Genomic DNA, 144179 nt, shown 5'->3' on the forward strand with positions numbered 1-144179 from the left:
ATCGGAGGGGGAGTTTCGGATTTGCTGACTTTTGATGGCAAGGAAGAGGAGGGGGGTTTGAGGGTTGCTTACGTCATCAACCTCCCCTTTGTGAAGATATAAAATATTCTAAGCTGCTGACGAAATTTTGCTGGTGGCGGGTCAAAAATGGCTGAAAATCTGCTTACGTAATACTTGAATGGTCCCAAAGGGAAAAAATATTAAAATTAAGATTTATGGCAGAAAAGAATTTAGAACTGATTAAAATTCAAGACCTTTCGAAGGAAAAAAATTGCAGCACTAACTAAAATTAAAGATTTATGGAATAAGAAAGTTGCAGAACTGCGTGTGTGAGTAAAATTCAAAATTTATAGAAGGAAAAACAATTGCAGAACTAATTAAAATCCAACATTTGTGGAGGAATGAAATTGCAAAACTAATCACAGTTCAAGATTTAGGAAATAATGAAACATGGGCGGAGATACGGGGGCCCAGCGTCAAAGGTGGAGTCGACTGATCTAATGCATATATGAATTGATATCATCATAATCGTGGCCCCCAGACTTCCAAGTCTATCTCCGCCTATGGAATGAAATGGCAGAACTTTAATCAAAGTACAAGATTTATAAAAAATAAAAAATTGCAGAATTAATTTTAATTCAAGATTTATAGAAGAAAAATTTGCATTATACCAATTAAAATAAAGTCGTATGAGACCACTGTCGGCGGCCCCCGCTATTAATTTTGCAGCAGGTCCCGTGTGTGGTTGTTTACAAACGCCTCGTGAATATTCTCTCGATGCTTTTAGAGGGAAAACAACTTGAATAAAATCCACATGAAGAAAGCACGTGACCGTCCTTCGATTGAGCTTTTTTCCCCCCTTTTTATCTGGGATTTTAACGATAAAAACACCATCGAGTCTTACAAACAGATGATTCCCTAGCGGAGAAAAAATATATACAAAAAAAAGTGCAAAGAAAACAAACTGGGAAGGGCAGAAGGACGAACAAACGATCGTTGCTGCGAAAAACAATTATTACGTAACGAAAATCCGAGCCGGGCGCCTCGCTGTGGAGAGAGACAAAAAAAAAAAAAACAGCTGTGACAACACGAATATTCATTCCGAAGTACCATGCAACAGACACAGCTGCCACATTTTGGTCAATTATAATTTGATTCATTCAGCTGGCAATGGACTGACTGTCGCGAGTAGGTATTCATCGCGGCGATAAGAATCGAATTCGTGAGAATCTGAATTAAATTATCTGATTCTCACGATTACCCATCATCATCATGTCGAGTAAATTAGAGTCGTACCAGGTGAGCATATTTGCGACGCTGTTCATTGGATATGCTTGTTACGCTTACAACAGGAAGAGTGTGTCTTTCGCCATTCCGAAGTTGATGGAGGATGGGTTGGACAAGAGCCAGGCAGGTAAGTTGGATTTATTTCTTTGTAATGGACATTAAATCTATTTTAGTTCATTTCTTTCCCGGATGTGTTCATTGATTCAGCTCTAACCTATCTGTCTGCACAGCTGAGGATGGTGGTGCGACGGGATAGCTGTGTATCGATTGTGAGGAGTGAAATGTGGCAACCCTAGCGTGGAACCATTGATGGGTGGCTATGGATAATGCTAGTTCGTGAACTCGGCATTGGTCATTCACGCCGTAAATTGGATTTTCGCGTCTCGTTGGCGTGATAATTTTCTCAGTTCTCGCCAACTTCCCCCGATTTTCTGCCCTATGGCTTCTACGTGTGAATGACCAGACTTGGGTGCAGCCAGTGCCGGCTTAGCGCATGGGTCCCGCTTGCAGAGGAAGGGGGACCTCTCACGAAAATTTGATCTGTTTGAAATTTCTGACAGAAGCATGTAAATTGGTATGCAGGCATTTCTAGCATAGTGGAGAAGGGGTCTCAGAAAAATTGATTTTCCCGGGGGCTCATGATGCTCTTGAGACGGCTCTGGGTGCAGCCGAATCGGAGGCCTGGTTAAGTGATTTTTCTGCAGCCCCTACCTGGTAAGAAATGCCTACTTACATATACTAAAGATATATACACATATATACTATTATTACTCTGTGCCTATATACTTACCAATTTATATGTTTACTCTTGAGGTGCCCCTCCCCCACTGCACTAGAGGCGTTCCTTGTTGGGCCCATGCGTTAAGACTGTACTATATGCCGATTTCTGTACTTTGCATTGTATCAAATTTTATTTTATAACAAGATCGCTCATGAACTTGAGGTTCCAGAACGTGGCCCTCAAATCATGCTGTAGGGCTCCCTGGCCAGACGTTTCACGGGTATATCCATAGAAAATTTGCAGTGTAAAAAAATAAAGTAACGATAGGAATTGTCTCGAGTGCTCGGGCTGTAGCCCTGTTGGCCTTACCCTTGTGGGGACCCCCCGAACCTGGCTTATGAAAATTTGTGAAGAACTTCTCGATATAGTGCCATCTTAACAGCCCCGTGGGCCTGGGAAAAGTGATGTTATGGGGCCCACCTAACAAGCTCAAAGTACCTAACACCATATTTCCTTATTTCAAGATTATTATATCAAAAGTTATCATAGTGTGCCCTCTCATGAATTTGAGGCTCATATGTCATGGGCCCCCACATCTTGGAGGATGCCTAGGCCAGACGTTTCACGGGAATTTTAGTAGTGAATTTTCAGTGTAGAAAAAGTAATGATATTTGTCCCGGGCTTCTGGGTTGGTGCCCTGTGAGCTCTAACATTGTGGAGGCCATGAACTTATGAAAATTTATAGTGAGCTTCTGGATACAGCGCTGTCTTAACAACCCCACGGGGCCCCCGATCCACAGGGCCGAAACTAGGGGAGGGGCAGGCGGGTTTGGTGCCCCGGCACCGGACCAGAAAAGGGGGGGCAAAAATTTCTCCCTTTACGGTGATCAACTTTATATTAGCCTCGTGGCCCCCGGAAAAAGTGGTGTTATGGGGCACCTGACGAGCTTGAAGTACCTTTATACTGATTTCCGTACTTGAAGATCATTCATACAGAAATGTCCACTCCACATGTCAATACAGGATTAATCGAAAGACTGGTTATTTGTGGAGATGAAGATTACAAGGAGGAAAATTCATCACTGCCCCCACGGGAACTCGAACCCCGGTCTCTCGCTTGCCGGACGAGTGCTCTACCATCTAAGCTATGGAAGCCGATAGAATATTTCAACCTTGGAGCGTATATATAGGAGAGGACATTTCTGTATGCATGTAGCCATCTGGTTGGCCTGTCATTCACGAGCTATTAGTTGATTGTTGACGCCGTCCATGTACGGTGCCGTTCAACATATATATACGCTCCAAGGTTGAAATATTCTATCTGCTTCCATAGCTTTGATGGTAGAGCACTCGTCCGGCAAGAGACCGGGGTTCGAGTCCCCGTGGGGGGGGCAGTGATGAATTTTCTTCCTTGTAATCTTCATCTCCACAAATAACCAGTCTTTCGATGAATCTTGCATTAAAGATCATTGTTGTAATGAGACCCCTCATGAACTTGAGGTCCCTGGGTACGGCCCTCAAATCTTGCAGAAAGGCTCCTAAACTGGGTTTTTGGTGAGGCCCCTCTATGATGAATTTATAGTGTGAGAACAAAAAAAAATCGTCCCGGGCTATCTTAAAGCATGGACCCTCGTAAGAACGGCCTAGGTACCTCAAGTGCACGGGGGCATCGTGGTGATGTGGACTGGTTAAGAATTTTCTACAATACATATATAAATCGATAGACAGGTATTTCTAACCGGGTGGGGGCCCCTCAGAAAAACCACTTAGCCCGGGGGGGGGGCATGGTGCTCTCCAGACGGCCCTGGGGTACTGTGACCGGGTAATAGGGAGAAATTTTTCTTGGTGGGGGAACTGATGTTTTAGGTAGGACCAAAGGCATGGCTCTTACATTTTGCAATAGGTTTCCCCTAGGCTGGCATCACTGGCTCTCAAGTCAGCTTGGAAGAACATATTTCATATGGGCCCGTGGTTCATTCCCAGATCACTAAAATGATGTGGAACAGCCCCTGGAAAACTTGTGATATATGAATGTGCCACGGGTCACTCAAGTGATCTGGAACTATGTTGCGAATCGCCTAAGTGATCTGGGAAATGGTCGTGGGCCACTCGAGTGATGTAGAAATGCACCTCGAGTGATTTAAGTGTTCTATAAAAATGTGCCGTTTAGTTAATTTTTACAAAATTAGGTTTGAGGTAGCGGGGCAACACCAGATGACTGAAGGCCACGGGTCGACCCTGTATGCTTTAGTCATTCGCTGTATTTTAATTTCTGTTTTGTTTTGGAACACATCCCGTGGACCTCTGGGGTCTTCCGGACTTGACAGCCGTCTTAAGAGCATCATAGGGGGCCCTCCCAGACAGATTCGTGAACATTTCAACTAGATCTCATTTTTGTGAGGCCCCTCTTCTCTTGAGGCCCACCCATGCCTTAAGACGACACTGAGTGGCCTCACGATGCAATTAAACCAACCAATCACGACCACTAAAAGCCAGTGTGTTCTCTCAACAGGTCTTATCGTCAGTAGCCAAAACATAGCCTATGCCATCAGCAAGTTCCTTGGAGGGATTCTTTCGGACCGGATCAGTTCCAGGCTGCTATTTGCGACGGGACTGGTGGTCAGCGGACTGTCCACGTTGCTGTTCGCGGGATCGTCCTCCGTCGCACTTTATTCTGGTCTTTGGTTCCTCAATGGTTTCGCTCAGGGATGCGGCTGGCCCGCGTGTGCCAAAATGCTACGGAAAGTATGTACTCATGTTTTATCATTCTGTCGTGTACTGTAGTCGTCTTTGTGTACGAGGGTCGTTCAGGGGCGGATCTAGAGCTCGCTGTTGGGAGGGGTGATTTTATAAATCGCTGAAAAAAATTATTATCGGCATGGGGTGACCATAGGCCTATGCCCCCACATTTTTGTCCCGTATTTTCCGTGACGCTTTTCTGTTCCCCCATCTCGACTATTTTGAAAAATGTCTCTGTTCTACCCATTTTTTAGTCGATGTTTTCTTGAATTTGTTGTTGCAATATTATATAAGATTTCAAAAATTTTATGAATCATCGCATTTCGCTTGGGAGGGGGGGGGGGTGATAGCCCGCCCTACCCCCATAGATCCGCCCCTGGGGTGGTTTGATAAGTAAGGTTAGAAACGGTGTTTATTATTTTTATTTTTCAACATTGTGTCCTTCAAGCTCTACATACGTTTGTAACCCTCCAGTGCACGGGCGAGAAAATGTGTCCATACCTAATGAGACATATGACACAAACTCGGAGAAGGGGCTGTTGTAATTACACTGCTGGCCACCGTAAATGCAACACCCTGAAGGAAGCATGCAAATAATATGAAATTTACAACATGCATTAGCGGAGGTGAGATATGCAAATGATTATAATTTCAGCGCAGACGCACATCACGCGCGCCTGTGGCGCCACTTCAAAGCGCTATTTAAGGCTTGGAGATTTCGACGATTTGAAGTACGGCAATTGTGTTTTTCTTGTGGTTTTTTCAAAAAAACGATCAATTATGCCTCGTAGAAAACAGCGATCATCTTTTGATCAAGTATCCGAGTTCGACAGAAGAAGGATAGTGGCCTACCGAGATTGTGGATTATCTTTCAGGGAAATCGGTAGTCGTGTTGGACGAAACCAAACAACTGTAATGCGGATATGTGATCGTTGGATGCAGGAGGGTACGACGGACCGACGTGATCGACCTCAGTGCACCACTTCACGTGATGACAGACGTATGGCAGTGACGGATCGCTCAGCCACATCACGAACCATAGCACAGCACATTCAGTCTGTATCGCATCATCCAGTGTCTGCGCGTACCATTCGACGCCGTTTACAGCAGAGTGGTCTGTCCGCAAGACGTCCATTGCTTCGTCTACCCTTGACGCAGAACCACAGACGTCTCCGCCGCCAATAGTGCGATGAAAGAAGGATGTGGACGGCACAATGGAATGAAATTGTCTTTACTGACGAGTCACGCTTCTGTCTGCAACACCACGATGGTCGGATTCGAGTCTGGAGACACCGTGGAGAGAGGATGCTGAACAGCTGCGTTATGCAACGCCACACTGGTCCTGCACCGGGTATTATGGTATGGGGCGGTATTGGATATCACTCTCGCACTCCTCTAGTACGCACTGCCGGTACTTTAAAAAGCCAGCGCTACATCTCCGAGGTGTTGGAGCCAGTTGTCCTTCCTTACCTTCAGGGCTTGCCCACAGCCATATTTCAACAGGATAATGCGCGACCACACGTGGCACGCATTGCCCAAAGGTTCTTCGTCAATCGCCAGATTGAATTGCTTCCCTGGCCAGCTCGCTCTCCGGATCTTTCGCAGATAGAAAACATGTGGTCCATGGTTGCTCAACGATTGACCCAGATTACATCCCCAGCTGCCACACCAGATCAACTTTGGCAACGCGTGGAAGCTGCTTGGTCTGCTGTACCCCAAGAACACATCCAAAGTCTCTTTGAAGCAATGCCGAGGCGTGTGGCAGCGGTGATCTCCAACAATGGCGGCTACTCTGACTACTGATTTTGGCAGGAACCACACTTCACAGAAGTCTATAAATTTAATCATTTGATGCTTGGTCAACATGCTATCTACAAAATAAATATTGTTGCGATATCTCTTGTCCTTCTTGGTGTTGCAATTTGGGTGGCCAGCAGTGTAAATATTTATTTTTATTTAATCGATTAGTACGTATCATCAAAACGTATGAACTGCAATTATGAAATTTTCAGCTTCACGCGGGAAAGGAGACAGAGCAAGAGAGACCGACAAGAGGAGAAGAAGAAAAGATTGGGCGCGAAAAAACCAAACAACCGTGTCTGCGCCTGCGCAGATACGGCAAGAGGCGTGAGATCCCATTCGAATCGGAAATTTTCGTCATCTGCTGTTGTAGCCGGAAATCACTAGTTAAAGATCGTTGTTTAATGGACGGGGGGTTCTCGTACTTTCTGTGCAATGGGATCAGTCTTGCGAATACAGACATCTGCGCGTGACTTGTTTATGGCTTCAAGTCGCTTCCAGTGGACGACTGGCCTAAATAGGAAATTAGCGAGAACTTCACGAAAATTTTTCCCGCCACCTGCCGGTAAATGAGAGAAAAAATACACGTGCATGGGTCTCACAGACCCAACCCGTACACTCGAGGATTAATGTACAAATTTCTTTAAATCCCGTCAGGAAATTACATTTTCTCCAACTCTTCAATGAAATTATTTACTGCTTCAACGGCTTCCTCATTTCAATTTTTTACCACCAAGCAGAACTTCCAGTATTAGGAACGGGAAGAAATCGTTTAGAATTTGGTGGATGGGAGATTTGTGCAAAGCCTAATTCGTGTAATTTGGTCATTACAATGGTGTATCTGTCATATGAGGCATTGACTTGGTGAGAAAGGGCTTTTTTTTATGCGTCAGTCTTGGCTGTTTCACCTGTAGCTATTCTTGCGAATTTTTCAGAACTATGGAATAATGTTCTCCAATTATTGCCTGACCGCTGTAGTCTGAATAGAAAATGTCTTGAGAATCCAAAAAACGTGTAAGATGTCAAGTTTCAGATGGATCATTTTTTGACAACTTTTTCTCAAGAGAAACAAAAAACTAATTAATTGAATTATTTAAGGAAGAATTTTCTTTTTCTTTACAAATTGATATTAGATAGACACAGGTCTTAACCAAATTTTAGCTCTGTAGAAATATTACTTAGAGAGAGAGAAAAAAATTAAAAACATGTTGATCTCTTATCCAAAAATTGTAACTACAGGTTTAAACCATGTCGGTGAATACGGCCCTAATGTGGTCATCACTTTTCCAGCAGACAAAATAGCCTTTGCTTTGTTTGGTGCCGTTTCAACACGCTTTACCACTGCTTTGACTGTTGTTTTGACTTTGGTGTATACTGGTGAATCCATGTTTTACTCACGATCAAAGGGTTAGGCTCCAATGTCTAAATTTTTTTACGTCTTTTGTATTAGCGTTTGATCAATTGTGACACCCCCGTCCTTCACAAAGTTTTTTCATTTCCCATGGATAATATTGTGAACCCTTCTGTTTACATGCCCCCAGCATCAGCTGTCTCATGCTCCTTTACTTTCTTGACGACACTATGGATATTTTCAATGATTTCCATGATGTGAGCGTAAACCCAGATGTTCTTCGGTTGGTGTGCGGCCCGTTTAAGTTCGTTGATACAAAAATAGTCTTTAATGATGGTGCATAAATCTTCTGCACCATCTTGTCACCACCAAGGCCTTCCGTCATGAAAACTTATTCCAGTTCAGCTTTGGTCTGGGCGGCTTGCAACTATTTTAAATATTTTTTTTTCCACTGAACGAAATTTATTAATATATGTTTCCAAAGGAACAATCCGAACTTAGAACAACGCCGAAAAATAAACCAAAAAGCTCTTTGTGCTCAAACTTGATGCGACATGTTTTAAAGAGCGATGCTTACATATGTAACTGTAATAATCTGAAAGCGATTGTGCTGCTGTCTCATAGAGATTTACCTCACTTATCAAACGACTCTCATATATTCAGTGTGCCTTATATTTCTCAATCATTCTCCATAGTGGTATTCTCCAGAACAATTTGGGACTTGGTGGAGCGTGCTGTCGGCAAGTGCGAACATATCCGGCGGTGTGTGCCCGTTCATTTCCGTGTACCTGATTATGAACTACGGATGGAGGTTCAGTCTAATAATTGCAGGTCAGTATGTGTGATTGCTATCCATTGTACATGTTTTTTTAAAAACATTAGAAAGGCCCAGAAATTTACCAGCGCAATTCATGAGATGCTCTAGTTAGAAAACTGAAATTTACAGCTTGGCTGTGATTTGCATTTCCATCTTCTAAGAGTTCTTTTTTTTGTGCATATCGGTGGCAAAAAAATTCGCATACAGCATCCTAAAAAATGCCAAGTTGCTTTTTTCCTCCTTATTTAAAAAATTAGAAAATCTGACTAAAAACGGATTATCACAAATATTTTCATGCAAATGTACATCAACCTGATGGAATTCGTGTTTTAGGAACTCTGTACCAGGGAAGAAGACATAGGTGTACAAACCTAGAATATCAACCTTCAATTTTCGCATTACGGGTACAAAAACGGGACATTTTTGCGAACTCAAAACTACGTGTGTATTTGCTTGGGCAGTACGAGAAACGCTCGTTGATATCTTACAAGTACATTGTACTGTGACCATCTTTGGCCTTGACTATGGATTTTATGCATCAAGACATTGAGTTGATGTCTCCTCCACCGATTTGGACCTCAACCCACGAGTCCCATCGTCACCGTCGGTATTGTTAGAGCCGATAGCAATTGATTAGCTTTTTTTTTACAAGACAGCACAAACTGTTGATAGGATCAGCATCAGGTAAAATCATCTGATATCACGAAACCACCCAAGTAACCATGGTTTTTGATAGATATTGCCAAACTCTTGATCCGATCTGCGTTTTCCATCTGGAAACAAAGTCTTCAACTGTTGGAATCAAAAGATAGAGACCAATGAACCAGGAATCTTCTCTAGATGCATGTGTACATTAGACTCTCTACCTTTTGATTCCAGATGTTGAAAACAACTCGGTAGATGGCAATTTCCCGGATTTAGTTTTTCCAACACAACCCTGCCTCATTTGAGGTAATGGAATTCTTATCGCCAACCCGGCAATTACATGACTGGAGAGCATGCTACTCAAGGAGTAGATTTTGCCGTGTGTTTCTCAATTTTTTTTCCTGGCAAAGTCTATCGTTCAAGTAGCTTTCCGACAAAAGCTTATTTTTGAGCGGCTTCCCCGGCAGAGTTTGATCTAGTCCTTGAGTAGCCTCTCTATCAGAGTCTAATTTTTGAGTGGCCTCCTGACAAAGTCTTGTCCTTAAGTGGCGGCCTAGTCTAAGAAAATTTTCCGAACTTTTTTTACCACTGTTCCCCTTCTTCAAACTTGTTTCTTTTCATCGCCCGTTAACTCATAAAATTCTATACTAAACCCAAAGCTTCTATCGCTCCTAAGGGGCGGTATTGCCTGCTTTGGGGAAACACTGGTCTAGTCACGAGTGAACATTTTTTCTCTCTACTGGTGGGCAAACAAAGGCTGGTGGGCCAAAATCCCCACATGTTAACATGTTAAGTAAAGGCTTGCTTTGAGCGGTCTCTGTCTAGTCCTTTGAACAGCTTCTGGGCAGAGTCTAGCCCATTGATTGGTCTTTCACCAAAGTCTAGCCCCTGAGTGGCTTTCCAGAAAAGTGTAGCTCTTGATTAGCCTCCCCGTCTAGGTTTACTAACTGAAATTCCTTTACTGAAGTTATTTGGATTAAGGCTGTTATGCCACTGTGAAGATAAGAGGCAAAGACAACTAAAAGCTTCCTGGCAAAGTTGGTATACCCTACCAGGCTGAAAGCACCTACTTATCAATTCATGTTGTCATTCTTCAAAACAGTGTGGTCCGAGACTCTGCCTCTCTGTTTGAGTGGGCCCATGCCTCAAGACGGGCTGACGAAATTGAGGTTCTTGTGTTCGATCAGTGTGGGTACACCATAGCTGCCAAGTCTCTCGAATTGTAGCTTCATTTCTCGACCTCCCGAAAAGTTCTTAAATCTCCCGATTTTTTACGAAAATCACAAAAAATCCCTAATTTTCCCTAAAAATTCCCTACTTAATTTAAAAAGAATCCCGCTTCTGAAAACAATCCCTAATAAATTTCTTGTGGGGCAAAAATTCCTTTACCTCTGTTTTTTCCCTTTCCGAAATGAAGTTGGGGAATAGTGGGAAATTCCTTTTTAAGGAAGTTTTACAAACCCTCTGATGGTAACAAGAAAAGTTGTTTGTATTATCGTGCAGGGAAATAGCTTAGCAGCCAATAGTCCTGGATCACGCGCATGTGGTCACAACTTCCTCTTTTGTTGAACTTACGTACGTGCCATAATAAAACATGAATACTGATAAACAAAAAAAATATTTAATCAATTTTAAAGATACTTATTCACACACACAACGATGAATTTCCTTTCATCAAACGTTCCAGAGAAACGCAGACTTTTTCTAAATGTACAAGTTGTGTTAAGGACATAAACATCGGTCATGGTGGAAAGACTGACATCATCACCCATGTGAAATAAATAAAAAAACATCAAGCAAGTGTCACAAAAAGTCAGTGTTCTTCAAAAATTGACGCTTTTTTTCCCTTTATCTTCCGATGATTTCGAGATCATTGGCGCAAAATGTTTGTTCACATCGTTTCTGATTGAACACAATATATATGTACATTTTAGATTACCATTGAAGTTTTAGCCTCCAATCTCACTTGTTTTTTGTGTAGGGATTTTATTCCCAAGGGTTTAACTTGCTTGTGTGTAGAATCCCTATTTTATTTGACTTCAAGTTTTGAGTAGGGATTTTATTCTCTACGCTTTAACTTTTATTTGTGGGAAATCCCTATTTTTATTTGGAAAAATCCCGTTTGTATTTATTAGGGAGTTTTACTATAAAATACGGGTGGAGCGCGAAAATCTCCCTAATTTTCATTTTCAAAAGTTGGCAGCAATGGGTACACCATGAAGAACCAATTGAAAAACCAACCAAGATTCGCAGACAGCAATACTGTACGTAATAATACGTAACGAGTAAACAGCGTTTGTGATAAGAGTGTATTAACACCATTTGGCATGCAGATAAGCTGTTTTGTTGACGTCCTGTTATTTTGAATATACATATTGCTTATCGTTCAATCAATATCAATTATCTGACCCACTTTCAATAACGGACATTTTTCATAGTATGAATGAGTGCGTAGGGAGCACTTATCGACGTCTCTAGGCTTCATCCTGTGTCCCTCTTATTTTTTCCTCTTGAAGATAAGGAGAATTTTCGTTGTGTTATCGTCGCTGTTTTTTCACTACTACTAGACGACGCTACAGACTAATAACTTACCAACATTCACCGCACCTCTTTTTTTTCTTTTTACATAGAAAGGCTCAAACTCCGATTTCGTTTTGGTTTCATCATAGGTGTGAATGAAATTTGGTTGAGGAGCTAAAGCATATCAAGATGCGAAAGATCTCTTCAAAGCTCTAATGCTTGAACACAGTTGTTCGAAATCTTTCCCGCTTTAAGTGCACCTCTTAAAATGCGTAGAAGGCATGCGTGTACATTGAGAAACACGTAGACTTTCGGAAATCTACGTTTTTCTAGCATGCATAGGAGTCTTTGACGATTCTAGAAAATGCATAGCAAGCTGTGACGTTCTGAAAAGCGTATAACAGGCTTTTACGTTTTAAGAGACTCATAGCAAGCTCTTCCATGTTTTAAAGAAGCGCATAGCAGGTTTTCATATTTTTAGAAACGCATAGCAGGTTTCACATTTTAAGAACCGCATAGGAAGCTTTGACGTTCCTGGGAACGCATTGCAGGCTTTGGCGTTCTTGGTAATGCATTATTAATTTAAGCAGACATATTAACACTCCTGAAAAATGAATAGTAGTCTTTCTCACTTTACTGGAAATGCAAAGCAGGCTTTCGCGTTTTGAAAAGCGCATAGCAGGCCTTCAAGTTTTAAGAAACGTATCGCAAGCTAGGTCGTTCTAAGAAACGCATAAGAGCTATGACGTTCCTAGAGCTACATAGAAGGCTATGACGTTCCTAGAGCTACATAGAAGGCTATGACATTCCTAGAACCGCATAGAAGGCTATGGTGTTTCTGAAAAGATTTGGGAGGCTTTGACATTCATTGAAACGCATAGGAGGCCTTTCCATTCCTGGAAACGCATAGCAGGCCTCGACTTGAATCAGCACCTCCTACAGATAGAAGGCCTCTGCACTGTTTGCCATAAACGCCATGCAGACTACCTAGCAAGTTTGCCACATTTTGAAACACAGCGTCCTATTTCATTTCTTCTTATTTTGGCGTAGAATCTTACTGATTGGCTCACAGATACTTCATAGTGATTGGATGTGGGGCATACAAATCGCCAATTCTGAGCCCGATCATTTCTTTTCCTCACAACGATGATACTGGCATGAGCAGGGAATTTTTCCCTGAATATTCTGAGGGAAAATGGACTACTTACTGACGTCATAAGCAGACTGCGGAGGCCTTCTATCTCTAGGAGGTGCTGCTTGAGGGGGGGGACGCATAGCAGGCTTCACTGGCGTCGGAGCCGGGGTGCTGTGGGTGCTTGAGCACCCCACGGAAATTAGTAGATCGGATCCGAGCACCCCTAGAATTAATTGAGATATCAAAACTTCCTATATGAAACTCAAGAAGAGCCACCTATAGGCTCGAAACACTTCCGACACCTCCAGGCTCTGACGTGGATGGAAACGCATAAGAGGTTCTGACTTTTTATTTAACGCATAGCAGGTTTTGACGTTCCTCAAGATGCATAAACGCATAGCAGAAATTAGCTTTCCTTGAAAGGCACAGCTGACTTTCGCGTTCCTAGAAACGCATAGCAGGTTTTGATTTTCTCGGAAACGTATAGGAGGATTTGATGCTTCAGGAAACGCTTAGCAGTTCCTGACAATGCATAGTATACTCTGACGTTCCAGGAAAGGCATATGTAGCCCTGACGTTCTAGGAAACGCAAGAGACTTTGACGTTGCATGAAATGCGTAAGATGCTTGTGTACTCTTTTAGTAATAGAGACAGTCGACGCTCGTTATAACGACAATCAGGGAGGGCTATGTACAATGAGTCAAATATTTTCACGTAACATGACCACGTAAGTTTTCTTTTCCATACAACGATTTCCCGGTATAACATCTGTTTTTCGGAGAACGATGAAGGTCCTTAAAACGAGCGGCTACTGTATTGTTACAGTACAAAAGGTATTGAATACATAACAAATAAATTATGTTATGTTATCTCTCTCTAATAAATAATAGCCTTTGGGGGAAATATATCCTGTTTGTTTGGGTTCCTTGCTGACTTGGAAACCTCTGATCTAGACAATATTTAGTCAGCAGACCAATTAAAACCATACTCACAGTTTATGCACGCATTGCATTATGAGCCAAAATAAACAAGGAGGGAAAATTGCCTACTTTTAACGGAAAAACGACTCTGTTCCAAGAACAACCAAATTGCAAGTTTTTCTGGTTGTCGGTAAATATTGATAAAACTTGTTGAAAAATTTCAAGCTTGTTGCAAATACATGGTGATCGAGAAGCCTGGGCACATTTTGAAAACTAATAAAAACAAATCAGCCTAACAGGTTGGTTTGCACTAAAATACTCGTCGCGGTCTAGAGCAGCCATCTTCAACCTGTTGCTTGCGAACACCATGGTGCTTCTCGAAGAACCAGGAGTGTTCAATGCTTGGGTCCGATTTCGTGCTTGCGATCACTTGATCAACGCTTCAATTAAGCACCCTGTAAAAATTGCTTTCAAGGATTGCAATTATGCAGATTTCAGGCATAAGTTGTTTTTTTTTTTCATTTCATACTGTGCACCGCCCAGGCTCTATTGACAATTGTCAATTTTAGCCATTGCCCAGGATGAGGGGCTCGGCGGTGTCGGGTGCTTTATCATGCATGTATTAATGTATTACGTGATGCACGACACATTAAAAAATAAAAAGTAAAAATTTTTTAAAAAGTTACAAATGAAAAAAAAAATCACAATATTAGGCATGAGTATAGCAAAATTGTGCCGTAAGGAGTGTTCTTCATTTGATGATGGGTATAGGCAGTGCTCGCGACTCGAGAAAGGTTGAAGACCTCCCTTCAAAAAAAGTTTGTCTAAAGTTTTTTTTTTAAATAAAATGAAAATGCCCTTACAATGCAACACAAACAAAACGTAAGTAATGTTTACTTCAATTTGCGGTACATGGAAATACCGTATTTCGATACGAGCACCCTTCCACCCGTTTAGATGTATCCCGAGGATATAGGCATGACTGCAACTAGGGGGAGTAGGCAGTTCTGGCGCCTCGGGTTCTGGACCTGACGTACGCATATTTCATACTTCAATCGCTTCAAAATTAAAAGGAGGGGGGGGGGTGCCAAAATGCGTACTTGCCCGGTTGACCAAGCGTTGCATATTGAAATGTCAATAAAAACTGTCATAAACACTAATTATGCAATGTTTGTGTTACATTTAGGGCCGTCATTTCAACTTTTGCCGGGGGGAGGGGGGGGGGGGGGCAAAGAGCATGTACTAAAGGTACGCATATATATTTGTATATATATATATACACTGGTATAAGAAATTAAGAGAATTTGCAGACTTGGTCGATTATCTCTAGACCTACTGTACCGATTTTAATGAAATTTGATTTGTACATACATTAATACAATACAAAACAAATAACCATTCAATAATTGTGTAATACACACGCATGATTGTGCGTAACTCGTTGGAGTCGGAAGGTATGAAAAAGCGGTTGCAGAATAAACAAAAATAATTAGTTAATAGATGGGTTAATAGGGGGCATGGTAAAAAAAATTTAAGGGGACTTTATCCCCTCTTACAGATATACAGGTCTCGCAGCGTGATTTCATACTTGAAATAAGGCAGTTTATCATTTCCTGTGGCAATTGGTCCCACTCGTTCAGCAATGCCGTTTTCATTCCGTGGATGGTTCCCGGAGAGGGGTTGCGAGTTGCAATTGCCCTCCCCAGCAGCTCTGGCCCCAGAGCGTCCCAGACATGCTCTATAGGGTTAAGGTCTGGAGATCTGGCTGGCCAATCCATCCGGCGAATATCCTCACTCTCTAGAAAATCGTCGAGCAGAAGAGCTCTATGTGGCCTCGCGTTATCGTCCATTAAAATGAACTCAGGGCCAACTGCACCCCTGAAAAGACGAACATAGGGCTCCAAGACCTCATCCCTATACCTCACACCAGTCACAGTGCCTGTTTCAAAGACATGGAGAGGTGTGCGGCCATCCAACATGATGCCTGCCCAGACCATTAAACCTCCTCCGCCATAATGGTCGATTTCGCGGACATTGGAGGGTAGGTAGCGGGTCACTGGTTCTCTCCATATGAACGTACGGCGAGAATCGGTGCTTAGGCTGAACCGGGACTCATCAGTGAAGAGAACGGTCGCCCATTGATCCATACGCCAATCTCTATGCTCTCTGCACCATGATAAACGGATTCTCCTGTCCGTAGAAGTTAGCGGGACGCAAACAGCAGGTCTTCTTGCAAACAACCCTCTCTCGTGAAGCCTTTTGGAAACAGTCACCCTTGATACTTGGTTCCTGTGGCTGCATACAAGTCACGAGAGAGCTGAGAAGCTGTAGCACTCCTGTTACGCCTCGCTATAATCGACAAATGGCGATCTTCTCTGGCCGTCGTGGCTCTTGGACGACCTTGCCCAGGCTTTCTCTCGATGGATCCGGTATCCTGGAACTGTTTCCATAAATTACACACGACGCTGGGCGTTAAATTGAACTCTCTACAAATCTGGTCTTGAGATTGGCCTGCTTCTAGCCTCCCCACAATTCGCCACCTCATTCCATCATCTAAACTTTGGTGGTTACTCATTTTTACTGTTAGAATTTGAAATTAACCGATTGCTGCAAAATAACACCAAGAAATTCGCCGAGGTGTGCTAGCGAACGAAATGCGTCATGACTTACGCGCGATTATAAAGCCTGTTTCTCCACTGGCTCCGCCTACACACACGTGTACGCTTACGTATTTGACGTACAAGATTTGAATTTTTGTCTAGAAGCAGTGGTTTTACATTCAGTTCAGTTCTTTTCATGAAATTCGATAAAATATGCAAATTCTCTTAATTTATTTCACCAGTGTATATATGTATATATATACCATTTGTAGTGTATTTTCAAAAGCCGGGGGGGGGCAGGGGGCCGTTGCCCCCCCCCCCCGCAAATGACGGGCCTGGTTACATTTGTGTTATGTCGAGGTTTTCTTTTTTACACCGCCACCTGGAAGCGAAATTTAAACTTTTTAGATGTGACAGGGTGATTACAGTTAAAATTCTCGTACTCTGAGTAGTTTTTCCTCAAAAACTGTTTATCCGAATACAGCCACATTTCTGGGATATCTTAATGAGACCATGGGAGAGAGATGAAATAAATAAAAATAAAGTTAAGTTTTCAACAACCAGGTGAAAAAGTGGCTCTTTTTATTGCATTTTACGTTTTCCCACGATCCATATAGAGCATATACCAAGTGTCGATGGAATACTTCTACCAGAACGGGCGGTATATAGGTCGAAATAGCTTCAGTATGCTGACACTGCTCAGTGTAGCACTCGTCAGTATACTGGCACAACTCCGACCTATGTAGCGCCCATTCTGGAGGCCGTATTTAATTGAAACTTGGTATATACTATGGTCCATTGGGGGGGGGGGGGAAGAGAAATTCAATAAAAAGCGCCTCTTTTTTACCTGGAGGTCGAAAATTGAATTTTTTTTTAAATTTCATAAATCTATCTCCTACGGTTCCATTAGATATCCCTAAAAATTTGGTTGTATTCCGATAAGCAGTGTTTGAGGAAAAACTACTCAGAATGTGATTATAATTAAAGTTCTCGTACTCTCTGCAAAAAACTCCAGGCCATGATAAGTATTCTAGAGCAAATCGCATCTTTTTATGTCGATTGGGTTGATTTGATTATTACTTCTTGAAATGTGTCCACGACACACTTGTTGAACACCCTGTATCTAAGCACATCCGCCTACTAGAGATTGCGTCAAATGCACATACTGTATTTTTCATGACTACTCTATAAATCGGTAGAATTTCAATACATGATCAATGTATTTTTAAAATCCAGTTTAATGGCCCTGTGCGATCGCACCTGATTCTGATTTTTTAGTCTTTTATATGTTTTTTTTTTTGTTGATAAATATCTGACATATTTGTGTGACTTGGTTTCGCAGGAATTGTTTCCATAGCGTTGGGTATGTCATCCCTGCTCATTCTTGTCAACTGTCCTGAAGATGTTGGTCTTCCAGGAGTCAGCATTACTCCGACTAACAAAGGATCTGGTAAAATTCCCTTTCTTCATTGATATTTTATTTTGATGAGAACATTGTTTTTTATTATTTCGTTTAATCTCTATACGATTAAATCAAATTGAATTTGATATTTTTTAATATACAGGGTTTCTTGTAAGTGCTAATGCGGCCATTACCTCGTCAACCGTCCGTCGTAGAGGTATGATTCCAATTCGAAAATGCTCGAAAGGCGTTCAAAAATTACCCTGTACCAGTTTTGAGAGTGAAAATACAGTGTCACAGTATGAGAACTACAAATTTTTATATGGTCCTTTTCTCCTCTAACTGCCAATTAGAAAGTTATTGCTTTGCATCTCCTGAGCCAAAAAAATCAAAAATTCTTGTTTCTAAGTGCAATATTCGCTAAGATATTTGAAAACTAACAAAACGAACGCTTCTTTCCCTCATCAAAACGTCCCTTTTCCTGTCTTTTTTCAACTTTTCCCCGATTTTTGAATTCGAATATTGCACTTAGAAACTTGTTGCTCTGTCTCACCCGAGACAAAAAAGTAACTTTCTAATTGGAAGGTAAAAGACTGGGGAACCATATAAAAAATTTAGATTTTTCAGTTTCTTACACACTGTATTTTCACTCTTAAAACTAGTACAGGATAATGCTTGATATACTTTTGAGCATCTCTTAAATTCGAACTGCACCTCCACGACGGACGTTGATGAGACAAAGACTGCATTAGCACTTACAGGACACCTTGTATCATATATGATACGGTATTAATACGCATAGTTTTGTCGCATAGTTAGTTATAAGGTAAAAGCATAAATGAAACAGTTAGTTTGTATCCTTAACACTGTAGAATTCGTGATCATAAATTGTAATTATGAATGATACTATTTTATAAATTGTGGAAATTCACACCATTTTGTTATACTTTTTTGGCAGAAAACAAAAGTTCAGATAAAGATGCTCAATTTTCAGACTTGATTAAGAGTCCCATGTTGTGGTTTGTGTCCTTCTGTTACATGGTGGTGTTCTGTGGAAAAACGAGTGCCGTCGACTGGGGGCAACTTTATTTCATGGAAGATCATAAACGTAGCCAGTATGTTGGTAGGAAGACCATTTATATTCAAATTTAGAAAAAGTCGTTTTATACTGATTTTATAGTACAGATAGTCTAGAGCCGTGGTTCTCAATGCGTGGCTCGTAGAACACTGGTGCTCTATGAAGCCACTTCCATGTGTACTTGTTCCGCGATGAAATCAAGTACACAATTAAGAATTGTTGCAAAAGATGAATCAATATAACGTAAAATGATTTTTGTCTTAATTATACAAATACAAATACAACGCCACAACAGGCAAATTGCCCAACGAGGTGGTTGACTTAAGAACATCATGGATCCCCAACCCATTTTTTGGAGTCCCTACCTACTACTGCTACACCCCACATGCAACCCCCCCCCGCGGAACCCCCCAACGAATCGGTACATGCGGGAATGTGCGTGTACGTGTAGTGCAACCTGACGTAAAGTTTGTTTCGGTGTAATGCTTGTTATGTGTAGTGCTGTCATCTGCCCCCAAATTTTCTAACTATGAGTGAAGTGTTATGGTTGAATGATTTACCGTTGTAGGACTGTTGCTCTCTGTGGCGAGACTTTTTTAACGGGGAGATCGGCTCGCATTTGCGCCTTGAAGTTGGGAACCACAGAAAACCAACTTCAGCCGACCACCACTGTGGGGTTCGAACCCGGATCCTCGCATCACGAGTCCGGCACTATAACCACTCGACCACCACAGCGGCAACTCAGCGGTGTACTCAGCAAAATCAAATAACAGTTAATTTTTTTAGTTATGGTCGTTACAACGACTCCACGTTATAGTAACCATTCCATTGCAACGACTGGTAGGAAAAAAGTCCCATGTTTTCAGGTAACGACTGTGCTATGTTTTCCTTCCAATATAACGTCCGATTTCCGTGGAATGATGGGGTCGATACGCATGTGGTATCGTCGTTATATATGAGCATCGACTTTATATGTGATATCGCAATCTTAACACACCCCTAATTGCTATGAAAAATGACGTCATATACTAGACCGCTTGGGTATAGAAAAACATATAGCCACTAGAAAAATCCAGGCCAACTCATCTCTGCCATTAATGCTCGGTGTGGCATCAGCGTTACCGCTACAGCCAATAGGTGGCCCTCCATGTCGTTTCTTTGTAACTATTAGATGTCTGTCACACTTTAACAGAAAACTCATTTTTCAACCATTGATATTCCCGCTAGGATATTTTCAGGCACCTCATCTTAAGGCTGCACTCATAGTAGTACGAGTTAGGTTGCACCCATAGTGTGACGACCAAGAGGTACGGGAGTGTGTATTAGACACTAGCAGCGAAAACATTTCTATTTTTACTGTTGTATTCTAAACTGCACATACTCAAAAAGCGAAATGAGGGAGAGGAAGAGGGCGCTCAACGAGGTCGGGAGTTGAACAAACACGTTTGTTATCACCTCGATCTGTGGATTTTCACTTTCTGCTGATTAGTCCGTTTTTCCCTTTTTCCTTTCCCTATTCGGTGGAGGGATCATTATCATCACACCCTTACATTTAAGAACCCCTCCGCTAAATTTTCTCTATTTTCCTCCTCCTTGACTATGTGCAGACATCTTTCTCCACCCCATGCATTTTTTCTTCCTAGTCGTAATTCTTGTAAGGCGTAACCTCTTCGCTCTACTATGAGCGCAGCCTTATAAAAACCAAGCACGTTATGTCACAACGATTGTCAAGGAAAACGTTCCATTCGCTGACGTACGAGAGGGAAACTGGTCTGGGTCCACGGTCCCAGATCCAGGATGTGGAGGCCACCCCCGATCTAAAGCTTAAACCATATTGGTGCCACAGTGGTGGTCAGCTGAAGTTTGTTTTCTGTGGTTCCCAACTTGGAGACGCGAATCCGAGCCGATCTCCTCGTTAAAAAATCTTGCCACAGAGAGCAACAGCCCTACAACGGCACCACTATTCAATCATCACATTTCACTCATAGTTACAAAAAATGATGGCAGACGCCAGCACTACACATAACAAGCAAAAACAAAACAAAAACAGAAACAAACTTTGTTAGTTTTACATCGCGTACACTGATTGCCATTGCTAACGTTGCCGTAATTATCATGGAAAAATACGCAAACTTCGCGATGACCCCGAATAATGCCTTTTGTTATCGAATTTAGGCCAGGGATTCCCGGTCACTTCGCGAACTGGCTGGCCAATGATCGAAATTCTGTCATTGGCCATGTCAATTTCACGGACTGGCCTATTTCGGACTTTGGCAGTATATTTTGACACGGTTTATAAATTGTGCAGAGAACCTTGATTCTAGCAAAGATTATGAATTAAAATGTTTTTGATTGATAAACGGGACATTTTTTATAAAACAAGTAGTCAAAAGACAGAATTGCATGAAAATAATATGCCGATGAACAAATAGTCGGAACGTCGTTACTAATACTACGTGATAAATAAATACGTGATAAATACTATTTTCAACGTTTAGGCATTTTATGAAAACAAACTGCTATAATGAGCTCACTAATTTCAGGAATTCATTAAATAATAATCGCTGTGAAAACGGAAGCAAAAATGTGTTGTTATATCTGAGGTTGAAACGTTTTTATAGACGTTATAGGTTCAGTAACGCTTTTCTCTTCGGGGATTAGCCGGGAATGTCGATAATTGACGCTATAACCGAGGCGTCGTTGCAACCGAGTTTGACTGTATAGCATTTTTCTGACTCAAATATAGCTACAATCTGCTAAATTTCTTTTACACAGGAAGTGCATTCACGAGTAGTGTTGAAACCGGAGGATTCTTTGGTGGGATCATTGCGGGATACATGACAGATTGGGCACTAAGGCGTTCAACAAATGATGTAAGTACTGGCGATATCTCCTTCCTATATTAATATGTATCAGGCTAAAATAATGTGTAGAACAATAAATAAAAACTATTGCCAATATACTGTTAGGCCGGGACTACACTTTAAAAGTTTGATAAAAGAACTTTTACAGAACTTGGATAAGAGAAAATCCAATACGACTATCGGTTACATTAGATCGAATGTAACCGATAGCCTTATTAATTGAATTTTTCGATTTTTATAAAGGGGTCATCCAGGTAATTCGTTAGCATTGGTGGAGGGAATCCGGGTTTGCTGACTTTTATGACGGGGGTGGGGGGGGGGGGTTCGGATGATTCTTACGTCATCAACCACCATTTATAAAAATATGAAATATTCTTAATGACATCTTGCTCGGTGCGCCAAAAACGAGAAAACCCTTCCCTAAATTGTGGGCACCTGAACTAACATTCCACTATCGATAAGTCCTCTAGAGCAGTGGTTTTCAACCGGGGGCCATATGGCCACCGTAGTGGTACTGGGATATTTCAAGGGGCCACGGAAGAAAGTGGAGAAAAGGGCCATCATAGGTGGTTTGGAGGGCTGCCGAGAGCTAAGAAAAATTAAGTTGTGAAGAAATATATAAAGCTTTTATATTAGTGACCATACAATTACAGAATCCAACAAAACCACCCATAAAACCAGGGCCACCCGGGTCTCGCCGCCTACATTTTGCAACAGGTTCCCTGGGACGAGGGTTTTTCTGCAGGCCCCCAGCTAGATTTTTCACAGACCCCTCCTCTATATAAAATTTATAAGGTGAAAAACAAAAAATGATGAAAACCTTATCAGGCTGCATCTGTGTCTGTCCCACTCTTGTGAGGGGTCATGCCCGGGGGTCTGATGTCCATAAGTGACCGCACCTAATGATATTGTGTATAGCACAATAAATTCTGAAAATAAGTAGGAAATATTCAGGCTGTTTATTTCCAGTTAAGTACGGGACTGCCATAGCATCACTTTGCCTAAGGCGCCCATGATGTTGGAACGGCCCTGAATAGAACTCTGATTATCAGGGAGCTCAATAAATTCTAGGCCAGTGGTCTGGAGGCCAATCTTATTTGCAAAATTTTCATTCAGTATAAATTCACTGAAAAAATCAATTCAATACGTACAGGGTGTTTCACGAAGGACCCTCAACTTTGAAAATAAATAACTCGGAAACGGTGATAGATAGAAGCATGAAACCAGTGGTATGTTTGTTAAAAAAACCGTAAGAATCTGATGCAGAGACCACAAACTTTTAGTTACAAATTGTGCCGATAGACGGCGCCACAGGCAGCGTTACAGATTCCTATAAAGAGAGCTCAGACGCACGCCGAGAGCGATCATTGGTCGAAGATTTCGCCGTTGAAACGTGACCGCTATTAGCGTGTAGTGAAAGAAATTCCGGAAGTGATGTATTCCATGGAGGAACGTGTGTTTATTGTGTTGGAATACCACCGATCAAATCACAGCCCTACTGCCACAAGGAGAAGTTTTCAAACGCGATTTCAAGTGGCAAAAGGCGCAGATGCGAAAACAATTCGTGAGATATTGAAAAAATTTCAACAGACAGGCAACTTGACCGATGCTTTAGTCGGAAATGTGGGTCCCACCCACTCCGTCGTTACACCTGAAAATGCACCGGTACTTACTGCAGTTATTGAGCGTCATCCGAATAAATCTGTCCGCAGACTTGCAGCTGAATCCGGAATCACGCCATCCAGCACGTACAGAATCGTGCGTAAACCATTACACATGTTTCCGTACAAGATTCAATGCCGGCACGCCATATCAGTTCGAGCTGAACGACAACGAGAGCATTTCGCTAACGAGATGCTCAACATGATTGATGGTTTCGATGTCGTCCGAATATGGTTTACAGACGAGGCGCATTTTCATCTGGATGGTGTCGTTAACAGACACAATTGGCGATTTTTTGGGGTACCGAAAATCCACATTTGTCTCACTCACGACCACTCCATTGAAGTTGGGAACCACAAAACACCAACTTCAGCCGACCACCACTGTGGCGACGGTGAGGCTCCAAGCTGGGTCTCCGCTCTGGGTGATCAGCTTATATCCCCTATGGGGACAGAGCGGTGGGGCATGGTTGGTTTCGGGTCCCCGCGATGCGAGTCCGTCACTATGACCATTCGACCACCACAGCAGCGCTACTTGAGTCATATGAAAATGTGCCACGGGTCACTTAAGCGATCTGTAAATATGGCGCTTAGTTAATTTTTACAAAATTAGGTTTGAGTTGGCAGGCCATATCAGATCCCGAAAGCCCCATTTAGCCCACGGGTATAACGTATATGGCTTAGAGGGTAGGTCGCAGTGAATTATTTAAAGAGAAATACTGAGTTCTAAGCCTTCAAATGTCATTGAAAATTGATTATATTAACATATAAAGGTATTTTCTTTCGAAATTTTAATTGTTTGCAAAATATTTTTTCCATCAAAATACTTTTTTTTGTAAGTAATTACTTTATCACTCTTTTGATCGTATATACGTTTACACATGCTCTATGCAATTTTTTTAGTCATTCACATATGTGCGCATGCTCTAGATCAGTGCTACGCAAAAGTTTTGAAGTGCGACCCCCCTTGTGACTAAACACTTTATCGGAAACCTTCTACTTGGGCTGACCATATGTCCCGGCTTCCCGGCAGTAAATGTGCCGTTCCAAAAGCACTTTTCGGAACAGCTTTTGGTGCTTGCACACGCTCTAACTCACCTGGCCTGATCCCTCGCTCTGTAGGCCACTCTTTTGCTCATTCACACGTTTGCTCATGCTTAAGTCACTCTTCTGCTCACTCTCGCGCTTGCAAACTCTGTAGGTCACTCACTGACCTTTCCGTTTTGGCAGAGGCGGATTTATTAAGGGTAAAACAAAATTAGCTGCCCTTCTCCCACTCTATTAAATTTTTTGGCCATTATGAATATAATCAAATTTTTAGGATATGTTAACGAGACCATGAAAGAGAGATGTATAAAATTAAAAATACTTGAATTTTCAAGCACCAGGTGATAAAGTAGTGCTTTTTTTATTGAATTTTCTTTTTTTCCATGCATTATATCGTATACCAAGTTGCAATGGAATACATCCCCCAGAGCGCGCGCGCGCGCTACATAGGTCAGAGTAGTGTCAGTATAGAGAAAATACTCACAATATAGCTCCCGTTCTGGAGAACTTATTCCATTGCAACTTGGTATATACGCTGTATGGATCGCAGGGAAAATGTAAAATGCCATAAAAAACATCACTTTTTCACCTGTTGCTCGCAATTGAACTGTTTTTTTTCTCTTAATGAATCCATGGGGAAAGAGATTTAAGATATTTTAAAAAATTTGGCTATATTCTGATGAGCAGTTTTTTTTGAAAACTACTCAGAGTACACACGGGAAGTTTAGAATATGATGAATATGCAGTGTGAATATAATTAGACTTTTGCTACCTAGAAGAAATCTTTTAATTCACATTTATGTTTTTGTATTTTTCAAATTAGAGGAACAATGCAAAGAAAAGAAACCCCAGAATGGCTGTCGCTGTTTATTTCATGGGTGGAGTTGTTGCTTGTTTGCATCTTCTGCAGTTTTCCATTACAGACACCACTTCTGAAGTAAGTCATGTAAATATTTTAACTGACGTTGCGTTTTTTTTTTGTGCAACACATAGTTTAAAAAAATGTGTTCAATTTTTATACACATTTTTTGTATGAAATTAATATTTTCGGATATCAAAAGGTCCAATGAGAGGGTGTGGTGTAGTTTATTTTGAAATTTGTCTTACAAAGAGAGAGAAATTTAATTTTCTTATACATATGAACTTTAAAAATGAAATTTTTGTTAATTTATCCTAACTTTCCTTGAAATTCTTTTCCAATGATCATAAACAGATATAATTTTTTTAAAAATAGAAAAAAGAAGTTTTCTGTTGAGATATTTGTTTTAAAATGTTCTTGGTCATTTGATAATTTTTGTCGCACCACAGCCATTTTTTGTACACGAGGGCTAATTAGATTGGGACCTACAATTTATTCCCGATTCCGAACGGTAGGCTTGTTTTTATACTCATCGAGAGGTTGGTGTGCTAACCACTTGATGGGGTACTCCCTGCGGTAGCAATTTTTTCTGCGGTCGGGCCGCCATTCCTGTTGCACTCCGGTGTCAGGAAAGTTTTCTGACAAGGGACCATTCAAGTATTACGTAAGCAGATTTTTAGCCATTTTTGATCCCCTCCCCCCCGTCAGCAAATGTCAGTAAAACACTGACGCCCCCCCCCCCCTGTCAGCAAAATTTCGTCAGCAGCTTAGAATATTTCATATCTTCAAAAAGAATGGTTGATGACGTAAGCAACTTTCAAACCCCCCCCTGTCATCAAAAGTCAGCAAATCCGAACCCCCCCCCCGTGATGCTGACGTAATACTTGAATGACCCCCCAAGGATGAACGGAGTACCGAACTCATGACACCTCTAAACATCCTTTGGTACTTTAGGCGAGTACCTTATCGACCTGGGCTACTGCACCCAAACTATTCTTCACCTCACATTCCTCCTCTGTAATTCAGTTGTGGCGGTGCTGCTGTATATTATAGCTAGTATTTCATATTTTTATAAGGGGTGGTTGGCATCATTGAAACTCTTTCCCCCTCCCCGCTTGTCATCAAATGTCCATCATCATCCCCCCCCCTTCCCATCGATGCTGACATTATGCTTTTGAATGATCCCAAATATAGATATTCCTTATAAAAATTTAAACTTATGCATAGGTTGTAGTCTACACTCATGTCCATAAATTAAGGATAATTCAGAATCACACGGAAATCTAAAGTAAAAATTTCACCTGTAGAATTATCACACACATCTGCAAGAATGATATGTAAATTTCAGGAAGCCACCAGATGATGCCGATGGTACGTCACAATGACTAAAGTGTAGGGGGGGGGGTATATAAGGAATGGTGGCAAAGAAGTAAAATTGTTCACAAGAGTTCTGTAAGGCGCTCAGTGCCATAAGCGAATAGTTATGACACAGAGGACGCATGTGGAGGATTTTTTACGTGGTAGAATTATCGGCCGCCTGGAATGTGTGCATACTCAGATGGAAGTATCCGACGAACTTGGAATTGCCCAAAGTGTCATCTCTAGGCTTTGGCAACGATTCCAAGATAACGGAAATGTCAGTAGACGTTACAGTACAGGTCGCCCCTGAGTTACAACGCCGAATGAAGACCGGTATTTGGCAGTAACTGCCAAAAGAAGCAGACGGAGCACAGCATCCGACCTGTCTCGTCAGCTATCTGCAGCCACAGGTACCACAGTTTCAAGGCAAACCGTGTACAGACGTTTGGGAGATATTGGTCTATATGCTCGCAGGCCTGTCAGATGTGTTCCGCTCACGGCAACTCACTGTCGGCAGCGATTAGCCTGGAGTAGAGAACATGCAATGTGGGCATTGTCACAGTGGGCTTGTGTGATGTTTTCCGACGAATCCAGGTTTAGCTTGCAGTCTGATTCACGTCGGACTTTCATATGGAGAACGCCAGGTACCCCTTACCACCAAGACAACATCATTGAATGACACCGTTACGGTGGTGCAGCATTGCTCGTTTGGGGTGGAATTATACTGGGTTCCAGAACAGATCTGCATGTTCAAACTGGAACCATGAAAGCCCAAATTTATCGGGACATCATTCTGGAACAACATGTACGTTTGTTTAGGGGTGACGTGGGTGCAGAATTTGTGTTTATGGATGACAACGCCCGTCCTCACCGAGCAAACATCGTAAACGAATGCCTTGAATCTGAGGATATAACCCGTGTGGAATGGCCAGCATTCTCACCTGACTTGAATCCGATAGAGCATGTGTGGGATGAGTTGCAGCCCGTCAACCACCTCCGACATGTGTACCGGAACTTTGGAGAGCATTGCTTGCTGAGTGGAATGATCTTCCCCAAGATCAGATCGATAATTTGATACTCAGCATGCCTAGGCGTTGTACGAACTGTATTTCATCGCATGGGAGACATACAATGTATTAACCATCATACCAACCATGTAATAGAAAGATTTTGTAAAGGAGATATTTTTTACAATTGCTCCAGGGAGCAAAAATTGTAGTTTTTATGAATGATATCATACATACACCATCGTTTTTGTTCTTTATCTTTTGCTTAATAAATGGGCGTTATGAATAAGTAACGTTTGTTTTGTTTCTGAACCTTTATTTGCCGGAGCTGGCATTATCTTCAATTTATGGACGTGAGTGTAATTAACTATTGTATGCATAAAATGGTCTGTTGAATGCAATGAGCTAGAATGGACTAGGACTATGGAAATAACTTCAAAATGAATTGAAGATTCAGAATAAAAAAAATTCCAGAACTATTGAAAAATTCAGATTCAATGAAAGAAATAACTTCAGGAAAAGCCTTCAATATTTTGGGGATCTGTTGCATCATGGTTCTGGTTTAGGGCCTTGTTTTTTGCCAGTCTAGACTCTAGAAGATGTACTACTACTAAATCGCTCATGAACCTTGTAAATATTCCTCTGAGGAACTTCTTACGAATTGTGCATGTCAGAATGTATCATGTATGTGTTGTGCATTGAACGTGAAGTTTGTTTTTCAGTAATGCTTGTTATGCTATTTATGCTTAACGCTCTGACCTATTGCTGGATAAGATAACAATCGTATCAATTCATTTTTGTTTTTCAGATTTTGATATCATTCCTTGGATTTATCTTGGGCGCCTGTTTCTATGGGCCAATTGCTATCTATGGAGTAGTCGCTGCAGAGAATGCACCTCCTCACCTGAGTGGTACTGCTCATGCTATCGTGGCTCTAGCGGCAAATGGTACAATGCTTTTTTGATGTTTATTTTGATGACACCATATTTTATATTTTGATGACACCATATTTTATATTTTGATGACACCATATTTTATATTTTGATGACACCATATTTTATATTTTGATGACACCATATTTTATATTTTGATGACACCATATTTTATATTTTGATGATACTATATTTTATATTTTTCAACACATATACAGTCGATAACTAGTCACCCAAAAAGTATGGATAAACATGTCCATTCAAGCAGATGTTAAGTTAGCGAAGCTTCATTTAATTGCACCCTCACAATTCTTGAATATCATTTAGGCATGTACGTGTACTTATTACACACTCTGTCTCAAAAGTTCATAGAAACTTGAAAAAGTTGTCTTTTTAACCAAATGGAAATAAAAGCATGAATGTGCAAAAAAGATTGTATTATACAGACCAGATGTGATTGTCATTCAACAACTCATTTTTGAAAGAAAGAAGACATTTTTATACCAAAATAACAAGTAAATACAAATAAAGGCTGTACCAAAAGTTTATGGAATAATCAACTACATTATAATTTCTGACATACATGCGTTAATTGATAACTGATAATGTTTCTATTATTTTGAACGATATTAAACAAGCGATCTTCCATTGGAAGAATTGAACTTTATAGGAGTTGTGTGGATCCAAGTTATACCACTCAGTTTCTATGGCAAGTTTCACGGCATTCACAGAGCTGCACTGTCGCCCATTCGAGTAGACTTAATGAGTATATTGTGCTGAGATCAGCAATCTTTGGTGGCCAGTCCAGTAGTCATGTTTTTCATTTTGGAATACAAATACAAGGCCACAACAGCAAAATGCCCAATGAGGTGGCTGAGAAAAAAGATGTCCATAACAGATATCTATGACATATATTTCTAAAATACAGCAACCCAACTAAAAATGCAATTACAAAATTTATACAAAAATTGCCACGTTTTTGAGACAAATGAATTCAATTGGTCGACGCGTTTCGGCTCTGCAATGGAGAATCAGGACCTCATGGTCAGAATTCACACGAATGAGTCGTGCAGGGGTGATGTTTACGTCTGGTCGTCCGAAGAGTTCGCCTTTGTATTTGTTGCGTCCGAGTGGTCTTTGGATGCGAATTGGGGAGCTATCTGTTGCAGAGTGTTGAAAGTTTTGTCACGCAGTCGTGACAAAACTTTCAATTCTAACCACGAGGTCCTGATGACGGCTCTCCATTGAAGAGCATTGTCGACCATTCGACCAATTGAATTTATTAGTCTTAAAAACGTGGAAATTTTTGTATAAATTAAAACCAGGCAAAGTTTCTCATTTTTGTGATAATTACAAAATTATAAATATATACATTATAAAATATTATACAATGCCCATAAATAATATTTATGGCTGTCTTGTTTTCTATGAGGATAGCTTCTTGATGTACCCCAATATTTTTATCATTTCTTTTTAAACTTGTCAATTATGTTTAGCTTTACCCCTGGGTAATAAATTCATTCTATTTATTTACAACTCTATGAGAGAAAAATTCCTTGCGACACCACAACATAGAATTGTCCTCTACCAGCATCCCCTTGTAAAAGCAGTCAATTGACGGCGTATTAATAACTCATAGTCCATCCTGTTGAAAAATTTTAACACTTTTTACCATATTCCTTTCCACCCCCTCCCCTCCGACACCTGCATTCATCCAATATAAAAATCTTCGAAAAATGAAGTCTCTCTTCATAACTCAAGCCCCTTGTACCAACAAGGACACGTGCAATTCTTCTCATGCCCTCCCTCTCCCTAGCCTTTCATATCAATCTCTGCCTATGGGTATTGCAAGATTTGAATTGAATGTCATTTTTCGAATGGATAATCTCCTACTACTCAACCACACACACATGCACTTCATACACATTCCTCTGTGGATTTTCTGTGGAAATTGGTACATGCTGGAAATGTGTTCTTAGTGTAATTTTATTTATTCACGTCTCAACAGGCAATGATTGCCCAATTACAGAGATGGACAAGAGAAGAGAAATACAAAAACACAAATACAACAAAAAAAAAACCCAAAAAACAAAAACGAGTGGAACAATATTTAGAAATACATACAGAAAAGCATAATGACATGAATATTCCATACTCACATACAACTTTTAAGAAATTCTCTTATAGTTGAATTGAACATATCGGGTTTCACATTGCACTGATTATATTATATTGCACATCTCAAAAATAGGGGGCTATTGTAAAATATTTGTTCGGGGTTTATGGAGGCAAAAAATCAGCCGAACAGGTCTATTTCCAATTGGCACAAAATGGTGTATGCGTGGACCCTTAACGCATTTATGATATGAACTAGAGTAGGAGACAGAGGAGAAATGTGCATCCCACATGTGGGAAAATAATAAACTAGTGTCTTATATGTTGAGAGTTACTGAGACACTGCATTGACTGTTGGCCATAGACCTATTGATTGATGAATATTTTTGCATCAAATGGTCATTTAGCTCTGGATTTTGTGTGATTGCCATCTTTTATGGGTGCAAATCGGCGGCATATTTATGGTTTGCCACCCTTCTCCCATTCAAGTCTAATTTTGTTGACCCAAATTTCCAACCCTGCGCCATAACCGTTTTGCTCCCCCTCATTCCTGTAAATACGCCTCTGTCTCTAGGTCACTTTTATGGCCACTCACATGCTAACTTACTGTTTTGGTCACTGACATGCTTGCACATATACTAGATCACTCTTTTGGTAGCTCACATGCTTACACAATGTTTTTGTTGCTCACTAACCTGGCATTTTGATCTCTTGGCTAACTCTCATGCTCAGATAATTCTTGGGTCACTATTTTGGTCCCTAACTGACATAGAATCTTACTCTCCAGGTCACTCTCCTAGTCCCTCATATGCTTGCACACTTTCTTGATCATTCTTTTGATTGCTCTCACTGACCTGGTCCTTTTGATGGCTAGGTTATCCCACGCTCATAAACTCTAAGTCACTTACTGTCGTGAGCCTTTGCTCTCTAGGTCACTCGTTTGGTCATTAACATGCTTACACCTTCTTTTGATTGTTCACTGGTCTGATCCCTTGATCTCTAGGTCATTCTCATGCTTAGACACTCTTGGTCGGTCACTGACCTTGTCCCTTGCTCTGTAGGTTACTTACTGACCGGTTCTTTGTTTTCTTAGTAACTCTTTTGATCCCTCTTCGTGCTTGCATTCTCATCTATCTACTCACGTGCTTGAAACCCCATAGGTCACTCACTAACCTCTAGTGCCTAACTCTGTAGGCCGAGGCAGACTTAAGTCGATAGATGAAAGTGGGAACATCCAGCTAGTTATCTCCAGTAAGCATCTTGCACATAGCACAGGGATTTTCAAATAGTGTGCCGCTGCACCTCAGGGTGCCGTGAGATTAACCTCCAGACCAACCGTGGCCCCGTCTGTCCCTCTAGGGAATATAAGCTGGTTCGTCTCAGGAGATGTGGGCCACGGTGGAACATCCAAGACCAGCATACTGCGCACAAGGGTCCAGACAGCTCCAAGTCAACCAACAGCAGGACTCCTCCTACAATCCCCCCCGCACCCACAATCCCCAAATTAACTGCGCATGAAATGACATATATTAAATATATAGATATGGGGGGGGGGGGCATGGTCAGGTGCACAGACACACATCGCCTGCAGGCCACGAATGGGGACTACGAAAACTAGCTATACAAGTTATTAAATATATACAAGTATATGAACATATAAACAGCATGTCAGAGGAAAGGTAACTCGACCTATAAATAGAGCGCGATCGACGAATAAGGTGTCATCTTCCCGATAAAATTTCAACAACTGGGCATAGTTCGTTTTAGTGCTGCCAATTATTTAGGCAACAGAAACCTGGAATAATTTCGACGATTCCCGTGACATCGTAACATTTCTCCTTTGGCATCATGACACTGCCAACATATAGCCGTTGCCAAACGGGCCAAGTTCGTTGTTAATTTGTCAGGATTTACAGATGGATTAATGATTATTTACAAACGAAAAAAAAAAAGTTAAATAATGATTATTTACATAATTTTCGTAACAATATTTGCCCGAGTAAAGAATGAATAAGAGTTTGATCGCCCACGTAGAGCACGACTAGATTTATTTTGATTGCACAAAGAGCACGGGTCGCTCAAAGCGCAGTCGCACAGAGCACAGTACCAATTCACAAGACTTTTTGAAGATTCGTTACTGAAAATTCTCCGGTAGAAATCCGGTACGCTTTTCCTAACCCGATGCGTCTCCTCCAAAGGTCGATCCTGCGTACGCCTCTCGCTGGGACAGATATTAATACAGAAAATTTCATTTTTCTCTTTCCAGTTGGTGCGATAATATCTGGTCTTCCATTCAGTTTCATAGCGAAATTCTACAACTGGTCTATGGTTTTCTTCATCTTGGAAGTAACCACGGCGTTCACTGTCATAGTCATGATACTCTGCAAGAATATCAGCTCCCAAATAGCGAAAAGAAAAGCTGAATAGAAACACTTTTTGTACTATTTTTTGCATTCAAGTCAGATTTTGTAAATAATTGCATCGATGCAATACATATGTGTGTGTATTTACTTATAAAAAGGAGTTTTAATAAAAGAGTTTATATTTTTTATAGCTGTGATCAGAGAGTGGACATTTTGATTGGAGCCATATTGATACTTGTTGTCTAAGGCCGGGATTACACTATAAAAGTTTGATAAAAGTTCGTTTATAAAACTTGAAAAATACAACCAATAGGCAGATCGGTTAAGTTCGCTCGAATGTAACGTGTTTATTGGTTACATTTTTCAAGTTTTATAAAACAATTTTTATCGAAGTTTTATAGTGTAATACTAGCCTAAGGCCGGGATTACACTATAAAAGTTTGATGAAATCCCTTTATCCCTTTTATAAAACTTGACAAATCCAAGATTATTGGTTATTGGTTATTAAGATTATTGGTTACATTCTAGAAAATGCAACCAATGATCTTATTGGTTAGATTTTTCAAGTTTTATAAAAGGGATTTTATCAGTCTTCTATAGTGTAATGCCGGGATTACTCTATGAAATTTTTGTAAAAGTCCTTTGATAAAATTCGAAAAATGCAACCAATAAGATCACCTGTTACATTTGCTCGAATGTAACCGATACGCTTATTGGTTGGATTTTTCCAGTTTTATAAAAGATCTTTTATCAAAATTTTATACCCGGCCTTAGATTGATTTAGATTTTTCAATATTGCAGTTGAATGTCGTATATTTCCTCAAAAAAAAAAAAATTGGGATATAGTATTTCTCAAACTGAACTTGTTTCACCAGATGTACAAGCAATTATATAAACGATATTTCAAAATATTTTTCGGAGAAGCGAACTTCATTTGTACAAGGGATTGCTAAGGCATTTGGTAAGGGTTCTTAAGCTATTGGGGGGTCACAAAAACTTGAGTCGAATGGGCTCTCGAGATGGGCCATTTGAATTCGCTTACCAGTGCCGTCTTAACGCATGGGCCCACCCGAGCTCTTCAAGTGCAGATGGAGTTCATGAAAATGAGATCTGGTGCAAAATTTCGAAAGTAAGCGCGTTGATTGGTAGGTAGGCATTTCTAGCCAGGCAGAGGGCCTCAAAAAAATCACTTTGTCCGAGGGTTCATGATGTTCTTAAGACGGCCGTATACCACTAACAGCCAGAGATTCTTGAGCTATGGGTCACAACCCGAACCTGATTGGCAGGGCCTTCCGACATGGATCGTAAAAATCCATTTAGACCTACAGCCAAGGATTCTTGAGGTAACTTGATTCTCATGGGCTTCCTAGATGAGTCAAGTCCCATCTTCGCATCACCTAGCTGTCAAAAACCTTCGTAATTTTTTAAATCTTAAAAATAAATCCGCAATTGCATCTGAATTTTTGCAACAGTGGTCATTTTTGCCACTCCAGTAATTCTTGGGGGAATGGAAATTTCGGTAGTTATTAATAGGGCTATATGTAAGGATTTTTATGTTCTAAAAATTCATTATATATAAAATATGCATTCATGCACTTAAAAACTGCAAATATGCTCTAAAATTTTTTTCATTCCCATTTCAAATAACATTACATATAGCAAAATAATGTAATATGATAATGATGCTGTCTAAACTAGTTTGAACCGTTACTTATTGTATGAGCAGAAGTCCTTCGTTTTACTAACTAAATCTCATCGAACCAAAATTTCCCTCAAAAATTTCCCTTTTGAGCACGTTTTTCCCTACTATTTTAGAATTAATGTGCTGCCATCTATAGGTGAAAATACCTAGCCAAGTAGTGTATTTAGTTTTAGAAAAGGGACTGTATAAGTATTACGTACGTCAGCAATTTTTAACACCCCCTTCTCAGCAAAAGTCAGCAAAACTCATTAAAAATGAGTCAGCCTCCTTCCGTCAGCAAAATTTCCTCATCTCTGCCCCCACCTCCTATCACATATTGGTGGAATCGGAGACTGTACGCAGGAAGGGGAACGTAGGTCCCTTCCCAACCCTACCTTTATGTGTTATTATCAATTACTGTTAATTTCAATGCTATTCGAAGGCTAAGAACTCAAAATTTCCTTTTAAGAAATTCATTGTGACCCACCCTCTAAACCAGTGGTTCCCAGAGTGGGCGTTAACGCCCCCGGGGAAGTTCTAGGGGGCGGTAGAAGCCACCGGGGATAACACGGGATCCTATGGGTTAGATTGCATTGGGGGGCGACGGGAAGAAAAAAATTCTGACGAAGGAGGTGATGGGACAAAAAAGGTTGGGAAACACTGCTGTAAGCCATATATTGATAAATCCTTGGCCCGGGGCCTAATCTGATGTGGCCTGCCCCCCCCCAAACCTAATTTTATAAAAATGAACTAAGCGGCACATTTTCACAGATCGCTTAGGTGTCCCATGGCACAATTGCAGAACATTTAAATGGCCGGTGGCACATTTTCAGATCACTGAAGTAGGCCCGTAGCACATTCAAAGACCACTTAAGTAACCTGCGACACAGTTCCAGAACACTTAAACGATCCGTGGCACATTTATAAATCCCTTGAGTGACAGTTCGTACAGTTTTAGAGCACTTAAGCGCCCCCCCCCCCAGTGCGGTTCTACATCACTCAAGTTACCACGGAACATTCCCAGATTACTTAAGTGATCCGCGGCATAATTTCGGCTCATTTGAGTGACGCGCGGCAAAGTTGTACAGCACTTAAGCGGCCCAAACACATTTCTAGATCACTAGAAGGATCCACGAAACATTTAGAGATCACTAAAGTGGCTCTCTAGGAGACTTATCAATAGGGAGATTGTTAGTTCAGATGCCCACAAACCAATGGCCCCCACATCCTGGAGCGGGGCCACCCCGGTCAGACTTTTCACGGGCCCCTTCTGCAATTAATGTATAGCGTGAAAAAAACATAAAAATGATGAGAACTGTCCCGGGCCCCAGGGGTAGAGCCCTGTCAGCCCCCCCCCCTTTTGTGGGGGGGGGCATGCACAAACCACAGTTCAGGATGCTATTACGAATATTTCATATTTTTATAAAGGGTGGTTGATGACGTAAGCATCATCCAGACCCCCGACCCCCCTCCCCCTTGTCATCAAAAGAGAGTCGGCAAATTGGAACCCCCCCCCCCCATCGACGTTGACGTAATACTTGAATGACCAAAAAACACAAAATTAAAAATAGTAAAAAAATAAATAATGCCCCTTTTTTATTTTGATAAAAACTCTTAAAATTTCCCACAAACGCTAAAAAATGCTCCCATCTATCAATTTCAGTCAATTTTGGTCCATTTTACCCACGAGTTACCATCACCGACGCCGATTGAGATGATTAATCTATTTACAGCCACACACCAGTGTCGTTTAAGGGCTAGAATTTTTATGCTCTAAAAATTCAATATACAGGGTGATTATAAAAAAACTATCCCGACATATGGGCCCCTAACTATCATACCATTCACAGAAACTGAATGAAATTTTGGCATAAGGTATTTTGATGTATGCGCTCAAGAATGATATGGAAAACAACAGCGTCACTCTAACAGTTACGGTTACAGTGAGAAAATTTCTAAAATATCAAATGGCAACACCAAGTTTTTTGTATTGGAATGTGATCTCCATTGTGAAAAACCCTAAATAGCGTTCGAACGGCAACTGTAGCATGAAAATCACCGGCGGTACATAGGCTAAAAGTGAGGACAACCAATAAGGACAGAGAAGCAGCATAAAATAAAGCATTTGATTGTGTTTCACAAATTTTCCACATGACCTTGTGGAGGACTAATCAGGCTGGGATCTCAGCCGAATGAAACGGTGTGACGAATGAAACGAACATTAATGCTCTGGTGCACGGCAAAGTCCTTTTTACTTTTTCCTTGCCTAGCTCTGGGGATTTTCGTTGCCATTCCAACGCTATTTAGTGTTTTTCAGTATGGAGATCGCATTCCAATACAAAAAACTTGGTGTTGCCATTTGATATTTTCGAAATTTTCTCACTGTAACCGTAACTGTTAGAGTGACACTGTTGTTTTCCATATCATTCTTGAGCGCATACCTCAAAATACCTTATGCCAAAATTTCATTCAGTTTCTGTGAATGGTATGATAGTTAGGCGCCCATATGTCGGGATAGTTTTTTTATAATCACCCTGTATATAAATAATATGTAATAAATGTATATATATATCATTGCTGATTGGTTGAGAAACCTGAATTTGAGGATTTTTTACCAATCCACAACGACGTTTCAGTTTTAGTGCACAGAAATCCTAGCCCTAATAGCTCTCGTCAGAGGCGGGAATCGTAAAAACCAGTCTGAAGCGGAATTGGAATAGCGAGGGGGAAAAAAAAAATCACTTTTTATCGAAAATCATTAAATATGCAAAATATACCTTAAAAGTTTGAAAATATGCTCTATCACGGAAAAAAAAAAAAAAATAGTGAAATATGCAAAAAAACAAAAAAAATATGCAAAGACAGAAATCCGAGTCCTAGTTATTAATGTTAAAGTAGTTTCCGACACTCATTTATCTTATCACTCCCGCCCCCTCCCATGTTGAGTCAACCAGAGCCACCTTTAGGAGTGTGCTACAGGTGCTGTCGCACAATCCCGTTAAATTATTGGGTGTCACCAATTCTTTATATTTCTTGCATTAATTCTGAATTTTCATCATTTCTGGCTTTAATACATTCATTAATTCCGACTTCTCTTCAAAATTCTGGATTTTCACTCATTCTGGATTTCTTACTTTAATTACTTCCGACTTTTCTTCGAGAGATTCTGGAATTACTTCTTTCATTCCAATTTCAAAATTATTTCTTAAATTAGTTCTGGAATATTCATAAATTCCGAAATTTTTCTCATACCGTTAATTTTGAATTTTCATCAATTGTGGTTATTAATAAATATTTCATTAAATTTAATATTTCATTAAATTTAATATTTCATTAAATTTAATATTTCATTAAATTTAATATTTCATCCTAATTTCCGTAAATTTTGGAACTATTTCTTTCATGAATTCTAGATCTATTCCTTCAATTAATTCTGAATTTTCATCAATATTCAGGAATTTTTTTCTTCCATTTATTGTAAATTTTCATTGTGGTGTTGGAATTATTTCTTTCGATTGTTTTTAAATTATCGATTCTAAAATTTTCATCTGTTTACTTATCATTAGTTTCCAATTACCTTCAGTATTGAAATTTTCATAAATTTTTGTGTTAATTTTTTTGTCGACGAATGCACTTTATTTGAACGAATATACACTGAAGAGCCAAAAAAACTGGTCAACCTGCCTAATATCGTGTAGGGCCCCCGCGAGCACGCAGAAGTGCCGCAACACGACGTGGCATGGACTCGACTAATATCTGAAGTAGTGCTGGAGGTAATTGACACCATGAATCCTGCAGGGCTGTCCATAAATCCGTAGGAATAAGAGGGGGGTGGAGATCTCTTCTGAAATGCACGTTGCAAGGCATCCCAGATATGTTCAATAATGTTCATGTCTGGGGATTTTGGTGGCCAGCGGAAGTGTCCAAAGTCAGAAGAGTGTTAATGGAGCCACTTCGTAGCAATTCTAGACGTGTGGGGTGTCGCATTGTCCTACAGAAATTGTCCAAGTCCGTCGGAATGCACAATGGACATCAATGAGTGCAGGTGATCAGACAGGATGCTTACGTAGCTGTGTCAGAGTCGTATCTAGACGTATCAGGGGTCCTATATCACGCCAACTGCACACGCCCCATACCATCACAGAGCCTCCACCAGCTTGAACAGTCCCCTGTTGATATGTAGGGTCTATGGATTCATGAGGTTGTCTCCATACCCGTACACGTCCATCAGCTCGAAGCAATTGGAACCGAGACTCGTCAGACCAGGCAACGTGTTTCCAGTCCTCAACAGTCCAATGTCGGTGTTGTCGGGGCGAGGTGTATAGCTTTGTGTCGTGCCGTCATCAAGGGTACACGAGTGGGCCTTCGGCTCCGAAAGCCCATATCGATGATGTTTCGTTGAATGGTTCGCACGCTGACACTTGTTGATGGCCCAGCATTGAAATCTGCAGCCATTTGAGGAAGGGTTGCACGTCTGTCACGTTTAATGATTCTCGTCAGTCGTCGTTGGTCCCGTTCTCGCATGATCTTTTTCCGGCCGCAGCGATGTCGTAGATTTAATTTTTTACCTGATTCCCGATATTCACGGTGAATGGTCGTGAAATGGTCGTACGTGAAGATCCAAATTTCATCGCTACCTCGGAGATGCTATGTCCCATCTCTCGTGCGCCGACTATAACACCACGTTCAAACTCACTTAAATCTCGATAACCTGCTATTGTAGCAGCAGTAACCGATCTAACAACTATGCCAGACACTTGTTGTGTTAGGGCCCTTTCACACGGAGCGGATGCGGATCTGGAAGAAGTTTTAACAATTGACAATTGGAATATACTGCGCCTTTCAGACGAGCCGAAAAATCTCCGCACCTAGGAAATGTTCATGCGGGTCCGGACGTCGTCCGCATGTGTCAAAACCTAAGTGCGGGCTCCGCATCCGCACATAGAAGTTTTGACAATAGGTTTATTCGGGGCTATTCACACGATGCGGATGCGGAGCGAATTCGTCCGCATCTTTGGCTACTTTTCGAAGGTGATTTTTCACGGAATTTTTTTAATTATTTGCCATAAATACCCTTAAAAACACCATATGATGGTCTCTGCTCATTAATATAATGTACCTACATACGTCTATCCCTCCGTTTCCTTCTGAGATGGAGATATAGCAACTTCAACTGCCTTTTGTCGATATTTCACAATTTTATACAATAAAAATTGCCAACAATGGCCACTGACGGGACCAAAATTATAAGCCGTTCTGTTCATTACGAATATTTAATTGACCACATACTTTAATAACTTTTAAATTTAATTTAAAAATTTTAATTTTTTTCTTTTTAAATTTTTAAAATTATTTAAAAATATGAATATCTGAAATATTATTTTAAATATTTGTTATTTTTTAAAATTTTTTAACTGTTAATTTTTTTAAACTTTAAAAAAAATACTTTTATTAAACAACGTTATCCACGTACGGTGTTCACTCAGGGCCGGATTAAGACGTTTGAAGACCCTAGCACTTGAATATTTTTGGTGGTTCCCCCGATACCCACAAGTTTATTTTACTCGATATTCAGTCTATAAACTGAAAAAAAATGAAATTTTATATTTCAGAAGTGAGACTAATCTAAGGATGGGATTTCACTCTAAAAGATTTATGAAAGTTATTTTATAAAACTTGAAAAATGTAACCAATAAACACATCTGTTATATTCGAGAGAACTTAACTGATCCGCCTATTGGTTGCATTTTTCAAGTTTTATAAACGAACTTTTATAGTGTAATCCCGGCCTAAGACAGAATTGTGATGTGAATGTTTCTAAGCACAGGCATTTTGAAAGTCTCTACCCCTCCCCTTTTTTACTACTTGCAAATTCTTTGATATCTCCTGAATTTGTTTTTCTTTTTTTTGGAACATCGAATGTTTTGGATGTTTTTGGATTTGATTTTTCGAACATTGGATGTTTTTGGAATTTTTCTTCCATATTTTTCCGAAAAGACGGATTTTTTTTTTTTCAAAATATTTTGAAAATATTTGAAGACATTTTCTCCCATCGACTACTTGTGAGGATCGGAATGAAGACTTCTTTATATATCCATATTCTATGTGGCTCTAGATTAAACCACCAAAGAATGCCTCTAGGCTGCCTATGGCCACTGAATCAGGGGTGAAGGAGAAAAATAATTACAAAAATAGCGAAAAAACAGTTTTTATGCACGAATTTCGAACTAAACGCGTCCGCATCTTCAGCGCTCGTTAAAAAAGGGTATGCGGACCCGCGTCCGCATCCGCTCCGTGTGAAAGGGGCCTTATATAGGCGTTGCCGACCGCAGCGCCGTACTCTGATTGGTTCCATATCTCTTTATTTGCATACGCATGCCTGTACCAGTTTTTTTTTACTCTTCAGTTTATATATTGTGTTACACACATATACACACATACGTACTCAAAAATCTAATTTTAGTTTGAAAAAAAAGGTATGAGTTGCCGAAGAGTAATTATACCCGTACTGACAATCAACAATGAAATTTACAATCATATTTAAAAAAAATTCTGAATGCCCGATTCTCCTTTTTTCCCACAAAATTTTTAAAATCCGGGAATGGGATAGTACTAAACATTTACCCCGAAAATGTTGTAGCCAACATAAGAGGGTTGACATATTAGGGGATTTCAATTACCCGGGTATTGATTGGGAGAACCTTTCAACTAGGGATCAATATGAAAGATACTTTCTTAAGTTAGTACTCGATAATTTTTTTTGTCTCAGCATGCATCAAAAGCTACTAGGAGTACTGCTATTTTTGATTTAGTTCCCACTATGTTGAACATGTATCGGTGGAGGACGAGTTTTCTTCCAGTGATCATCGTGCCGTTAGTTTTCACTGTAATTTTTCTTCGAGCAAGGTTGATAACAAAAGACTGGTTCCGTGTTTTCGAAGAACTAATAATTTGGGAGAAAGGTTAGCGGGAGTTTCCAAAGACTGGTTGAAATTAGTCGGGGTGGTAAGTCAATGGAAAAAATTTAATACGAAGTTGTTCTCAGTTTTGCACGATGCCATACCCTGTGTTCGTAAGAAGCGTGTTTGTACATCGCACCAGGCCCGTCATTTAGGGGGTGGGGTTGACCCCCCCTGGCTTTCAAAAATACACTAAAAGTGGTATATATATATATATATACAAATATATATATACATACATACATTGAGTACATTATAATTTTTGTTAATTGCATTTTTAATTGGGTTGCTATATATTTTTTTGGAAATATATGACATCCATATGTTTATGGGCGTCTTTTTCTCAGCCACCTCGTTGGGCATTTTGCCTGTTGTGGCGTTGTATTTGTATTTGTATTTTTATATGTGCTTTGCCCCCTCCCCCCTGGAAAAAGTTGAAATGACGGTCCTGCATCGCGCCCCCTGTGGTTCACGGATAGCGTGCGTAATCTATATCTTGAAAAGGAAAAACATTCGGAGAGTATAAAAGTGGACGAGGTGACCTGTCATTGTTTAATGATAAAAGAAGGGCGTTGAAGAAAGCAGTAAGGGATATTAGAAAGGAAATCGAATCTATGTTATCAGATCACATTGGCTCTAACTCAAAATCATTTTTTAGATACGTTAATAATGGACAGTTGGCCCCCCCTCTCGACACTCTCGATAGGAGGTTCTAGGGTAGAGAGCAATGTAGGTATGTGCAGTGCTTTCAATGACTTTTTCGCGTCAGTTTTTAATAGAGAAAACGATATTCAATGTACGGGCGTTACATGGGGTAATAAATATTCAAGTGGAAGATGTCGAGGTCCTAAATCTTGTATAACATGTATGTGCAAGACAGGATCAGATGATATCTATCCTAGGGTCCTCCGGGAATGTGCTACTGACTCCAATAAAGATGGGACTCTTTTGATGGATCTCGGTTCCACCTTTTTTTCCCGATGAGGAAAAAAGTTGTCATGCAGGCAATAATTATACCAAAGCGACCCCCAATCTTGCACATGTAAACTTCAGAGGGGCATAGACTTGGTTGAAGAGGTGCAGAGTAGAGCTACGCGTGTCCTTGTTGGCACACGGGGCTTGAGTTATGCAAACACCAAACATGCCCCCCCCCCCCGCCGCTCTGTTCCTTGTGGGATATAAGCAGGCTACCTTACGGCTGGGCCATGCTGGAAAAGAAAGAAAAAGCCCCGCCAGCACCAAGACCACGGGCCGAACGCCGGCCGTCACTGTGCCACCGGACCACCGACCCACGCAAAGGACCGCAAACACTAATACCAAACACGGTCCCCACTCTAAAGCAGATTACCTTGCGGCTGGGCCATGCTGGAAAAACTCTCTTGATGTCCAGGCCCGACAGGCATCCTGGCCCGCAAGCCACCGGACCCTTCTCCGCTGGGCCCCCAACGCCTCCGACTGGCAATCATACCCCCCCCCCCCAAAGCCCTCGGAAACCCCGCCGGTCACCAAGGAGCACGGGCAGACCACCTGTCCGCACCTGGGCTTGAGTTATGAAGAGAGACTTCATTTTTTTGAATATGTTTACATTGGATGAACGCAGGTGTCGGGGAGACACGATCGAAGTGTTCAAAATTTTCAGCGGGATGGATAGGATGGACCATGAATTATTAATACGCCGTCAATCAAATGCTTTTACAAGGGAACACCAGTATCGGTTGATAAGGGACATTGCGAGGTTATGGTGTCGCAGAAAATTTTTTCTCTAATAGGGTTGTTAATATATGGAATAGCTTACCCCCGGAGGTAGTAAATTGTAACAACACAATTGACACGTTTAAAAAGAAATACAGGCTCAGGAGATACAGAGCAACAACGTCCTAATTGGAAGTTAGAGGAGAAGGAGAGCATATGAAAATTTAAATTTTCTCATTTTGTGGCACACTATAGTTCCACTATTAAAACTGGTACAGAGTAATTTTTGAACACCTTTTGAGCATTTTTTTAAATTGGAATCATACCTCTATGACAAGAGGATTGATTGAGATAAAGGCCATATTATCACTTACGGGACACCCTGTATATTGACACGTTTAAAACAAAACACGATAAACAGGTTCGGGTAATTTGAGAAGCTCTCCTTACTTAGAATAAGACAACCATAAATACATTTTATGGGCATTGTATAATATTTTATCTTGTATATGTATATTGTTTATAGTTTTTATATGATCGTGTACACTTTTAATTGGGTTACTATATTTTTGAAATATATGGCATCCATATCTGTTATGGGCATCTTTTTCTCAGTCACCTCGTTGGACATTTAGTTGGTTGTGGCACTGTATTTGTATTAGGCCGGGATTTCACTATAAAAGTTTGATAAAATTCCTTTTATAAAACTCGAAATATTCAGCCAATAAAGTTCATAGGTTACATACGAGCAAATGCAACCCATAATCTTACTGGTTGAATTTTTCAAATTTTATAAAAGAACTTTTAGAAAACTTTCATAGTGTAATCCCAGCCTTAGATACATTATTAGGAATTTGGCACATCGGGAATGGTTGCATCAATCAGAGTGATGAACCATTACGCCACTGATAGTGAAATACTTGACGAAATTTACATTTGGCGAAGTTGAGGAGTTTCGCCTTTCGAAGTACTGTATATACTCGTGTATAAGCGGTGTTTTTGTTGAAAAATTTGTTCCTTAATTTGTGGGGGGGGGGGGGGGTCGACTCATACTGGGTCAGGTTTCGAGGAGAAAATATGGACTATATATATATATATACCCCACTCTACCAAACCAATAATATATATTACCAATACTCTACCAAACAATATATCCACGTAGCCTCCACACGACTAACTTGAAGATCCGGGAAGTCATTGAATCACTTTAGGGGCCGTTCAAGTATTACGTCATCATTGATGGGGGAGAGGGGGTTTCCGATTTGCTGACTTTTGATGACAAGGGGTGAGGGGGGTTTGGATAATGCTTACGTCATCAACCACCCTTTATGAAAATATGAGTTAGGATTCAGAGGAGCAGAGCTGATGACGAAATTTTGCTGACGGGGTGGGGGGAAGGAGGTCAGAAATGGCTAAAAATTTGCTTACGTAATACTTGAACGGCCCCTTAAATGATATCACTAATGAGTAGTAATTTTTGTAGCTATAGATACGTTACACAAATCAGTAGAGTGATATTTTTAGCTATGTTTCAACCCCCACAGAACTGACAATGTTAAAGCCATAGCGAAAAATCAAAAACGTCGTTGATTTTGATGTCCGGTGGAATTACAACGATTTTACAGCCTTTAGATGTGATCATCAACAAGCCTTTCAAAGATTATTTAAGGGATTTATGGCCCGAATGAGTTCCAAAGATAAGTAACAAAAACCTTAGCGAAATCCGACATTGGCCAGGATAGGACTCCCACTCTGTCCCCAAAGAGGATATAAGCGGCAAAGAGGTCACACCGGAGTAACCTTTGTCCAGTATACTAATGGGTTTACGAGGCAAGGAATTCTGTTTCCACCGAAATTAGCATCAAATCCTTTCCTTTAAAAAATATTGTATCAGTAATGCGATGGACGGAACTGAGAATAATATGACATGAAAATATACAAATTTCCCCCTTCTTAAATGCGTTGATTTTTGGTGGTTGGCATACACACGGCGATTTTGGTGGTCCTGAAGTGAGGAGGTCGGCTTATACACGAGTATATACGGTATTATAAAAGTATTCTCACACACACACACATAGCGAGTTATTTGGCGAAATTCAGTTTCACCGAAAGCTCCGCCCCTTGTGACGTCATGCTATATTTCTTGCTCGTAGTAACCAATCACTGCGTGCTAATGACTCTTGTGTTACTAAGAATGTAAGCATTGTAACCACACCACTTGGCCACACCATCTGGTAAGCATTTCCCCAGAGCCAACCCATAGGATCTCGTATTGCATCTGTAGCTTCTAAAGCCCTTGGTTCATTCCGTCTCCCCAAAAATGAAAATAACTTATTTGAAACAAGAAACTTAATAACGATGAGAAAAATAAAGGCAATAAAAATTTATTTACGAAAAAAAATATCAATTTCAACAATATTTCTTGACTATCAGTCGATATGTTTGAACACACACAACTGCGAGGATTTTAAAAACGATATTGCAATAAAAACAAAATATCGGTCACTTCTTCGAGACCATTCTCGTCCGTAAAGTTTGTTTACAATTATCAAATCGAATATGTACAAAGGAAAACGAATTTTATGTATAAAACAGAGGCTTCAGTTTCGTCCCACACCAAGATAATCAGCATAGGAAACACGAAAGGAGACTCGATTAATTAACGTTCGCAGATATTTGGCGCCATCTTGAAATAAAGCAATGTATATACACAGGATGAAATATAAAGCGAATCACAGTAGAACCCTCCGAGTTGTACACACCAACTACCATGCTCAAATCATGCGTAGTATCATAAATACGTTCTGTCTTGCAGAACTTTGCTCAGTTCTTTTGTGTAATAAAAATGTGAGTATTTTGTTTACATGTGGAAGAGTTCGATCAGAGGTGATCACACGAGCTTGGCACTTAGCAAGTCCTTTTCCATGTTGCGTAACAGCCTCAGTGACAGCTGGGCAGCCACGTAGATGATACACTAGTTTCTAAAAGTTAAGCTAGTGACGGCTTATATAACATAATGACACCACTTTAATCTTACCGCTCTGGATTGGACGGTTAGTGGAACACAAACACGTGGTACTCGGGCGTACAGTATTGGCAGATATTGCCTTACCAAATGACGCTGCAACCGTGGATGTAACAGTTGCAGAGTCGCACGTCGATTCCGCTTGGCTACTATTGCAATATACAGATCATCACAGGTTGTGGCAACCGTTTGTCAATTGAGCACAGTTCAGTCATGTTTGACTTGTTTGGACCCGTTTCCCTTATCAGTATGTTGCTAAATTAGCCAAGCGGAATCAACAAGCGACCTCCACAACTGTTACACCCGTGGTTGCAGGTGCAGCATTACTTGATAAGACAATATCTGTGCTGAAGGCTCTACGTGAAGGGACTGTACGTCCGAGTACCGCGTGTTTGAGTTCCACTAACCGTTCTTTCCAGAGGAGAAAGATTAAAGAGGTGTAGTTACGTTATACAGGGTGGATACTATCGACCGCCCAATAATTACACTCGTGGTTCCTTGTAAAAAACTAATATGGGAAAGTGTTTTCACAGTTTTTTTTGATTTGACCAATAATTATGGAGTTCTAACACTTTAAAAACTGATCACGTCACTTTCGAATTCCGCCAAATTCACCGAACGAATACTAAATGCATAGCTTGACATTTTGAAGCGGATATACACCACATTAACCCTGAGAAAAATGAAGACATCTAAAGCTGTGCAAAAACCAGTTTTTTCTCTGCACTTTCCTTCAACACATCTGACTCAACAGTGATGGAGAGAAAATTACCGTTTCTGCAAAAAGTATTGATTTTTTTTTGGGGGGGGGGGGATTTTTTCAATTCGATCTCATTTGGCTAACATTTAACTAATCTGGTGATAAATATAGTGGGCGAAGGTAACTCGTAATAATAAGGTTATAACATCACTCTACACAAGTGGTTCTTATCCTTTTTCTCCATCCGCCTCCCCGATAAAATACTGTCTACCTTCCGACACCCCCTCGGATAATGTGTTTCTCATTTGTCAGAAAATTTAGTTTTTTGCAGTTAATTACATTAATTTATAAATTTATTAACTTTTATATATAAGTTCTTTTATACATCATTAAATTCTATTTTCAGCTATAGTTGATGGGTAGCTTCGAATTTTTTTTGAAAATTATTTTCATTTTTTGAAAATTGTTTCAAAAAATAAACTAAAGAAATTATTTTTTAAAATTTTTCAAGAGTTAAGAGAAAAAGTTTCAAAATATGAAAAAAATCTTCACTTATTAATTCCAGCTGAACAACAATGTACACATTGTTGTTCAGCAAACAACAATGTTGTTTGCCTGAGGCATGCTCGTGACAGAATCCAATCCAAGCTCAGCATGTTAACAACACTAGCTACGAATGTTAATAAACCATAAAATATTTTGTGCATTAATGGTATTTTGTGTGTGTGCTTTCCTTTGGCTACTTTTATTGGCGATTTCCTTTCTAGCCTTCTAGCCCGTTGGCGCTATTCATCCTGGCCGGAGATGGTCAGCTATTTTCTTCTGTTGGCGTTTTTTTTTATCTTGTTGGAAGATCTCTTGGATATAAAGTAAAACCTATCTCTTGCGGACACCGATGGGACAAAAAAATTCGTCCGTAAAAGAGGGGTGACCGCCAATCAGGGGGTTTGAAATGCATACTTTTATCTAAGGGGGAAATTAATATTTGACTGTAAAAGAGGGATGACCGCATCTAAGGGGTGTTCTTTAAAAGGGATTTTACTGTATTTGGATCTAGGATATTATGGTGATCTTTGGATGTTATGATGTTAGATCTCTCAATTTAGTCCAAGAATGTTGTTTTGTTTTTCGTTTCTATCATCATTTTTTCGTTATATATATATAACAGCCCTTATTATCTTTGTTTTTGGCAATTTTTTTCTTTAGCAAGAAAGATGTCTGAAAGCATGACTCCGTTTTACTCTTGGTGACTTCTTGTCATGCTTTCGGGTATTTCTCTCGCCATAGGAAAAATTAGCCAAACACATCGCCAAAAGGGATTATAGTGCAGCTGTTTCAAGAAACTTTTGCGGTATGATTCGAATCATTTAAAGAATTGAAAAATTGAATTTTTCCTCATCTCAATTTTTCTGAATAATTGGTCAACGTGCAAAATTTTCTTTTCATCTCGAAACCCCAAGAATGCTTTGCCGCAATCCAATCCCTGTTAAGAACCGCTGCTCTACACTAAGTGATCATTAAAAAACTGGCGCGTCACAAAATTTCAAAACGTTGTAACTCCTGAAATATTCGTCCGATCCTAAAACGCGAAAACACTTTCCATATTAGTTTTTCACAAGGAATCACGTGTTTATTGGCAGCCGATAGTATCTACCCTGTATAATCCGTCGCATGCTTAATTTTCGGAAGCCAGTGTATTACATTTGTGCACTGTTATCAGCCAAAATTGTTCACTTGGATTGCTGAGTAGGCTTTAGTTTAGGTTTCCCGAAATTCAGAAGGCGCTTCCTTGGCGCGTTCGTCTTAGGTCGCCTGGCTAACTCCACGGCCTCAGCTGTGGTCTGGGTGTCTTCTTCATGTTTATGGTCTTCCACTTCTGTGCTCGTGATCACATTATCAGGGGTTGACGTACTAGTAGGGATAGTCGTCGTTGTTGTGGTGGTGTCAGGAACGATGAAATCGTTGTATGGTTCGGTCGATACCTCAGAAAACCAGCTCTCGTCGGCGTAGATGAGGGTGGTTGCTGTCGAGTAGCTGTCATCCGAATTGCTGTACCAAAGCTCGCGGGAATCTTCGTCGCTACGTGCTATGCTCTCGGTGTAGTCTTCTGTCTCCGTGGTTGTTGGTGGTAGGGTCGTAGTTTTGTGACGGAATTTCCTTTTCTTGTAGGGTCTCCTGGTTCTTTTTGTTGGTTTCCTACGTGGACGCTGGGTTGTGTAGGTTTCGTAGGCGTCTGTGGTTGGAATGGTCGTCGTGATCTTTGAAACAGCAAGATTAGGTTTCCTTGTCCTCGGTCTACCAAACAGCTTCAGTCTGTTGCCGAATTCTTCGGAATTCGAAGACGACTCCATCGTCGTTCTCGAAACTTCCGTCGACGTTCGTGGCGGCAGCGGTGTTGTCGTTGAAGTTGAACGTCTGGTTTCGTAGGTTTTCCTCAAGAATTTGGTGTCGGATTGTTGCTTGTCGGTGAAAGTCGAGACGCTTTCTTGTGAGTCGACATCAGTGGGTAGATCTGTGGGACGAGGCTTCCTCTGCCTTACTCTTGTCCTTTTCCTCTGTCTCCTGTAGGTGGGTTGGACAGTCGTCGTCATGAGGTACTCGTCGTCGTCATCCGGTTGTCGGTCTGACGTCAAGCGTGCCAGAGGGGGTTCTGTGAAATATATGCGTGGCCTCGTGTTCAGTCTCTTCCTAGGGCGTGTGGTCTGCTCCTCATCGACGTCGTAGTGCGTCGATGGATATTCAGTCGTAGCCGATTTTTCTTCGATGTCTTCGGGAGCTGTTGTCGTCGTCGTGGTCTTTTTCCTGGGCGGTGGAGGTGGCGGTGGCGGCGGGAATGTCGGGAACGGAGGAAATGTCGGCCTGGGTGGAGGTGGCTTCTGTTTTTTTGGCTTCGGAGTTGTGGTGGTCGTCATTGGAGTGGTTTCAGTAACTTCTTGGTATTCGTAACGTTCGTCCTCGTTATCTTTATAGTTCCGAATTCGGTCCCTGGGTCTTTCACGGTACCTCTCACTACTGTCCCTATTTTGTTTTCCTCTAACATCCGCTAGGTGCTCGTCCCGGTACCTGTTCCTAACGCCCGTTTCTTCGTCGTATCTGACTTGGTGACTATCACTGTTTTCTTCGGAGTTTCTGATCCTATTGCCTCTATCTCTGTGATGATTTCTGTTGTTTCGGTTCCTTCTGTTGTTGTAGGTGTCTCCGCTATAATCAGCACTTCCATAGTATCGTCTTTCGTCTTCCGGTTTCGACCTCGTGTAGTCCCTGCTATCAACTTCCTCGCTGTCTGGGACGGTACTACTTGTTTCTCGATATCTGTTCCTGTTGACTTTAGGTGCGGAAGTGCTCCTGTACCGATTTCTTCCATGTGTTTGTTCCCTGTCTCTTGATTCTGTCCGTTCATCGTTAGGCCTATCTTGGTAGGTTAGCCGTTCACCACCGCCACGTACTCGTTCCCTTTCTGTTACCGGTCTATATTCACCATCGTCATCACTCATCTTATTTTTCTCATCCCGGTGAGCGTATCTGTTTCTGCTGCCCCTATTTCCGTCACCGGTTCCTCTGCTGCTCGATGTTGTCCGCGTCCGACTGTCCCTGTCTTGGTTGGTCCGGTATGGATAGCTATTTCGATCGTCTACGGTAGTATAGTACGCGGGAGGTTCGGTGTATGGCATTCTGGTGGTGTAGAAAAGCAATTCTTCGTCTTCGTCTTTGTGAGGACGTAAATACTCCCCGACTGATGGCGCCTCTGTTGCATATCTATACCTGTTGTCTACTATTTTCTCTCGAGGTTTAGGTGTCACTGAACGTGGTCTTGGCGTGTGACCATCTACTAACGTGACGACGTCGACGTAATTGTCGGTTATGAGCCTATCCCTGTGTCTTGAATCATCGAAGCTCGGAGAATAGTACTCCCGAGGAGGTGGCGGTGGAGGACGCGATGAAGGGTAATATTCCCTAGAAGAAGGGGGACGTGAACTTCTGTAAGGACTGGGGCTTCTCGAAGTTTCTTTGATTGCGTTGTATTTTGATTCTGGACTCCTCGTCGGAGGAGCGTCGTAAGCTTCAGTAGTGTAATAGCCATTTACTACAGGCTCATAAGGTGGTATGCGTCCTGGGGAACTAGGAGTAGGTTCCCCTCTGGGGGTATGCACACCTCGCTGGTTAGAACCTCTGTTGCCTGTAGAAGCATAGCGGTCGTTGTCGTCATTCTGGTACCTATTAGGCCTTCCCACGATCGGAACGAAATCGAAATCGTGCCTAAATCTAGATGACGACGACGTAGATGGTGCAGGCCTAGCCGACATCTCTTCTTTCGGTTTTCTCCTAGATGACGTGGGGCGGCGGCGCTGTAACTGCTCGTCCTCGGTTGGAAGTTTCCGGTGAGGCTGCACGCGTTGTGTTCTCGGACCTGGTGTTGAGCTTGGGTATCCAAACTGACCGGAACTTGAACTGTCATGCGGTTGGACCGCAGGTGAATATGAGAATTCGTTCGGGACAACTCTCACACTCGAAGACTGTCTACCAGGGTATCGAGAATTCCCTCTGGATGGAGATGTATCTTGATGCGTTCTGGTCCTTGTGACGTAGGCGGCTCCGTTCTGGGACTCGGGTTCTCTGATGCGGTGAGCTCGTGTGTCTTGGGCAGGGGATGGAGTTTGGGCTCGTGGTCTCTCTTCAGGTCTGTATTGACTTGGTGTGTATGGCGCTGGTGGTGGTGGAGGTGCCACTTGGGGATGCACTTGTGGCTGAGGAGCGTGATATCTTGTAGGTGCCGGAGTACTAGGCCTCCTGTGGTTCATAAATAGAGAAGAAAATCTAATTTTAGATTTAAATCAACAAATACTGAGTATTCAATGAAAAATATCGAAGAAATACATGAATTAAATGACTCTGAGACACAGGTGCAGTCCCAGGTAGGGACAATCACCTCCTTCCTCCAAGTTCAAATAAAAAATAGCATGGGAAAATGATATTTCTGTTCCGTGATGTATAGGACGCACGTGAATGTATAGGTGTATTCCGTGACGTATAGATGATATTAAAATCTTTATGACACATCGCCTTGGATCATTGCCTGCAGAGAATCATAGCATGAGATATTGTGTGCAGGTAAAACCAGGTAGACTAGATCAGTGTTTCTCAATCGTTTTTTTTCTCTCCCCTGGCCTCCTTTGGACCACTAGACCACTAAACCTAGCATGTACTTCATCTACATTCCTTTGCGGAATTTCTAACGAATTGGTGCACGTTGGAATGCGCGTGTACGTGTTGTGAACCTAACGTGAAGTTTGTTACTGTGCAATGCTTAAAAGGGGTGTGTAGTGCTGCCATCTGCCATAAATTTTTCTAACTATGAGTGAAGTGTAGGCCTCCTTTTCATCGTATTTTCTTCTCTTTGCCCCTGCTTTTTCCAGCAGCCTCAACCCACATCCACTAGCCTAGAGAGACCTTATGTCTTATAAATCATCTTGATGCATTCGAGAAAAAAATTCCATCCCTGTGGACCCCATGCGTAAAGACGAACATGGTTCTTTTCACTTGTCTTTTTTCTTTTATAACACCCCATTACCATCTGACATGGCTCTCCTTCCACTTGATTTTTACCCGTGATTCCCCTTAGAATATCCTAGAACCATAGACTTAAGATATAAATAGACCGCGCACGCTATTGATAAAACTTGTCGAACGTGAAGAAAAGATGAGCAGTATTGTCGGGGAAAGAACAGGTTCTGCGCTATTACATTTGGCGCGTTTTCGCAGAAGCTAGGATGTTGCTGTAACGAAATTTGACTCAATTCGATCAAGTTGATGAAAACTTTCCTTCATTTTTTCAATGAATTTCGCTCATTTTTATGTGAAATATTTAGGGAGTATCAGATTTGAAAAAATAAATTCTATAAAATAAACAAATATTGGAAAACGGAACAACGTATATGTTGTAAAGCCTAATTCATTTATATTTTTAAATATTCTCTTCATTCACTTTGTCGCTTTTAATTTCGAAAATTTATTTATACTAGGGGTTATTAAAACAAAAATATATCTTTCCAGAACATTACAATTACTCTATATAGACATAATTAATGTATAATTAATTATAATGCATCATATTATGTTATGTAATGTAACACATTCACACTCATACCATATTCAGTCATGAAATAATATTCAAACAATAAGAAAAAGTGTCATTTCTAATATTCCTGAAAAACCTTTTATAACCTCATCACACAAAACTGTAAACACTTACATAAAATTTCAGGATTAAAATAGATTTTACTCAAGAAAATTACAGAATCTCATCATCAATTTCTCTAAACTATAAGAATTAAAATTCCATGTAGAGTATATATGTAATAATTTAAAGTGTGTATATATATATATAATATTTTAGGATATAATATTTCATATATATAATATAATATTTACACATGTCACATACATATGTAATCTCTTCGCTCCAAAAGTATGCATATGTTAATCTTAATTTAAGGTATTAAATCGTTTTTAGAATGATTCTTTTTCAAGATAACATCTGAGGTACACAATATATGACTTCAGGTCTTAGTACAGATATTGACTCAAAAAATCAATTGAATAATTAATTTTCTTGTTTGAAGCGGCAATTTCACATACAACAAACATAAATTAATGAATAAAAAAATTTATTTTCTGTAATAGTTTTATCTCAGGTGTGAAGAGGGGTAAAAATACTATTATTTTTAGAGGTTGTTATGCATTTTTATGCCAAACTGCAATTGTCTAGAGGGGGGGGGGGAGTTTTCCTCACATTCTATTTAAATAGAATATTTTTCATAAATTTCTCCTTTTGAAAAGCATATTTTCTTCCAAGTTGAGCAAAACTCGAATGAACTCACTAGCTCGCCAAATCTCGCCAAATCTTGCGGAGACGTGTATTTCAGTTAAAACTTCATTAAACTCACAATTTCAATCATTTATTGCCAAAAATTCTATTAAAACATTTAATAATGACTCATGACATTTGAATTTTACCAAAACTTGGAACTTTAATTGAATTAAATCCAAAATGGAGTCGTTAAAAACTGAGATTACGTCAGAAATCCATTGCATCGTCAATTTAATATTCCAATTTTTAATTTATAAGAAGAGGAATAAGCAAAAAAGTATTCCCTTGTGAAAGGATACTGGTCCCCCTTTCCTAAACCGCTCAGAACATCCGAAAGCTGCGCAAGTGTTGGCCATTCTAATCAAAAATAAGACAGCGCGTGTAGATCGTCATTCGAGTAGCCATAAGGAAAGCATTGCCAGCGAGATTCCCTGACCAGCCTTTCGACCGGAGTCACGTGACTCCGGATCTTTGCTTCACATTGTAACCCCTCGCGCGCACTCTATAGTATTATTACTCTGTGCCTAGAACCATGCCACAATGGTGTTCCCCCCCCCCCCCAGGTAGAGAGCCATTGGTCTGGACGAAATTATTGTGATTTGTTGGTATTATTAGAATAATTTCAGAAATTCTAACCTGGGTGGTCGATTTTCGATCACAGCGTTAGGCTCGTACGCCCGAGGTGGCTTCTGCTGAGGCTCGTTCTGCAGCACTGTCCCAGGAGACTGAGGACCTCGCACCGGAGTGATGTCTGTCTGCGGTCCCCCCTGCGATTGGGGGAAATTCTGTTGCAGGAAAGGGAAACCAAAGTCGGGCATCGCTGGGAATCCATCAAAGAACGACCCGAAGTCAGTTGGTGCGAGTCTGAAAGGAGGGGGCGACAACGAACCGATCTGCGAATTTCCCAGCGAAGTCCCAGGAGCCTGCTGTTGTTGGTGTTGCTGCTGGTTCAGTGATGATGTAGCACGGTTCCCATTCTGTACCCCTGGTGCCTGTTGACCGTGAGATGCTGAAGGGGGCCCCTGAAGAGCCGGGGCAGCCGCATTCCGATTCGGGACTACTTGTGCTGGAATGCCGCCTTGCTCCGTTGGCCTTTGGTATGTCGTCGAGGTTAAACCGAAAGGACTTCCAAGGGACTGGAATCCGTTGTCCAAGAAGTCCGGAGCAGGTAAGAAGAAAGAAGGCGACGACGCAGGAGCGTTAGAGAACTGGTTCTGGTGGCTTTGAGGAGGAGCACCATTGGTGATCAGTTGACCATCAGGCTGCCGCAGACCGTTTTGAGGCACTGCCGGTCGTCCACTTTGCTGGTAGTTTGGTGGGGTGTTCTGACGATTCCTTACCGGAGACCTAGCATTCGCGGTAGGATCTTCATGGATGACTGGCCTACCAGACGAATGCTGCTGTGAGTTTGAGGGCCTGGAATTACCGTTGACTCTGTAATTGGAGTTTGGAGGAACCCTCTGGTTAGTGATTATTATAGGCACTGACGGATTCCTCTGATTCCCGGGTGGTAGCTCATGGCCAGGTGGTGCGTAATAGTATACATTCTGTTGCTCGGATACGTCGTGGCTTCCCTGCTCTACGCTGGAGCCTTCCTGCCCCTGTGACTTAGGTCGGTTGTTCTCTTCGGATGATTCGTAAACGATTGGTGTCTCGGGCTTGCTATTCGTCGTGGCATTGTTCTTCCTTGGCTTCTTTTTCTTCTTGGGGATCCGTATCGCTATCGGTATCGTAGGGACATCCCGAGGAACGACTGATGGATCCAGAGAAAGGCGTATAGCCGGCTGGAAATAGAAAAAAAAAACACATATAAGAGAGGCGTATACGATCACTTGCGTTGATTTAATGAGGAGTCACTCTTTTGTCATCAGATTCGTAAGGTGTCACATAGATGTCGATTTGTCACCCTCCCATCTCGATGGGAACGCGGGAAAATGGAATCAAATCTAGTCTATGCATATTATGCGTATGCTATCTCGAGAGAAGTCATGAAGGTTGATTCCTCGAGTAGGAAAGAAACCTAATATTAACTAATACAAATACATAGTCCTTGGGAAGTGAGGGAGAGGTCCTCTACGGTTATAAATGTTGATGTTGCTATGAATAGAGGCGTATTCACAAGGGAGGGGGAGGGCTAAGGAGACAAAAGTCCAGGGCGATGATCCCGGGTAATGAAGGGTCAAGGAAATTAGCGTAGAATGGGAAGAAAGCAGCGAAATTTTCGTATAGCACACAGGTGGCAAAGCTATGTATGAATCCGCTTTTGACTGTGACAGGGGAACCCTGAAATAACATAACATAACATGATTTATTTGTCCCCAGTCAATTAACGATAAAACTATACAAATTAGAGTTTAAAATTAAATTACAATATTTTACAATTTTACAATATTTTGATAAAAAATACGAAGAGAGAAAGAAAAAAATTATATTTGAATGGACTTCTCGGTAGAACAGTTGATTCATAATATGATGAAGAAAGCTGGGACAGGGAAGAGAGCAGTAGCTAAAAGCTAGTGAAATGCTTCCGACCCTATGACCATCAATGGCTGTTGCGTAATGCTACCATAACACCGCAAGTAATTGCAAAACGTGGAAATACAAGAATGGGTAGTACATCAGGGCTGGACAAACGGCTGGTACGGAAAAATCTATTGCCCGACATGCCCGGGCATGTGGTTTTTTTCAGTTTCCGGGAAATTCATCGCCGGAAAATCCACCGACAACAATTCACCAAATAGAAAATTCATGACTGGGGAAATTCACCGACCTCAGTTCGACATGAGTAAAGGAACGAGTGAGAGAGATTGAGTGAGTGAATGAACACTGAATGAATGATCGAGTGAGCAAATGAATGAATGAGGGAATGAATGATCAAGTGAGCAAGTGAATGAATGATCAAGTAAGCAAGTGAACGAATGATCAAGTGAGAAAGTGAATGAATAATCAAGTGAGCAAGTGAACGAGGGAGTCAATGAATGAACGTGTGAGTGAGGGAATGAAGGAGTGAAACCGGCCTGCCCCTCACACTATGTAGCTCATTGTATCACTAACTTACTGGGTCGTTCTCTTTGTCACTCACTCACTGGGTCGTTCTCTTTGTCACTCTTTCACTGGATCGTTTTCTCTGTCACTCACTCACTGGGTCGTTCTCTTTGTCACTCTTTCACTGGGTCGTTTTCTCTGTCACTCACTCACACAATGTCACTCCATCACTCTCACAGTAGGTCGGTGACTCACTTGATCTCCAAGTCACTCATTTACTCAATAAAACACTCACTTACTTAGTAGGTCGTTCACTTACTTCCTAGGTCGCGCACTAACTCACTAGTTTGTTCACTTTGCCATTCATTCACTAGGTCACTCATTCTATCATCAATTCACTAGGTTGTTCACAACAGAGTGAGCAACCTAGTGTTACGTACTCAATCACCAGGTCGCTCACTCTGTCACTTGCCCACTCACTACACTAACGAACCTTTCTCTCACTCACTAACTAATGTGTCCATTACTGACTGACTCACTCACTCGGTCATTCCTCGCTAACTTACTGACTCACCGACTCGTCTCGAACTGTTGTTGGTGAATTGTTAGTCGGTGAATTTTCCTACCGGGGAATTGTATGGTGGTGAAACTATCCTAGACCCACGCCTGTCTGGTCCTGCATCGTAAATAATCGGTCGCGATTCTATAAGCGAGGTGAACTGCAGGCCCGTTGCCAGAAATTTCGTCGGAGGGGGAACCACTTGCATTTCGGGGGTGTGTGACCAAACTAGTCGAACGAACAATAGATTTGCCATCTTTCCCCCCTTTTTTCAGTCATTTTCTCACATTTCGGGGAGGGGGGAGGTACGGAGGGGGGAGGCCACAATTTTTCCTTTTGAATTTTTTTTCGAAACTTCCATTAAAAAAGAAATTATATGACGGTCGATATATTTATACTGCTCATTTTGGTTCCAACAGCCAACGGTTCTCTTACGAGTTGAATGGTATTACTATCCCAGATGCAACTAGGGTCACCGATTTGGGAATTCCCATTGATGAGCGGCTTAGGTTTTCTGAACATTGTTCAGCGTTGGTCAAAAAATCGAATACAATGCTCGGTTTCATTTTCAAAAAAGGTCTCCTAAAGTCATTCATCCGCTTTTCCGAGGCTTAGTCCTTCCTGGACTGGAGTATGCCGTAAGGTTTTGAAGACCATACCTACAGAGGGACATAGAATTGGTTGAAGGGGGGTGCAGAGAAGAGCTACGCGTGCCCTTGTCGGCACGCAAGGCTTCAGCTGTGAAGAGAGACTCGATTTCTTGAGTGTTTACATTGGAGGCAGCGCCGCCCTTATGAGACAAGGGGCCCGGTGAGAAAATAATTTCGGGGGCACCTTAGCCCCGATTTTAGTGGTGGTTGGGGGGAATCGCCATCCGAAGATTGATGTATTATCAATGAATATACGGGAATGTTCAAAAATATCTACTCATCAATGAAAACTCAGAATTAATGAGAGGAAAAAAAATTCGAGAATCTCTCGATGTAAACTCGAAATTGATGAGAGAAAGAAATCACAGAACAATTCAGAATTACAATGAGACAAAAATCTCATAATTGATGAAAATTCAGAATTAATGAGAGAAAAGAAATGGAATTGGGAATATATTTGATACGTAACACACATGCATAATTTTTTTTTCTTCTATTACCGCAACTGCGGGTCCTCACAAAGCGCGGGACCCGGTGTGACCGCACCTGTCGCAAACCTCTGCGGCTCTGATTGGAGGAACGCAGGTGACGTGGGGGATAGATAGGATGGACCATGAATTATTAATAAGCCGTCAATCGACTGCTCTTACAAGGGGACACCAGTATCGGTTGGCAAGGGGCAATTCTTGGTTATGGTGTCGCAGGGAATTTTTCTCTAATAGGGGTTTTAATAAATGGAACAGCTTACCCACGGAGGTAGTAAATTGTAACACAATTGACACGTTTAAAAAGAAATACGATAAACATGTTGGGGTAAATCGAGAAGCTATATATCCATACTTAGAATCAGACAGTCATAAGTATTCTTTATGAGTACTGTATATAATATTTCGTCATGTATACACAGTGTTTGTAATTGCATTTTTAATTGGGTTGCTGTATTTTAGAAATATAGGACATCTATATTTGTAATGAGCATCTTTTTCTCAGCCACCTCGTTGGGCATTTTGCCTGTTGTGGCGTTGCATTTGCATTAGATACATTATAAGGAATTTAGCGCATCGTGAATGGTTACATCAGAGTGATGAACTGAATTTTTACGAGCAGTTATTTTATTAATATATGATACAAATACAACGCCACAACAGGCAAAATGCTGAGAAAAAGATGCCTATAAAAATATGGATGTCATATATTTAAAAAATACAGCAACCCTATTAAAAATGCAATTAACCAAAAATTTTTAAACAATATATACACATGATAAAATATTATACAACGCCCATAAAGAATACTTATGGTTGTCTTATTCTAAGTATGGAAAGAGCTTCTCGATTTACCCCAACATGTTTATCGTATTTATTTTTAAACGTGTCAATTGTGTTACAATTTACTACCTCCGGGGGTAAGCTATTCCATTTATTAAGAACCCTATTGGAGAAAAATTCCCTGCGACACCATAACCTTGCATTGTCCCTCACCAATCGATACTGGTGTCCCCTTGTAAGAGCAGTCGATTGGCGGTGTAATAAATGTTCATGGTCCATCCTATCCATCCCATTAAAAATTTTGAATATTTCGATCATATCTTCCTCGACACCTGCGTTCATCCAATGTAAACATATTCAAAAAATGAAGTCTCTCTTCATAACTCAAGCTCTGTGTGCCAATAAGGAAACGCGTACTCTTCCCTGCCCCCCTTCAACCAAGTCAATGTCCCTCTGTAGGTATGATCTCCAAAACCTTACACCATACTTCAGTCCAGGACGAAATAAACCTCGGAAAAGCGGAAGGACTTTAGGAGAACACGAAGAGATCTTTTTGAAAATGAGACCAAGCATTTTATTCGATTTTTTGACCACCGCTGAACAATGTTCAGAAAACCTAAGCCGCTCGTCGATGAGAATTCCCAAACCGGTGACCCTATTTGCATATGGGATAGTAATACCATGAGCTTGTAAGGAGCTATTCAAGTATTACGTAAGCAGATTTTTAGCCATTTTTGACCCCCCCCCCGTCAGCAAAATCTCGTCAGCAGCTTAGAATATTTCATATCTTCAAAAAGGGGTGGTTGATGACGTAAGCAACCTTCAAACCCCCCCTCCCCCCTTGTCATCAAAAGTCAGCAAATCCGAAGCCCCCCCTCCTGATGCTGACGTAATACTTGAATGACCCCTAAGTGAAACGTGGGTTGTTGGAACCAAAATGAGCAGTGTGAATATCGACCGTCATATGATTTCTTTTTTAATCGAAATTTCGAAAGAAATTCAAAAGGAATGTGGTCGCCAATTAAAAACCTAAAATTGGCCAAACCGCTAATTACAATTTTCCGCTCTGTTGACGTCGGAAAAGAAGTCACCAAGGCCGTAGGGAGGGGCAAAGAACTTGGGGGTCTGTCCCCCCTTAAAATGGAAAGATACTTCACGGGCATGTACATTTTTGTCCAGCGCTGGAGTAAATACCTGCTCAGGTGCCGTTGGCTTCTGTTGTTGATGTTGCGGTGCCGGACGAGGATTCGGATGAGGCACTCTTTCCTGCGATGCACTGGTGTCTGAAAGTGGCTGGGCCCTAATGACATGTGGTCCACCGCTCTCCAAAGAGCTTTCGGGAAGCTTGGCGTAGAACACTGCGTAAGGTCTTCTTGCCGAAACCTCTTTGATGACCATGCGCTTTCTGCGTAATTTCGGTTCACCGTCTACGATCGTCGTCCTCTCGGATATAATGGACGACACTGCGAGTTTGGATTTGGGTTTTCTTCCATAGGAACTGTAGTCCTCTGGTTTTCTTGCCTCTGTTAGGTTCTTGTTGTACACTTCCAGTAGGTACAGAATTTTGTCTGCGAGGGATTTCTGTTCGCTTTGCGGTAGGAACGATACGTCCCTGAGAAAAGGGACGCGTCCCGTCGAGTTGTGGCCCGGTGAGACCTTTTTCGAGTTTGATGACTTCAACACAGGTGATATTGATTTCAGAAACTGCACTTTACTCTTAGGGGTTGGTGGTGGTGAAGCTGAGGATAAGTCTTCTCTTACTAAGTGTCTGCGCGTCCCACGACTGAAATTCGAGGGAGACTTTTCGTGGTTCTTGACATCTTCTCGGTTGGCGATTTCGACACTTTTTGGGTCGAGTGAACTTCCGTGGTCGTCCGAGTGACTTTTGACAGTCTCACTTTCCACACTGGATTTCGCAGGAGAAAAATTTCTGAACGATATCTTCTCCTGTCTCGAGACTTGGCTCGGGGTCAACGGAGTCGTCGGAACTCTCGTTATCCCTGTCGAGTCGTTGGGTCGCGAGAGAACCTGCGGTAGTTTGAAGTCAGTAGGTTGAAGTCCGAAGGATATTTCTGTCGGGTCCCGGTTACGATCTTCATCGTCGAGTTCTTCGGCGAGCTGGAGGAAGATCTCGTTCGCTCCGCACTGTTTCGACACGACGTCACGGAACTTACATATCCTGTGTAGGTGTCCGACGGGAGATGACCTCGGGCACAGAATAGTCACTCTGGAACCGTCCTCGTGGCAGTAGTGGAAAACTTCGCACTCGAATCGAGGGTCGGCATAGTACCCCGGAGTGCGACGTTTACACTTGAACTTCACCAATGGAAGCACATCTTGCAGTGATTCGTATTTGTTTGCTGTCTTGTCTTTGGCTTCTGTGACCTTTGAAAAAAAAAAAAAATCACAATTATTCTTTATATTTTCATAATTTATATACACATTTGTTTGTTAGTTTTACAAAAGCTACTCAGTGGTTTTGTACTATATATTATAAAAGATCAGACCAGGTCAGAATTGAATGTTTCCGTCACTGCCTTGCCTTTGCTGGTTGTCTGACTTACCGATCGCCAGGGGTGGTATGCGAACGGGAAAGACAAGTTTGTGCGCATGTGCGTGAGTTGTGCAGTGTATGTATGTGCAGAGAATGAAAAGAGCCAGGAGAGGATTGTTTATAAATGTTTGCAAAATGTACTTTACGTTATAAAATAGTCTAAAATGAATGGTCGGAAATACGTAGAAAAAATATATATATATATACTAGCTGTAATACCCGGCGCTGCCCGGGTTTTCTTCAGTAAGGCTTTTCGGATCACGTGATATCTCCCTCTTCCTTTGAGGGACATACATACCGTGTCCACGTTAATCAATATGGCGACTTCCTGCATGACTCAAGAAATGAACAAATCTAGATTAAAAGAAAAGTAGAAATGAATATATTTGTTTTCCTTTTTTTAAGGGGCGCTAGGTATTTCGATACCCCCCCCCCTCTCCTCACATTGAACTTCAAGTTATCGAGATCTGTCTGTTTCAGCTTCCAAAAATGCTTTGTTAAAACTGTGGAATTTCTTCGATGTACTTTACGGGCCCATAATTAATTTTAAAACAACCTAAACTATACGAATTTATACAGTTGAATATTAAAAGACAATACAGACCAGACACATTTTCATTTTCGAGCTTGAGAAGATGTAAATAAAAAGTTGAAATCAATGTTATTGCATGAATGTCAAACTCAAAAGTAGGTCCGGCTAATTACTTCATATTTAATCTCTTGGGCTTCGTATCTCTAAGCGAACTCAATATTTAAAAAATCGAGAGCTCAATACAATTTTTAAAATTATTGATGTATCAGCAATCTTCACCAACTTCTGCAAACAAAGTACACGATGGTAATATTCGGCTAATTTTCTGTATTTTCCTTTTTCGAAAGGAATCAATGGATGATGATGAGCGCGTGGTTTATACAGGAAACCCCCGATTTCCGCATTTCTACAGTAAAATCGGCAATTTTAACACTGATTTCTATGGGGATCATCCTTTGCTTGACCCTCAAAGTGATGCTGATGATGAGACTTACGTCTATTCAAAAAGCCTCGTTACTGATGATATGGAAAACAACAGTGTCACTCTAACAGTTACGGTTACAGTGAGAAAATTTCGAAAATATCAAATGGCAACACCAAGTTTTTTGTATTGGAATTGGAATCTCCATTGTGAAAAACCCTAAATAGCGTTCGAACGGCAACTGTAGCATGAAAATCACCGGCGGTAGATAGGCTAAAAGTGAGGACAACCAATAAGGACAGAGAAGCAGCATAAAATAAAGCATTTGATTGTGTTTCACAAATTTTCCACATGACCTTGTGGAGGACTAATCAGGCTTGGATCTCAGCCGAATGAAACGAACATTAATGCTCTGGTGCACGGCAAAGTCCTTTTTCCTTGCCTAGCTCCGGGGATTTTCGTGATACAGGTGCCATTCCAACGCTATTTAGTGTTTTTCAGTATGGAGATCGCATTCCAATACAAAAAACTTGGTGTTGCCATTTGATATTTTCGAAATTTTCTCACAGTAACCGTAACTGTTAGAGTGACACTGTTGTTTTCCATATCATTCTTGAGCGCGTACATCAAAATACCTTATGCCAAAATTTCATTCAGTTTCTGTGAATGGTATGATAGTTAGGGGCCCATATGTCGGGATAGTTTTTTTATAATCACCCCGTATACCATTTGTAGTGTATTTTCAAAAGCCTCCTCCCTAAATGACGGGCCTGGTATGTATGTATGCGTTTAAATATGCATTTGAAACATTTCAGCAATCTTCACCAACTGCTGCAAACTAGGTACATGATGGTAATATTCGGCTAACTGTCTGTATTTTACTTTTTCGAAAGGAAATTAGAGGATTGTGCGCATGTTTAGTGCAGCTAGCTATACAAAGGGCGTCACATAAATTCGTAAACAGTTAAAAATTCATAAGAATTGAAGGAATCTGCATATTTGAATGCGGTTTGCGAATTGGTATTCTCACGGGGGGGGGGGGGGGATTTTTGGTACACGAAAACAAAAAATCGTTCAAATTTTTGACGATAGAAGGAGCTGCACGTAAAGCGAAACACTGCAAATATTCAAAAATCAAAGTCCTATGAAATGCAGGGCTCACGATTAATAGCTCATTTCTGACTGGCGCTAACATGTGGTTTTCGCAAACAGCGCATTCGAACTTCAAAATCCCTTCAATTTTTTATGAATTCTTAAACGACGAATATATGGGACACCTTGTAAATGCGCACCTAATTTATTTTAGGTGAAGGGTGAATAGTTTGGTGCCGGATATTTACAGAGTATCACTAAAATATTCTAGTTGTTATTATTGCCTAGTTTTTTTCAGATTTTATTATTTTCCACAGATTTCGATTCCTGATTCACTGCTGCACCTTTTTTTTTGTCCCATTGCCCCCAACGCAACCTATCCCATAGGATCCTATGTTTACCGTAGTTTCTACCGCCCCCCCCCCTGTAACATAAAGCCACAATTAACGCCCACGTTGGGAATCACTGGTGTATAGTGATGGGCACTGAATGGGATGTGAGAGTGGAGCGGGCCAGGCCCGGGAATATGGGTTGAGGGGGGGGCTTAGTGCCGAGCCACTTTTGTGGTGACCGGGATGCGAGTGTTGCCAAAGTTTCCTCTCAGTAAAAACCTCCCAAGCGGTAGGCCTAGGCTGTTGTCGGCACTAATAGTAGCAGCATTTAGAAAGATCTAAGTTTCTGAGAGAAAAGGAAAATATATAAAAGTCCAATTATATCATCAATGAACAACAAATACGCATTTAAATAGATCGATCAAACGAATGCCCAACCAAAATAGAGATGCCATTTTTCTAGTTCACAGCCCGCTCTACATTCCGTAGATCGTCTCTCCGGGGTCATTGATGGACCATTTGATATTTCAATGAATGAGGGCAACGCCAAAAAACAACAAAATGGCTATTAACACTTTTTCTTCTTCTTTTTCAAAAAAAAAAAAAAAGACAAAACACAGAACTGGGTCGTTATTATGTCATTTTCTAGTGTCCGAGAGTGAGTTTGGAATCACTGTGGAATATTCGTTACCAGAGGGCAAGTAGCTGTCATCCCGAGTTAACGGCTCCACCTAATAGCCATGTACATGATACATGGAAAGTGTAATTGCTTTTCTTTTTTTTTTACCCTCTCCAAAACAAACAGCAAGAAAAGAAAGCAGCTCATCAACCAAGTGAAAATGAACTGGCAACCGTGTGTCGACGAGGTGCTCTCATTTTCAAGGTGGAGGCAGATCTTTAACAGGTTCGATCATTAGAAGGTGAAGCAGAAAAACAACAGACGCTTCTGTATTATTTGCACACCTTTATCGATTGACGACGCTTTCTTTGGATGACCTAAATCGAATTTCGTAGACTGATGAGTCTCGAGTCTAATGAGGTGGATTTCGAGTGAGAATCATTCATGGTTAGTGAATAGCTAAGTTAACTTGTTTGAGACTGATTCAATTAGTTTTTAAGGACTTTTTCAGATGAGCTGAAGTTGTCTGGATCGGCAGGAAGGTTGACATAACTATTCGGAATACGCCAATTCGAATTTTAAACTGTAAAGGTACCGTTCTAGTAAAGGACTACTACTATACTAAATTACGCACGCACCTTGCCCATATTCCTCTGTGGATATCAGTTTTGAGAATGAAAGCATCACCAGTCTGGCATTAACAAAAAACAAAAAGACTGGATATCTTATAAAGCAAATAATGTTGCTTTATAAGAGATCGTAGTTAACGTAGTAAACGTAGCTTAAAGCAAGCTACGTTTTTCCGAGAACGTAGGGGCGGTAGAATTTTCTCTCTCCTCTGAATTCATCTTTGGAACAGCCAGCTGTTGAAAATATTCAGTACCAATATTTCTCGAAACGTGACTTCTGAAATGAAAACATGAATTTCGGTACTCGTAGTTACCCATATGCATTTCAAACTATCTAATGCGTAAACCGCTTTAAATAGTTCAATCTCGTGTACTTTCCACTGGTATAAACATTTAGTAACTGCTAGCACTATGTAACTGCATTTATTAAATTTCTAGCCTTCGGGAGAGAAACTAATCATATCGTGTCTTTACATCCGAAATCACAACTAATCGTATCACCAATGCAGAAATTGCAACCAAAAATTTCATTTAACTTTCGTTATTTCTCGAGTGTTGTTTGAAATTCACATCCGTAATCTGCAACGAAAACATCTGTTTTGAGCTGCTACATACGAGTCACAAACGAGGAGATTCCCTTACGATTTATGTTTTCAAAATTAATCTCGTGAAACCTAGTAAATATTTTATTAATATCAAGCGTGTGAATCATGTTGCAATTTTTTTCCTTCCATGACATCTATACTTGTTACGGGCATCTTTTTCTCAGCCACCTCGTTGGGCATTTTGCCTGTTGTGGCGTTGTATTTGTATTTGTATAACACTATATGCATAATTCGTAGCTGCACACATGGTTCATTGGTGGCGGTGTGCTGACAATATGCTTATGTAATAATATGCTGACAATATGCTAATGTAATAATATGCTGACAATAATGCTGACAATATGCTGACAATAATGCTGACAATATGCTGACAATATGCTGACAATATGCTAATACAATAATATGCTGACAATGTGCTAATGTAATATGCTGGCAATATGCTAATGTAATATGCTGACAATATGGCAATGTAATAATATGCTGACAATATGCTAATGTAATAATATGCTGACAATAATGCTGACAATATGCTGACAATAATGCTGACAATATGCTGACAATAATGCTGACAATATGCTGACAATAATGCTGACAATATGCTAATACAATAATATGCTGACAATATGCTGACAATAATGCTGACAATATGCTAATACAATAATATGCTGACAATATGCTGACAATAATGCTGACAATATGCTAATACAATAATATGCTGACAATATGCTGACAATATGCTAATACAATAATATGCTGACAATATGCTAATGTAATATGCTGACAATATGCTAATGTAATATGTTGACAATATGCTAATGGAATATGCTGACAATATGGTAATGTATAAGTAATAATATGCTGACAATATGGTAATGTAATAATATGCTGACAATATGGTAATGTAATAATATGCTGACAATATGGTAATGTATAAGTAATAATATGCTGACAATATGTTAATGTATTGTAAGTCCGAGGAGCACCAAATTGCTGCTCGCGAGGAGATGTTAATGGTGCTCCCTGGGTAGGATGTTTATATATCATGTGTTTTTTACATTGAGAAAATAAATGCTCCCTCCGGAGAACATCCGTATGGCGAATCATATTCGCCGAGCCTGGGTAAGTTATTCATATTCCTCTGTGGAACTTCTAACGAGGTGGTATATGCTGGAATGTGTGTGTACGTGTTGTGAATCTAACATGAAGTTTGTTTTTGTGTGGTGATTGTAATGTGTAGTGTGCTGCCATCTGCCACCAGTTTCTTGAAATATGAGTGAAGTGTAATGTTTAAATAATTGTATCGTTGTAGTCCTGTTGGTCTCTATGGCGAGACTTTTCAACGGGCAGATTGGCTCGCATTCGCACCTCAGAGTTGGGAACCCCGGAAAACCAACTTCAGCCGATCACCACCGTGGCGACTGAGGGGGGGGGGTGGGAACCCGGGTCCGCGCGATGTGAGTTCATCTCTATGACGACTCGCCCACCACTCCAGTCCAGGATTGTATATTAAGGGGCTGTTTCGCGCTGAAGTTGGTACCAGATTACGTTATATGCGCCCGAGTGGCGTTGGGGTAAGATGCTCGTCTACCACCGTGAGGGTTACTGTCATGGTCCCGGGTTCAAACCCGAGAGAAGATATAGATAAGATATTTTCCCCTAACGAACTTGAGGCGACCACCGATAGACAGCGCTTTCACATTTCCAACCCATCTCATTCATGGCAGTAAATTTCAATACAGCCATACGGCCAGAGTTGGTGTTTGGCGAAGTAGCTTACGTTATGCGTAACGTCATTGTCCAGACAGAACCGAGTGCAGTCGACACCACCTCTAGAAGAAGGCCATTTCTCCTATTGCCATTGGATATACTGCAAAAAAAGGTAAAGATATTGCAGGCGTCGGCCTACTATATCCAATGGGAATATTTGAAATGGCCTTCTTCGGTGACGTCGCGAGCTTCGTGCGAAGGCCTTCTTTTATATGCAGTGTTGGTGCACTGCGCCTGCTTTGTTACCTTATTAGTTGCGATTGTTGTATTGCCCATTTTACTGAATTATTTCAGAAATTATCTTTTCGATTATTGTATACATTTATTGGCTCTCTTCGTTCAACCATTTGGACATTTGAAATAAAAAGATACACGTTTTCTTATGATGAAACTTATACTGAGAATATTATATCTCGGAGAATAATATCTCGGATCCATTTCAGTTGAATCACGTCCGTCCACTATTATTGGGTTGATTGAAAGCCAACTCCAGACGGATAATTTCAATTATCTTCTGAATTTTCTAATAATTTTCGATTATCTTTTCGCTTTCATTTAAATTAGGTGCAACTTTTAGAAGTCTTGGACTTCGTTATTACCACAATAACCGCGACCTAAATACATGGGAAGCCAGTGTCGTCGGAGCCGGGTGTGCTGTGGGTACTCGAGCACTCACGGTCTGAACACCCGCTGAATTGATTCAGAAATCTAAATTTCCTGTGTAAAGATCAAGACGAGCACCTACACAAGTTCCATACACTTCCGAAGCCCCGTGGGAAGCAAATATTAAAAAAAAAAAAATCCTAATATAAAATGTCTGAAGTTATTATCATTTTGAAGGCTTATATCAAAAGACATTACAACTCATCGACTATTGCTTAGATTGAATCCATTTCTTAGCTTGTATATTGTAATAAAGATGAAAAAATACTACATCTGCGTATCTGTGATACTTAAGCAACACCATGAACGATAAATTTCTCACTTAATTGATCAGTGAAATAAACAACTAAAATGTAAAATAACCGATATTAATGAAGAACATTTTGTATAATGCTTACGTCGCGTCGTCTGCTAAAAAAAGTAACAGAGCCGTGGCGTCACACAGCAGCTCCGACACCAAGTCCACTGAGCCAAGGCGGCAAGTGTGAATTCGAAGGGTCAGCATAGTCATTCGGCTTATTCTCATGAACTGAACAGTTTCCCTAAATTTAAGTTTCATTACATTTTATTATTTATAATGCGCGCAAAAAAGGTCTTAATGCAACACAGATCTATAATACCGGTAGAGCCTGGGCTCTTGGCGAAATTCCAGAGGGTCCGTGAGCTTTGCACGAGAAAAACAATTGGCTTATTGTTTTTACATTGCCTTATACCAAATACGGTATTATTTTGCAAACTGTTACGTTGCCTTGATTTTTTTGGCACAGTTTGAGGTCCGTGGCCTTCATTTTCATGGCACAGGGGGAGTTAGTTAGTGGACTTCATTTTATCAATACACGAAATCAGTAGACTCCAATTTATTGCCACGGGGGAGGTGAGTGCATTTCAGTTTATTGGCACGAGCGACCAGTGGATTTCCTTTTATTGACACGAGGGGTCAGTGGATTTCATTTCATGGGTACAGGAAATCAGTGGACTTTATTTTATTGGCAAACTGGGGTTAGTGGGCTTAAGTTTATTGTCACAGAACATCAGTGGACTTCATTTTATTGGCACAGTGGGGTCAGTGGATTTTAATTTTATTTTCACAGGGAACCAGTGGACGACATTTTATCGGCGCAAGGGGTCAGTGGATTTCCTTTTATGGAGGCACAATAGAGTAGAATTTTTCAAAAGTGGTCCGAAAAAGTAGAGATAAGTTGAGCTGTATGAAAGTTTTAAAGTCTTATCTCGGCAGAATCCACAGAATTTTTAAACTTCCTGTAATTTGATTAATATCAAGAGACTTGTCTCCAGAATATATACGTATCATACTTGAAGACACTTGAAATAATGTGGAAATCAATGTATGTCTCAACGATGGAAGATTACTCTTTTGTCTCAGGTAACTCGAGCTCACTTTATCTCCATCATCCACCAAACTAGAACTTGATTAGGCCTTATCAATACAATTCCAACAAAATCAGACAAAAACGAGGAAGTGGAAGTAAACAATGAAGTCACTCTCTAAAATGAAGTCACTCTATAATCAAATCAAATCAATGCTTCGAGAATAACCAGGAAAGAACATTCGATACACCGCGAAAATCATTCGATTCGATATAACGGAATCCGATCCCGTCGATGTTCCAGCACAATTGAGACACCCCGGCCAATTTTCTTATCACTTTCTAAGTCACGTGACATCCTAAGATGGCGGTTAACAGAGCGTTTCTTCAATGCGTTCGAGAGATGTCGCTTTTCTTCCATTCAATCTTATTGTGTCGCTCTCACTCGTCCAATCGAACTCGTTACTGTAATATTTCGAGATGTTATTGTTCTCTCTTAGTTGTAACTTGCGTGTGTTCCTTCGAAAATGAACACAATTTGACTGTCACGAAAGAAACAGAAATTGCCGAATAAGTGTTTTAACGATTCTTATCAGTGTTTTTCGATGATTTAATCGGTAATGTCAGTTCTTCGATTCGATGCGCTCGATCATCCATTCGCTTATAACGAACGCTTCGTTGGATTTTCGAGATGGATGCTGATTTATTTTCTCTAAGGCATTAGGGTTGTATCGGGCGTTCATTCGTTTGATGCATGAAGAGAAATTTTGTTTGGTACCGTCAGATGGGGTGAGAATTGTCAAAATTTTTCATGTACTGTCGGCTCTGCGTAATCGGGTATAACGGATATCCCTGCTTAAACGGACAAATCCTCTGGTACTAAAATTTCTCCCACGGACGCAATGTTAATTTTCCCCGATCTATGCAATAATTTCACAAAGCTTTCCCCCCGCTTAATACAACATTCCAACCCACACGACAACTGTAAATATGTAGGGTGGTTCCATTATTTTTCCCCTTGCCGCATTTTACTGGTGAAACGTTGATCCCAGAGGCATACTTCCTATTAGAAAAGGTATCCAAATAACGTGTCGACCTCAGGTACTTAGAAATGTGAAATTCCTTTTTGTTGGCCTCAGAAGAGACAGGAAAACAACTTTCCAATTAGGGTTGTTTTTTGGAACAGGGTATTCGTATGAAAAGTTAATTTTTTTTATTTTAATAACCGTACAACACACCTTGCAATATGAATCACGTATTTGAGTACTACACACGATATATTTGGATAATTTTTCCAATTGGAAGTACACCTTTACGATCAATGGTTCATCAGTAAAATGCGGCAAGAGGAATTAAGAAATCAACCTGTATAATATGCAGGTACAATAAAACCTCTCTTTTGCGGACACAGGCGGGACAAAGAAAAACTCGTCCGTAAAAGAGGGGTGGCCGTTAATCAGAGGCTTGAAATGTATATTTTTATTATACAAGGGGCAATTATTTTCTGACCGTAAAAGAGACATTTAAGGGATATTCTTTAAGAGGGGTTTTACTGTATACACACATATGAAGAGTCGGGGGGAAAACGATGATAGTCACAATCTGTCACTATCTCTCTGTGAAAGTCACTCACAATATCAAAGAGACTATCATCGTTTTTCCCAATTGGTTCTCATCGTAGAATGCATTTTTAAGGGGGGCTACATTGTTATTCCCATTTACTTATTCTAGGTATCGATAGTACACCTCATAAACCAACAGATGGCGTTTTTAGATCATTTCATCAAAAAATGGACTATCACCGTTATTCTCCCTGTCATTTCTGCATCTTCTTTTATCCTCCCGCTGATCAGGTTGGGGTTTCCTTTCATACATTCCTATGTGATTCTGCTTTGTTTTTGCGTTTTATATCTCCCCTAAAAGTTCGCACGTTGAGTTTTTGAATCACCCTGTATACAGGGTGAACGTGACATTCTCTGCCAAACGAAAGGGGGTGACAGACGAGCCCAAGTGGAACATGAAACACCCCCTACTAACCCGATCCTATCTCGATTACCTACGTAAGGACAGTGTTACGATTACGCGGACTGATTATCTGTGGATGATGCTATGAGATCACAATTTTTATTCCAGATTCTTTATTGTATATATGCGTATTGTTGTTTGTTATTTTCTCATAAATTAATAAATTTCCCGGTACACCCATACCCGGGAAAGCTTCGATATCTCTCTGAGATGGGAAGCGAGTTGTGTCCGTCCTTCAATGTTCAATGTCCTATCTCGAACCGTGTTCGAGTTAAGGCCGATAATTTGTTATGGGGAAAAAATGCGATAAGTCTGAAAAAAAAAAAATCAGAGTTTGTGGAATTGCTGAATGTGTGACGTAAACGCAAACTGAGCACATCTTTGGAAAGAGTAGAAAAAGTTCTATTGAAGTGACATAATTGTCATCGAAATACAGTAGGACTCGCTTATAACGAAGCTGGAAAGAAACTGCAAAACTATTCGTTATACGCGAATTTCGTTATATCCGTACCGGCTTGGAAAATGATGCGTTTAAGCAAAATAAAACATTTCACATGCACGATACGCACATCTTTGAGTAATTCGAACATTCTTAAAATGAATACGTTGAAATAATACGCATATTTTCTCAAGAAAGATGAAAATTTTAATTAAAATCTCACGTAATTGATTACATCAACAAAAATATATGCCAATCGTGGCCTCTTTTCGTGGGCTTCGAACACTTTGCGTTTAAATTATTTTTGCCAAATAAGATGCAAAATGCACTTTTTTTTCTCCTTTTAGTGGTAAGAGCAGAAAAACCGGAAAAAAATGTTTTCTTCTCATTTTTTTTCCTCCGAAGCATTTAAAAGGAAAATAACAAACTTCACGTGATTCAAAACTTTTTTTGGTACCTCATTTTTTACTTCCATTTTCCGCTTTCAACCAACTGTACGGTTACAATTTTTGAAGCAATGTGTAGCGTTCTGCACTTGAGACATTCTCAAAATTAACACGCACATGACGAAACCACCACAACTACCGTCCGAATGTAACTTGAGAATGGTAAATGTACACTAAAAGGGGTTTGGATGTTAAATTCTTGAGAATAAATAACCTCAATAATTTCTTTACAAAGAAATTTGTGACATTTCCATATTTGAAAATCGGTCGGAAATTCATCATAAGCGTACTTTGTCGAAATCGTAAATGTATAAAAACTTCGTTATATATACGTGTACATTCGTAATATCCGTTTATAAGCGAGTCCGTTCGTTATAAGTGAGACTGTATCTGGATTTATTGGCGAGCTGCAAGCGCTGAAAGATTGGCAAAGTTCATAATCGAATTGTCACAAAAAATTTTCATCGCCAATTATGCACACACTCCTGGCTACAATCAATCAAATTTACAAAAAAAAACTTGTTGATTGCACCAAATTTCTAAAGAGTCTACAATAATTAACAATTAAAATTCTTCGGCATGTTACGCCGATGAGCGGTTGAAAAACATCGCTCTAAAACGTCTTTCATGAGTGAAACTACGATTGCTTTGGTATAAAATTTGAATAAGATTCAAGAGAAACTAAACAGATTTAAGACTAGCGAAAGGGAGTTTTGGGATCGCTGAAGCTGTTCATATCCATAAAAATAATCGTGTTTTCATCATGAAGGAAATTAATCTAAATTATTGAGGGAAAAACGAGAGAATATCGATGTCGTATCTCCATTTTTTTTAAGTGAATCAGTAATATCTCAAGACAATCATCAGAATGGATTATCCGGACAGGATTCTGATTAAACATAAACTTCCCGAAGACACCCAAATCCTCCAATCAGAAACTTCAGACCACCAAACAGACCGTGACTCGCACTTCCTGACAAAAGTCGCCTCAAGAAATCGAGAGAGCTTAATAAAGCTCCACGCGCTTTGCTAATTACTGATAAACGCCACACTTGGTATGGTAAAAAAAAAAATAATAATCATAACCTCACAATACACTCATTAATATTAGTAGTGACTACAGGAAGTCGGCCATTTGTATCCGACCGTTCCAGAAGTCATCCATGTTAACCCCACCCACTTTAAGAAAAAGCAGTGGCGTCTATAATCCGTAACGCTCTGATGCCATCATCGCCATCTCTTCCTGTCCAGATGCGTATCGTCAATGGGTATAAGAAATATGAAGTGATTAGGTAAACGTTTCAGGGAAATGATCGCCAAATCCCGATAAGTTATAATTAATATTGGATTTACGCGTCGATGTTAGCGTTGGATAATTTTTCTAATAACATTAAACCTACTATTTATAGCCATAATCAGTAGGCTAATGATAGTTAAGCGTCGCTTTGAGAAGTTTGTACGGAATGGCCGGTTCATCAGGTGGTGTTAGAGCTGTTGAGCAAGAAGAAGAACGTAAGAATTATTCTAAAGGTGCCACATGATTTCTTGAAATGCGGTAAAAACAGTCCAACACGGTAATCACAACCTATAACACTTAAATTCACTGCAGATTTGTCGCAGTGCTGTATTTTCCGCCAAGGGTTGTTTATCAGCTGTAACTGGCAGTTCCGCCGACGATTGGCAACATTTCTAGCGGGAATTGGCGATGTTCCGTGTTTATGATCACAATTTCCCGCATGCTTTTATAACGATAAAATATAGTCATCCAAATTTTAACTTCATGTTTTGTATTTTATTTCATCTGATTATATATTTTTATGATTACGAAGAACGTCAAGTTGACATCTTTAATACGTCAATACTATTGACCACTATTGATTGAAAAGTGGTCTCGGATGATTCCATGATTCCCGTAGAAGATAATCCTAATTATGAATCTTGCTTATAACGTCGATGAAAACTCAATGATCTCGGATACAACAACTTTTTTTTTGAAATACATTAACTTAATGCAGACTTTACTTCCCGTAAAGATCATTTACACACAATAATTGGTGATTTCGCAGACAATTGGGAGCATTTTTGGCCAGAATGGGTGAAAATCCCTCTATTTATGGTTCCAATTTCTTGCATTTTCCTCGATAAAATATGGTTCACCAATAATCATAATAACCACTTCATGTACATATATATATATCATATTTTGTGTATATAGATAATATTTTCCCCTTTTAATAGGTCTCGAAAACGTCAAGCTCTGTTCTACCGACGAAATTTCACGTAATCTTCGTTATAACCGAGTTCGACTGCGGTTTGCAATTCAAAGCACTGACTGATGCAATAGACAACGAGATTCTTCACCAATGATCCGGATTCGGAAGTAGCTCGAAAACGAAAAATGACACGGTATACGCCATTGTCTCGGGAGAACAATAGTTATCATATTATGGAACTTTAATAGCCTTCGTATTATTATTATTCAATACGTGAGTAAAAGTCCCTTCTACCACGAGTGTCTCACGGAAGGAGAAAGTGACACTCGCGCTAACACGCAAATGCAGTACCAAGCACGCAACTGCAAAAGGTAATCAACGAACCGAGTTGGAGAAAAGCAATTCTATCTTAAATAAAAGAGAACTATTCAAATTACATTGAGACATTTTTCGTGTGTGTGTGTGAGTGTCCACTTATGAAGCATTGTGTGGCCCAAATGTAACAGAAAAAAAAAATAAATTGTTTTTTCTTAGGAGTTTTCTGGAATAAACAAAACACGTGGAGTTTAGTTGGAACTGTTCGAGATTCCGTTCATTATTCTGAAATTTGTTTCCATGCATTGAATTCAGTCTTGAGTGTTTCCTAACATTCATTCTGGACGAGATTCTTATGCGCTTAATTATCTTTGGTATAAGGTTACGGCATCGTGACCTGGTCAAAGACTTCTACGTTGTTTGTAAGAATAGAGATTGTTTTTTAAAATGATAGCGCTTACCTTCTCTGTTCCTGCAGTGGCACCATGGCTAGCTGAAAATGAAAAGAAAATAGAATTTACATTTTTTTTTTTGGGTGGAGAGGCAAATCCATTTGAACAAGAATATATACAGGGTGTCCTGTAAGTGCTAATGCGACCTCTATCTCATCAACCGTCCATCGTAGAGGTATAGTTCTAGTTTAAAAAAATGCTCAAACGGACTTAAAATTTACCCTGTACTAGTTTTTAGAGTGAAAATATAGTGTCAGAAAATGAGAAATCTCTACATTTTTATGTGGTCCCCCCTGTCCTCTAAATTCCAATTAGAAGGTTGCCCTATCTCTCCTAAGGCCGACAAAAAAAATTCCAATTTTTCCAAGTGATTATTCAAATTCAAAAAATCTAAGAAAAGTTGGGAAAGGATAGCATAAATTAGAGAAAGGAGGGTTCGTTGTCCATTGGTTTTTGTTGTTCTTTCATAACTTTTTCCGATTTTTCAAATCAAATACCTCAGTGAGTATTGCACTTAGAAACATGGAGTTTTATCTGTTGGCCCCGGGGGATACAGGGAAACAACTTTTTAACTGGAAGTTAGAGGACAGGGGATCATATAAAAATGTAATTCTTTTTATTTTGTGAGTCACACTGTATTTTCACTCTCAAAACTGGCACAGGGTAATTTTTGAACACCTTAGGAGTATTTTCTAAACTGGAATCATACCTCTACGACGGACGGTTGATGAGATAAAGGCCGCAATAGCACTTACAGGACACCCTGAATATTTATTAATTTGATCGTCAGTGCTTAGTAAACAAACGATAATTGTACAATAGTGTACATACCTTCACATGATTTTCACAGCTGCAAAATAATGTTCGAAATTTGTAACAGTTTTCATAGTTTACATTATTGCTGCAGATTTACAATGTTGATAATTTTAAATTGGTCATTGGTAAAACAAAAGCTAGTGTATAATAGTATCCATAGCTTCACCATGATGCTCGCAGCTTGTTAATAGTGCTCGTAGTTTACGTTATTGACGTAGATTTACGATGTTTATAAACAAAATTGTTCGTCAATGGTTTATTAAACAAAAGATATCGATTAGTAGTGTCTATAGCTTTACGATGGGGTTCCCAACTAGCAATAGCGTACGTAGTTTGCATTTGCTGTAGATTTACGATATTTATAACTATAAATTGGCCAACAATCCTTACTGAGCAAAAGCTGACTGTATAAAAATATCTGCAGCTTCACCGTGGTGTTAGCAGCTGTAAAATAATGTTTGCAGATTTCAATAGTGTTCGTAGTTTATATAATTGTCGCAGACTTATAATACTTGTTCGTAACGTTTAAAAGCATATTTATAACTTTGAAGTAGTGTTTGCTATCTTACGATGGTGTCATTAGCTTCGAAATAATCATTGCACCTTCACAGTAGTGTTGGTAGTTTAAATTAGCCACTTTATGTTAGTATCCACTATTTTTTTAATAGTGATTATAGTTCTAAAATAGACTAGAGTAAACTATTCTAGACCAGCAGGTCTAGAATAGTTTTGCAGTTTTAACCCTATCAACGGCTCAGGGTCGAACACAAAACCTCTTCAAAAAAAGCTACTTATTTTCACAAAATCTTTTCAAAATGGCCACAGGGCCACGTGATTCTAGAATGCTTTCCCCTCAATATGTGGCAATGGGTAATTGGCATGTATGATAATCCGTCGAGAGGGGGCTGAACCGAAGTGACAGGCTGGTAACGCCCGGTGATTGACCCTTTCTTCACTCTCTTTCTACGCAGCGTTACGTTGAAATAGCGTTAGCAGCTTCACAATCGTGTCTGAATCTATTCGTGCTCGACGCTTTGAGAGTGTTTGAAGCTTTCCATTATTTTTCGATTTTTTAAAAAGTGTTTGAAGCTTCAATAATATCGAGTCTTCATATTATCCCAATACAGTGAAAACCGGACACGGGGCTTCGTGCGAAATTAGAAATAATAACGTGGCTCGCGGGACAGAAAATTCGACTTATTCCTCATATTATTTAGATTTTTCATGAACACCTTCGTTGTTGAAGAGCAAACCCCTTGTTTTATTATAAATTAAAAAAAAATAATAGTGTTTTTATTTCTATTACCATGAGGGTGGGGAGGGGCTTTCTTCATAGTGAGCCTGGTGCAATCGCACATGTCGTGAATCCCTGGGAGTGGCTCTGCATTATTCAATATTTTGAACTGTGTTCGAAATTTTTGTTCACAGCTTCACAACAATGTTGGCAGTTTCCAAATATAGTTCCCGTAGCGTTTAAACTAGGCTTGAAGCTCCTTAATAGCACCTGCAGCGTTGTAAAATAGAAACCAAAACTTCAAAACATTTCTAGCACCTTCGCAACAATGTTATCAGCTTCATAATAGTCCCGCAGCTCTGAAATAATGTTCGAAACCTTACAATAGCACACACGAGCTTCTACAATCCTGTCCAGAACTTTAAACAGTGTTCGAAGCACTGAGATGGTCTTTATAGCTTTGCGATGAGGTCCGCAGCGCTCTACTGAAGTGTCTGAAACTAAACGATGTTCGAAACCTAGAGATAGCAGCATCTGCAGCACTTTATAAGAGTTTTCAAAACTTTAAACCAGTGATTCCCAACGTGGGCGATTGAATGTTCTAGGGGGCGGTAGAAGCGCTACGAGTATAAAATAGGGTCCTATGGGTTAGATTGCGTTGGGGCGCGATGAGAGAAAAAGATTTCTGAACATGGGGTGATGGGACAAAAAAGGTAGGGAAACTATGCTTTAAACAATGTTTGAAGCATTGAAATAATGTTTTCAGCTTGGCACCCACAGTGTTTTAGCGAGCAAAATTGAAAGTGTTTGAAACATTGAGATGGTGTTTGCAGCTTTTTGGTAGTGTTCGCAGTGCTTTAAAAGAGTGTCCGAAACTTTAAATCAATTTTCGATGTACTGAGGTAGTTTCTGCAGCTATGCAATGGCACCCGTAGTGCTTTACAAGAGTGTTCGAAATGTTTATCAGAGGTTAAAGAACACAGATAGTGTTTGCAGCTTTGCGATAGTGTCCGCAGCACTTTAGTGACCGAAACTATGAATGCTTGAAGCACTGGACTAGTTTTTGCAGCCATGCAATGGTGTCCACGGCACTTGTCGCATTAGCAGTGGAGGGAAGAATAAAATTTTTTTTCCGAACTGGACACGAGACGGGGACGAGCCTTGACGGATATGTGCGAAGATACCTTTATGAGAGTCGAAATTTTTATCAGGGTTTGAAGCACTCAGATAGTGTTTGCAGGTTTGCGATAATAGCACTCTACAGAAGTTTCTGAACCTTCAAATAGTGTTAGAAGTGCTAAAATAGCATTGACACTTTTGCAATGATGACTACAGTGCTTTACTAGACTGATCGTAAGTGTTTGAAGCACTGACATAGTGTTTGCAGCTTTGGAATTGTGTCAGCTGCTTTACAATAAGTATGCAACTTTTAAATATTGTTCGCAACTTCAACAAAAATGCCTAGTAGTTTTACATTTAATAACTTAGGGGCCATTCAAGTATTACGTGAGCAGATTTTCAGCCATTTTTGACCCCCTCCCCCCTTGTCAGCAAAAGGCAGTAAAACACTGACCCCCTCCCCCCAATCAGAAAAATTTCGTCAGCAGCTTAGAACATATCTTCAAAAAGGGGTGGTTGATGACGTAAGCAACCTTCAAACCCCCCCTCCCCCCATTGTTATCAAAAGTCAGCAAATCCGAAACGCCCCCCCTCGATGCTGACGTAATACTTGAATGACCCCTTATAGTAAATTCACAAATTTGGCAATATTTTTTGCAGCTTTAATAGTGTTCACAACCATGCATGCATACATGCTGTCGTCAGTGTGCTGAAAAACCGGTGGAAAATAAAAGTTCGGAAGCTAAACCTGAAATAACTCATTATCATAAATCATTGGTTCTCAAACTTTTAGTACCCACAACGACTCCCTTCAGCTGGAGATAGTTTGGTTGAGTCCTTGCGTCCTAATGGTTGACAATGTCAGAGGCGGAGACATGAAGAAAACATTGAGTAAGCTCAAAGTTGCCAGTCAGCCCACGTACGCAGGACGGGGAAGGGTGCGTTGCCTCGTATATTCATTAATTAATATTTTGGGGAAGGGAGGCTTGTACAGGCTGTCCCAAACTGTTCGCACACCTAATATGCAGTTAAATCTGCAACTGTTGAGTTCAGAAACATACACTTTAAAGTACAAAAATTTTCAAATGATTTGCAGTTACTTAGAACTTATGTTTTCCCAAGAGGTCGTATACATAAAAAATAGAAAAATTAACTTTTTATGTAGACCCCACGTGCTAAAACTTTAAATCAGAGGCTGTGAGAAGTCATTTACAAGAATGTGTGCATATTTATAAATGCAATATTAACGGAGACATTCGACTTTGAAGTTTTCAGCATTTATCGCCGATGATTGAGGGGCGTCATCAAACGTAAACTAAGTTAAAAATCGTAAAAACTCTTTAATTGCCAAAAAAATGTGAATGTTATTTATTGTGGATGAAAAAGTTCATTCTATTTGTGTACAGTCCCTAAAAATGCCAACTTTGGAGTCATGAAAACTTGCCAAAGCAGTGATAAGTTGCTAAAACATAGTGATTTTATATATTTAATATCTCGCGCCATAAATATATTGCATTAAAAAAATATTAAATTTTTTGCAAATGACTTCATGGTTTATTTTATGAGTTTTAGCACATAGGGGCGGTATAGAAACTTGATTTCTTTATTTTTTCATGTATACGACCTTTCACACAAATTTTGAGATTTTAAGCTACCGCAGTCATTTTACATCATTAAGAAACTTTTTGTAATTGAAAGTGCGTGTTTATAAAGTCAACGGTTGCAGATTATATCTTCTGCGCAAACAATTTTTGGGGCGGTCTGTATAGCCTCCCCTCAGCCCCCAGTTTGTGGTAGCCCCACAACGCAAACCACACTCGCCGACAATAAAAAAAATATCGAAGGGGCTGAAAATCACCATTCGTCCCGTATATGCGTGGCACAAGCCTGTACCCAGGAGGTGGAACGGTGCGTTGCAAACTTCCCAATTTATTTTGGAATTATGCATAATCACATGTAAAAGTGATAAACGCAGTGAAATTTCAAATCGAACGTTCTTTACAATGGTGATTATGCATACCAACCGCACCGGGGTAGTAACATACACATTTTAACTTAAAAATTTATGGGAACCGATTGTGACCGAAGCCAAACTTCGTATTAGCGGACAAAATGTTTTCGTCCAATGGGTGTCCGTCATTGAGAGTTGTTACTGCTACTAGTCACAACGTCCACAGAAGCCGCGACAAACACTCTTAGAAACACCACCACAGACATATCTTGAATTTTAGTCTGTGATGAAATCACTAGCGTGTGTAATAGACATCCGGTGCTCACGTCATAGTGGAAGACATAGCGTGAGTAAAATACATTTCCAAGCAATTGCCACCATTATGCCACAAGGAAGCCCACTGATACACTTGTATACACAGAATAAAAAAGTTTTCCTCACGGGTCGGTGGCGACCCAATTTAGTTCATGACGGAAAACGACTCTCCTTAAGAACTTATGGTTATTTTATTCGCATTATTATACTTAATTCCACCTATGGAAGTAAGAAACTGGCCTTTGAGTGTGTGTGTGTGTAGAGTATAATCACGCATTCTTCCATATTAGATGAAATAAAATTTTCTTCAGAAAATCAATTTACCTGCCGCAAACTTTTACCACCAGGAAACGGCAGGGTTGTATTTAGAGGTCAGGTTTTTCCAAATTAGTTCCCATCTGTTTTCTCTCATTTCGAACCTCGAAATAGATTGAATTCGTGCTTTGGAGCGTGAAAATATACATTTATTGGCATTTTTCTATAAATTGATTTTCTGTGGATAGATGTATAATCCAATTTTCGTACCTTTCAAATCGATTTCAGAAACGAGGGTCATTGATTTCTTAGTCCGAAATGGTTATATTTTGTGTGTGTGTGTAAACAATGTTGTTTTTTCAGTAATGATGGTTATAACTTACCGAAAATGTACACTGCCAGCAGTATAAGGAAACAATCCCCGAAAGAATTCATTGCTTTCACTGAAATTTTTAGTTAACGACGACGTACTTATATGGCTGTCAGGCTTTGAACATCCCGGCATCCATCATTATTTTCTTAAAACCATGTTCACGCTAGTGTTTTCTGTTCCTGTAAATGGAGAAAAAGAATGTAAAACGTGTTATATTTTCATGAAAATTTAGCAGATAAGTATGTAAAACGTTGAAAAACATTTATTATAAAGTCTCAACATAGAATAAGGCGTGTTCAGCTGAAATATAAACGTCTGGAATCGTTGACTTTGGAAACATACTTATAAGCCCCGTTCACATGTGCAAGATTGGGGGTCGCTTTGGTGATAATTAACGGCATGGCAACTTTTTTCCCGTAGGGGAAAAAAAGGTGGGAGAGAAGCTCATCAAAAAAAACCCATCTTTCTTGAAGTGGATTGGTGGTCGACACTGACCTTCTCTCCCACAATCCTTTGCGCCACGGAAACTACTGTAAGCTCCTTCGTCAGCCATCTTGAATAAACCACTTCCGTTCAACCCACATAACCAGTGACGACTTCCGGAAAGAATAGGGGGATTACCGGCATAAACTAAACGTCATGTGAATGGTTTGTAGAGAAAATACCCGTTACCGGGAACTTCCAGGGATGTTTTATTGTACATGTGAACGGCTTCAGTGACAAAAAGTTTTCAAATCACTAGCAGTCACTCAAAATGTCCTAAATTTCCCAAGGGGTCGTATAAATAAAAAAAATTAGAAAAGTAACCAGTTGATCCTGTGTGCCAGAAGATACAATTAGTGAATTGTAGATACGACTATGAGAAATCATTATCAACAAAAAGAGTATATTTTTAAGTAGTATATTAATGGAGTTCATGCATTAAACTACTTCTCTTTCAAAGGTGTAAACATGCTTTTAAAAGTTACGCGAATATTATTGTAAGTCTGCAGTAACTACAAACACTACTGCAATCTGCAAACATTATTCTACAGCTGCTAACACCACAGTGAAGCTGCACTTATTTTTATACAGTCAGCTTTTGCTCAGTAAGTGTTGCTGACCAATTTATACTCATGAATATCGTAAATCTACAGCAATAATGTAAATTGTGTACGCGATTGCAAGTTGCGAACACCATCGCAAAGCTGTAGGCACTACTGCGCGGTATCTTTCGTTTAATAAACCTTTGATGGCCAATTTAAATTATAAATATCGTAAATATAAACCGGTTGTGTATATGCAGTGGCGTCTCACCTCCATGGGCCCGTCGGGCAAAAAAAAACAAAACAGCTTAAGTATCTACTTATTCTTGCAAATCATGATACCAGAGGTCATCATGTAGGTCCCCCCCAACCGATATCACGGCCATGCCTAGATTGACCCATGTTTTAAGATGACCCTGGTTCTATGCAGGGCTATTTCAGCAGCATCAGTGCCTCCCCACTACCTTCCTGGGAATACTTGTGTTCAAATTTACATACTTATTCTAGAAAAAAGAAATACTATCAAATCTAATTATAGTGGGGTGCTCCTACGCACTCAAGGCCCCCGGGCTATGTCCGGTGCATGTGTTAAGACGGGCCCTAGCTCTGTGGGCAGTTCCGCTTCATATGAAAGCAGACTTCCCCCCCATACTTCATATCTGCTTTTCTTTCACGGCGTTTTGTAGCCCCCCTTAGCAGCTTCTCACGGTTGTCCCTCCTCAACCTCATTTTCAGCCGTGGTCCCCACAGAATATTTCAGGATCACAAGGGGGCTATACGGACCCAGGTTGAGAAACACTGATTCACAGGACACCCTGTTTAACTTAATTCTATCTCGAATATATATTAACAATGCCATTTTTTTAATTGTCGAGTAATTCACAAGTTCAATAATAATTCAAATGGATTAAAGGGAAAAAGAAATCGGATAACGATAATACTGTAGTACGTGTTTAATGAGACGCAGTTCATTAAACCACCGTGTTTCATTAGCAAAAAAATTAGTTCGTGCCGGACCGAAACGAACTCTGGAGTAACATGTTTGGGGGGGGGGAGGGGGATGTTATAACAACAGAGAACAAGGTGAGAAAGTAGATCAATATTTCTCTCATTTATGGCCATTATTTTCTTCTTCTCTTTTTTATGTAACCTATTAATCCATTTCTTGATGATGAGCATCGAAATGGATGGTGGAGTGACCTTCAGGGGGAAAAAAGACTCTTCGTGTTTTCTTACCGACTGAGATCGAGGTCAAGCTTATGGCAATCGCAAAATAACCTGTCGGCGTTGAAAAACCTCGCGGACATAATGATCCGGTGCTAAGAGAAGATTTAAGAAAAACTACAATTATTACTATTTCCCATTTGGAATATCGAGGAATTAATTTCAAAGATTGATTTTTCAACTTCGATTCTTTTTTTCTTTGTTACTGGTTAATAAAGACTACTATTACTAGCAGTTTCCGTAACTAGGCAGGTGCAATGTTTGCCCGCACAGAGCCCACTTAGAAGAGGGGCCCAGAGTGGCCCGTTTAGGCACCGAGAATGGGCCAGAAGGGACCTTCTTGCGCAGGAATAGGCAGTTACGGTACTGGTTACTCTTCCTAAACCACACGTGCACCTCGTCCATATTCCTCTGCGGAACGAACCGGTGCATATTGGAATGTGGGTAATAAAGACTGAAAATGTAAATGTCAATTTTCTCGTCTTTAAGATATGATACAGGGGTGGCCAACGCTTGCCCGCGAGGTGGTTTTGTACGGCCCTTGACTAGGTAAAAATACTGTATATCAAATTGATTTTCTGATCATTATTTGTGATATCGGTTTCGACAAGGACTTCCTGATCAAACGGACTATTTACGTTCATTATATTTCTATTGACGATAGTAATTTGCTATGTTCTCACCATACTGCCTTTTCGAACAAATTTGCTTATGAAGTTTGTTATGAGCACCACCGCGTTTTTTTTCCCGCCACCTCGTTAGGCAAGTTGCTTGTTGGTGGCCTTTGTATTTACATGAATGTATACAGTATAAGGTGTCTAATTGTAATATACGATCAATTTTCCGTATTTTTTTAAATTTCGAAAAAGATTCGAAATTTGGTGCTCTTATGCTTTGTAGCTATTTGTTTGGACACAACACCTTATTTTTTTTGTTTGAGTGATGCGTAGTTTCTCGCCAATTCACCCATAATAGCGCCGAAAGTGTCATTCGGAAAATCACGTTGTGTGTTATTTTCTTACGATACATTTGCATTTCTTATCTGGACCAGTTATTCCAAACTTCAGTTTGTTGCGACTGAAATTTGACTTAGTAGTACAGTCGAATCCCGTTTTAACGAATACCGATATAGCGAAAATCTCGTTTTGACGAACACTTTTTTAATCCCCCAGATAAGCTAACGTAGGAACAATGGATAAAGTTGGAATTCTTTTATAACGAAATTTCTTTAGAGCGAAGTGATTTCTCCGGTCTCTTGGAGTTCGTTATAACGGGATTCGACTGTAGTAGTTGTTCGTTGCGACTGAAGCGTTCGTTGTGACCACCAGCGTGCTGTCAGGTGGCAGGCACTGTTTGCAGCGAGGATCAGGATGAATCCGTAATCCAATCAAGCTCCGAAGAAATTTTCAACAGTGCTCAAGATCGAATTAGACTGGGTAGACTGAACTGTCCAAGCGGAATGGGTTCCTTCTCTCATACAATCCTTAATCGATCAAACTTCTGATTGCGCCTTTTGTGCGACATGATTTCATGCAACTTTCTCTATAATTATTTATTATCGGTGTGCAATTTTGGTTTTGACGGAGATGATCGGTCCCGCCTCAGGGCTGAAGTGCTTACGTTGTTGCTTGTGATAGATCCTGGGTGTCTCGTAGTTTCTCCAGTTCGTTAACCATGACATGTGCAGTTTTTAATGCTTTTTTTAAAATGTATTCATTTTAATTTCAATCTGTATAAAATTCTGTCTGTCATGTAGATTTCTTTAGATTTATTGACAGGTTGATTTAGGGCCAAGTATGCTATATTCTCTGCGCATACGCGAGTATAAATTTGTTTTGGCAGAAATTTCATCCACTAAGAAGAAATAAAATTTATTTATCTGTCTGTACGTACCACTATCAGTGCTTTAAAACGGGCATCAAAAAATATTGTCACGAAAATTCATATTATTTATCTTTATAAAAATCGATCATTATTTATCATTAATTATATCTTTCATCTGTAAATATTCATTCTCTATAAATCTCGCCAAATTGACGGCAAACTTGGCGAATTCTGCGCAGGTGCGATGATTTGGCGATGCCATGACGCCAAAAGATCTTACCAGAAGGCTCTGGACTTACATAACAGCAATTATGAACAGTTTTGATGAGTTTTTGAAGACGAGATCTTTTGTATGAAAGAATATTAATTATGAAATACAGGGTGATTCTAAATTCACGGGATAAACTTTAAGAGGTGATATAAGACATCTAAACAAACATTTTTGGTCATAGAATATGTGATCCAATCGCAGTAGCAAACATATATTTTAAAGGTCTTGTAAATGTCAATTTCGGCTGTAACGGCATCTTGGTTATACGAGGGTCGTTTAATAAATAGGGTAAATATCTATGACATAGCTTTCAAATTATTACATCTGTATAAATACGACTTTTCAAAACAAACCCGTCACAACTAGTGAGAGCACAAAGTTCCAATAGTCGAGTTGTAGCAATTATTCTGGAAATGTATAATGATAAGTGTTGTGAAGTGAAAAAACACTTTTATCTGAAATAATTTCAAACTGCCCATATCAAAGCCGGATTAAAATAAGTTCGTGGGGACTTTGCACCATCAATAAAGACCATTTATTTTTGGATCAACGAATTTAAACGGGACGCGCGCCCATCGACGAAGCTGCTGTCTGCTGGAAATGATGACCACAAATTTTAATTATTTTCTTGGCACGCGCACACAATCCTACACAGAATACTTCCAGGAGTATCGCACAATAATATTAGAACATTGTGCCATACTTCACTGAAATTTGTAAGAACAACTGCGAGTGAAACGGCCAAGATTGACACACACAAAAAGCTCCATTTCTCTAGAAAAATGCTCCGTCTCACATACCCACCATTGCAATGGCGAAATTGTGTGAATTAAGCTTTACACCAATCTCTTATCCACTGAATTCTATAGAATTGGGCTCCATGTGACGTTTTCCTGTTTCTAAACTTGAATGTTTGGCCTGGTGGGAATTTTTTCTCTTCAAATGAAGAAGCCATCGCAGCTGTACACGACTATTTTGAGGAGTCAGAGAAAATTAAATTTTCTGGCGGGATATGGAAATGTGAAAATAATTGGAGAAAAAGTGTGCGGAGTTTCAAGGAGACGATGTTCAGAAATAAAATAGGATTAGCCCAAAAGTTTTAATAACAATAATAACGTGATGTTTACGTATTCCCAAGAGCTCCGTAAGATCTGTCCAGGGATCCATATCGGAACCGTGATTCGAATCCAGACCTGCACAGTCAGAAGTTAGTTCCCGAACCATTGGACCGTCAGGCGGCTGAAAATACCATTTTTTCGCTTACTTATGAAACGAACCTCTCAACGACAAAATTTTACGGAATCTCCGATGTCGTTATAATCGAGTTTGACTAATAGTTAATACGCCAATCAATCAGTTATCAGTAACTTTCTCCGGCTCAGAACACTTTTTCCCACAAGAGCTTAGTACAGATACATTTTTTACTTCAATGTATAGCGACTGTGATTGATTCTCGGAATAGAGTTAATCATACGGCTATTGAGAAATATGAGATTTGGAAAAGCGTTTTTCACAGTTATTCAGCGTATTAACTGTGCTTAACTAAAGTTTCTCACGATCATTTTTCCTATTATAAAAGGAATAATAAACCTAATAGACGTCAGAACTCACAAATCATAGATAAAAATTTCAAATCTAATTTCCTCAGGAAAATAAAAGTAAATTTAGAAATTTTCTCACGGAAAATATTTGAATCCGTTTATGATAATTTAAATGGTATCGTAAATGAAATAAATCTTGTTTCGACAAGATGTAATAGGGAATTATTACTATGTTATATTTAACATTTACAATGAAGGAAATGGAAACTAGAAATTGAAACGCAAAGCGCGTTCATGCAATAATGAATCGTTCATGGTTGGAAGCACTTTGGGAAATGCTGATATGGCTAATGTAACTCTTCGATACGTCATTCCCGAAAAGTTATTCAAGCAGACCGAAGATGCATTTTCAATTCAGTTGATCTAAAATGCCATAGGAAATCAATATTTCTTAACCTTTTCTCGTCCTGGCCTTTGGACCATATTTTCTCCTCTTGCCCTCCTTCCCATCTATAGAAGCGAGAACTTCCATATACAATTCTTTATTGAACTAAACAGGGTCGATATTTGAAACCCAGTATAGTGATCCTCTCTCTTGTGGAGTTCTATGTAGATCCGTCTCAAACTCTTGGTGCCTGCCAAAGTCACGTTGCAGGACCCTGTATTTAGCTGGAAGTATTTCAGCTAACATATCTACATACCCATTCTCTAGGATTTTCGAGGATAGGTATATGTAACTTATATATATATTCTCGAAAATCATAAGACCAAATTTCATCATGTATCCCCCCTTCATGGACAATGGGTATGACCCAATCGACCAATCCCTTGGGTCATACTATGTGTTGAGATTTTCCAGGTTCTTTGATCTTTAGAGCGGCATGCTCCCTCTCCCTAGGCCATAGTCTCCCAAACATTTTGTTCCATCGCCCCCTTCATAAGCAATTTGTTTCCTCTCATCGCCCCCCAATTCAAGTGAATCTCTCTCAACCCATAGGATCCTATGTTAAGTCCGTAGCTTCTATCGCCCCCCCCTGGACCATTCCATCTCCCACTTTGGGAAACACTGCCCTAGACAAAGAAAATTTTTTGAGCTCCTCTCCCCTAATCTGACTTGAAATGCTGCTCAGTAATTTAAATGCTTACGCCTCGAAAATCTTACCCGTATTACATAATCATGAGGCCTCATTTGTACTTTCGGGTCTTGACCAAGTGACCCATGTGCTAAGACGGCACTGTGTATTGGCAGTTCTGATGAATTCTGGAAGTAATCTGATTTTCCTCCTTAATTACTTCATTTAAAATCATTATTTCTTTATATCAGATTTTTTTTTCCCCACAGCTCAATGTAGCCCGCCTCAATCTGATGTCATGGCTTCCCCCCTACCACTTGATTTTCATCCGTAGCTCCTTCAGAATCTGCCAGGCCCCTGGTTCATGGGAGCCCCTAGTACATAAATCACTGCGGTAAATGGTAAATGATGGATTGTATTGTTCGCAACGTTATGAAAATTCTAGAATTCCGTAAATACCGTTTTGACGGACAAATGATTTTACTTTTCAGAAGTTTTCACGAACCGATATAATACTTTTTAGATCACGTGATGCTTGATTCTTCCTTCATGCAAAGTGTTAGAGGGACAAACAAACTGTATCCACGGTAACCAACATGGCGGTTTCCTCAGACGCATTGAGGAAATAAATCTATATTTAAGAAATGAATAGATTTTTCTTTCGTTAATGATTAGGCGCTAAATATTAAGAATTTTTTTTAATATTTATTATTTTAAATGTCTGTTTTTAAGGGGTCACGTACCCTTTAACATGGGAAAAAGTTAAAATATCGTTAAAAATTCTAATCAACCATTCATTTATTAGAAATTTTTTTCACATATTCTTGATTAAATATGCTATCATATGCCAGTATAAAATTTTATGTATCGCTAATACTCAATTTTTTGAAATTTTCAACAAAAAAAAAAAACTCATTAAAAACAGCTTGCGCGCATGATAAAATGACATGACATCAATGTGGCCATACAATATTGAAAACAAATTGAAGAAAATGAACTAAAAGAGTTTTCAGATCCATTAATAAATATTTGGTTTATAAAAAATGAAAATTTAAATTTTAAATTAAATTTCAAATAAGAATGAGAGAATGAAATTTCAATATTTTAGTTCATTTCATGAAATGAAACGTTTTCTTCATTTTAATTTCAATTTTGTATGGTTACATTGATGTCATGTCGTTTTATCATCCGCTCAAGCTGTTCTTAATGCACTTTTTGAAAGTTTTAAAAAAATTAAGGTATTAGAGTATATATATTATACGTAAAATTTTATGCTAGCATATTTAATCAAAAATGCGAGGGAAAATTTCTAATAAATCAACGGTTAAATAGTATTTTTAATGATATTTGAACTTTTCTCTATGTTAAAGGGTATGTGAAACTTTAATTAGAAAAAACGCCAAAATTAAGGTTGCGGAATTTTTTCAGTGTTATCTACGGGCTATTATGGTATTTCAAAATCTTAAACTATAGGACAGTTGAATATTAAAAGATAATACAGAGATGTCAATTTTCTTGGTAAAACAAAAAGTTGAAATCAATATTATTGCATCCATTTCGCAACTCAATATCAGGACCGGCTTCAAATTTCATATTTAATTTTTTTTAAACTTCTTATCTCCAAGCAAACTCAACATTTCAAAAATCAAGGATTCAATATAAATTTGTGAAATTATTGACGTGCGTGGCGAAGAACAACAACTCTACTAAATTTCCGCATTTCCACAGTGAAATCGGCATTTTTATCATGTATTTTTGTAGGTATCGTCCCGTGCTTGTCTTTTGAAGTGATGTTGATGATGACTCTGACGTGTGTTCATGCTCAAAGCCTTATGGGGAGTATAATATTATTTCTCTATTACATTACCGACTTAAAAAAATGTTTATAAGAGTAAGAGGTTCCGACCCAATGACCGGCAACAAGGAAATGAGAGAAAAGCCGCACTCGTTAAATGGTAAACATTATGGGAGGAAGAAACAAACAGCACCGACGTTAACCAAATAATGGGGAAAAGGTTGGGGTTAGGGTATTGCCCAGAGAGAAATGTTTTTCCCATTGGACAATTGGATTTCCCAATGTACCTGAAGAGCGTTTCAGCAACCGATGGTTGTGGACAATGAATGCTACGTCCTGTCCGGAATCCAAGGGCTTTCATTTCGGCACAACGTTCCCTTCCCCCAATTTCATTTCAAGGAATATATACATCGTCAATAGTCCAGTGAATTTCCTACCACGTTCACTCATTTGCTAAATTTTTTGTTGAACACTGTAAAACTGCCACTTGAGAGATGTCAAATGTCACAACACTCAGTTTACATTCTTTACATTACGAAATATTTTGCATCTCTTGAACTCACAACTCACCTGTGCCATAGTTTCTGTTGAATAGAAAACTGACGTTTAGGAGTGACTTAAGCTATTCGTCTACGTTTAAAAGGTTATTTTGGGAGAATATACAGATTTTTAGTTTTATAAAGTCCCCATTTTTAGTGATTCCAAAACTCTCCTTGTTTTGTTTATATGATGCTTAGAACCGAACTTTAGTGTTTACGTTCGCTTAAGTGTTGCGTTTTTACATGCAACTAATCCGTACATAAAAACTTGTAAGACATGTTTTACGAAGAAAGCTTTTTTTTTTTTTACATATTACTTGAGTTAGAAACATGATTTCTAAAATTCTTTTGATTGCATCGTTTTAAAATTTAAATATGATACTCTGCTATATATTGCTAAGGTTATCAGCTGCAATCTAAGGTCTATCACGTGTCTTTGTCTAATTATAGTTATTTATACATGATATGGTCAATTAAATTCCAAAAAATTCACATGCACATCAACAGAAATAGCTTACCTCGTTTGGATTCTAACACAATTGATACGTTTGAAAAGAAATCCGATTTTTATTTTGGGGAAATCGAGAAGATATCATCCTTAAAATAAGGCAACCATAATCCTTTCTATGGGCAGCGCGACAACAGGCGAAATGCCCAACGAGGGAGTTTAGAAAAAGATGCCCGTAACAAATACGGGTGTGTCATATATTTCTAAAATACAGCAACACAATTAAAATGCAATTATTATCAATTATATATATATATATATATATATATATACTAGCTGATACCCGGCGACGTTGCCCGCCCCGTAAAAAATTTATATATGTATAGCTTAATAATTATATCTTAATGAAAAAAATTTCTGCATCAAGTAAAAAAAAATTACTTTTATTTTTAAATATTTTAATTAAAAACTTCAGGCAATCGCTTGTGGATACACAATATTTTTTCTTTTTCCATCTGGTGTGTAGATGTACAAATTTTTGGGATTACCAACACGCGAACAGGTGACGAAAAGTTGTCCGTGTGAAAAACAGGGCTCATGTAGGTTGATACCTGCCACTGCTAACAACTGGCCTTGCGCTTTGTTGATTGTCATGGCAAAAGCTAAACGAATCGGGAACTGTGATCGCTTGAAAGTGAATGGCATTTCTTCAGTGATAATTGGGATACGTGGAACGAAGACGTCTTCTCTCCTTTGGCACATCCAGTTAGAATCGTCGCTTCAATGATGCAATTGTGCAATTTCTTCACGCAGAGTCTGGTGCCATTGCAGAGTCTCGGTGTGTCCAAATTTCTTAAAAGCATTATAGGTGCTCCGACTTTGAGGGCCAAATTGTGTGGTGGCACACCCGGAATATCCAAAGGAGTTCAGAAATTCTGCAGGATACAGAACTAAATGTCTGCGCCGTGTCTGTGACAGTGTCAACCAATTTGTAAGATGTGGAGTCTCCTGGAATAATTTTTAGGATTTTTTCGTTGATCTTGTTCACACTGTCATTTTTCGGTGCCAGAATCGCTCTCAGAAAGCCACTCATGGTTTCGGTGATTTTGTTGAATGTTTGGGAAAACTTTGTCTGCAAGTTCTTGAACTGAGTTTAACAACTGGCAAAATCCATTTGGGAACGTAATCGGTCCAGTGCTTGGGTCTACTGGTTGGTCAACTGATGTGAAAATGATAGCAGTGCTGAGTCATTTTGCAGTTGAACTCGCATGTTGGTGGATAATGATAATTTTTTAACTTCGTGCCAGAGTGTTGATGATTTGAGGCAAGCATTGAGTTCATCAGTTGGCGTTGAACATTTTTATTCCCAGTTTTGTCAGCGTAGTTGTTGTTCTCTGTTGTTAGCGACGTCATACGTCCAGCTTGTGCAGCGAATATTATTCAAACGCCTTTTACGCATTCTTTAAATTGAAACTATACCTATACGATGGGCGGTTGATGAGATAAAGGCCGCATTATCACTTACAGGATTACAGGACAACCTGTATATAGGCTAGCAGAAATACCCGGCGCTTCCCGGGTTTTCTGCAATTAAATTGGAAAAGTTACAAACCGTTATAAAAGAATAAACTGTTATAATAACAGAATTAAAGGTGTGACAAACCATTGTAAAGGCATATATTCACGTCTGAAACGCATTGTTGGAAATCACGGTAACCAAAATAAACGTTCCGAAAGTAATTGTTGAGGCCCCAAAACCACTGTTGTCCGGCAGTTTTTCGCCCATTTCGGGCATTTGCCCAGCTATGACGAACTTTTAAAGTAGCCTACGGTTCAATCCCGGACCTGTTTGGTATATATGCAAAATCTGGCGACGATCGGTTTAGAACTGTAGATTTGTATAAAGGGCATACATACATACATACATACTTTCACATTTATATATAAGATATATATATATATATACTAGCTGATACCCGGCGACGTTGCCCGCCCCGTAAAAAATTTATATATATGTATAGCTTATTAATTATTTCTTTTAATCAAAAAAATTCTGCATCAAGTAAGAAAAAATTACTTTTATTTTTAAATATTTTAATTAAAGACTTCAAGCAATCGCTTGTGGATACACAATATTTTTTGTTTGTCCATCTGGTGTGAAGATGTACAAATTTTTGGGATTACCAACACGCGAACAGGCGACGTAAAGCTGTCCGTGTGAAAAACAGGGCTCATGTAGGTTGATACCTGCCACTGCTAACGACTGGCCTTGCGCTTTGTTGATTGTCATGGCAAAAGCTAAACGAACCGGGAACTGCAATCGCTTGAAAGTGAATGGAATTTCTTCAGTGACAATTGGGATACGTGGAATGAAGACGTCTTCTCCTTTGGCACATCCAGTTAAAATTGTTGCTTCGATGATGTAATTGAGCAATTTCTTCACGCAGAGTCTGGTACCATTGCAGAGTCTCGGTGTCTCCAAATTTCTTAAAAGCATTATAGGTGCTCCGACTTTGAGGGTCAAGTTGTGTGGTGGCACACCCGGAATATCCAAAGAGTTCAGAAATTCTGCAGGATACAGAACTGTCTGCGTTGTGTCTGTGACAGTGTCAACCGATTTATAAGATTTGGAGTCTCCTGGAATAATTTTTAGGATTTTTTCGTTGATTTTGTTCACACTGTCATTTTTCGGTGCCAGAATCGCTCTCTCACAAAGCCACTCATGGTTTCGGTGATTTTGTTCAATATTTGGGAAAACTTTGTCTGCAAGTTCTTGAACTGAATTTAACAACTGGCAAAATCCATTTGGGAACGTAATCAGTCCGGTGCTTGGGTCTACGGGAATTCTTCCATTGCCAAGTTTGATCAACTGATGTGAAAATGATTGCAGTGCTGAGTCATTTTGCAGTTGAACTCGCATGTTGGTGGATAATGATAATTTTTTAACTTCGTGCCAGAGTGTTGATGATTTGAGGCAAGCATTAAATTCATCAGCTGGCGTTGAACGCGGAACTACAGGCAGAGTCTGACGAAAATCTCCAGCCAACAAAACAACCACTTTTCCCATGAGCCGCTGATTTCCTCGCAGATCTTTAAGTGACATGTTGACAGATTGCAGGGCCCGTTTGTGAGACATTGTACACTCATCCCAAACTATGAGGCTGCACTCTTGCAACACTTTTGCTGGGCCTGTTCCCTTGGAAATGTTGCAAACTGGAGATTCGTTATGGTTCAAGTCCAGTGGTAATTTGAAGGCGGTATGTGCCGTCCGACCTCCATTTAGTAGTGTTGCGGCTATGCCAGAAGAGGCCACTGCTACTGCAATTTTCTTTTGTTGTCTCACCTTTGCCAAAAGTAAATTGATAAGGAACGTTTTGCCAGTGCCACCGGGAGCATCGAGGAAATAGATGCCGCCATTTCCATCGTTAATCGTTTGCTGAATTTGATTGTAGGCTTGTCTTTGGTCGAAAGTTAAAAGTGGTTCTTTCGCTGCAATATATGACTGTAATTCATTAACATCGTAATTTCTCTCCCGCATAATTTCATGAGTGAGATTGTTGGTGTTAGTTCGTTGCGGTGAAAGAAGCAAAGAGCACTGTCTGAGGTCTTTTCCAGCCATTGACAAACAAAGGTCTTCTAAATGGATGAGAGCTTGATTGTACATGTCTGGTGAAAATTCAATTTCTAAATTTGGATTTTCCCGTCTGATTCTCATAAGAATGTCTTCACTGAGATCATCTTTGTATTTTTCCCACAATTGAAGTGGATTTGACACAGATTGGGTAGATAAAAGAATGCCAAAAAGATGTCTTAGACGAATGGCAGATTGAGTGATTTTAGCTTCAGTCATTGCCAAATCCCAGTGGTCATCGTTTTCCAGCAATCCTCGCTTTTGGCATGCTTCTTGCATGGTTGCACAAACTTGACCATTAAATGTTTTCAAATCATCGAATGTTGTTGGTCCTTTGATGATGTGAAGCAACATACGCAGAAAGAAGCATTCGCCACTTGACGGATGAACAATATAAATGCGGCCAAGTGTTTCTGATGATTTAACCCCAGGATGTCCTGCAACATCAGTTCCTTGTTTGCGTCGCTGCCATTTTTTGCTTGATGTATTCCATGTGTAGAACCGGGGAAGATCACAGTAGAAAAGTGTTCTGGCAAATACGTCGGTCTTACATAATTCAAAGAATTCGGTCAGTGTTGTCTTTGGTGGCTGTTGCAAGTTGTTTGCTTGGAGGTTTTCTGGATTGTAATACACCCTCTGGCCATTTTCAAGGTGAACACTCAGATGTTGAACCGATGGGTAGCGTTCGTGAATTTGGAAGCTGAGGATTCGCCAAATTGCTTCGTTGCTGCAAATGTATCTTCCCAATTGAAATGTTGAAATCTCATCGTTCGTTTGTTGGCCCAATCCAAAAATTGCTTGGTCACTTCCTTTGTTAACATACTTGCAAATATACTTGATGGCTTTTACAGACTGGCAAGACTCTACATTAATGTGCGCCTGGAACATTTTTGACAATATTGGGGAATATGGAACTACCCACCTATTGTCAACGTTAACGTCTACATGGCGTATTTTCAATGTTGTGGTGAATCCGCCATCTTCGGGCTTTCGTCTCCTGTACAGAGGATAGCCATCTTGGCCAGTCTGTGTTTCTTGTAGCATTGTGCGTGGATATTTCTTGGAGCATTGACCATTCATCATGCAAGGAGCGTTCGTGTTTAGCGCTCCACAGGGTCCGTGAATCATATTTTTGGTGATGATCTGAAACAACAATGGATCTTGATCTGGATTAGGCAATTCGGCAGAGATGACGTTGTCGATATCAGTTGGCCGAATTTTTTCTCGCAGCCAGATGAGGATGTGGGCATGTGGGAGACCTCTTTTTTGCCATTCGATTGAATACATCCAGCATCTCGTTTCTCCGAAAATATGGCACTTCTTCACGACGTTCATCAGTTTTGTTAATTTTCTCTTGAACACTCTGGCAATCAGGTCATGTCGATCTGTAGCTTTCTGAGCAGGCAGAAGAGCCTCTTGTATTTCAGACCAAAGTGGATTGCATGTGAAGGTGATGAACAGGTCAGGGCGACCATAACTCCTGACGTAAGTCATTGCATCCTGGGTGTACTCATGCATGTGTCTTGGACCGCCAGTAAAGGTTGCTGGCAAAATCACCATTCTCCCCAATTCATTTGGATTCGCGTCATTGGCCATAGCATCTCTAAGATGAATGTAGTCATCTACTCTCAGTTTCTCTTGGTTTGTTCGGATGTAGAGTAGCCGTTCACTTTCGATTTTGGCGTACATATCTACTACAAACTGATGGAGGAGCTGCCGGGATTTTAATAAATGATTTTCATCTCCTACCCTTCTCATCAATCTGAATGCATAAAAGTCCATGGCAGATACCTTCTTTCCCGGTAGCGTGTCGCCTGTAGTTGGATTGATCTGAGTAATTCCAAAGTTATAACCGTCATTGCCTTGCCAAAAGATGATCGGGTATTGGAGAGCATCGTACGATCTATGAGTCTCCGTTACTCTCTGTAGCCTGTTATTTCTTTTCTGTAGAACAATATCGCGGCTTTCAAATTCATTCCCCACAATAACAATCGCCACCTCATCAATTGTTGGTGCATTGAATGTCCGTGGATGGGCGCCTACTGGAGTCTTATCTGCTCTGATAATTATTTGGTAATCATCTCTTGGCATACGCTCCAGAGCAGTCTTGAACAAATTCACGTAGGAATTGTGTTCGTGGAGGAATTGTTGTAGCGCCCGGACGATATGCTGTTTGGTGGTTGGAATATTGGAGCATCGTTGTCGAGCTTCTGCATGTTGGTCTCCCATGAAGAAAATCTGCAAAAATTTCGGCTCTTCATTCGTTCCTGGGAGCAGTGACCCTGAAAGATGGTAAATTTGTCCCTGTACTTTGAATGTAGGCATGAATCCAGGCTCGCCAATTTCTTTTGTTGCTCCGAAAGAGGTCATTTGGAAGCAGGAGTTGTACTTTCTGATGTTTTGCAGAAAGTGCTTGGAATCTGGTGTGGTTCCAGCCATCAAAGTGCGAAGTGGTTCAGGTGGTTGATTGATTAATGGCAGCTTGACTTTTCCATTTGAGCAGCACATCCCAGGCGCCTCACCATCCCATTTATAAGCTTGGCAATGGACACAGACCTTCTCCATTTGGCCAATCAAGACTGCTGGATGTTCGTGATAATCAAGTTCAGCATTGTATGCAAATGCAGCTTTTTTCAGATCTTGAAAAGCATGCTCTCTATAAGTGAAGGCCCTATTTCGATTAGCAGATAGACGCTTTTCAGTGTGTTCTGGAGTCTCACTTGTCCTGGAAATGGAGGCTCTAGTTCGATTAGCAGATAGACGCTTTTCAGTGTGTTCTGGAGTCTCACTTGTCCTGGAAATGGAGGCCCTAGTTCGATTAGCAGAGAGGCGTTCTTCAGTTTGTTCTGGAGTCTCATTTGTTCTGGAAGTGGAGGCCCTAGTTCGATTAGCAGAGAGGCGTTCTTCAGTTTGTTCTGGAGTCTCATTTGTTCTGGAAGTGGAGGCCCTAGTTCGATTAGCGGATAGGCGTTCTTCAGTTTGTTCTTTAGTTTCACTTGTCCTGGAAGTGGAAGCCCTAGATCGATTAGCGGATAGGCGTTCTTCAGTTTGTTCTTTAGTCTCACTTGTCCTGGAAGTGGAGGCCCTAGTTCGATTAGCAGAGAGGCGTTCTTCAGTTTGTTCTGGAGTCTCATTTGTTCTGGAAGTGGAGACCCTAGTTCGATTAGCGGATAGGCGTTCTTCAGTTTGTTCTTTAGTTTCACTTGTCCTGGAAGTGGAAGCCCTAGATCGATTAGTGGATAGGCGTTCTTCAGTTTGTTCTTTAGTCTCACTTGTCCTGGAAGTGGAGGCCCTAGTTCGATTAGCAGAGAGGCGTTCTTCAGTTTGTTCTGGAGTCTCATTTGTCCTGGAAGTGGAGGACCTAGTTCGATTAGCATATTGTCTTTGTTTAGTCCGCTCTGAAGACTCATTTTTCCTTGCCAATCGCGACCGTTTCGCTTCAGTCGAAATTTTTCCGATTGCTGCTCGCTTTTTAGGAGGCATCTTACACAGTGGAAGAATATTGTGATCAGAATGAGCGAGCGTCTGTGATGGTCAGAGTTGTTTCCTTCACTTCAGTATTTTTATTCTCAGTTTTGTCGTCGTAGTTGTTGTTCTCTGTTGTTGGTGACGTCATGTGTCCAGCTTGCGGCGAATATTATTCGAACGCATTTTCAGTATTTCTTAAATTGAAACTATACCTATACAATGGGCGGTGGTTGAGAAACATAGCTGAAACCCGGCGACGATGCCCGCCCCGTAAAAAATTTATATACGTATAGCTTATATATTATTTATATACGTATTTCTTAATCAAAAAAATTTCTGCATCAAGTAAGAAAAAATTACTTTTATTTTTAAATATTTTAATTAAAATCTTCAGGCAATCGCTTATGAATACACAATATTTTTTCTTTTTCCATCTGGTGTATAGATGTACAAATTTTTGCTATTACCAACACGCGAACAGGTGACGAAAAGGTGTCCGTGTGAAAAACTCTAGGGCTCAAGTAGGTTGATACCTGCCACTACTAACAACTGGCCTTGCGCTCTGTTGATTGTCATGGCAAAAGCTAAACGAATCGGGAACTGTAATCGCTTGAAAGTGAATGGCATCTCTTCGGTGAAATGCTTGTGCAGCGAATATTATTCAACCGCCTTTTAAGCATTTTTTAAATTGAAACTATACCTATACGATGGGCGGATTATCACTTACAGGACACCCTGTATATAGGCTAGCAGAAATACCCGGGTTTTCTTCAATTACTGGGAGGATTGGAAAAGAGTGACAAACCGTTATAAATGAATAAACTGTTATAATAACAGAATTGAAGGTGTGACAAACCATTGTAAAGGCATATATATACGTCTGAAACGCATTGTTGGAAACCGCGGCAACCAAAGTAAACGTTCCGAAAGTGATTGTTGAGGCCCCCAAAACCATTGTTGCCCGACAGTTTTTCGCCCATTTCGGGCATTTGCCCAGCTCTGACGAACTTTTAAAGTAGCCTACGGCTCAATCCCGGTCCTGTTTGGTATATATGCAAAATCTGGCGACGATCGGTCTAAAACTGTAGATTTGTATAAAGAGCATACATACATACATACATACATACATACATACATACATACATACATACTTTCACATTTATATATAAGATAAAATGCATTAAATATTATTCGCCTACGTAATAAATCTCACTGTAAAAAATATGTACGCCGATGGGAGAATATGTTGCTTACAGTGTATTCAAATAAATTTTTTCATAGAAATTCAGAAAGACCGCCACACACAGCATCGTGTTATTTTGCAAATTGATTGAAAGAACATGTGTAACGTAACGTTACGGTCATGTGCGGCGAAATAATTGTATTGTACAATATTTTTTCATTTGACGAGTTTTCAAGTGCGATGAATACATTTATACCACCTGAATCTAGAGATAACGTCTCATTTCGAGAGAAGGTTAGCGTTACTTCAAGAACATCTGAGTTTCCATAATTTACGTTCATTAATGCTATCAAAGAATATGAATATAATGTGAATTAGAATACGTGAATTTATAGCGCTGATTTGATTTTACATAACATGTTAAGGTGTAATATGTGCTGCGTAATTGTCACGTCCTTCAACTAAAAGTGTGCAGCCTTGGAGTGATTTGTGAATCGAAGTGTCTCAGTTAATAACAGTATTTGAAAATATGCGGAAATGAACACCAACATCGGTGTTCATTTCCGCATATTTTCAGCTAACAACGTTGGATTTTTGCGTGCTACATTGCTAAAAAGGTAATTCCATTATAACAGCATTTGACTTGGCTCTACATCAGATATCAACTTTTTACGGGTAAATAATCTCGAGACTTGGCTTCATTTTTTTTTACATTGCTTTGGTTTCCCGTTATTACGGCATCTATGAATCTATAAATAGTATCACGAAAAAAAGAACTTTAAATTGTATCAGCCGTTGCTGAAGCTTCACCTGCTACCATGTATATAGCCGTGGAACCAGACAGCTTTCACGTAGAAAGTGCAGTGTTAGATGCCTATAAACAAAACTTTATGGTTTGTGTTATTCGCGGATTTTCCCGTATTCGCGGTGACTCTCGGAACGTAACCCTCGCGAATACCGAAGGGCTACTGTGCAGTCAGATATAACGGGTTATTCGCAAGTGATTGTCAAATAGCTAATGTTGAAGATACGAAAAATATTTGGTTATTGCGAGTTTAAAATTAGAAAGCATTCACTATAATACCAAAAGGGTTGTCACACAAAAATTCCAGTTCCCCACCTACTTTCAAGAACATGACTAGTCTTGTCATGGCACATACTGCTCGTAAAAAATTACTGAGGCACTTCTAGCTAAAAATATACCCAAAAAAGTCAATCTTTTACATACATTACTTTGCCCAGGAATCCATGATGGTGAGACGGCCATGCATAGAACCCCCATAACAAGTTCACTGAATGCTAGCCGAATAGTGGTGTGTCGGGAGGAACGATTTATTGTGTCGGTTTGCTGGATCGTCCCGTATTTTTACACCGACTTATTTCCCCATATAATTCGGCTCTTGGGAGAGGTGATCTCACCCACCTTTCCGTCTGAATCCGTGCCTGGCTCCGGGTTAAAGAGATCGATCTCGTTTGTAAAATCATTATCCACTATAACTTCAGTTGTGACTAAAATTCAATTCAATAAGCAGAAAGGGTCTCGCTCATGGATGAGGGTAAGGAACCCAGGGTAAGACGGGGGCCACGAGAAGAAAATATGGTCCAAAATTGGGGGCCGCATGGGCTAAAAAGGTTAAGAACTACCGCTGTAGTGTATACAGTATTCGAATCGAGAAACGTTCTGTGTGTGAGAGCACATGATACACCTTCATTTTAATACCTTCATCCAAGTCTAACTGCTGGAATGAGAAATTGAAATCCAGGGAAGTGTAAGTACAATTCATCAAACAGCTGTTCTCAAGGGCAAGGACCTGACAACACAAGAGTCATCCTCATGACCTATCTCTTACATCCAGTCTGCTACCCTATTTCCTTCATTCAGGTGCTGCATAGACGTAGTACGTAAATTATTCCTAATTTCCCTCAGAGCCAAGCACAAAAAAAGTTGTAGCGATCATCAATCAACAGGTTGTATTTCACCCGCACGGGTATAATGATCCCACGCCAGTGTCCGAATCCGGTCGTTAGACTTTCGAAGTGAAATTCAAACAGCGCAATTCTGACCTCGATTTACGCGTCGCGATATTTCGTCTGTACTTTCCACACATCGTTATCGTCCCGACACCAACTGTGAAGATCACGATCCACGGCAGACAATCGCTTTCATGTACATGACCGACATGCCATTGGAGATGACATACTTCTGTTATTGTTTTTTTTCATTTTTATTTTCCACGAAAACTAAATCTCGATTTCCATTTCCATCTTATTTTCGAAGCTTCCAGAATGGCGTCCTTAACCCCGGGCGAGTCTCATTGTTTATTAAATTTCGATTCTATCTTCTGTAGTTGCTCAAGGGCTGATTCATGTGGATAGATCTTCGCGTATATTAGTCTACTTTTAAATACATGCTTTGATGTTCCTTAACTTGATTTCTAATTGGATGTCTTTTGTTCCATTGTTGGCTGGCCGTGAATACCTCCATGTTCGTCTTTCGTGGCTACTGAACTTCATAATGAAGACACTGTAATGAGATGAAACTGAATCTAAGTCATAGGACGACGAAATGGTGGCGTGTTTGAGAAAAAGATGCTTACGGCTGTTTATCAGTTGCAATGACATAATGTTCGCTTTGTCGGGTTCTCAAATTTCACGATACTATTGAGGTAAACCATGATATGAGAGTAATCGGTATAATAGTCAGTTATATAGAGACGATGAAATCAATTAGAGAATTGAATTGTCCAACAGCTCAATAAGTCCATAGGTCTTTGTTTAAAAAGAGAGAGTAGGTCATATTATCTTATGAATCCAGCAAATTTAGGCCTAAAACAGGGTCGATATGACACAAATTCATAACTAGCTGAAGTTTTCAGGATTAGATCTTAGATATATGTAGAATGGATCCTGGAAAGTCCCCTAATTTAGTGAGTTACCTTAAAGTATCTGAAGTCTTGGAAGATTCCTGTGGAAAAAGTTTTTGTGTCCTCATAACAACACGTTGAATTTCGGTCTTCCAGAAAACCACGAGATGATTCTGATTTGACGAAGCTATCCAATTGGCTGCTGCATCACATTCCTCTCAATGATAATTTTCTCAAATACTTATCAAGTAATGTAGCTAGTTGGTTGGTTGCTGATGATGAAATGAATTGTGACTATGCAAACGATGCTGGTGAAAAATTACTGTCGTCGATTGCAGGAAGTTTCTTTGGGGAAGTTAAACTTCAGAAGAGAAAAAAAGAGTTATGCCAATTTTTGCCACAAGCAATACATTGATTATAAGGAATGAAAGTGTAGTATTCAATCCTCTGCAGTTGTTTACCAGGATTGCTGCTGTGCTGAAGTCAAATGAAAATTTTGTTGCAAAATCAACATTAACAGCTATTATTGAAACAAATTAACATTCAACTTATAACCAAAAAAATTTCGCATCTTGACGTCAAATAAATCAATTTTCAGCTCATTTATAACTTTTTTTATTGGGTAAACGTAGGCAGGACCGTAACTAGGCAGGTGCAACAGGTGCACCCGCACAAGACCCACTTGGAAAGGGGCCCAGAAAGGGCCTAAATTCAAATTCTTGCACAGGGCACAGGAATGGCTAGCTACGTCCCTGTACGTAGGTAGAAATCAAAATCAAAAAAGGCATTCTTGCAGAGTACACAATTTTTGACTGGGATATGGGGGGAAAAAAAATCACTCTGAAGGCAAAAAAGCGCTTGGCGGCCATCTTTGATCCGGCATTTTGGAGGGAAGCTCACATGGAAAATTAGGGGATTTTTTTTCAGGATTAGTACCAACACATATCTAGGTACTAATCCTGAAAACTTCAGCTAGTTATGAATTTGTGTCACATAAAATCCTAAATTTACTGCGCTACTATCTGTCAACTTAGATTGCATTAAAACCGGAGATAAAATATTTTTCATGATTTCTAATTTGGAGGTGGTTTGGTTAAGGTATCCGACTACGTTCGAGTACACTTTTGTATGAAATGGTACCGGAGTGAACTTTAATAACATTTTTGGATAGAAAATGTCCCAAAACGATGAAAACCGTAATAAATTTTGGACTATTTATGTGTCATTTTCTATGAAAAAGACATTGTTCTTGCAAATTTCAAGAAAAATTCATTGATAATTTTTGTCGCAACACGGTCATTTTCTGCACACCAGGGCTAATTAGATCGGGACCTACAATTTATTACCGATTCCGAACGGCAGCCTTTCTTTTATAGCCAACGAGAGGTTGGTGCGCTAACCCCTCGGTGTGGGACTCTATGCGATAGCAATCTTTTTCTGTGGTCATGTCGCCGTTTTTGTTGTACCCCCGTGTCAGGAAAGTTACCGACAAGGACGGAGACGGTATCAAACTAGCGATACCTTTAAACATCTTCTGGTACTTCAGGCGAGTATTATATCGTCCTGGGCTACCGCTCCAGATAAAATCCATGTGGTACTTCAAACACGATTGCAAAAATTTCTAAGAATGGAATGTTTTGTTATTTTCCTAGTACATTCAGCTAGTAATGGTGCAAGTTATGAACCAAAATTTAAACGATTGTATGATATGCTCATGCGTTACACTCAAATCTGTTGATGTACGTATGAATATTTTGAAATTTTATTATACAGATCGTCTATGAAACATTGCAATTAGACAAATATATATGTGTAATAGTCCTTAGATTTGAGTTCATAACCTTTGAAAATATATGACAAAATAACATTAATATTTCGTAATGAGATGTAATGAATAGATTTTTATAAATGGTGTTTCAAACTCAAGTAAAACGTCAAAAATGGCATTCTTGAGCATTTGAAGTTTTTATTCACGGATTACTTGTATGTAAGAACGTAACTAAAGTGAACGTAACTTCGATTCTAGGCGTCATATAAACAAAACTAGGCCTGTTTTGGAATCAAAAAATTATAGAGCTTTCATAAAAAATGAAGAAATAGATATTTGCTTCCACAAAATGACGTTTTCGGTGTAGTCGGATACCTTAATCCAGGGGTGGCCAACAGTTGGCCCGCTGGCCGTGAAGTGATTTTGTGCGGCCCGCGACAAGGTAAAAATACCGTGAAAAAATTAAATTTGTGACCATTATTTGAACTATCGGTTCCAACAGCAGAATTCTTGATTAATAGACTTCTTATTTCTAGTGACGAAATTAATTTAATAATTAACTAATTAATTCAATCAATAACGGAGCGGCTTATACACCCAAGTTGCACCACTGATGCGGCCCGTGACGATAAAGCTGTTTGTTGTCCCGCGTACAGAAAGAAGTTGGCCACCCCTGCCTTTTAATCGATTAATCGCGTTGGTAAATCGGTTTTTAGGTGAGTTAATTGACTCAATCAATCCGATTGAAAAATTCGATTAAAATTTTCATTAAAAGTTTATAATTTAAATTTCTTTTTATTCGACAAATCCGATAAGATGACTTTAATTGTGTTTCTATTCATATCATTTTAAATAAGTGATCATACTTGTAAATATTTGAATCAATATTTTGATTTTAATGCGGAAAACCGGGACAAAACAAGTCCAACTATACAGAACCGAAAGTTTGGAAGTAAGTGAAAAACCGTTCTAAGTGGAAAGAAGAAAATAGTTATTAAATAATGAAAATAATAATTAAACTAAAACTACTTAATTAGGAAGAAATTTTCATTTACCGCAACAAAAGAAATTTTAATCCTACCTCACCAGAGTCCCATCAGTCCCCTGAGGCATAGAATTTGAGCATTGTATGTTTATATTTTGCAGCTGTTTCAACCAGTGGTCCGTGGACCCCCGGGGTTCCTTTGTAAGTAGTTCGCGAGATCATTTTCATTCACTAATACTTCACGAGTGACATGTTATGTGCTTTGAAATTATAACTTGTTCAATTTTTTTATGACATGCAAATTAAAAAAAAAAAACACTGCATTTCGTATTTTATGGAAGAGTGGCATTGAAGGTGACCTTTTGATGCTAACACAAGCTTGCAAAGGTGTGTTCACACAACCCGCGCTTCAGCTTGAACCCGCGTAACTTTCTTAGCAAGCGAACAATATGCACTGTGAGGTGACAAGTGACGAGGCAAGCAAAACGTGTTAGGCCAGGAGCACACTATAAAAATTTGATAAAAGATCTTTTATCACACTTTTAGACGTTAGAATTAGTATTAAGTGAGGATCAGTATGTAGTACGTTGTCGGTACATAATAGGTTCACTTTCACGTACCGGCTTGATTTATTAAAATGAGAATTTAAAATCACACAACGCAATACTATATGAAACTTTTTGCGATAGCAGTCATTCACAGTCCCTGCAGCAATAAAACATGACCTTTATTGACCGGTAAACAAAAGTGTTGAATAATACACCCTTGAACCTCTCTGTGAAGGTTGTTATTAAAAGACGTTTTCATAATGACTTATAATAAGCTGGTAACTTCCAAGTAATACTATGCTTTCGAAACTGCCATTAAGAATCATCATAGGCTATGTATAGCGGGTATTTAACCACGGACCACTTTCACTTTAATGGCATTTCAGAATCTACAACACATCATATAGATATGCCCTAATTTCGAAAAAATTATTGCTAAATTCTCAAACAACAATAATTAAGTCAAATTATGCACTTAATATCCAACAGTGACATTTATATGTTCCTAAACATCCAATAGTGTTCGGCATGGACGATTTATAGATATTGGGAAATCATTATCACCCCTGTTGTTGCTAAAGAACTACCATAGTCCATTCCATCGAGAGAAATGGTCTTTAATAAGGTCAGGCCCTTGTAGGTTTTTAGACATAGGCGGATACTGAATATTGACACAACACAGCCTAAGCAGAAAGCCGAACTCTCCGTACTAAGACAAAGTCGATGAAATTATAAGTCTTCAGCATACTTATTATGGAAACAAACTCCGGATCCATCAACACTTAATGGGCATTACATCGATAATTACAATATTTATTATGGATAATGATGTTTGACTTCACGTCATTCGTTCTCTTTAATGATGTTTAACATGTGGGGAAGAAAAATTTAATGGACTCACACAAAAAAATTCAATTTATTTTTAAGAGTTATGTACATTTTTTCACCAATGTTTCCACCGCCAAGATGTTTGCCATGAAATGCAAATAAACGGTTAATGTTGGCAATGAAACTTCCTGTACCAGCGGTTATGGCCTCTAAAATAAGGAAGCCTTTGCAGAGACTGAAAATTTTAGGTCATGGCGCAGTAACCCTCACGGGAAGTGCTTACCTACAAGCAAACAGACATGTTACTAATGTGTAACAGCGTGCTATTTGTATTTATTTGTTTGTTTTTTTTCCATGTCTCTGTTGCGTTATGTAGGCCAGGCTTAGGGATCGAAAACTTTATTGGTTTGGAGGCATTAATTAATAAATACGTAACGCTGCCTTGGGGTAGTTTGGTGGGGAAAAGCTGCAGGATTCTCATTTCGATCGAGAATCATCAAGGGTTCGACAATTAAAATCAAGCATAACGAAGAGTTATTCCCGTATTTCAACGGGCGTGTTTCGAAACTTTCGTTTCTGTTTCTATAAATACCCATTAGTTTCGATGTTGTTTCGAAACTAATTGATTGGTAGATAGTGATTATGAATAAATGAATGATAAGATCTAAATTGATCATGACCTCCATTTGTGATTGGTATTTCTGGTGATTGCTGAACCAATTGGGTTTTTTTAGGTAACATCGGGAAATTTAACAATGCTAGTTGCCTATTGCTTTTTGCAAAATTGTTCATTGTTATTAGCAAATTGTTATTTATAGGATGTAAATTGTCTCGGTATTGTTATTTAAAGTAGTTGATGTCTAATGTGATATAATTAATTGTGGTCATTACTGATTTGCACAACCAATAAAGCATGCAGCGAATGTACGGTAATATCAGACGTATTAAAAAAATTATTGGATGATCGCAAATACAATTAGGGCACACTCCTACACGTCTTTGCACTCTACATGCTTGTGCTATACCAAGATATACAGGCTGAGCGTAAAATAAGTTATATTGTTTTTCATCATATATAGCCTACATACAGGGCGGTCATAAAATAACTTTAAATAGCCGATATACGAGCACCTATAACAGCAGCAAAAAGTAACGAATGCAAATGAAATTCGAGATACAAGTGTTTCTCAAAGTCTGCGCCCGAGAATGAACAGAAAAAAAACCCCCCTAAAAATTTCGATAAACTCAAATGGCAACCCTCACTTTCATGCATTGCGACATGATCGGGGAAGTAGAAATACCATAAAATGGCATTGGAATGGTACGTGTAGTAACATAAACACCGACGCAAGACGCAGACAAAAGAAAGTAGATCTCACCAAGGGTTTGTTGCACTAACCCCTCCGTGGGTGAAGTTTCCTGCGGCAGTCATGTGATTTGCATTGGTTACTTTTAACACGTGTTTCTTTGTTTGAGTCTAGCGCCAGCGTTTATTATGATACAGGTACCGTTCTAACGCCATTTACGGTTTTTTTTATCGTGCCGGAAGTTAATTTATGACCACCTACTGTACAGTACTACCCAATATACAGATTGCAATAAAATATAATCGATATTTTCCGAACATGACTATTTGAAAATCATTTTAATTAAAATGCTCATAACTCATCCAATATTGAGTCATTTCATTTTAAATTTCACATTTCATTCTCATGTATGTTATCAAATTCGCTGTAAGTATTGCAGATTTTGGCTGTAAACTCATCGTTAAAAGCAAAAAAAAAAAACATGCAATGAAAAAAAGTGGAATTCTCAAAAGAAAAACTTATATCTTCGTGAATATACACACAAGGCAAGTAAATATTTTGTTAAAGTCACGAATAAATTGTGGCTTTTTGTGATGCAGTACAAAATGCATCTTTTTTTCTTATTTAATCTTTCGCTGCTCCCCTAAATACACTCGTGACTAAACTTTCACTGGAAAGTATTGGTTCAGGCATAATGTTTACTCGCTAGAAATTTCAGTACGATTCATCAAGTATTTTTTTAGAAATTCCACAACAAATGTCTAAAAACTCCAAAAAAAAGCTCACTTATGGCTATAATCTCTGCAAACTGTTATTTATTGTGAATAAACACATAACACACATCAGTGGTTCAGTTCATTCTATTTGTGAACAGTCCTTAGGAATGGCAGCGTTTGAGTCCGTGAAAACTTGCCAACACATTGATAAACTGCTAAAATCGTAGTGATATTTTTATATTTAATATCTCGATAAATATTTCATTAAAAAATATGAAAATATTTTTTGCAATTATTTTTCGGAGCGGGATCTGCATTTGAATAGCCGAAATATCCTGAATTATTAACATAATTTCAATAACCGTTTTTCCACACGGGGACTATATAAAAAGTTAATTTTCTTTATTATTTTTATGTCTACGTCCGAATTGAATTGTATACCTGAGAAATAATATATTTTAAGTAAATTACATGCCATTTGAAAACTTTTTGTAGTTAGAAGTATATTTCTAAAGTCAACAGTTGCACAGTTCGTAAAGTAAATGTGTTGCTGTGTAAACAATTTGGGGCTTGTATGTAAAAAACGTGCAGCTAAAGCTATTAAGATAGCTCAATGGTATCGAAAGGCTATTTTTCTCCTCTTACTGCAAGTAATCTTCGAAATGTTGTAAACTGCAAATACATAACAGCGCTTTTGTAACGGTAGAATATATTCAGTCGATCATTATAAGTAAGTATTACTTCCACACGAAGCATTGTACAGCAAACGAAATCTACATCACTTATTGTTTTACTTATTTCTTCAACCGTTTCAGACATGAGCATACAGTTTTTGGAATTTTCAAGTTATCTTTTTGCATTTTTGATGCTCCAAAAATGCATTGAAAACATAAATGTCATCTAAATATTTATTTTATCAATTTTTCTTTCAAATTTACAAATTTATTTTTTTTTGGAGAAATAATTCACATCATTCAAATTTTATCAACCAAGATGACGCAGGGTATAGTCATCTTTACGTGCAATTTTTTTCCAGAATTTATTGCTCAATTTTATGTAATAAATCACACTTTTCCAGGAGTCGCTTTCTCCTAGAAGTCATCTGGAAGACCCTCCCTAAAAGTTGAACATCAAGTGCTGCCCTCTGATGAATGCCCCCAAAGTGCATTCACCATATTTCTAACTCAAAATTTGTACAATACTTCAAGTCAGGGCTAAACACCCTGATGTCAAAGGAAAAAAAAAATGTGAGAGAAAAGCAACCCACACATTTCTCACAACAGGATCTGAAAGGATAAATCACGAAATTCTTTAAGGTCCGTACTATTCGAGATTTCAGTTATCCGAGTTAGGTCCGTTCTACATAAGCTCGGAGTCCTACTGTAAATATCTTGGGTAGATTTCAAATATAAGCAAGACCTAGGCTCGCTTTATCTCATTTAGGATAGTGTAAGTTGGGCTTTTAAGTGTTTTCAATCAACTGTGTCGTTTGTGTTTCAAGTGTTACAAAAACCAGTTCTTTTAACCGAATATAGTCCAAAAAAACTAGACATTTCTGGTCTACACCAGTGTTGAACTTTTTCACACCTGCGGACCAGTGGGAACAGTTAAGCAATTTTGCTGACCGGCAGGAAATGAATAAATGGCAAAGTATGAAAAACAAATTCAGCGATAGTATTTTGCTTTTTAAATATGAAATTTTATAGCTGCTACATAGATTGGGCGAAATTTATTGCGGACCGGCAGAGAAAATTCCCTCGGACCAGCGGTTAAAGATCAATGATCTAAACCAGGGATTCTTAGATTATGGATCGCGACTTAAACTTGATTCGCAGGGTCTTCCGAAATAGACCGAGCTAATCCCCTTACAGGCATCGTATTGCGACCCAAACTTGAGTCTGAGAGGTCGTACAAATCCACTTCTAGTCTTTACATTTCCTAAAATGTAGAAATTATTAATCATGATAAAAATTCCAGATTTCTAGATATCTCTAAAATCAAGAATCCAGATTTCTAATGGAAACCACTTTACGATTCCTTTAAATGAAATGCTAAAAATAACGCAAATGACGGGCATAAAACAGTTTCAAATTCCTATTTATAGGTTGGAATTGAAAGTGAAGTAAATATTCAGAAATCGAAATTAAATACCGTAGAGAAGGAAATAACAATATTCTTAAATATTGTTCTAAATATTTTCTCTTTTACAAACTTCCTGTAATTTGTTTCACCTTTTACTCTTGATTTGGTAATTAATTATCATGCGGAAATCGAATTCGTCGTGGGAATAATTTGATTGATTACCATTAGAAGTCGCGGCAAGGGAAAACCTACCCCCCGTAATTCAAAGAATTTAGAATATTTCTCTCTGGCTTTCCGAAGGATTATCCTATTATCGTATTAAAAAGCGATATCTGGAATCCAATTTTAATGACGGAAATTGACCGAATTTGAAAACACATCGTATATACAGGTTTCAATTTTGGTTCTTTCGTAGAAGAATGGGTGAGTATACCAATTTTATGTAAAACGATACACAGATGTGAATGCATCACATATTTATAGAAATGTAGATCAAAAACAAAACAAAAACAAAAAACAGTGTATAACAAAAATTGAAATTTTCAAAATGGCGTAATAGGTCTTAAAACGAAATAATCTTAGTAATGAAATTACGCATTATATACAAGAGCTTTCTAGACCTTCGTAAGTAAAATATCCATCTATAAAAATCTCTATAAATAATCTAACATAATATAACCTATAAAACATCTATAAAAATCTTTTATTTTATGGCTATCGGCTTTCCATCAGTTGAGATAAATATTCTGATTGAAGATTCTTATCTTAAAGATACTTAATACATAATTGCTAGATGCCATTGTGGCTGATGTACGTACCGAGTTCCCGGAGGCGTACCTTCAAGCAAACATCGATGTTATCGACGTCTTAACGACAAGGCCAAGGAAATCATTATGTCGATAAGTGGAAGCAGCATTACGTAAATTCAAAAAGGAAGAAAGTTATTAGGTTATATGCTAATTTGACTTATTTAACATGGCTTAAGAAATTTGAGCGTTAAAGTGAAATTGCTTTTTTTTTTTTTTATCAAGTGCGGTTATCGGAAGAAATTTATTTTTGGCATTTATCTTACTATTTATTTAGTGCTGTTTGGGTTTAAGAAAGCTCTCAAACTCTTACTTGAATTTGAAATTCTAGTTAAAATATATTAGAAAGTTTAAGCTTGTTGTAAAGATCGGGAAGACAGTTTTTAAACTGTAAAGGATATATATGTGACTATGTAAAACTACCAAATTCATTCTAAAACCAATTCTGACCGGAAACCAATGGGACTTTTTGACCTGGTAAGGTGTGGTGAATATGTGACGGCGTGACTTTAAATGTGATAAATCGGTAATTATGCATAATTTCTGTTATTATGCTTAACCACCTATCATCAAGGTAAGTTTGATAAATTTCGCGTTATTCATTATTTTAACCTCCTCCTAACGAGATCATGGCCCGCCGCTCTCTGTCTAAATGAAGAGATTTTAGCAGGTGATCGAAAAAGACCTGGGCCATGCATGTATTATATGTGTTGTGAACCTGACGTGAAGTTCATTTCTGTGTAATGCTTGTTACAGTGCTGCCATCAGCCGGTGGTTATGCCAATTTACCGGTGATTATGCATAACTCCCAAACTAAGTTGATGAGTTTGATAAATATGGAAAAAAAGTCATACGGAATTACCACTAATTTAACTTGTCAATTTTGCCAGTACGTGATACGTGCACTACACGTATTTTGCCCTAAAAATTAAATCAAATTATTAATTAACATATTCAAACATAACCAACATTACCGTTCGGACTCGTCATCCTAGGCCGAAGTTATTTTGTCCGGTAAATGTCAGTAATGTCATAGACGATTTATCAGAAAAGCCAATACGACCTGGGCATTATACGTAATTACCAGCAAATGTGATGAATTCACAATATACATTATGTACTTTACCTAACAAAATTACCAAAATGTTAATTGATCACACATAATCACAGGAGTTATCACACATTTACCGTAAGATATATATATAAAGGCCACTAATATGGAAGAGCGGATGATACATTGCCTGATATAATGTGTCGAACAGAGATTAATTTTATCTCAGAATTATATTTTTAATTATATTACACTAATATTATATTAATTATATGAAAATATAATTTTGTTATATTATATCCGGTGAAGTATCGAAGTACATCCATTGTGTATCGAAAAAAGTTAGGAATTTCGTGGTTTTTCCATTTTGATTGCCTTTTTCGTTAGAGTTACAGTCGAACCCCGTTTTAACGAATAACGTTCTAGTGAAAATCCCGTTTTAACGAATACCATTCTAGTGAAAATCCCGTTTTAACGAATACCGTTCTAGTGAAAATCCAGTTTTAACGAATACCGTTCTAGTGAAAATCCAGTTTTTACGAATACCGTTCTAGTGAAAATCCAGTTTTAACGAACACTTTTCTAATCCCTCAGGTAAAACCCATAATCCGTTGAAGTTCAAGATGATCATCAAATCTTTACGTTATAAAGTGATAATAGAAGTTGATTCAACACGAGCAGTGACGTGCATGAGGACCCAGGTGACCTCAGGGAGGGGGGGGGGGGCTCACAAAAGTGAGATCCGGTTGAAATTTTCTAGAATTTACCAGGTAGGGCCTCAGGAAAACCACTTGGCCCGGGAGCCTATGATGCTCCTAAGGCGGCCCTGAACATGAGTTGTTAATTAGAACACTACTCATATTGCTATAGCAATCATAAAAATATTTATCAACATTATCTGCGAAAACAACATCGGGGGAAAGAACTGAATGGTAAATATATATCAACATTTCCGATAATTGCATATACAGGGTGATTCAAAACACAACGTACAAACTTTTAGGGGAGGTAGAAAACAGAATCACATAGGAATGTATCACATATATATATTTATGCATAACGTGCATGGTAAGAACTGAACGCTTGTTGTGAAACTTAACGTGTACACGTACTGTCCTAGTGTAAAGTATCGCTAATTAAAGAGTTTTTCCTACCCATTATTGGATTGCCACTTGTGCATCTTCGTTTATTCTCCAGCTGATCAGATTGGGGTTTACGGTCACACATTCCTGTGTGATCCTATTTTGTTTTTGCGTTTTCTACCTCCCCCTAAACATTGTACGTCGAGTTTTGAATCACCCTGTATATATTTGGAAAAACAACCTATATATAGTATATTAATTATCTTCAATAAATAATTACCATCCATAACATTTTCTCCCGTAAAATAGGTATTGCCTGCAATAATAGTTTTTATCAAGGTCCTACATAGTAATAAACATACAGTGGTGGCAGAAATTACAGAACCAGGTGAAAAATGGAGATTAAAAAAAAAGTAACCGAATTTTTTGTCAGAGATGACGAATACAACGGGAAATGACACCTTGAAAACTCATCAGAAAATTCACAATTTTTTCAGTATAATTTTCTTTCTCTTATCGTTATCACAATGCCAATGGGAAAACTATAAGGGAACTCCCTACAATGCCCCCATTACTCGCGTCACTTACCTTATTTGCATATCCTTTTGAATAAGCATCATTTCTATAACATATAGGGATTTCTGTTTCCCATGAAGCTCAATTCATAAAGATGGGACGAGAAAAAAGTTATAGGATAAAGTGATATACCCTCGTTTTAAAAAGTATGGATTAATTTCTCGAGAAAAATAACAATACAAATATATCTAAGGCCGGGATTACACTGTTAAAATTTGATAAAATCCCTTTTATAAAACTTGAAAAATAAAGCCGATAAAGCTCTTAGAGCTTGCATTCGAGCAAATGCAACCCATAATCTTACTGGTTGAATTTTCTGAATTTTATAAAAGAACTTTTTAGAAAACTTTTATAGTGTAATATCGGCCTAAGACACTGAGCCTAAGAATTTTCTGAAGAACAGCGAATTTTTTTCTCGGTATGAAAGGGCGGTTTGGATGTTTTCTTTAAGACATTGGCAATAATTCGAGATGAGAACAAAATGAAATCCGAGAGTTTCAGATCTCTCTTGCACCAGTATATTTAACAATAGCAAATTAGGATGTTTGCATACCGTGTGTTCGAAGAAAAAAAAATGCTTCCCTGACCATCTTTTACAAGCGCACAGTGATGAGATTGAAATTCGCTAAAAGATATTTAATATATAATATATACATATATATACAGGGTGATCAGCGAATAAGCCCTTATTTCAAAATTAAATAGCTCTACAACAAAGATCAATAGAATTATTATGCGGTAAACGGTACGTTTATTATCAAAACTAAGAATGTTGTACAGAAATTTTGAAAATTTAGTTTTTTTTTAAAATTTTTAAAAATTAAAAAAAAACAAAATAAAACTGGAGATTTTGAGGTTCCGAAAATCCTCGTTTGTGTGAAGAGAAACCACTGCATTCGCCTAAAGTTACTGCATGGGCTGCGGTATGCGCCATGTGTGCTGACAAATTGTTCCAAAATTGTAACGTAACGTTCAGTAGTAATCGTTTCTCGCACGAAGAAGTAATGCCTCTGGCTCATACCGCAGCCCATGCAGTAACTTTAGGCGAATGCAGTGGTTTCTCTTCACACAAATGAGGATTTTCGGAACCCCAAAATCTCCAGTTTTGTTTTGTTTTTTTTTAAATTTTTAAAAATAAAAAAAAAAACTAAATTTTCGAAATTTCTGTACAACATTCTTACAGTTTTGCTAATAAACGTACCGTTTACCGCATGATTCCATTGATCTTTGTTGTAGAGATATCCAATTTTGAAATAAGGGCTTATTCGCTGATCACCCTGTATTTATTTATTTTTTGAGTATTAGCTCATTACAATATTACAATGCATCAACAATGACAACACCAAATCACTATGGGGATACGAAGATAAAATTTTAAAACCAACTTTTTTAGCAAAACTAAGACTCTGTTGGCTGGCCCAATTCAATTCTAATCATATATATAACCAGGTATATTATATGGTATATATAGGCGCTTTTTAGCGAATACCGAATGAATTTTCAAATTCAGCAGTTAATTTGACTGCCAAGATTGGTGAAAGGGTATGAGCGACAAAATATTGTCTTTTCAGATTGTAACTCATATAAAGACTATCTAAAATTTCAAACGTTCATCCCCCTGTGAAATTAAGGGCTATTCAAGTGCACATCACTGTGTGTGTTCGTCTCACACAGAATGGTTTTAGAATCAACCACTGAATTTTAATCCTTTCCCAAGTAAAATTTCCGGTATAATATTCAGTACGAGATTAAAATTTTTTATAACAATCGATGATTACAAATAGATATTTTTCAATTATTCCAAGCATTGATTAAATATTTCAATCTATAACATTAAGAAAGAAATCCTAATCAAAATACTGATTTGATGAAAAGGTATTATATACTAATTATTAACTATATAATTTACTGAAAGCGAAAGTAAAAATTTGCCGACGTACCTTTAATAGTTGGAGAGAAATCGAGGCGTCGATGCCGATCGTAAAAGCGATCGAATAGTCCACTGAGATGAAAAAAACCCCCACGCGATCAGGGAGGTCGTTTAAAGTAAAACCGACACTCACGATAAAAACCGGCCACCGGGACGAGAGACGACCACTCCGGTCTTTTTCCGACCGTAAAAAGCAAGAAAACTGCCACAACTTGGATGATGGCTTATGAGTTAAATAGGGCCTCTTTTTCTTTTTCTTCTCCGTTCTTCTCTCTCTCTCTTTTTTTTTTACCTCCGCCTATAACAAAAGGCTCCGTGGCCTAGTTGTCAGCTGGGCCGGCAAGTTGTGTGTTCGGCCTCACACACACACACACACGCGCGCGCGTGTACGCTATATACGCAAAAAACTCCACCTTTCTCTTTTCTTAAATAGAGAGAAAAATGGTATGCGAAAATGCGTATGTGATCGGAAGGTATTCACTTTAATTTTTATGCGTCTGGAATGAGTTGATCGTAAAAAATCACCCGGAAAACACGATTTTTCCACCGATATTGTATTTTTTTGTTTTTGCGGGACGCTTGCTGACAATGACCGTTGGTCTGAAACGTGGATCGGATTAAGAGAACATGTCGAAGGATGTTTTTGTGTTTTTACATTGGGATCATTGACACATCCGGTCAGAATTCTCAATGGACAATGATGGGTTTTGAATGAAGGTGATTCTTGGATGTGACCTCATTTGAATGGAACTTTCCATTGAAAAAGAATCGGTCGCGTTGTCTACGCCGTGTTAGTGTATTTGATACCCGTCTAATGTGACCGCAATGTGGAAGATGTATTTCTATGTAGTTTTCTGACAGGGGTCTTGTATCCGCACATGAATTTTTATTGTTATATCTCTTATAGTTTTATATTCATCCGGAGAACTACCGTATTTTTCTATGTGGGTATAATCAACGCCACCTACGGGACAAGGCCTCCGCATGGAGCTTGTGACGTCAATGAAGGAGGCCATTTCTCCTGTTGCCATTGGATATACTGCAAAAAAAAAGGTAAAGATATCGCATGCGTCGGCCTGCTGTATATAATGGCAATGGGTGAAATGGCCTTCTTCAGTGACGCCACGAGCTTCGTGCGGTGGCCTTGTTGTATAGGTGGTGTTGGTATAATCCGCAAACTGTACACGTTAAACCTTTGAACGGCACAGCAGAGGTTATTAAAATCCCTTATAAAATGCTATATATTTTTCGATTAAGTAGGTTTTCCTTCCGATTTTTTCATCTGATACAAACTGGGGGGGGGGGGGGAGTGTTGAAGATGAACATTAAGAAATCAACTTCACAAAATATCGGGGCTTGTGAATGCTAAAATGAGAGGCTTTTAAAAAAGGAGGCGAGATATCTCGTCAATGCCGTTCAGGGGGTTAAAAAACATAGTAATTTCTTGTGCGGATTATATTATGTACCGCTGCGTCTTATGTATGGATTTTTCTTTATTTTTCTGAGAGGTTGGAATAGAAATAAATATTTAAATATTAAATTAAATACTTATTGCCTTTGGCCTGTGGATGCGAGTAGAAAAATGCCTATGGATGAAATTTTACCACTAAATAGCGATATTAATGTCTACGGATTAGGAGCAACGTTGAAGTTTATTGCATTTGGATACATGCTTTTCGTATGGCGAAGTGGCACCTGTTGGTGAAGTTTTGCATATAGGGTGTCCCGTAAGTGCTAATGTGGCCTTTATCACATTAACCGTCCGTAGTAGAAGTATAGTTTCACTTTAAAAAATGCTCAAAAGGCGTTCAAAAATTAGAGATTGAATTTGAGAGTGAAAATAGAGTTTGCAACAAAATAAAAAAAATTCTACATTTTTTTTACGGTTCCCCCGTCCACTATTTTTCAATAAGAAAGTTGTTGTCCTGTCTCTCCTGAAGCCAACAAAAAACATCATAGAAGGCCAAGGGGGTTAATGTCTGGATTTTAAAGGTTTGCACAGAATTTTAAACTATTTGCTTAGTATTAATATTTCATCAAACATTAAGGAAGTTACTGAAGTATTTGTTTCTGTTTTGCGGCCATTGAAATTGAACGGCCCGGTGTGACCGCACCCTTCACACCTACCTAAATCCGGCCCTGGTAACCTGGGTAGAGTAAACATTAAAACGTCATTCCCCCACGTTTTCCCCCATGGACATTGCACATTCGTGCTTCTGGCATGGGGGTGGGGGGAGGACGATATGTCAAATAAAATATAGACTACGACATACGTCGAATTGAAAAAAGAAGTGTACGGATAGAAAGGATATATAAAGTACGGATCGCTTGCTTGGAAATGCTATTTAAACGAGTTAATACGTTTTTTAGTTGCTTAACCACTTTACGATCAAGGACGTAATATTGCGTCCAAACGCTGGGGGAACAAATTCAAAAAATAATTTCTCTCCATTTTCTTTCTTCTCTCATCATCGTCGCAAAGCTTTGTTGCAAGCGTACGAAACAAAATTGTTCTTTTTACCTCCGTTTATTTCTATGCTCCTATATTACTGATTTTTTTTCCACATATGATGTACCCATTTACTACTATACAGGATGTCCTCTAAGTGCTATTGCGGCCTTTATCTCATCAACCGTTCGTTGTAGAGCAGTGGTTCTCAACCTTTTCTGACTCGCGGAGCCCTTTTCAGTGAATACTTTCTATGGCGGAGTCCTTTTTAGTACTACATTTTTTATATGGCGGTACCCTTTAGGCCTCTTTTTTTCTTTATCAAATTTATTGATTTATTTTATTATTCTCGAGTGGCCGCGGAACCCCCACCCTTGGAAGCCCACACGGAGCACCGGTTGAGAACCACTGTTGTAGATGTATGATTCCAGTCTAAAATATGCTTAAAATGCGTTCAAAAATCATCTTAATTCTCCGTACCCATTTTGAGAATGGTGATACAGTGTGTCAAAAAAATCTAAATTTTTACATGCCCCCCCGTACTTCAACTTTCAATTAGAAAGTTGTTGCCCTGTATATCCTGAGCTCAACAACAAAAATTCTATGTTTTTCATTTCAATATTCGCTAAGATATTATATACAAGTCAAAAATATCTCGGGGAAAAGTTAGTGAAGAACAGCATAAATCTAAAGGACAAAAAACGCTTCCTTCGCCCATTTCTTTCCCAACTTTTCTCGCTGTCACCGACAGCTTTTTTTGGGGTTCCGCATCATCAAACGCCACGGAACCCTTAATAGATCCCGGAACCCGGAGATCTTTCGAGGAAGAAAACTTTCTTGTTACTGATACTCGTGAAGTTGTTCTTTATTTTTCAAATTTAACGAGAGACAGTGTCCTTTGGAAAAAAAAAATCGGACCACTCTTGGTTGGCTAAACAACTCATGGATGTCATTTTCCGTTGTATCAGGTAACTAGCTATAATACCCGGCGCTGCCCGGGATTTCTTCAATGAGGTTGTTTGGATCACGTGACATCTCCCTCTTTCTTTGAGGGACATGCAAACCGTGTCTAAGTTAACCAATATGGCGACTTCATGAAATAAACAAATCTAGATTTAAAGAAACATAGAAACAACTTTCCCCCCCCCCCCTTTTTAAGGGGCGCTAGGTATTTCGATCCCCCTCCCGAACTTCAAGTTATCGAGATCTGTCTGTTTCAGCTTCCAAAAATGCTTAATTAAAGCTGTGGAATTTCTTCGATGTACTTTACGGACCAATGATTGATTTTAAAACAACCTAAACTATATCAGTTTATGCAGTTGAATATCAAAAGACAATACGGGGAACTTAATTTTCATGCTTGAGAAGATGTAAATAAAAAGTTGAAATCAATGTTATTGCATGAATGTCCAACTCAAAAGTAGGTCCTGCTAATTACTTAATATTTAATCTCCCGGGCTTCGTATATCTCTGACCGAACTCAATGTTTCAAAAATCGAGTATTCAATATAATTTTTAAAATTATTGATGTGACAGAAAACCCCACCAAATTTCAGCATTTCTACAGTAAAAGCGGCAATTTTAACACTGATTTCTATGAGGATCACCCTTATCTTGACCCTCAAATATGCTGAATGGCTACGTGCAATGGACGGTGGCAACATTCTACTAATAGCTCGCAAATGACATCAGGGCCACCAGATGGCGGTATATAACGAACAAGACGTCACTCTCCCCTGTGAGGGAGAGTTACGTCCTCTGAAGGTGTGGAAGGCGACGCAGGAAAGTGACTCCCTTATTAGGGAGACTTTAGTAGATTACTCGTCCGGCAAACGAGATACCGCGGTTCAAGTACCCGTGAGGGCAGAGATGAATTTTCCTTTCCTGAAACATCGATATCTCCGCAGTTTCCTGTATCTGTCGTATTAACAGGGGAGAGTGACGTCTTCCGTCGAATTGGAATGTGTGTATGTGTAGTGAACCTTCCGTGAAAGTGTGTTTCTGTGTAGTGTTTGTTATGTGTAATGCTTCCATCTGCCATCAAGTTTTCAAACTATGAGTGAAGTGCAATGTTTGAGTAATTATACCGTTGTAGGTCTGTTGCTGTCTGTGGCGAGACATTTTACCGAACCCCCAAATAACCTGAAAAACGATAGAATTTCTGCTTTGGCAGAATCATTAATTGCAATTTGCTACATTTGTATTATTTGACAATATATCTATGATTCCATCTTCAATTAAATACAGTAATACGAATTTTGTTGATAGGATTTGGCATAAAAATTAGGAAAAGTTACAACAAAACTAGAAAGTAGGACAAAAGTAGGACATTTTACCAAAATGTAGGAAAAGCAGGACAAGGGGAGCCCCGAGTCTTTTTCACCAAACCGAATTACAGTCATACCGCACCGTCACCACAGTGGTGGTCGGCTGAATTTGGTTTTCTGCGGCTCCCAACTTAGAGGTGCAAATGCGAGCCGATCTCTCTGTTAAAAAGTCTCGCCACAGATGGCAACAGACCTACACAACGGTACAATTACTCAAACATTACACTCACTAATAGTTAGAAAAATTAATTGCAGACGGGGCAGCAGCGCACATAACAAACATTACACAGAAACAAGCATTGCGTTAGATTCACAACGTGTACACGCACATTCTGGCATGTACCAATTCGTTAGAAATTCCGTAGAGGAATGTGTACGAGGTGCATCTACGGTTAAGTAGTATTCGCACCACAAGTTTGTTTTTATGAAGCTAAACAGTATACGAGTGCCATAGCAAGTATATACAACCACTAGAGCTATAATACCTGGCGCTCTGCCCGGGTTTTCTTCAATGAGGCTTTTTGGATCATGTGATATCTCTCTGTTTGTGGGACATACAAACTGTGTCCACGTTAACCAATATGGCGACTTCCTGCACGACTCATGAAATAAGCAAATCTAGATTTAAAGAAACGTATAAATGAATTCCCCCCCCCTTTTAAGGGGCGCCAAGTATTTTGGTTGCCCCCTTTCTGAACTTCAAGTTATCCATCTCTGCCTGTTTGAACTTCCAAAAATGCTTAATTAAAGCTGTGGAATTTTTTCGATGTACTTTTACGGGCCCATAATTAATTTTAAAATAACCTAAACTCTTCTATATGAATTTATGCAGTTTATCAAAACACAATACGTGTATTGCATGAATATCAACTCAAAAGTAGGTCCGACTAATTACTGCATATTTAATTTTCTAGACTTCGTATCTCTAAGCGAACTCAATATTTCAAAAATCGAGAATTCAATTCAATTTTTAAAATTGTCGATGTGGCTGGAAACCCCCACTAAATTTCCGCATTTATACAGTAAAATCGGCAATTTTAACACTGATTTCTATGGGGATCATCCTTTGCCTGACCTTCAAAGTGATGCTGATGATGATTCTGACGACTATTGAAAAAAGTAGCAAACCATTATAAAGGCATAAACTATTATACATATACACTGGCAGCGTTAAAGAAGCGACAAACCATTGTAAAGGCATATACACGTCTGAAACGCATTGCTAGAGAACCACGGTAACCAAAGTAAACGTTCGGAAAGTGATTGTTGAGGCCCGAAAACCATTGTTGCCCGGCAGTATTTTGCCCTGCTCTGACGAAATTTTAACGTAGCCTATCGAAAATTTGGCGACGATCGATCTAAAATTGTAGATTTGTATAGCGCACGCACGCACGCACGCACGCACGCACGCGCACGCACGCACACACACACACACACACACACACACACACACACACACACACACACACACACACACACACACACACAATCAATTTTATATATATATAGATTTGACATATCACTTTTTAAAACTTTTATAGCGTAATATCGGCCAAAGTATGTAAGTATGGAGTATTACTATAAGTATAAGTATATTGTGTAATATTTAAATCTAAATTGGACTAAATATCTCTTCAATAAGGAAAGTTCAGTAAGATAGAAGAGGAAAGGTGTCTAGAGAACTAATGTGCATCCTGTTGTCTGTGGGCCCACTTCGACTGTTCTGGTGCAGAACAGAAAGATTGCATCTGCGACTCTCTTGTAAATTGACTATGACATCACCGCATAGTCAACTGCAAAAACAAACGGTGAAATTTTCATTGTTCATTGTCATAGACTCATTAAATCTTATTTTGATGAATTCGAATTAGTTTTTTTCTCCCATTTTGAATCCCTCCCTGTTCCATTTTGCTCGAAGAAAACAATTTTTAATGCCTTTTTTTCTTAGTTGCAATATTTATTTTTAAAATACGATACACTTTGCAATGCAAAGACAGGAGAAATTCAAATTTTATAGAAATACAGGTTTCAGTTTTCTCTGATGTTTCAGATTGGAATAATCGAAAAGATAAAAGTGGTGTATTCCATATTTCCCGAATGTAAGTTACTATGGAAAAAAATTAAACCCGACTTACGTAAATTCAACCTACGCGTTTGTCGCCGGCAGGGGTGACTTAAGCAAGGGTGCAAGGGGTGCGGTGCACTCTGGTTGTAAGGGGTGGCACAGATTAAGCTTTTGTTCACAAACATAAATTTTTAAAATTTTGGAACGTTATCACTCGTTTTTAAGCCATACCTCGACAACGGAAATGTTGAGAAAACTGTATAAACTGTAAATGTACAGGCCTGGCCTGGGGTCGAAATATCAGGAGAACAGGAATGGACTCTTATCACACGGGATAAGTGTGCATTTTTATTTCCCCACCCAGAGGCGGATTTACAGTTTTGCCGCACTTCTAGTCTCATAAAAAAAGATTGTTTAATTTTTTTGTCCCCTCATTACCTGCTCGGCGATATAACTTGACCCCCCCACCCACTTGTAAATGCACTTGTGTCACTAAGTTGCTCTTTTGGTCACTCACATTCAGTGACGTAACTAGCCATTGCTGTGCTCTGTGCGAGAATTTGCATTTAGGTCCCATTCTGGGCCTCTGTCAAGTGACCCTGTGCGAGTGCATCTGTTACACCTGCCTAGTTACGGCACTGCTCACATGCTTGCGTACTGTTTAAGTCACTCCTATGCTCTTAGACTCTCTAGATCTCGCTTTTTGTCTCTCACCAACTTAGTCCCCCACACTTTTGGGAAGGTGAATTTGTAGTTTTACAACCTATGGGATGGACAAATTTTGAAGTCCTCCCATTCTACTAACTTTCTTTATCACCCATTCCTCAAATCTGTCACCCTGGGCTAAGACCCCCTCGCGGATATACGCCACTTCCCCCCCCCCCCCACTCTATAATTTTGCGGAAGCGGTCAAATGAATCAAAGAATTTGGGTTCTCACTTGTTCAGGGCCTGGAGCACCAGAAACTCTTCGACCTTCCATAGTTTTGACCCTGGGGACCGAATAAGAGCGGTAATATGGAAAAAGTTACCTGGCGCAATTAAGAACGGGAAATAATTCTGCATCAAAAACGGGACATTTTCTTCTAAAGCGGGACGTTGATCAATTACCTTTTGCATCCTGAAAAATGGTGTGTGTGTGTGTGTGGTTTCGGATGTTTCAGCCTACCACCAGGGTCATCTTTAGGGGCGGCACATGAGGTTTTGCACCCGGGCAGCTGGTGAAGCACATCCGCACTGGTTAACCCGCAAGGGTAAAAGGCTTATATCCCTGGAGGGACAGAGCCTGGGCCGCGACTGGTTTGTCGGTTGTAGGTGCAACTCCTGGGTAGTAGGTACTGTATATGAGTTATATAAAAAAAAATGAAGTGAGTTTTCATTCACTCTGAAGATTTGAGAAATCCTCAGGACCTACACTTTGTCCTACACACTATTTCAAATGGGAATCCCTAACAATAGTGTCGTGGGCGCGAACAAGAACTTCATTTACAAATATTTTAATTATGTACACCAATTAAGGCTATGTAGAGTTTATCCCATAATTATTCAGAGGCAGGGCCGTCATTTCAACATTTTCCGGGGGGGGGGGCAAAGAACATGTACTCAATGTATGTATATATATATACCATTTTTAGTGCATTTTCAATAGCCAACCCAGCCCCCCCCCCCCCAAAATGACGGGCCTGTTCAGAGGGTACCAAGCGCAGTTATGAAGCCTTCGTTACATATTGGAAACGTAAACTCTGCATCAATAAATTCTTTCAATTCACACACGACTAATACAAATACAAATACAACGCCACAACAAGCAAAATGCCCAACGAGGCGGCTGAGAGAAAGATGCCCACAACAAACATGGATGTCACATATATCCAAAAATACAGCAACCCAAATAAAAACACAATCAAAAAATTAACTAAACATACAATTTCTCACATAATGATAGGTGATCTTTCATTTCATACAGGGTGCTTGGCAAACATTGGGCCCAGGTCGTAAAAATACACGTCTGAAGTACCAAACGATGTTTAGAGGTGTCAGGAGTTCGATACCCGGTTCATCTTTGTCAGAAACTTTCCTGGCACAGGGGCACAACAGAAACGGAGACATGACCATAGAATAAGATTAATACCGCAGGGAGCCCCACACTAAGGAGTTAACGCACCAACCTCTCGATGAGTGTAAAAAAAAAAAGACTCCCGTTCGGAATCAGCAATAAATTGTAGGTCCCGGTTTAATTAGCCCTCGTATACAGAAAATGTGGTGCGAGAAAAATGATCAAATTATATCATAGCAAACCGGGGAGTACATTTCACTGGTGAACCATTCATCCTAGAGGTATACTCCCGATTAGAAGAGTTTCCAAATAGCGGTGTAGTACTCAGATATGCCATTCATGTTTCAAGGGGCTGTATAGTTATTAAGATAAAACTTAACAATTAACTTTTTATACAGCCCTCACGTGCCCCAAAACCCAGTTAGAAAGTTTTTAGGCGAAAAAAAAAAACAGCGTTAAATGCGGGTTAAACGGTTTTTTCCGCACATTTAGAGCATTTTCCCAACTTTCCTCCGTTTTTCTTTATACAATCGAATCCCGTTACAACGAACTCGAAGAGACCGGAGAAAGGAATTCCATATTTTTGTATTGTTCCTAAGTAAACTTATCTGGGGGGAATTAAAAAAAGTGTTCGTGTTGAAACGATATTTTCGCTATATCGGTATTCGTTGAAACGGGATTTGACTGTATCACGGTGAATAATTGCATTTAGAAACGTGCATATTTTTTGTGTTGGCGTTAGAAGAGACAAGGGCAAAAATTTTCTAATAGGGTTTTAGAGCACACGGGGGACTGAATAGAAAGTAATTTTTTTAAATTTTGACAACTAAACAACAACCTCTTGAAACACGAATGACGTATCGAGTACCACACGTTATCCGGAAACTTTTCTGATTGGACGTATACCTTTCAGGATCAACAGTCCGCCAGTAAAATGCTCTACTCCCCTGTTTGCTATGCACCCTGTATAAAAAAAGGTCACAAAGCACTCTTTCGCGATTGTATGTCATCTTACTTTCATTCAACTCTGGCAGTTACCCAATGAACCCGAATTCTAAGAAAAAAACCAACCAGAGAAATTGGCACAGCGGGTGGCGTGTAGGTCAAACCAGTTGGCGTATGATGCGTAAATGTAGAACGATCAGTTTCTCCCCAGCTGCTGAATACAGATAGGAATTAGATCGAACTTCAGGAGGAAATGGACGTCCCAGCGTCATCGTTTTAATGAAATAACATTCTTCTTTGTCCCACTGTTTTTCCTCCGAAGGTAGGGAAATACGTAAACTAGAGTAAAAAAAGGGTTCAAAAACGTTAAGTAAATAAAATAATCAATCCGCGTAACAACTTGTCCGTAGGGCCAACGACCTTGATTATTACCGAATTAAGTGCTGGGAAGTGCAAGTTCTTAGGCTTCAGATGCCTTGAGGGAGGCCGTAAACCACGGCACGTCAGATTAGTGGAGGCAGATTTTTTTTAGATGTAAGTTTCAAAATTGCGTCCGAATTAGAATTAGCAATTTATGAAAATTTTTCATTATCTTGTCTTTCCGTAGGATTTATGTAATTCGACGATTTAAGGACTAGTTTCTATTTTAACGTAGTCCTAATATGCGTTGTGGGAAAAAAGTCCGTAGGAAAACTTTAAAAAAATGAATAGAAACAGGAAAAATAACCGAAATGAAAAAAAAACAACGGTTTGCAAGGTTAGCATCGCTAGGTCACGGGAATTTTTTTTGACAGGAGAAAAAAAAAATAATTCAAGAAACAGCCGATAGGCGGTGCTGGTACGCGTGACTTCGGTGGAAATATGCAAAGTAGACGGTTATAAGAAAACTTGCGCTCCTCATCCACTACCAGTTCACCGTTGTAAACCGTGTATGTGGACCTGCTGTACTATGTCGTTGCTGGATTTGTGACTCGCCTGCAATGTGTTATACATTTGTGGTGGTGGTGGTCATGTGGAACATGTACTACTGTAATAAACGATTTGGAGGCATTCTGTTCGTTATTTGCGTATCTTTTCTTTGACTGAAACTACTCAGACCCATGTAGCGCCCGTTCTGGAAGACGTATTCCATTAAAACTTAGTGCAGTCAAACCCCGTTGTAGTGCTCCACCCCCCCCCCCCGATTCAGCGCCAACCCAGCTTAACGCCACAATTTTTCAGTCAACAAATCCTCCATATATAGGGAATTACACACGCTAATTTGTGATTCGATATAACACCAAACTCATATAGCGTATAACTATAAACTCGTTATAGCGCCAGTAATCTTAGGGACAAATTGGTGGCGTTACATCGGTTTTTTGATTGTATATACACCATATGGCCCATGCAAAATGTAAAATACAATAAAAAAATGCCACTTTTTCACCTGGTGGTCGAAAATCTTTCTCCCATGGTCTCATTGAGATATCCTAAAAATTATCTGCAGTTTCTGAGGAAAAACTATTCAGAGTAAGGGAACTTTAATCATAATCACCCTGTATATATAAGGAAAATATTGTTCTCACAGTGCAAACAATAAATTTCGGTCTCGTCTTCCAAAACTTCCATGAAACTCGTATTGAAGCTGAAATCACCACTAGTTTCCGTTGAATCGACATGTAATTTCCCTATTCCGGAAAGTATTGAATCGAATACTTTGAAGTATGGCCACTTTTCGGAAATGCTATGTATAAAAACACATAATTTAAGGTATCTAATCGCTTCTTAGTCAAATGAATCAAATTCATAAAAAAAATTCACCAAAAAATCATTCCAATCGAGTTTGGATTAGATTGATCGAGTCGATTAGCTCAACGAACATTTTTTAAAAATTGATCGATTTGCCGATCCGATTAATCGATTACTCGGACTAGCCCTAGTTTCTGTCGCGTAATATATATATTTTTCTTCATTTATCTATTTCTTCATTTGCAAAAATACTTCCAGAACTTATTTGTTCCGTGGTCACAGTCTATATGAGCTCTCTATTCACATCAGTCATTTTCATCATTGCCAGACTCTGACAATATCTGTAGCAGTATCTCGACATCATTAAAACACACCGAATTAGAAGTACTTTCGAGTCCCGTGATATATCCTAGAAGATTATGAATAAGCAGGGTCTTCGAAATTCTCAGCTGCCTTTAGTTTCTTCGAATTTCAGTTATTTGAGATTGCGCTCAAAATGGGAGTGTTTCGATTTCCAATGTATTTCCCCGAACACGTCGATTGCGCCCAGTCTGATTTTCGTCCTTGTGGGTGACGGGAGGGAGGAAGTGTCACTATGTCCATAGAGACACGATTACTGCATATAAGCAGAAAGCAGTTTTTGGTAAAAATAAAGATGGATAAAAATAGTATAGATTAGGAGTGCACCCATATGGATAAAAACTTTGAACGCATAAGGATATTACTAATATCAATTACAACAGGTGAATAATTTTATCAAGTCTGCCTGTGAATCACCTATGCCATCGTCGCGGACCTCGGACTATGGGTTGAGAAACCCCCTGTTCTATGAGTATAAGTAGAATCGCTAGTAAAGGTCTTAGGTGTTCAGCTCCCACTTGTTCAGGTGAGGTGCACACACCTCCCTCTTTGTACCTTTATCAACTGTCGCATATTATAACATCAGAATGAGGAATTATCGACGCTTGCCGTCCAAATAAGGATAATATTGTCTAACAATGATTTAGATAAAGTGTTTTTTACATGCAATTCTTAGAAATCGGGGTTGAGCGCAAAATCGACATATTTCTAATCGCAAACGGTTCACCGTGAGCGCAATCGACCAACACCCTCTCAAACTGAGCGCCGCCAACCTTTCTCGGGGGGTGCCGTGCAGCGATGGCCGACAAAGGTTTTTCGAAAATATAATTTGTAAAAATGCTCTGCAGAGCCGCGGATAAGCATTGATTAGGGTAAGAGGCGCCGCGGGTGGAAAACGTTTGAGAAGACCCTGGTCTGTTTAGATGATGGTCCGTTATAGATAAACGATCTGAAGATCATCTACCTTCAATGCCCCATCAAAATCAGACAAATTGTACGCGACGGAGTGTTGAAGAGCTTTAAATTAAATTGTCTCATTTACCCTCAGCGTAATTATAGATGGGTTTCTGAACGAAACACATCGAGCTCTCAACCCTAATTTCAGTCTTATACATTAACGATTTGTCAATTAAAGACTGGTCACCTTTTAAGAGAATCGATGACTATCTGAATATCTTCTCTCTCTAATCATGAACGGGATCAATCCCGTCCTATTTGATACGTCCGTACATTGCCCAATAGTTTTTTTTACATATTGTGATATCATTAATGCAACGGAATCATTCAAATCTATTCCCAAACGGTTTTAAGAACTAAAGAGGTAATTGAATATATCTATGAAGAGATATAACGTCTTCAATTTCGTTTTTAATGGCACTTAATGGACTGAGGTTCGTCATGATGTTAGTTAGCGATCTAAACAAGGTACCATGTCCACGTGCCTCGAATTGAAATGGGACAGAATCATTCACGAGTCATTTACCCAAGAAATCATACCTAATTAATATCAGGGTTCGTTCGAATGCGTCTTATAGAATCGTTTGGTTTCCTATGTTCGACGACGAATGTCAGATGTAATGTCCTGCAGTGAGAACGACGGGAGAACCCTGCAGCAGCCCGTGGCGATGGACTTGATTGCGATCGCATTAATAATAATTATATCAATGTGGACGGTTTTTTTTTGGACAATGACAACGATCTTGTTTCTTGACATTGACACCGATCGTTTCGTGGCCTTTTCCCATTTTATTGCACTCGCCTTTTTTTAAGTACATTGCTAATGTCTCGTATGAATATGGTTTCTCCATACGGTGGACGTGAGTTGCTACATAAGGCGATGTATCGGTATTATTTTCTGTTGTTAGCAATGTCTGATATGTTAGATGACCTTATAATTACGAAATAATCGTGCTCAGAAGAGATGAGAATCACTTGAGAATATACAAACTCAGAAATAACGAGTGGAGGTACGGGACCAGTGCAATTTCACCAGCCTATTCAGCAGTGATTAGAAAGAACGTTCTTATGTAATGAAAATAATTAAATTAGTAAAATAAATTTCGGTAATAAATATGATGAGGTTTTTATATATTATTAAATTTTGTTTTTAGGGTTTAAGAGAGAGGTTCGTAAATTTCGCAAATAAAAAATTCATTTTCGCATTTATTGACAGAAATAAAAAAAATTATTTTGAAGTTGAGGAGTTTTGCATTTATTGGCAAAAAAATTGTTTTGTTCGAAACTTTTGCGTTCATCCACTAAAAAAATTAAATAAAGAAAGTTGTGTTCATCTACAACACAAAATTTAACAAAATATTTTACGTTTATCTCCGTCTCTTACGTTTAAAAAAAAATTTTAAACCGAAAATTTTGCATTCATCCACAGAAAAAAAAAATCGTATTCACCTGTAAAAATATTTTCCAAACATAAAATTTTGCGTCCTTCAGCAAAAACGTTGATAAATTTCCAAAATTTTGCATTCATCCGCAAAAATATTTTTCAAAAAAAAAAAAAAAAAATTAAAGAAAAGTAAATAAATTTCAAAAATTTTTTATTAATCGGGGAAAAATAACTTTTCAAATCAAAAGTATTGCATTTATCAGTAAAAATGATTTTCAGATCAAAAATTTTGCTTTCATTCGCAAAAAAAAATATTAAATAAAAAATTTTACATTTAGAACTCAATTAAACTAGGCAATTAAATTTTTAATTACATTAACTTTTTAATTTTCAATTTAATTTTCAGTTTTTAAAAAAATTAAATATGCTTACATATATATATTTTAAATTTCTGTTTATTCTTTTTTAAATTTCTGTTTATTCTTTTTTAAATTTCTGTTTATTCTTTTTAAAATTTCTGTTTATTCTTTTTTAAATTTCTGTTTATTCTTTTTCAAATTTCTGTTTATTCTTTTTTAAATTTCTGTTTATTCCTTTCGAAATTTCTGTTTATTCTTTTTTAAATTTCTGTTTATTCTTTTCGAAATTTCTGTTTATTCTTTTTTAAATTTCTGTTTATTCTTTTTCAAATTTCTGTTTATTCTTTTTCTAAATTTTATTTTGTTAAATTTTTTTTACACATTATATTCTGTATGAATTTCTTTTTTCTCAATTATATTGTGTTTGAATTTTTTTTTTTCGATTTATGCTTTCTCTAAATATTTCTTTGGTTTCCTTTGATTGCTAAAATTTCTTTGTTTTTATTACCTTTATTTAATTATTTAACATTATTTAATTGTTTTTATTATATTGTTTTATTTTGTTATTATTTTATTTGAATTTCATTCTATTTTTATTACTTTTTTTAAGTTTTATTTTTATTATTTTTCTTTAATTTTCATTCTCATTATTTTTCTTTAAAAATTTCTATAAATTTATTTTGCTTTGAATTTCAACTTTCATTGGTTTTTAATTTTATGCTACCTCGGACAAAGCCCACAACAGACAAAATGTCCAACGAGGTGGCAGAAAAAAGATGCCCATAAAAAATACGGATGCCGAATATACAGTAAAACCTCGTTAATGAGTCACTCTTGGGAGAGCAAAAATATGACTTAGTAAGCGGAGTGACTCGTTAAACGGAGTAAGCCCTAGCTGTGCCAATTCCTGCCTGTGGACAACTGGGACTTCCAAAAAGTGACCCGGTAAGGGGAGTGACGTGTTAACCGGGTGACGCACTGACGACGTTTGACTGTATATCTAAACTATATCAAAAGAAAAGCTACCCAATATAAGAGCAATAAAAAACCAATAAGATTTATCCCAGTATGTTTATCATATGCGACTGAGTTTTTTGAGTTTTTGTTCTTCCCTCTTATCATCAGCTTTGTCTTTGAAGTCCTCGTCATCATCTTCATCCACGTTTGTTGCCTTTTTCCAGTCCTCAAGCTTGCATCACCACTTGCCCGCAGACGAAAGACTTCCACTTTGGCCAACTGAGCTAGCATTCTGGACTCGGGGTCCAGAATGCTAGCTTGGAAGATAAGAATTCTAGACAGCCCTCTGAACTTTCGACGGTTACAGAAGTTGACCGGTTATTATGCATACTTATCAATCGTCTTGGTAAATTTGACAAAATTTATAGCTTTTTGCCGGCAAATATGCACGATACCCAAGCGTCGTTGGTAAATTTGATTAATACTGAAAACATCACTTTTACAGGCGATTATGCATACAAATAAGACATCTTCAGCTACGAATAGAACGGATGCAGGCATCTTCAGCCTCGAATGAAGACGATGCAGACATCTCCAACTACAAATCGAACGGAGGCAGACATCTTCAGTTATGGATGGATAGGAGGTAATGAACATATTCACCTGTGAATGAAGAAGAGACAGACACCACCAGCTGCGATCGAAGCGAAGGCAGACGTCTTTAGCCACGAACGAAGCCGAGGCAGACATCTGCAGCCGCGAATGAAGCCGAAGCAGACGTCTTCAGCTGCGAATGGAGCGGAGACTGCATGAGATGGCGGAGACACAACACATCAAGCGTCTTTGGTAAATTTGATAAATACTTGGAAGTTATCGTCTTCATCTCTGATTATGCTTAATACCCTAGTGTAATTGGTGAGTTTAATAATTAAATATGAAAAAAATCTCCAAATGAGTCTAGTACAGTGGTTCCCAACCGAGGATGTACGCACCCCCAGGGGTGCGGGACAGCATTTTTGGGGTTTCGAGATGGAAAAACAACACGTTGACTGATTATTAAGGAAAATTAAAATGATAAAAATTGAGTTTTTCAATTCCTAAAAAGATATGAATCATCCAATATTTTGACTTCTGTTCACAGAAATGTGTCTCATACGTTGTATAAGTTCCTTTTTCAATCAGCGATCGTAATTGTTTTCCATTTCGGTTGAAAAAAAAACACACAAATTACTTAAGTTATTCCGTGGTTTGTTCACATTGGTGTCTCATGTAAAGCGCATGCTGCGCTTAGTTTGATACCGAATGAATGAACGCCAGGGTCTCTGCCACCGGACTTATCCCGTTGCCGAGATCTCTCTTCCAGCCCAGCTTCGTGACAGAGTCTGGAACAAAGTGAGTGTGTACACCTAACAGTCTGAGTGTGTAGCTAGTGTTGTGTGTGATATTTCAGTGCTGCCATCTATACTTCTAATTGTGAGTGAAGTGTAATGATTGAATATTTGTAACGTTGTAGGCCCGTTGCTCTCTGTGGCGAGACTTTTTAACGGGGAGATCGGCTCGCATTCGCGCCTTGAAGTTGGGAACCACAGAAAACCAACTTCAGCCGACCACCACTGTGGGGTTTGAACCCTGATCCTCGCATCGCGAGTCCGTCACTATAACCACTCGACCACCACAGCGGCGCTTAGTTTGATACTGCCGTGAACACTCATGACTCAGGAAAAACGTCAAAAATTTAGTCAAGTGTCAAAGAAACATTAATTTACAGTTGTTGCGGCTGTGGAATCAATAAGCCAAAGAACTATTCAATGATTATTTTTTTCCAAATTTAAAAGAAAAGAAGTTAAAAAAATAGTAATTTTTTTTTAGTTTCGTTTTTGAATTAATTTTAAGAAATAGAAGCCAAAATTAAATATTAGACGTAGCCGAAAAGACATTAAACAATAAGTGAAAGAGTTCATAGAAATTAATTATTGGATAATTAATGTACAAATACAAATACAACGCCACAACAGACAAAATGCCCAACGAGGTGGCTGATAAAAAGATGCCCATAAAAATATGGATGTCATATGTTTCAAAAATACAGCAACGCAATTAAAAATGCAATTAACACAAATCATAAACAATATATATACATGATAAAATACTATACAATGCCCATAAAGAATACTTATGGTTGTCTTATTCTAAGAATGGACAGAGTTTCTCGATTTACCCCAACATGTTTATCGTATTTCTTTTTAAACGTGTCAATTGTGTTACAATTCACTACCTCCGGGGGTAAGCTATTCCATTTATTAACAACCCTATTAGAGAAAAATTCGCTGCGACACCATAACCTTGCATTGTCCCTCACCAATCGATACTGGTGTCCCCTTGTAAAAGCAGTCTATTGGCGGTGTACTAAAAGTTCATAGTCCATCCTATCCATCCCATTGGAAATTTTGAACACTTCGATCATATCTCCTCGACACCTGCGTTCATCCAAATCAATTACCAGAATTTTCTAACAGATAAAAAACTTATTATCCAAAGGGGTGCGGGAAGGAAGAAAGTTGGTAACCACTGGTCTGGTATATGTAATGAATGTAGTAGGAGTCCAATATATAATGATAACAAATTTTACCCCGATATAATGATATAATACATGTATGAATTATGATGTATAGTATATACAAGACTCATTTAGAACGTAGGTCTGAGCGCAAATCATTAATGATAATGTTACGTGGTAAAATAATTGATTATTGTGCATAACCACCGAGCATTTTCGGTAAGTCTGATAAATTTCCCTAAATTTGTCGCTTTTACCGGTGAATATACATAACACCCAAGCGTCTTCGATAAACTTGATAAATCCCCCCCCCCCTAAATCAATCACTTTTACCGGTGATTATGCATAATACCCAAGCTTCCCGTTATTGGTAAGCAACAGAAATCGTACTTATCATCATCAAAATGGTTGGTGATGATGATGATGATAAGTATGATTTATGATGCTTACCAATAATGCGACGCTTGGATGTTATGCATAATCGCCGGTAAATCAATCATTTTCTAATACTTATTACATTTACCAATTTTACCAATGACACTTGTGTGGGTACTATGGATAATCGCCGGTAAATGTGATTGATTTAGAGGGGGGACTTTATCAATTTCACCAAAGACGCTTGGGTTTTATGCATATTCACCGGTAAAAGCGTGAAATTTAGGGAAATTTATCACGCTTACTAAATACTTGGCGATTATGTATAATAACCGGTTATTTTACCGCGTAACATTATCATTAATGAATTGAGCTCAGACCTACGCTAAATGAATATTTAGCACTCGACAATACTCATGAAAAAAAACAAGTTTTAATTCTTTTTCCTGCTTGTTCTAGAGGTCAAGGCTCCTTATTTGATTTGTTTACCTGCGTACGCGTATCTCTGTTGCCATATCTCCGAAAAACTATCTCTCCCTCCTCCTCCACCTTATTTTGATTCTTTGTCCAAGTTGTCAATAGCAGAGAAAAGGGCCTCGATCTTACTTTTAGTCCATTATGGATGGAAACGTAAATAGCAGAGGCCGCCAGAGAATACAAACTTAGTTTTTGCATCATAATGGAAATAAATGGCAAAGAATAAATAAAACGATTCTTTTCTACGCGAAGAATAGAAGAAATTTTATGTATGCAAGGGTTTTTTACTTCTGGTATAATGGAGGGTGGAGGCCTCTGCCAGTATATACATACATGTCGAGTAAATTCCTAAACGCCATCTCGGAGATTCTTTTCCGTTACGTGGGAAATGATTCCCATTCTATTGTTCGTTGCCGCTTCACTATTTCCCCCTTTATGTCACGAGATGATAAAGAATGGATAGCACTATTTGGGAAATCAGAACGCCTTCATATAGCGCGTCTTATATTCTACTTTTTTCTGAATATAGCGGTTTTTTATGATGTATATACAAAGAAGTCGCGATTCCTAATTTGTATGTGTTTACTTCTGATTTGAGATAACGAGTTTCCATGATCGTTTTGGTGTTTTTTTTGACAGCTGTCGCTGATGGAAATTTCAGCGATTTTTTTTTAACACTTCAACAATAATCTCTACTTAGGTTTCACTCAATTATTGAATACGGCTTTCAGTGAGTCGTGCTTCTCTGCTGAATTGGAATTGGGGGACGGAAAGACTTTGAATAAGTAGTGAAAACATTACTTAAAAGGCGCCAAAATATGTCGTTTGTAGCACTTTCTTCAGCATTTTTACAGCATCGAACTGGTGAAAATACAGTCGAATTTTGTTAATTCCATGGCCGTAACTAGGCTTGGTTGGGAAATCCTTCTTAAACGATCTTTTTCCGAATCTCGTTTGGAATCGCGTGCAGTATAATGTTAAACTCATCTCGATACAACGATGTCCTTCTCTCTCTGTATAACTGTATTTTTTAAGGAGATTTCAAAACTGATACAACGATTATTTATATTTAACTCAAAATCACCTTTAATATACAGTAGAATCCGCGCTATCTGGATAATGTGGCGGAAGGGCGCACGCTGGATAACAGAAAAGCCGGATAGGCCGGAGTTTTATAAAAATGATCACTTCCTACCCCCATCATACCATCAAGAACACTATTTTAGTACCAAAAATTACTCCTATCTATATTTTGTGACCTCTTGGTACAGGTTAGTACTTTATATATTATGTAAATGTTTCTTATGTACTGTACTGTACGTTTCAAAAATTTATTACAGAAAAAGGAAGTCCAAGAAAATAAATATTGCTACGAAAATTATGTTAGAAAATTAACAGTTCTTATTTATTATGTCATTTTCACCTGTAAATAGTCATTAGTTTATATAAAAAGGAAAGTTAACGCATTTCTCTGTAAATATCGCCAAATTGGCAACAAACCTGGTGAAGTTTGGTGACAGCTCCGGTGATTTGGCGACGTCATAACGCCAAGAGACTAGGCCGAATAGTCGAGATTCCACTGTATTTTTGAAATCCTAACCAGTTTTCGTTCTTTCGAGGGTGTTTAATAACATCAATATTTGCCACTATCTACTCTCCGTACGTGTTAATGAAGTTTATTTATTAATTTGATTTATTCGTGTAACACAAAGCGACAGGTTGAAATCCAATTACATCTTGCAGTAAAAATAAAAGTTAGCACAGAAGTCGTGAAGTGAAGCGCGATTGCCGTGAAGCTACTTTCTATGTAGTACACAAAAGTTTTGCGCAGAAAACTACTTTACAGGGAGAAAATAATCAATCAATCAATTGAAATTTTTTCTTCGAATAAATAAATGCATTTCATCGTGATATTTTCTTCCTCTGAAACCGAACACGGTCCAGGTTCTACCGATATTAGTCAATTTTAGTCAAGGGGTGGGACCGTATCGCAGAAAATTTGATTAAACACACTTAAATATGCATACATAGAATTTACACACATACAGGGTGTCTCGGAACTCTACATACAAACTTAGAGGGGAGGTAGAGAACATCGTTAGGAATCATAATCACATGGGGGAGAAAACATGGTTGAAAACGGATAGGTGCAGCTGTATGACCATTTGGAAGTAGATGCGTGGAGCTCCCGTCCCATTCCCCCAGATCACCTGATTTATCTCCTCTTGATTTTTTTTGAGGGGTGCCTTGAAAGCCATTGTTTACGAAACGCCAGTAGATTAAGACATGGGCGCCACAGTGGTGGTCGACTGAAGTTGGGTTTTCTGTATTCCCAACTTCGAGGAGACGCGAATGCGAGCCGATCTCCTCGTTAAAAAGTCTTGTCACAGAGAGCGACAGGCCTACAAACAATAGAAATATTTAGTCATTACACTTCACTCTCTTCACTTCTGAAATACAGATGGAAGCACTGAAAAATCAGGCACAACATTAGATACTCACTCAGACTGTTAGGTACGTACACTTACACTTTACTTGCGGCACTACTCACTAAGTAGTAAATTGCCCATGGCGACAGAGTTGTGCTCGGTTCAGGCCCGTCATTTAGAGGGGCAGGGGGGGGGCAACGGCCCCTCATGGCTTTTGAAAATACACTACAAATGGTATATATATATATATATATATATACAAATATATATATATGAGTACCTTTAGTACGCGCTCTTTGCCCCCCCTCCCCCCGGAAAAAGTTGAAATGACGGCCCTGGGGCTCGGTTTGAAAGAAGGAAAGAAAGGAAGTAGATTCAGACATGGACTTGGTGGTACAAATGAGCATCGTTGCTGCTGCTACCTTCCGTGGAATGCATTGTATCTTTGAAAATGTTTGGCAATCCATGCGGCATAGATGTCATGCGTGCCTTAATGCCAATGGCAAAATTTTGAACACATCCTGCGATGCTTTTTACTATTACTGTATTCTTTTTTGGGTAATGAAGCACTTCACACTGCTTTCTGTATTATGTCCTTATTGTGTCTTTTTATGTCTCTTTGTCACTCGAGGGTGGCATTTCTGACCATGCTTTCCTATTTGATTATGGTTCCTAACGATGTTCTCTAACTCCCCTCCAAGTTTGTACGAGGAGTTCCAGGACACCCTGTATACAAAGCAATGCAAATGATGATGAAAGTGAACCATTGTTATACTTGTCACAATCATTCTATGCTGTATACAAAGCACAGTTACACATATTCAGAAAACACAAAAGGAGGGAAAAGTACAAAAATATATACATGGCTATATATGCTAACAACGCTGAATCAGAAGAGGTGTCAACAACAACATAAATTTGATGGCGCCGGTTGATAATGCTACCGCATCAGTGTAACGATAACCCCCTCTACAACAATATTTTTTCTTGGTTCATAGAGTATCGTTATATCGAGGTTTCACTGTATTCACTTTCTCATCTTATATTTCGTAATCAATCTCTAATATCATTCTATTGCAAATAATTATACAAAAAAAAAAAAAACGTACAATCTGGAGACTTATTTTCTCCAGCTAGAAATTGATTATTATCATGATCTCAATACAGTCACGATCGTAAATGTTAAGAAGAACAAAGTATTAAAAAGTTTTTTTAATACTTTTCAATGAAACGTGATTTTTATATAGATATATTTTCATAATTGGGAGTGAGTTACCTAATGTATTCAAAGATAAGATTTTCCGCAATTTATATTTTCAGTGAGATCAAAGGTTATATATAAAAAAAGGAAAATCGTTACATAAAACGTGGAGAAAAAGCCAAAATCTATTACCCACTTCCAGTTCCATAAAATATGGCGAAAATTGTCTCGCACCCTACTTTCTTAAGCTATTTTCGCCGCCATTTCATGATCCTTTCATCCTCTGTCGACCTTCATCTGGTCAATATTGAACAGAAAATCAAAGAAAAAAAGTGGCAAGGAACTTGTTTGTTTGTTTCGATAAAGGCCACATTAATATTCTTCAACTTCCCATAGCGGAAAAATTGGTTCAAGGTCATTGCCGTCCGTAGTATAACATCGATTACCCTTCATTCACACTCGCGTAGTACAACATTACGTGTTAGACAAGTCATTAGCTCGTCACTTAGAAAATCCGAGAGATTCAGACTTTGCACAGACCATAACCCTTCGATTAGCAACCACGTATATGGGCAATGGTCAATGATATTATGCAATTATCGGACGATCGTGTATAATTGGATCATGTTTAAGTTCGTGGTGTCGAGGTCATTGGACGGGTTTTTGATCATTTACCCGATAGTTTTTTGTCGTTTGGCAAGTTTCTGAGTCTCTATCATCGATATAAAGTGTCCACTATAATCGGGGGTGCACAACCTCTGGCCCGCAACGGTTGCGAAAGTTGTCAAAGACAAGTTCGATTGCTTTCCCTTTATAGCCATAACAAATTGTCAAAGTCGATTAAAGTTACTGATTGTAGCCACACAATACAAAATTTTCAAAAGTTTGTCAAGTTGCCAACTATCGCCAAAATTGCTGAAAAATCACCTATGACGGAGAATCGGGGGCTACTGCAAGTCGCAATGTGTTAAAGTGTAACTCACCAAAAAATCTTATATGCAGGGTGTTTATAATTTAAGTTCCCATATTCTGAGAGAAGTTTTTCTCAAAAACTAGCTCATCTGAATATAGCCGAATCTTCAGGATGTATTAATGAAACCATGGGAGAGAGAGAGAGAGAGAGAGATATGGAATAAAAAATAGTTCAATTTTCAACCACCATTTGAAAAATTGGCGCTTTTTAATTGCTTTTTCCCTGGTCCTATAACGTTTACAGGGTGAACTGTGAATAATCACCCAAACTGAAATGGATGGATACAGACGAGCCCAAGTGGAGCATAAAGCACCATAGTAACCCTGTCCCATCTCTAACCGTTTTAGAGTTACAGTTGAAAATGGAGTATGAAAGAAAAATGCAAATCTGGCAAAACACAAATTTGTACAGATTTTGAAAGATCTACACCCAGACTAAGCACATATTTAAAAAGGAGCAGAAAAAGTCCTATTATGTGTCACCACTTCCATCAAAAGATCTGGATTTAAAGGTGAGTTACAAGCCCTGAAAGATTGGTGAAATTTAAAATGGAATTGTTGCCAAAATATTTAACCGCCAGATCCGTAAACACCCTTAGCTCAATCAGACTACAACAACTTGATCATTGCACCAGCGTTCCAAAGAGCCTACAATAAACCATATTGGTGTTTAGAGGCCCATTTATGAGTTTTGCAGCCTGCAGGCTACATGAATTTTGCCGCCCTTCTCTCATTCTAATCTAATTTTCTTGACTAATCTTTCCTTGAATTCCGTGCTATAACCCGCTTGGCCTCTCATCTGCAAGTACATTGTATTTCTGAGTCACTCCTTCGGTCACTCCCAGGTTCACACATTCTTTTGGTCACTCCCATGGTCACACATTTTTTTGGTCACTCCCATGTTCACACATTCTTTAAGTTATTCAAATGCTTGCACATTCTTTTGGTCACTCGCATGCTTGCACATTCTTTTGGTCACTCGCATGCTTGCACATTCTTTTGGTCACTCGCATGCTTGCACACACGTTCTAGGTCTTTCTTTTGATTGCCCATTGACATGATTCCTTGTTGAATCACTCTTTTGATCATTTGCACATACTACAGGACATTTTTTCGGTCATTCACATGCTTGCACGCGCTCTAGGTCACTATTTTGGCCATGCACAAGCTTGCACAAGTTCAAGATCCTTCTTTTGTGTGGTCATTACTAATTCGGACTACAACTAATTACGGCACAGTCCTAATTATAATAATACATATTCTTAATTCCCTTTATTTCAGTGAAGAATAAGAATTGAAGCAAGCTTTGTTGAAAATACGGGAAGAAAACGGGACATTTCATTAAAAAAAACTTTGGGGACCTCCAAAATTACGACAATTTTCTACAAAATATTTGCCTTATACTCACCCCCTATAAATACAAGTTTCTGGCCCGCGAGGGACAAAAAATGCCGCATATCTGGTCCGCGGACTGAAAAGGTTGTCCACCCCTGGCCATCATCGTTCTAAAACTGTGGTTATTCCTGATCATAAACCCGTTACTTTCCCCGATGTTGTTTCATGAAAAAGAAACCAAAAAAAAAAAACGTTAATGGATGCTTTTCAGTCAGAGAGTTTCCATTTTAAATAGCTGCTAATAATGTTGACGACCATTGCGGGCGACCCCAAAACATTCAAAGATAAATTACAGTCATTTATCACCGTTTTTGAGTTTATTTTTAAATTTCAGCAATTAATTTATTCTTGAAATAAGAAACGGGTCGTTTCTATAACTCAAGGAGTGAGATTGATCTCGCCCAAAAAAGTGAATAACTTATTTAAATTATATTTATTTATGGTTCTAATGTCGTGTTTAGACATCGTCTGTGAAGTGAGAGAGAGAGGGGAAAGACATGATTAATGAAACATTCGTGAGTTATCAAACATCGTTCGCCTTAGAAATGAAAAAGAACGTTCAAATAACAACTTAATTACTGTAATTATCATTAAAAATGTGTGAGGGGGGCAGAATATGGGTGACAAATATGCATGAGAAAATGTTGGCGAACTAATGAGAGTGAGAAATGATACTTAATGAGATGTTTTCATGATTTATTTACTGTTTTCTTGTTGACTCTTAGTTTGGTGGATGCTATGTGTTTTGGTGAAACTTCCTGGACCAGTTTGAATAAAAGTAAATATTGATTTTGTTTTAACGTGTCTACGAACTCAATTTCTGTATACGTACATAGGACATTGAAAAACAAAATTCAAATTTGGGCGCAGACGTGAAGAAAGCAATGGAAGAGGCTGATTCTAGATCTAATCTTAAAAAATGGCCATCACGTCTAGTTTTTTTTTTTGTTACAATTTTGAATAACTTTCATAATTTACATATTTAGGCTATACATGTGAAATGATACTAGATAGATATCATATTTATATATTTTTTTTGCCATCTAAAACTTAGGGAATGGCAACACTGATTTTTTATCAGCAATTGCAATCGGATTTTCAGTTTTTTAATTGAAAGAGAAACGCACGCGTTATGTTTCTGCATGTACAACCCTTTGGTCAAAAAGTGGAGCTAAGTCAATGTCGCAGAAACATTAAATATTCCAAATAAGTGTTGCTGCCACCACATCACATTAAATTGGGGCTGGTCAGAAGTGCACGCTGGAGGGCGTGAGGGCTTATGTCCCCTCCCAAGACAAACAAAAATAAGTTTGTAAAAAATAAAATATCGAAAGGCTAAATACGAAAGACTAATAAAATACTTTATCAGACATTTTTAATCTCCTTTTGTTAATTTAAATGTTCTTGGAGGTTGATAACTAATAATTTATGTGCAAGAAAATCATTATGAACAAACACTTTCCCCCACAATTTTTTGTGATCACTCCTTGACGACCCTGCGTATGGCCCTGATGGAAAGAATTGTGAAGGCTATGGACAAATCTGTCCCAGGTTTTTCGCACCTAAAAGAAAAACTATCGAGTGATTTTGTTTTCACATAGAAAACGCGCTGCATGACAATCATTTACATCTGTAATGAAGGTATTTTTAGGGAATATATATATGTATATATTGTTACGACCTATAGATAATAGATGGCGCGATTGTTTTTTTCAGAGAGGCTCTCAAAAATAGCGCAATCTTCTGTTGGCAACGGCAATTGATACCGCAGTTTATTTCTTTATTATTTTTTTAAACTATCTAAAATTAATTTTTTTATAAATTATTTTTTATTAATTTTGATTACTTCTGAAACAACTTTTTTCAATAATTCTGAAAACATCCTGATTAATTAAATTGATTATAGTTAATTTTAATCTAAAATCACTTTAAATGATTATTTATTTCAGTAATTCTGAAATAATTTCCTTTCCAATAATTATGCAATTATCCATTTATTAATTGTGAAATTATTTCTCTCAAGGATTTTTATGTTTCTTTTTTTCACTGATTCTGAAACTATTTCTTTCATTAATCCCGAAATTACTTCTTCCATTAATTCCGAAATTATTTCAACAATTCTATAATTAATCGTTTTTCAATGTTTTCAACCATTTTATAAAAATGGTCGGCAAACAGCTCCGAGCGCCAAATGTGGCCCCACGGTCCATGGGTTGAAGACCCCTGGTCTAATGAACAATTGTGTTAGTTATTTAAATAAGTTTTCTTTCCTAAAATGTCATCCGGAAAACAGGATTGCAGCCAGCGCAACCTACTGGCTAAATTCTGAAAAAATTTTTTTGGTCAAATAGAATCAGAATAACCAACTGGATTATGAATGCAAAGCGCATACCCTACGACAGATTGTTCAATTTTGATGAATTTTCAAAAAGTTCAGTGACTTTCGGTCCACCTTATGCACATAAGAGATTCATTAAAAAAATACTCATATTTTAATATTTCTAGTTCAAAATAA

At 39.0% G+C, this 144179-nt stretch overlaps 3 protein-coding genes across 3 annotated transcripts; 1 reads left to right on the forward strand and 2 right to left on the reverse strand.

The window, feature by feature from the left end:
• The first annotated feature begins 951 nt into the window (after positions 1 to 951).
• Positions 952 to 33419, forward strand: LOC149063618 (glucose-6-phosphate exchanger SLC37A4-like). Its single transcript, XM_089255683.1, has 9 exons — positions 952 to 1414; positions 4521 to 4753; positions 8594 to 8729; positions 17878 to 17985; positions 18896 to 19060; positions 21791 to 21888; positions 25411 to 25524; positions 28621 to 28759; positions 33126 to 33419. Exons 1-9 carry the CDS (start codon positions 1273 to 1275, stop codon positions 33284 to 33286), a joined length of 1296 nt encoding a protein of 431 aa, XP_089111809.1. The 5' UTR covers positions 952 to 1272; the 3' UTR covers positions 33287 to 33419.
• Positions 33420 to 45922: 12503 nt separating this feature from the next.
• Positions 45923 to 116894, reverse strand: LOC149063619 (uncharacterized). The gene is made up of 6 exons (XM_089255832.1): positions 116680 to 116894; positions 82115 to 82283; positions 76051 to 76082; positions 60804 to 61994; positions 54784 to 55931; positions 45923 to 52067 (listed from the first exon to the last, which is right to left on the reverse strand). Exons 2-6 carry the CDS (start codon positions 82164 to 82166, stop codon positions 49010 to 49012), a joined length of 5481 nt encoding a protein of 1826 aa, XP_089111958.1. The 5' UTR covers positions 82167 to 82283; positions 116680 to 116894; the 3' UTR covers positions 45923 to 49009.
• LOC149063620 (uncharacterized) lies at positions 84362 to 98040 on the reverse strand. The gene is made up of 2 exons (XM_089255702.1): positions 94861 to 98040; positions 84362 to 84448 (listed from the first exon to the last, which is right to left on the reverse strand). Exons 1-2 carry the CDS (start codon positions 98038 to 98040, stop codon positions 84362 to 84364), a joined length of 3267 nt encoding a protein of 1088 aa, XP_089111828.1.
• Positions 116895 to 144179: the final 27285 nt, after the last annotated feature.

This window comes from Pholcus phalangioides, unplaced genomic scaffold, assembly GCF_987345545.1.
Source record: "Pholcus phalangioides strain wild (caught in Gottingen) unplaced genomic scaffold, Ppha-v1.0 ptg000172l_1, whole genome shotgun sequence".
In the NCBI taxonomy this organism is placed as follows: Eukaryota; Metazoa; Arthropoda; class Arachnida; order Araneae; family Pholcidae; genus Pholcus; species Pholcus phalangioides.

What these genes read in the sequence shown, in the direction of transcription:
- LOC149063618 (XM_089255683.1), top strand. Translation starts at nt 1,273, where the DNA reads ATGTCGAGTAAATTAGAGTCGTACCAGGTGAGCATATTTGCGACGCTG. An exon ending in GTTCAGTCTAATAATTGCAG is followed by an intron (nt 8,730 to 17,877) that starts GTCAGTATGTGT and finishes TTGGTTTCGCAG; the next exon opens with GAATTGTTTCCATAGCGTTG. An exon ending in CGTGGCTCTAGCGGCAAATG is followed by an intron (nt 28,760 to 33,125) that starts GTACAATGCTTT and finishes TTCTCTTTCCAG; the next exon opens with TTGGTGCGATAATATCTGGT.
- LOC149063619 (XM_089255832.1), bottom strand. Translation starts at nt 82,166, where the DNA reads ATGAATTCTTTCGGGGATTGTTTCCTTATACTGCTGGCAGTGTACATT. An exon ending in GCTGGCAGTGTACATTTTCG is followed by an intron (nt 76,083 to 82,114) that starts GTAAGTTATAAC and finishes TTTCATTTTCAG; the next exon opens with CTAGCCATGGTGCCACTGCA. An exon ending in ATCGAAAATCGACCACCCAG is followed by an intron (nt 52,068 to 54,783) that starts GTTAGAATTTCT and finishes TATGAACCACAG; the next exon opens with GAGGCCTAGTACTCCGGCAC.
- LOC149063620 (XM_089255702.1), bottom strand. Translation starts at nt 98,040, where the DNA reads ATGGAGAAGGTCTGTGTCCATTGCCAAGCTTATAAATGGGATGGTGAG. An exon ending in ATTTTCGTCAGACTCTGCCT is followed by an intron (nt 84,449 to 94,860) that starts GTAGTTCCGCGT and finishes ATCTTCTCTTAG; the next exon opens with CACCGGATCATTATGTCCGC.